The following is a 144,179-nucleotide window of genomic DNA, read 5'->3' on the forward strand; positions in this document are numbered from 1 at the left end:
GTTTACTATTACAACCATATTTACATTGTTTGAGAAACATCATTCCATTTCTAAGAAGAACAATGTTTATCTTTCAAATGTAGTTATTTAGCTATTTAGCAATGAAGTTGAGTGTAGTGAGCTGGAACTTTGGAGAAATATACTCGAAAGAAGTATATTTGAAACAAGGTGTTGAGTCAGTGGAATTGATGTGATAATGGTTCTCTAGATCATATATATCTAATATGTTATAATGATATAATCACTCTAGATAGGCTTAAACTCAGTATACTGTAATAATCGAAATAGGGTATTTAAGGAGAACTGGGGACAAAATCAGACAGAGGGAGACTGGTTGAGACTAGCAGACTATAAGACTGCTGGAGGATACTGGGTCAGACTGAGACTGGGTCAGACTATGACAGACACGTGTGTAAGAGACAATAAAGATTTTTTATTTTATTCCTCAATATTCTCCTAGTGTCTATCCTGCTGAGACCAAGGCCCTCCTGGAGGACCTCCAGAAAGCTAGCCTGGTCATTACAGTTGAGTTCAATGAGAAGCTCATTCCTTGTTGCCTTTTAGATTATTTTGCTGATGGCTTCATTAATGGAATCAAATGAGGAATATACTTTCTCTGCCTCATGCATTACAATTACAGCATTTATGTTATTGAATTAAAAGTCTGAAAGCTCATCATCAGATGAGTTGGTTAAAATATTTAATAATTCTAAAATCTATTCATCAGAGGGTAAGTCTCTTGAACATTATCAGTAAAGATGCAAGCAATGTTGTATTAGTATGACAACCACACTATAAATTGTAAAAACAAACAAAAAAACCTTAAACCCTCAAAATATAAAAGCAATTCAGAAAAAAAATAGTAAAATAGTGGAAACTACATGAGTCAAATATTTTATTTTACAAATACATGATTCATAAAGTTTTATACACATTTGATGAATTCTACTGCTACTCCAAGAAGATAAGACTAATATAGAAAAGAAATGACTTAAGAGAGACAAATGCGGGAACACCTCTCATTTAAAACAAAAGTATAAAGTTTTTAAGCATATGTATCACTTGGTTCTTACTTGAAGAACTGCAAATTCTATTTCTTTGGTCATTTAAAATATTTTTTATAATGTTAAAGAACATTGCTAGTAAAGATGTAAATATCATGAAGTATAAAATAGAAATAACCAAACCTTTTTGAGATTGAATTATAAAATTATATTTTATTTATTTTTGTATCAATTAATATTCCAGATACTTCTATTATTTTAGACATGGTCAAAATCAAAGAGATTATACAAATGCAGATTAATTTTCTCTATTTCTGTAGCTATTGTATCATGCAATGCTAATTCCTGCTGAAAATGATAGCCATAAGATACTGAGAGATTATAAATTTTCTTTCAAACCATGAAAGAATGACAATTACAGTAAGCATAGATTGTGACTTCCATAATGGCAGAAACTGATAATATTTTAGTTGAACTTTGTATAGCTCCTAACCCGCAGCTTAGTACTTTGCTCATAAACGCTTGTTGAATGGACAGATTTAAATCTAATTGAAATCATAAGGAAAACATAATTAAAAAATATTTCAGGGTTAAGCGCTAACCTTGACCAGATTTCATCATTTTATTGCAAAATCATAAATACACAAGATCAAAAATAATCACCACATCAAATAAATCATGTAAAGTAAACCTTACAACCTTGAAGTATTTTATTCATGTACAATTTATGCTTCCACTAATAATAATACTAGTACCCATATATTTCAGTAAATATAGATTATCTGTTATTTTTCCATATCTTGTTCTTTTCTATATCTATGGTATATGAATCACCAGGAACTTGAGCACTAATTAATATAAGAATTAAGATAGTTTTATATGAATACTCTCTTCTTATATGTGAGAAGATGATTTAGCTCATGCTCTAATGAGGGGAGTTAAGTGACACAGAAGATGGTGTGCTGGGCAGACATAACATCCTAAATTCACACCTGTTCTTAGAAAATATCTAAGGATAGTCTAAGGACTACTAATCGTGTTGACCCTGAACAAATTCCTTAGTCCTATTTGCCTCTGTTTCTTTGCCTGTTAAAAGAACTAGAAGAAAAAAAGCAAACCATCCCACTATCTTTGCCAAGAAAATCCCAAATTCAAAGAGTCAAACATTACTGAAAAATAACTGAAGAACCAAGACCAATTAAGCTTGTTAATTCTTGCAAGGATCTGTATTACTTTAAATATTTTCCATAAATACATGATATAAATAAATTCTTCTCTTCTCTGTTCTGTCTAATTTGTCTCAGCCCTGAGAAAGATACAGTGGTGAAAAACGTCCAGAGGTCAAATTTCTTTGTAAAAGAGGAGTTTGTAGTCATTTAAGAGATGTGGCATAATATTAATCTATATGATTTATTAACAGCCTTTGTAAATTTTCTTCAAGACTAGATTCCTTTGAAAAGATGCAGTTCTCAAAGATTTAATAGCTACTGCTTATCTATTTCTTTTGTCTGATGAGTTTGCACTGAAATTACCTGTATACCCAGTGAGACCTGTGGACCTTTCCAAAAAATCTTCACATTTAAAAAAAAAAAAAAAAAAAAAAAAAAAAAAAAAGAGAGAGAGAGAGAGAGAGAAAGAAAAATGGGGTTCAATTTAGAGAATTTTGCTTTACACATTTTTTTTAAAAAAGACTGTACCTGTTCTGTGCATTGAAAGATAAGCTTACTTTCTTTTCTATAAAGGGTTTCCATATAAACTGAAACAAAAGAGCATCTTTTAATAATTTTGTTTTTGCCTGATCAAAGTGCTCAAAGTTATTAACTTTCCTTTATATGGAAAGGTTTTCATATCACTCCAAACAGGACTGAAGCTTACTTCCAGTGGTGGTAAGGCTTGAAACCCTATGGCTTAACTCCTTCATATTATTTTTAAGGACTATAGAAATTGCTGGATTATCATCAAGAAAATGAAAACAATTTACAGAACTACTTTGCTTGGAGAATTGAGCCTTTCAAAGCATCCTTCTCCCCTCAAAATCCAAGTATTACATGATTTAAGCTCCTGTTATTTCAGCAAAGAGCTTATAAAGACCTGGCTGACCAGCAGGAGAAGCAATAGAGCATTAATTGAACAATTTTGAAATAATCGAGTTCTACATTTGTTAAGAACATAATAAAGGATATTTAAAAAAGTTTTAATGGTAGGTGAGCCATGCCCAAAATGTTTGTAAAAATAATAGAACTATTTCTAAAAATAAAAAAAATATATATGTGCTATAAAATTCACCAGAATAGTTTTTGTAAAAAGTGAAACATGGGGACATCTTATTGTAGAAATCTCTGCTGACAGTCTGCTGTGATCACTTTTCAGACTTGTATATAATTGAAGATACCTTGATGATGAGATAAGGTATAGATAAAATATAGAAGCATCCATTTTATAACATAAGTCAAAAATAGGAAAGAGATCAAATGAGTGAAAGGGGAAATGAGAGAAAAATGGAGAAAGAGCATGTTGGTCCTTTTTCTGTAAAGTGAAAATAGGCAGCAGGATTGAGATGGCTGCTAGGATAAACAGCAAGAAATCAGTGCCAAAAGCACATCACAGACTTCAAGGTTTTGGCTGATCACTGTGTAGGCATGTTTTATATTGAAAATGTAGATAATCACAATTTGGCTAGTAACTCTTTGAATCAAGAAATTATCCATTCATTCAGTTTAACAATGGCTATGGACTACCTGTTATGTTCAAGACTTATTTGTACCTATCTGATGAGTTTGGGAATTTGTCTGTTTAAAAGTGTTTGCTGAGGCTCCATGATATAACTCACATAGGTTTAGCTCCTATGAGTATATTCTCAATGCTAGGAAAATGGATGATGTAGTCATTTTTCAGGCAGCTACATGGCACATGGATAGAGAACTGGACCTGGAGTCAGGAAGACATCTTCCCGAGTTCAAATCTGGCATCACTTACTAGCCACGTGATTCTGGACAAGTCACTTAACCCTGTTTGCCTTAGTTTTCTCATCTATAAAGTGAGCCAGAGACGGAAATAGCAAACCACTCTAGTGTCTTTGCCAAGAAAAACTCTCAAATAGTTAGACAGATGCCAAAATCAATGTGCCTGAACAAAAACAATAACAACTAATCCCTATTTCCCCACCAAGTAGAACAACTTTTTTGAAAGTTGAAACTTTATGAAAGAAGGAAGAAAACAAGCATTTATGATATACAATAAGACAAAGAAAAGGGAGTAAGTTTTTATGTAGCCTACTCTGTGCCAAGGACTACGCTAAGTGTTTTCCAACTATTATTTCATTTAATCCTTACAACAACCCTGGGAAGTAGATGTTATTACTATCCTCATTTTTCAGTTGAGAAAACTAAGGTAGGCAGAAGTTAAATGTCTTTTTCAGTGTCACATAGTAAGTACCTGAGGCTGAATTTAACAAAGGTTTTCCTAATTCATAGCCAGCATTCCATTCATTGGATTTCTAATTAAATGAATGGATAAATGAATTTTCCACTACCCATTAATGGTTTTACAATACCTTGGATCTGTTTGGAGCATATATAATAATAATAATAATAATATATATATATATTTAGTTTTCTAGACACTGGCCCCTAAAAGAACTAGAAATTGAACTCCATTAATTAAAGATGCAATGTTTCAAAAACAGCACTACACTTGCTAAAGATTGCTAGAGATACGGAAATAATAAGGATATGGGAAAATAGGAACAATCAGATGTTTGAAGTATCAGGGAAGTTCCAAGGTCAGTACAAGCATAAATATCAAGTTGTCAACAGTTATTGATTGCCAATATCAATGTCAATCCCTGTGTGGATTGTGGATACATTAAGGTAGGCAACAATATACAGTTCTCAAAGAATTGACAGTACTGACATCTCCATAGGACTGTCTCTACCCTGTCATAGAAACCTTAGACGTTCATGTAGCCTCTATACTACTTCTTGGATTGGGAGTAACCCCCTGTCTCTGTGGCCCCTGTCACTTTCTCTCTCTGTTTGTCCCTCTCTATCTCCTTCTAATTGATTCTTCCAGAATTTCTATTTTAAGACAGATGCCTAAATCAATGTCTTCATTTATCCCAGGATGTGCTCCTGATGATCTCGGCTTCCTCTATCATACTCTAGGTGTGGTAAGTATGGTAGGACCAGAGATTTTCACCTTGTAATTTTTCTGGCTCCTTTTATGTTATTTTCTACCATTAGAATATAAGCCCTGTGAATGTAGAGATCATCTGTCCCTATCTCCCTTAAGACTAGTGCTTATCTCCAGATTATCTTGGGTATATCTTGTTGGTATGCAGTTATTTGTATGTTATTTGCTCAATTAGATCATAAGTACAACACACAAGCATTTATTATGTCTAATATATCCCAGGCATTGCATTAATCATTGGGAATATAAAATACAAGCAAGAATGAAAAAGAGAGGGAGGGGAATAGAAAGATTTAGATATCACAAGAAGAGGAAAATTCCCCAAAGTAGAAAATTTAGATAAGAATATGACTGAAGTTTCACATGTTAACTTCTTTTCTTCCCTTCATCAATCTGAAAGGAGGTTGACATCATTTATTCTCTGAATTGAAGCTACAAATGAAAAGGAAGGAAGAAACCTTTTAAACCTTTAAACTTATAGACCTATTAAGCTCTCACTATGTTCTAAGTACTATGTTAAGCATCTATAAATGTTATTGATTTTATCCTCACAACAATCCTAAGAGCAGACATTGTTATTCTCTTCAATTTACTATCGAAGAAACTAAGGCAGACAGGTTAGATTACTTTCCTAGGGTCATACATCTAGTAAGTGTCTTGACTAGTTTTGAACTAAGGTTTTCCACATCCCAGGTCTAATGCTTTATCTATCTAGCTGACAGAGAGGAGTAAAATATAAGACTATGAGAAAGGTAGGAAGGGGTCAGCTTCTGATGGTTTTAAAAGCCAGAAGTAATGTATTGGCACAACATACTGTATTCTTACCTTTACCTAGTAGACTCTGGAGTTTACTTCAAAGCTCATTTCAGCTCCTGCAGAAGACCTGTTTTGATCATCAATCACTAGTGACTTTCCTCCCGGAAGTTACCAAATACTATATACTTGTATCTTTCCTTCACCCCTCAATCTCAAGAAAATATAAATTCCCCAAAGCCTGAAATGCACAATACAGTGTTTGTCGTTTTTTTTTTTTTTTTTTTTTTTTTTTTTTTGGTGTGTGTGTGTGTGTGTGTATCCTCTCGAATAGGGTAGAGGTTCTAGACTGGTGGTTGACATCTCCTATCTTCTCTGAGACAGATAACTTGCTATATATTTTAGTCTTAGAGAGCTGATTCTAAGAACAAGTGAATGGAGGCCTTTAAATACCATACTAAAGAGTTTGAGGTTATATAATTATAGCCAATAGGAGGTTATAGGAAGTGTTTGAATAAGTTAATAATGCTTGTAAAGTGGTGGTGTAGGAACTCAGAAAATAAAGATACCTTTTAGGAAATAGACAGACCCATAGCAAATTTATTGTTATTGTGAAGAATCTTTGATTTGATTTCTTCAGCTTTCTTCTGCAGTTATGAACATTTTTTGCCTCCTTCTTAATCCCTATCCCTATTTAAACTGGCCTCCTATTTGCCCTCATAGATCACAATCTGGAGAGTCATATTTTCCCAGGAAATGCCTTCCCCTTCAGCCTTGTCACTTGTCCCTAAGCATTAGCTCAGGATAGTCCCATTTGTACTTGGCATGAATATGGCAAGTAGACTATGGAAATACTTATGTTGCTTACTGCAGCTGAGAATAAGCACTATTTGGGTGAATCATATTCCATATTAAGCTAAAAAGTACTACACACACACACACACACACACACACACAAGTGTATTGCAGAGGATCTGAAGAATGACTAAAATACATTGGACCCTCCTAGACTGTAGTATACTTCAGGGGTTAAGGTGAATCATATGTAACCCCTGGCAACTTTTTATTTATTTTAATTGCTTCAGAGACATTCATGGCAGTTCAGTCAACTACTATATTAATGGCCAGAATAGTTATGGCTACCTGGAAGCAACAGATATGCTCAGGGAAATTTATTACTTTTTTAAAAGTCCATCTCTTAGAGTCTTCAGGACATGATGAAACATTTAGGGTCCTGGCTCTGTCTCAGGAGCATAGCTGGAGTATAGTTGATGGAGTCAGAAAATGCAAAGTAGCCACGTTTCAGATGGTGGCTGTTAGCAGTTTGTTACATGCTGACTGCACCCATAAAATATCTCATTTTTGTGGTTTTCCTTAGGGATTGCCTCTCTACTACATACAAATAAGTGTAATAGATACCTGCACTAGTCAGGAAATGTGAAAAAAGGCTTGAGATTTTACTTTGAATATGTATGTTGTATAGTAGATATTTTTAGTGTATAGTTTCATAAGTCTTGGGTTTTAGTCTTGATAGTATCACACTTGGTGAGATGATAATTGGTGAGGCACCTTCTTTCTCTGTATCTGTTTCCTCCTTTGTAAAAAAAAAAGATGGCTGGCTCCATGAGATTTTTGAGGTACTTTCCAGCTTTAAAATTTTGAGACTATGGTGTTCCTAAACTAGCTTGTGCTTGGAGGTATATGCAATGGGCTAATAATGAATGATTCTATTGATTTGTATGGTGAATACAAGTTATAACTGTTGATGTGAGGATGTATGCGTGTGTGTGTGTATGTGTGTATGCACATGCACTATTTTACAAAAACAAAGTCTGGTCTCATGTACATAAAATGTCAGTGTCCACATGGGTTGTCTAATGGCAGCTTACAGGAGGCATAGATAGATATGTTTTATCCTAATTCTAAAGAGAATGCTATACAAAAGAGGGTAGCAATAATAGGAGGAAAACAGATGCACACAGGGAACAATACAGGTATGAAAGACCTTTTCTCTTACAGTTCTATGGATAGCATTGGGATCATGGTTTGAATGTGCACTCCAGTAAAATTATCAGAGCCTCCTAGGGTTCAAGTTTATATAGTTTTTAGACAAAGATCTTATGTGACACTAATAGGAGCCTGCCCTTTTACCAGTGAGATGGGGCAGTAGTTTGCTGAAATGAGGGTACCTGCTAAAATGCCTAATAAAGGATGAGGAACAGGGAGCTGAAAAACTGAAATCTAATGAGCAGGGGTTGGTACCATTGAAGCTTAGCAAACATGCTTGCTGGCATGCTTACTGGCAGTTGGGGCTGAGCCAATTAAACCCTGATTCATTGGCTGACAGAGAAAAAGGGAATCGAGGGTAAGACCTGTACCACAACAGCATGGGTGTGGTGAGATAAGGGCAGAAAGAGCCAGAAATCTGGACACTCTTTTCTCCACAATACAAGAAAGGTACAGGACCAGAATTTTATCAGTTCCCTTAAATAATGATGGTCTATGAGTACAAGTCTGATTCAGATTAAAAATTAATTCTTTGGTTGCTCTTAAGGGAAATGGTAGCCCTCAGCTAACACATACTAACTTGACCCATTCTCACTGATACTGGTTAATTACACAAAAAACTATCACAAATGTAAATATCTAGTAAACTTATTTATGCAATTCAGTCAAACAAACAGAAATCAGAAGAAAACTTATAGTGATTAGAATATATCAGAAAATTGAGGCAGCTAGGTGGGGCAGTGGATAGAGCACCAGCCCTGAAGTAGGAGGATCTGAGTTCAAATCTGACCTCAGACACTTAACATTTTCTAGCTGTGTGAATCCTGGGCAAGTCACTTAACCCCAATTGCCTCAGCAAAATATATATACATACATCACAAAATATACCAAAAAATGATATGATGTGAGAGAAGAGAGATATGAACTCAGTTCAACCTAAAAGTGAAATCCTGATATCAACCAAGTAGGAATTCTTTATCTGAAGAATTTAGGGACACCATCTGGAATTTAGGTATATATTTGGGAGCCTGCTTGCCGTATAAGTCTGCAGCTTTCAAAATATTTCTCTTTCCTCCTCTAGAGTCTGTCTTGAACAATACAAATCTTTCTCCCAAGAAGATCTCATACAATCTTTTTTTTCTGTTTTTTTTTATTAATAGCTTTTTATTTACAAGTTATATGCATGGGTAATTTTACAGCACTGACAAATGCCAAAACTTTTGTTCCAATTTTCCCCTCCTTCACCCCAACCCCCTCCCCTAGATGGCAGGATGACCAATACATGTTAAATATGTTAAAGTATAAATTAAATACAAAATAAGGATACATGTCCAAACCATTATTTTGCTGTACAAAAAGAATTGGACTCTGAAATAGTGTACAATTAGCCTGTGAAGGAAATCAAAAATTCAGGCAGACAAAAATATAGGGATTGGGAATTCTATGTAATGGTTCTTGGTCAACTCCCAGAATTCTTTCGCTGGGTGTAGCTGGTTCAGTTCATTACTACTCTGTTAGAACTGATTTGGTTCATCTCATTGCTAAAGATAGTCAGGTTCATCAGAATTGATCATCATATAGTATTGTTGTTGAAGTATATAATGATCTCCTGGTCCTGCTCATTTCACTCAGCATCAGTTCATGTAAGTCTCTCCAGGCCTTTCTGAAATCATCCTGTTGGTCATTTCTTACCAAACAATAATATTCCACAATATTCATATACAATAATTTATTCAGCTCTATTCTCCAATTGATGGGCATCTACTCAGTTTCCATTTCTGGCCACTACAAAGAGGGCTGCTACAAACATTCTTGCACATACAGGCCCCTTTCCCTTCTTTAAGATCTCTTTGGGATATAAGCTCAGTAGTAACACTGCTGGATCAAAGGGTATGCACAGTTTGATAACTTTTTGAACATAGTTCCATATTGCTCTCCAGAATGATTGAATGTATTCACAATTTCACCAACAATATATTAGTGTCCCTGTTTTCCCACATCCCCTCCAACATTCCGCATTATCTTTCCTTGTCATTCTAGCCAATCTGATAGGTATGTAATGGTATCTCAGAGTTGTCTTAATTTGCATTTCTCTGATTAATAATGACTTGGAGCATCTTTTCATATAGCCAGAAATAGTTTCAATTTCTTCATCTGAGAATTGTCTGTTCATATCCTTTGACCATTTATCAGTTGGAGAATGGCTTGATTTCTTATAAGTTAGAGTCAATTTTCTATATGTTTTGGAAATGAGGCCTTTATCAGAACCTTTGACTGTAAAAATGTTTTCCCATTTTATTGCTTCCCTTCTAATCTTGTCTGCATTAGTTTTGTTTGTACAAAAACTTTTCAATTTGATATAATCAAAATTTTCTATTTTGTGATCAGTAATGATCTCTAGTTCTTCTTTGGTCATAAATTCCTTCCTCTTCCAAAGGTCTGAGAGGTAAACTATCCCATGTTCCTCTAATTTATTTATAATCTCATTCTTTATACCTAAGTCATGAACCCATTTTGACCTTATCTTGGTGTATGGTGTTAAGTGTGGGTCAATGCCTAGTTTCTGCCATACTAGTTTCCAATTTTCCCAGCAATTTTTGTCAAACAGTGAATCTTATACAATCTTGACCCTCATATAAGTATTTAATATCATGTTATGTTCAGAATTCTATCAATCCAGTTACATCTCTTGCATATTCATGAATGTGAAAAATGTTCACACTTTAATAAAAGTCCAGTTACATATATGTAAAATAAGTACTCAAAGAACTGTATTTCTAAAATTTTTTGTGGCATTGCTTGAATGCAAAACATTTCTCTTAATATATCTCTTTAGGAGTGGTTTAGTTTAAAGAGAATCAGAGTAAGAAAAGCTGGGTTTGAGTGTTGGGTCTACCTTAAGATAATTAGGTAAACTATCTAATTTTTCTCAACCTAAATCCCCTCACTTATAAAATGAGAACAATAATGTCCAACTGAAAGAGATGTGAGGACATTTTGCAAAAGGTTAAAAGGTAAGAAAATATAAACTGCTATTGTTTTCCACAATGGTAATATGAATCTCTACTTGAGACAACTAGAATGGGCTTAGAGTCAACAAAACTTGTGTATAAATATGGCTTCAGATATTTATTAACTATGTGATCCTGGATGAGTTGTTAACCCTCTTTCTGCCTCACTTGCCTCAACTATAAAATGGAGATAACATGACCAGATGAAATATATTAGTTCAGGTACATGGTGAGAATTATTAAGTGCTTATTTCTTTTCTTTCTTCACATTTCTGAACAAAGAGAATCTGATTGGAATTAGGACAGTGAAAACAAATGTTTTGATTTATATTTTGGAGATGTCTGAATGTGTCATTGAAATAGAGCTTTGAGGCAATTTTCCACATAGTTCAGGGCAACCCTTCTATCACCCCTAGAAGTCAAGCCACTTCTTGAATTATCTGCATATTGCAGGCTAAAAATTTGCCTCAGTTCTGCATTTCACTTTGCAGGCACAGAAATAGCATCAATATTCTAAGTCATTTCAATTAATTTTAAATATTATTTCCTGCAGGATAGAAAGCAATCAGCAGGCAGTAAATACACATTTTAACACATTTTTTCATCACTTATGAGAGAACTTGAGGGAGTGTAGCCCACAGAAGGCATCTCTTGTCCTGAATGCATTTATGAAATGTGGGCACACAGTGATTTAATCCCAATCCTAAAGATAAAGTCCTCCTTTGGGTAACTCATTTGCACACAGGCCTCAGGTTTAGGGGTTGTGTGTGGCAATGCAGAAAGCACATTTTTTTACTTGGTAGAGAGATGTATTCTTGAACATGACTCCAAACTGAAGCCTGCAGTCTGTGATATGTGACTTAAGAGCCTTAAAGGAGGCTATTTGTCACTGGATGTCAAGTGCAGCACTTCAAAGGGACTAGCAGGTGAAGTGGAAAGAAATCAGATGATGTGCCACTCTTTGTTCTGAGGGATACTAAATGAACAGTTGTTTCTGAAGGGGAGTCTTGGATTTAGGATGGGCTCCGTGACTCACCTTGAGTCAGAATGAAATGTGTCACTGTGCTGATGTTTTCATTTTCTGAGAACAGAGAAATAGAGACCCCTTAGTCCCTCCCCCTTTTTCCGCAGTTACTTTTTCAGGGATAAGTATGACTCCATTTTCTGAAGCTGCTTGGATCACCTGTCTCTTAAGAAGGTGCAGTGGTCATTGATGGTGACAGAAGAAGGTGTATTCAGACATGATACCAGAGGAGATAGGACTCATCTCTTCTGACTCTTAGGAGTAATTTTGCTTATATTGTTTTATATAAGAAGATAATTATTGCAGAAAGAATGGAGTGGATGTGATTTTCACTATTGAAGACAGGAAACTGGAGATCACCCACACAATGAAATCAAAAGTCTATCAGAATGTCCTAGTTGTTTAGATTTGCTAACTACAGATAAGCCCTTTGATAAATAACTCAGTACTTATACTGAGTTATATATACATACATATATATATATATATATATATGTATATATAAACTGGATCTGGAGTCATACTTATCCCTGTAATCATTACTACTACACAAATGCACACATGTTAAAATTATTGATGTTATGTATAGTTAGAATAGACCACTATTGTACCACATTAACTTTGATATGAAAAGGTCTCTTAGATGAGACTTTGTCCAACATGCCTTGTGGTGAAAAGGAAAGAATCCTGAAAGAGTCACAGGACCTGAGCAAACTTTTCTGGAAGTCATTTTATCTTGGTTTGGGCCTCAGCTTCTTCACTTTTAATTTAGGGAAATTAGACTAAATGGTTTCCAATGTCCTTTCTCGCTCTGGATTAGTCATTTTCTCCCTTCTATTTTAAATGTAAGAAGGTAATTTCTTACTTTAAAAAATTATCTCTTTATAAATATATATATACTCTTGAGAGGGAATACACATTAATTACTAATATTCCAGTACAAATTAATTTATAAGGTTGCTTTCCTAAAATCATTGATGTAATCTCAAGAAAGCAATCAATTCAGTAATTATTTCTAAAGTGCTTCTTACATGCAGATCACTGTGGTAGATTGTGCTTAAAGTTTAGATGCTGTCAATATTAGGAAAAAATTTAGGGCATTTGGGCCAATCTATCTCTTTTATCCTTGGGATAACTGGAAGCTCAGAATTTATAAGAAATATAGTGTTATATGTAGCAACGAACTGTTTGCTATACAAATTACAAAACACTTTATGTATATTGTCTATTTTAATGCTTATAAAAATACTATGAATTAGATAAATTAGTTATCCCAATTTTACATAAGAAAAAACTGAAGATCCAAGAGATTAAATGAATTGCTTTAAGTCACATGGCTAGTTGTAGGGGAACAAGGTCTAGAACAAAGACTTGGGAAATTTTCAATTGTAGAGGGTCGTAACTCTAAAAAGGTATACTTGAAGCGAGGACAGTATGATGCTCATAGTTAAGCACCTACTCTGTGTGACATAATGGTTCTCTGAACATATATTTAATGTGATATGGTAATGTAATGGTTGCACATTCTTAGTATGTTATAGTGATATAATTGTACTGAGTATTTAAGGGAGTGAGAGTATGCTGGACTTGACCAAGCTCAATCTCAGATTCCAGACTCCAGAGAGATCCTTGAGAAACCTAGCCTGGACATTACATTTTGGCGGCCAAACGTGCAACACTGAAAAAAGCACACTACTTTTTGAGGCTCTGGACATAAGGAGCTATACTCAGCAGTTTGACTGACGCTATTGTAAGCTCAGTGGAGAAGGCCTTATGACCTGGAAATAGGATGAATTAACTAGTCACTTTCGTTTTTTAACTAAAATGGGGCAAGTACTAAGAAAAGAACCTTCCCCACCCCAAGGGAAGTGTGTAGCAAGAGTAGTTAGGTTAATAGAGAAGCAAGGTTTGTTGGTAACTTGGAAGCAAATAACTGGACTGTTAAATATATTAGAGTGCATGTCTCCTTGGTTCTCTAAGGAAGAGAAATTAGAGCCAGATATGTGGAAACTAGTGGGAGAGCAACTAATTGAATATTACAAAGCTAAGGATTCTGATTCAATTTCTGAGGAAACATTCTATATATACAACATAATACAATTGGCTTTAAGGAATCCCACAAGTTTTAAAATAAAGAAAAATTTTTAATGTGGACAGCCAGACAAGGAAATGTGAGGAGAAAGAGCAGGAGCGGGATGGTACAAAGCAGCTGAAAAACATGAAGAATTGGACAAGAAAGGAGTTAAGTACAGTGCTGATGAACTGAAGGAGTATGGTGCTTCTCAGCAGGTGCCCTTAGGGAATTTGCCATCTCTTGATCCTCCCCCCCTAAATTTCACCTTCCTGGGTGGAGGGAGGAGGAGGAGGAAGGGGGAAGGACAAAGACACTATCAGCCCCACCCATGCTGCAGTTTTGTCCATCCCCTATAACATGCTTACAAAAGGCATTAATTACAGCTAAAGAGGAAGGACAAGGTACATCTGATTTGAGAATAGAAGCATACCCTGTGATTAAAGAGTTTAACTCTTCAGGTCAAGAAAGAAGAAGATACACTCCTTTTAACCTGGAAATCAAATCAAAGATTTGAAAAAGGCTTGCACTCTTTATGGGTCTACATCATCTTATGTTGAGATATTATTGGCTTTTGAAGTTTTAACCTCTAATGATTGAAAATCTATAGCAAGGACATGTTTAGAACCTGGACAAAACTTGTTTTGGCTTTCTGAGAATGGTGAACTCTGTAGAATACAAGCCCAATGAAATAGGCAACCTGGAGTTAATATACCAGTCATCTTTGAACAACTAGCAGGTTTAGGTCCTGATGCAAACACTTTAGAGCAGATTAATTATCCTATAGCAGCATATGAGCAAATTGCTTCTGCTGCTATCAAAGAATGGGGCATCCTCCCAGGAAGACAAGATAAAGGGGAAGCCTTCACGAAAATAGCAAAAGATCCAAATGAACCCTTTACTGATTTTGTGGAACATCTGTAGACAGCTGTCATACTATCTGTTAGTGAAAATGCAGCAACAGGAATAATGATAAAACAACTTGCTAGAGAAAATGCTAATGAGGTTTGTAGAAGAATTATACTAGGACTACACAAGGATGCTCCTTTAGAGGAAATCATAAGATGCTGTGCCACTGGGGGCACAAATACTTTTATACAGGCTTTGATGCAGACTTCCCAGGATTTGAACATGGGAAGACAGAGTCCCTTTTGGCGAAGGACTTCCAGAGAGACTGGTCAATGCTTTCAATGTGGTAAAGTAGGGCATCTGAAAGCTCAATGTTGGCAGAGAAAACAGGGAGGGAGAACAAGACCCAAACCCTATGTCCAAAATGCAACAAAGGCTTCCATTGGGCATCAGTATGTAGAATGACTCAGGGAAATAAGAAGTGGGGCCCAGCTCCAAGGGCCAAGGCAAAAAACACTTGGGGCATGATGGCAGCTGATACTACACCCAGAGAGTCTTTAAGAACTCAGTACTCTAACATGATTAATCAACTAAGAAGCAACCTGATAGAAGAAAGGGATTACAACTGGGGAGAATAGAGTTATATGCAACTGGGATTACTGAGATATCCCCTGGAAAGTTGAAATCTGTCCTTGTCCGGCCTTTAGATCCCTAACCTCTATGCACAGTAGGCTTGACCATTTCACCTCCTAAGAATGCTTACAAAACAGTGTCCATCCATACACTGATTTGGGAAACTGGGGAATGTGTAGCTAATATCCCAGTCACTAATACAGATAGACAATGTGTGACTTATCACCCAGGAGAAGTAGTAGCATCAGGTTTACTGATACACATTGTAGAGGGGAAAACTCTGAAAAGGTGTAGTTAAATCTAGTTCAGCAAGGTACTTATAGTTTAGTATATACTTAGTACTTAGGGTGGTGATGTAATGGTTGCACGTGCTCAATCTGCTGTAGTGATGTAATTGTACTGAAGTATTTAAGGGCTGGGGGAGGGACACAAAGGTCTGTCAACCACAGCTCTCAGCCATAGACACAAGAGAAGACATCAAATTCCAGATTCCAGCCACATGGCCCCCTTGCCTGCTTCACTCCTCCACTAAGACCAAGGAGTTGGGTGGATCCTAAGGTCCTCCAGAGAGTTATTCCAGACTTTACATTTTGTTGCCCAAATGTGAGGCCTAAGGTGAGTTCCTATACAAATAGGCTTGATTTTAATCAAAGCAAAAGCAGGGCACAAATCAGCTCAACTGAGGAGATCTAAGTTCAGTGGAGAAGTCTCCTATGATCCGGAAATAGAGTGAGTATAAAAATAGACAAGCAGGAAACTTTGGTAAGGGCTAAACTAGTCACTTTCATTTTTTAGCTGAAATGGGGCAAATATTAGGAAAAGAGTCTCCTTCACCCTAAGAGAAGCTTGTTGAATTCATAGTTAGGTTAATAAAGAAGCAAGGTTTGTTGGCTTGTTGGTAACATGGAAGCAGATCAAAGGACTCTTAAATATATTAGAGTGCACATCTCCTTGGTTCTCAAAGGAAGAAAAATTAGAGCCAGATATGTGGGAACTAGTGGGAGAGCAACTAATTAAATATTATGAAGCTATGGGTCCCGATTCAATTCCTGAAGAAACATGCCTTATGTACAATATAATACAATTGGCTTTAAAGAAGTCCCACAAGTTTTAGAAAAAGAAAAAGTTCTAAGGAGAACAGTCAGACAAGGAAGCATGAGAAAAGGAGGAGGGGAATCATATATACACACTCCTGATAGGCAATTTGGTGATATTTACCCAGATTTTGACTCCCAACAACAGAATCCAGGAATAGTCTGGGTTGCAGCCATTACAGCTGATCATCCTATGCTCATTATCTATGTAAATGGCATATCATTGAAAGGGTTGGTAGATTGTACAGTCATTAGAGGTGCCAGTTGGCCCAGTCATTGACCAAAGATTACAGCAGACACCCATATGTCTGACATAGGAGGATCAATAGCAGCTTAAATTAGTGCTTCTCTTTGAGAGGGATAATTGAAGGTGAAACAGGAGTTTTTACTCCTTTTGTAGTAGAAAAAATCCCTATCAATCTATGGGGAAGAGATAGCTTACAATAGGTAGGATTACAATTGAGTACTTTGGTTTTTTAGGCAGGGCTGCTGTTGAAGGCCTGGCAACACTCTTACCTGCTCCTATTCAGTGGAAAACTAATACACCAGTGTGGATAGAACAGTGGCCCTTAGCTAGCAATCAAATTCAGGCCTTATTAGATATAGTACAGGATCAACGTGACCAAGGACACTTACAACCTTCGCTAAGTTCTTGGAATTCCTCAGTATTTGTTGTAAAAAAAGAAATCTGGAAAATGGAGGATGTTGACTTATTTAAGAAAAGTAAATGAACAGATGGAAACTATGGGAACTCTTCAGGCTGGACTTCCATCTCCTACTCAGTTGCCTAGAGAATGGCCTCTTTGAGTTATGGACATTAAGGATTATTTCTGTTCTATCCCATTGGATAAGGAGGATATGAAAAGATTTCCTTTTCAGTACCCAGCCTTATTTAGCTAAGCCTTATAAAAGATATGAATGGACAGTTTTGCCACAGGGAATGAAAAAGAGCCCTACTATGTGTCAAATGTATGTTGCTGCTTCTCTTACTCCAGTAAGAAAAACATTTCCAAAAGTAATGTTATTACATTACATAGATGATATACTGGGATGTGCAGCTGAGGAGCAAATGTTAGAAGCATGTCCACAAAAGACCATAGAAACACTAAGGAACTGCAAATTGCATATAGCTCCAGAAAAAATTCAAAGACATGCTCCTTTTCAATATTTAGGATATGAAGTATATCCCAAGGTTCTTACAGTACAAAAACTTTCCTTAAGAACAGAGAAGCTAAATACCTTAAATGACTTTCAGAAATTGATAGGAGATAGCCAATGGATGCATCCAGTGTTAGGCTTGACTAACTATTAATTGCAACCATTAAATGGCATTTTAAGGGGAGACAGTAATTTAAACTCATCATGCCCGCTTACAAAAGAAGCTCAAAAGGCTTTGAGAGAGGTTGAACTAGCTTTAACCAATGTGGTTGAAAGTCAGTCAAAACCTTTGGAAATATTGTAGAGTTTTTGCTACAAAAGACGCATCCACAGCAGTTCTTCATCAAGGAGACAGTGTGATAGAGAGGGTGAACCTTTCAGCACAATCAGATCAAAGCCTTACTCCTTACCCAGTACTTGTGGCTAGAATTTTATTAAAGTCCATTGAGAGAGTAGTATAATTATCTGGGATAAGACCTGATGAGATATACTTTTTACACCAATGCACAAATTAATGTATATATGTATATATATCAGCTCTTTAAGGAACTTCAAGAGCAAGTTAGAAAGCATTGAGGTAAGATTAATATCTTGTATATCCACTCTTGCAAGTCCATGGACTTGTATGTTCATAGTGGACTTCCAGATCCTATTTTTTTATGGAAATTCAAAGCCAAATCACCTTCTAACCATGTTAGTCAATACTCCTTTATTTCAGGCAGCCCAAGAATGTCATCCTAAATATCATCAGGCTGCTTCAGCTCAACATTTGCAATTTGGGATAATAAAAGAGGAAGCTAGGAGCATAGTGAAAGCCTGTAAAAGGACCTTACTACAAAAAGGTGAGCTGGTGATAGGAAAGGCATAAACTCAGAAAAAGACATGCCTCAAAAATTTGAATTAAATATAAATACAAGAAGACTCCCTGGAATTGCTTAAAAATAATTGTTGGTTGCTTTTTTATCTTCATCCTCTTTTTTTAAAAAAGTCATTTTATTTATTTTTAAATTTGTATTAATTTTTCATTTATTAAAAAACAGAATAGAAAAAAGAAAGGCAGAAAAGAAAAATAGAATAGAACAGAACAAAACAGAACATTGTCACATTTCCAGGAGATCATAAGGGAGGATTCAAAATATACAATAATAAATTTCCAGTTCAAGAAAGAATATATAATTATATTCACAAGTATCCATCTTTTCTTTTCTTCCTTGTATATTATTTTGTTCTCTGCTGTGCACTTATTTTTAACTTCTTTTTTCCCCTTTCATTCCACCGCTCCCAAATAATTTATAGTTAAGTACAGATATATTTAATACATATATACCTACACATGTATACACAGTCACATACTCCTCCCCAGGTGTGTGTGGATGTATGGGTGTCTATACATACCCACACACCCACACACATAAACACACACACATTCACACTCATCAACATTCACATCCATCTATAGATTCCCACACATATATATCTATATCTACTCCTATTCCTTGTTGTAGTGTTTATATATCAGTTCTTTCCTACCTCTGCTAGCTCTTTTGTTTTAGTTCTGCTCCTTAATTTGCTTTGCTATTACTTAGCCTCACCCCACCCATGTATTCTTCTCTTATTTTCTTGTTTCACCCTTTACTTCCTCCTCTGCCCATCTCTTCCTTCTTATTTCTATACAGATTATATATAGAGTGCTATATCCTTCATGGTATATATCTATATCTATATTCACTTGCCTATTTAATCAGATTTTCAGAACTAAGAGCCCTTCTCCCCCTCTACTACTTTTGAGTCTATTTTTCCTCTGCATCTCATTTGTATAAATCTTTCTTTTGAGCTACCCAAATACTGATGTCAATCTTAAAGTTATGGTATACATTTTCTTGTAAAAAACAGTTTGTTTATGTTAAGTTCCTTAAAATTAATCTTGGCTATTGGCTCCTGTATGTTAAATTTTCTGTCGAGTTTGGGTTTATTTGAAAGTCCTGAAAATCTGCAAGTTCACTGAATAACCATTTTTTTATTTGATATTATAAATCTTTTTTTGGATATGATGTTTTTAGCCACAGGCCTAGTGCTTTTATTGCTTGTATGAATGACTCCAGAATCTGCAGTCTTTTATACTGGCTGCTGGTAAGTCCTGTACAATACTAATTGTAGCTCCAGCATATTTGCATTTTTTTGTTTCTGTTTCTTGCAAAATTTTCTATTTAATCTGGGGGTTTCAAAATTTGGCAATAATGTGCTACTATTCTCCATCTCAAAGAAATCCTTTGGAAAAACACAAAGGATTTCTTTGAGATGGAGAACAGTGGATTTTTTATATTTTTACTTCCTCCTCATGTTTTATTACTCCAGGACAATTTTCTTGAATTATTTTATGTATTATTTTGTCAAGGTTCTTTTTTGGTCACAACTTTTAGGTAGTCAAATTATTCTTATATTTTCTTTTCTCGATCTGTTCTCTGGATCTGTTGTTTTTCTTATAAGATGTTTCAAATTCTGTTCCATTATTTCCTTTATATTCTGTTTTGTTATTTCTTGGTCTCTAATAGCTTCACTGCCTTTCCCTTGCCCAAGTCTATTTTTTTTGGCTGAGGCAATTTGGGTTAAGTGACTTACCCAGGGTCCCACAGCTAAGAAGTGTTAAGTGTCTGAGGCTGGATTTGAATTCAGGTCCTCCTGACTTCAGAGCTGGTGCTCTATCAGCTGTGCCAGCTAGCTGCCCCTCTCCCCCAGTCTAATTTTCAAAGAATTATTTTCATCTTTAAGACTCTATATCTCTTTTTCTAGATGGATAATTATTTTTTTTCATAATTTTCTTGTTTTTCTTGAATGATTTTAGTTTTTAGTTTTTCCTCAATGTCTCTCATTTAATTTTTAAATTCTGTTTTGAGTTTTATAAATTCTTTTAAGTCAAAGAGTCATTTAATGTTACTCTTTGATAGACAAAGCTTTTTTTTTTTTTTTTGTTCAGTGTCCTCCTCTGAAGATGAACTACAATTTTCACTATTTCCATTGTAAGTTTCTATAGTTGGGTTCTTTCTTCTTAGCCGATTCATTTTTTAAAAAAATAAGACATATTAACATAAGCACCTCAAATCATGAGGTGGGGGAATGGTGCCTCCAGCTTCACTTCAGCTCTTCCCTCTGACCTGGGACCACAAGTCAAAAGTTCCCCACTCTTGCAAGTGTCCACAGTCAAAAACTTCCCTGTCTTCCTGCTTCTGTACTTACCAGGTGTACTAGTTCCTTCTTTCCTTCCCCCCCCACTTGTTCCCCCCCCCCCCCAATATCTTTGCAGCACAGGAATCTAGAATTCTTTGTCAGCCATGCTTTCCTCAGTTATCCCTGATTTAGACCATACTTTCCCATACTGTTAGGGAGGTGAAAGTTTCTTTGGTTCCTCTTGAGGTTTCAGGCAAACCCAGCTAATTCCAGGGCTCTCACTTGGTGTTTCTATGAAACTAGCCTAGAGGTGTTTGCACTTCACACTAGTTAATCCCAACCTCGGGTCTTTCTTTAGATCATCTTGGATTACACCTGGAGGATCCTTGTTCTGTATCAAGCCTTCTTGATTTTTCACCAGTTTATGTTCACCTTGAGTGTAAATTTACTGTCATACTTCACCATCTTCCCAGAATCCTACCCCCTTAAAATAATATTTAAAATAAATAAGAGTGGTAGAGGAAATATTAGGTACAAAATGACAGTAAAGAAAGAAAATTATGCAAAAAAATTAACAGCTTTGAAAGATGTTGAAAAATATTAAAATATTGAAAAAAATCAACTTAAAAAATAAAACTGGTCAATTCATAAAGAGGCCCAGAAGCTCATTAAAAAAAGTCATTAAAAGTTAGAGTGGGGAGGAGGGGAAGTGGAGTCAAAATAGTAGAGCAAAGGCAAAAAATTACATGACCTTTCCCAAATTTCCTTCCAAACAATAATATTGTAATGCCTCAAAATTAATTCTGGAATGGCAAAACCAACATAAGGACATGGTAATACAGTTTTCCAGCTCAAGACAATTTTGTAGTTCAACAGTAGTGGTTTGTTCTACTGTCCAGTATAAGCCTCATACCAGCAATCCAGAAAGAGGATTTAGGAGCATATATATATATAGGTATGAGAAGCTAACAGAGTTCTCAGTCCACAGACAACAAAGCAGTTGGACATCTACGGAGTCAGAGATTACAAGGTGACCTTTTGCTGGTCCTGGGTGCAACATTCTGTTCATTTTTAATATGCATTTCTGAGTTACAGTCCCAGGGCAAGGAGGAGCACTAGCACACTAGAACTTGAGGTCACAGGGGATCAGGTATTTGGTCACAGTTCCACGGTGGAAAAGTGTGCTTGTGGTCACTCATACATAGAGCAGTGCACAGGCCAGAAGAGTAGTAAACACACCTCTCCCTAGATTGTATTACCTTGGAAGAACTGAACCCCAGAACTAAATCTGAAAACAAACACACAAAACCCTGGAGTTTGAGACAATGCCCCCTCCACCCTTGATGCAAAAGCACAAATTTAACATAAAGTTACAAGTCAAGAAATAGGCTGGGAAAATGAAGAAGCATCAAAATTATAACCTAACAATAAAAAGCTACTTAGGAAACAAACAAACAAAAAGATCAAAACACAAACTCAGAATAAAACCATCTCAAAATATTTATATCCAAAATCTGAAACAAAAATGAGAATTTGTTTCAAGTCCCAAAAGATTTCCTGAAAAGGGTCAAAAAAATTTTTAAATAAAATATGAGAGGTAAAGGAAAATCTTGGGGGAAAAAATGAGAGTGATGCAAAAAAAAAAAAAATTATGGGAAAACAGCCAATAGCTTGGTAAAGAAGGCGCAGGCAGAAACACACACACACACACATACACACACACACACAAACACACACACACACACACACAAACACATAACCAACCAACGAACCAAAAAAACCCCACAAACTGGGGAAATAGCATCTTAAAACCAGAATAGGACAAATGTACAAGAGCCACAAAAATCTGCTGAAGAAAGGAACTCCTTAAAAAATCAGAATTAGCCAGAAGGACAAAGATATACAAAAATTCAATAAAAAATTCCTTTAAAAAAGAATTGTGTATATATGGAAACTAATAACTATGGGATATCAAGAAACAACGAACAAGTAAAAGAATGAAAGAATAGATGAAAATATGAAAAATCTCACCAGAAAAACAAATTTGAAAATGAAAATTCTCTGGAATATTATTGCCAAGTTTTAGAGTCAAAGTGAAAATACTTTAAGCAGTCAGAAAGAAACAATATATATTTAGAATCACAGTTTGGATAATACAAGATTAAACAACTTCTATCTTAATGGATAGGTAGACTATGATTTCCCAGAGAACAAAGGAGATAAGATTTACAACCAAGAATCACCTATGCTATTAAAACAGAGAATAATCCTTCAAGGAAAAAATATAGCATTCCTGATGAAAAGACCAGAGCTGAATAAAAAAGTTAACTTTCAAATATAAGATTCAAAAGAAATAAAAATGTAAATAAGTAGGACAACTCATGAAAGATTCAACAAGATTAAACGTCCAAATTCCCACATGAGAAAATGATACTTATAACTCCTCTTATTATGTATGTTAAAAGGAATATATGTAGATAAAGGGCAAAAGGTGTGAGTTGACTATAATGGGATTATATACAAAAAAGAATGGGTGAGAGAAAGGGAGGGATGCACTGAGAGAAGGGGAAAGGGAGTGGTAGAATGGAGTAAATTATCTCACTGAAAGAAGCACAAATGAGCTTTTATAGTGTAGGGGGAAATGGGGTGTAGTTGGATAGTACTTGAACCTTACTCCCAGAATTGGCTCAGAGCCAATAATAATAAATACAGCCAGTTAGATATAGAAATCTGTCTTACTGAACAGAAATTAGGAGGGGAAAGGGATAAGAAAAAGGAGGGAACATTGATGGCAGCAGTGGTTTAAACCAGAATCCTTTTGAGGAAGGGCATGGGGAAAGGAGAGAGAAAAAGATAAAAGGGAAAATGGGATGGAGGAAAATATAAAGTTAGTACTCATAACTGCAAAAATGATTTTGTAATAATTCTCTGATAAAGGTATCATTTATTAAATATATAAAATACAATTTCAAATTTTTAATAATACAAGTCATTGTTCAATTATAGTCAAAGACTATGAAGAGCAGTTTTCAGATGAAAAATCAAAGCTATCTATAGTGATATGAAAGAATGCTCTAAATTATGATTGATTAGGGAAAAGCAAATTAAAAGAAATCTGAAATACCACCTCACACTTATAAGATTGGCTAATATGACAGAAAAGGAAACTGTTAAGTGTTGGAAGGGCTGAGAGAAACTTGGAGAATATGCACTGTTAGTGTAATTTGTGAACTAATTCAACCATTCTGAAGAGCAATTTGGAACTATGCTCAAAGAGCTATAAAGCTTTAAATACTTTTTGACCCAGTAACACAACTTCTAAATCTCTACCCCAAACAGATAAAAACAAAAAAGGAAAATATCCTCTATGTACAACAATATTTATCATTTTTTTTTGTGATGACAAAGAATTATAAACTAAGGGTATGCCCATCCCATCAGGTGGTGAATGACTGAACAAGATGTGGTTTATGATTGTGGTGGAATATTATTGTAATATAAAAATAATGAACAAGATGCTTTTAAAAAAACTTGTGAAGACTTATGTGAACTGATGCAAAGTAAAGTGATGTGAATCAGGAGAACTATATACATAGTAACATCAACATTGTACAATGATCAACTGTGAATGATTTAGCTATTTTCAGCAATACAATGAACCAAGATAATTCTGTAGGATTTAGGATGAAAAATGCCTTCTACCTCCAGAAGAGGAACTGATTAAATCTTTTTTTTTTTCCTTTTTGTCTATATTTTCTTTCTCAACATGGCTAATATGCAGAATAAGGTTTTATGGGTATTCAGGGAATTCATGTACCTCTAGTGTGAGGGCTGCAAAACCCTCTTCATGGCCAATTTCTACCTTTGGGGTTAATCTGAGGCTCTAATAAACTGTAGCATGTATAATAGCTACACCTCAGTAAACCATTTTGGCAGATTGGCTAAACTATAATGAAAGTGTCTGAGAAGCCACAAATATGTTGATGAGCTAAGTATGTTTACCCAAGTTTGTGAATATGTTCCTGGAAGAATAAGTAAATGTGAACAATTTGTTCCAATGAGCCAAGAATGTGGTGGAATCAGGCATTGTGGAGCACTTGGCAGTTGGTTAGACACTGAAAATGCTATTACAAGCCATCACCAGTCATCTTGATTTTTGTCTTGCCACTGGACCTTGATGACTCTGAAAAAGAGAATTAGACCAATGACTAAATATAACTCTGCCTTATTTAAATCCAATTTATGTATGGGTTTGAGTATCACCCATAACATTTTGCCATTTTTACCTATCTCAAAGTCCTGTGGCATGACCAAGTGATACAGCAGCAACTACGGATACACTGGAAACTGTAATCAAAACACTATCCATAAGCAGCACAGGCCATAGGGTCATCTTTTTACTGGATTGAAGTAGCAGTAAACTCCAGCAGCATCCTGGATATATGAGCAGCCATTTTTTTTAAGACTCACTTCCTAGAATGAGGGATGGTCTTGAAAAGCTATCTTAAATATGTATTGCTTCACCTAGCCTAATCCTGTCTTATTTGCTACAGAAAGCAGGAATCTGACCTTATGGATGAAACCCTCCAAAATACAAGATGATCCCACTCACAGTTGATACATGGATTATGAACACACTTGTGAACAGGAAATCCATTAGACCTGAAAGATGTATAGTTCTTAGTGCAAGAGAATTCAGCAGAATTCATCATGTCAAATAGCAGTCTTGAGTAAAACAAGACTGGCAAATGAAGTACAGCTTGGGGAAGTCAGAGTTGCATACATTTTTTTATCTTGAGTGGCCACAATGATGAGAATTACCATGAAAATGGCATAGGTTTTCCAGTTAAAACCAATCTAGTCATTGTCTCTCTCTATGAAGGAAAAGGAAATAGGTTGTCCTATGAGAACCACAGTGGGATTTCTATCTTAGTTATTGCCAGCAGATTTTTAGCTGAGTACTTGTTAATAGACTGATTCTTCACCTAAAAGATGGTCATATACCTGAAAGTCAATGTGGCTTCAGAAAAGGCCTAGAAACAGTCAGTATGGTATTTACTACCTCCAAACCCTTGCAGAAATGCCAAGAACAGAACAGAGATGTCTACACTATTCAATGATCTGAGTAAGGCCTTTGATACTGTGAGTCATGAAGACTTGTCAAAGAGTATGGCAAAATTTGGTTGCCAAGAGAAGTTAATTTGTATTGTATTCTATGCCAGTTCCATGACAGCATGCTTACATGAGTTTTACATGATGTTCTCATGTTTTCCCAGTTACCAAAGGACTGAAGCAAGGATTTGTGCTTGCTCTTGTGCTATTTGACATCTTGCTTTCAGCAATGCTGACAAAAATACTATCAAATTCACTTCCTATACTAAAGATAAATTATATAATTTGAAAAGACTGCAGGCCAAGACTAAAATGGAGGAAAAGTTCTGCATGCCTTTTTCTTCATGATTATGCACTCAATGCAGCCTCTGAAACTAAGATGTAGCAGGATATCAGTTGATTCTTTGCCACTTGTCCTTATTTTGGTCTGACAACACCAAGGAAATAGAAGTTCTACGTCAACTACAACCACCCCATTCATCAGTTACAAAAAAGGGAAAATTTCTGATTCCTGTAGTTAAGTTCATTTACCCTGGAAGTATATTTTCCAGAGACGTACACATAGATAATGAGGTTGACACATTAGCTCAGTGTTTGGTAGAGAAGTGTGGGAGAGAAGAAATATTAGACTATCTACCAAATTAAAGGTCAATAGAGTCATTATGTTGATCATGTTGTATGGCTGTGAAACCTGGACAAATGCTATAGCAGAAAATTGAACCACTTCCATTTGGCTTGTTTTAGGAAGATCCTAAAGATCTTCTGGCAAGAAAAAGTATGAGACATTGAGGTCTTTTCTTGAGCTGAACTGCTAAGCATTCCAACTCTACTGTATAGAGAGCAATACTATTGGGCTGGCCACATTGTTCAAATGCCAAATGTACATTTGCCTAAAGGCTATTTTATGGAGAACTCATAGAAGGCTAGAAGAGATCAGAAGAAGTGATATAAGGAAACTTTCAAGGTCTCCCTGAAGAATTCTGGAATCATCTGTGAGATACAGAAGACACTGTCACAGGATTATCCAATATGTGCTCACGTTATAGAAGACAATATGATCTATGAGCAAAGCAGAATTCAGTATCTCAAAAGAAATATGAGTTGTGCAAATTTAGAAACATCTATATTAGAAATTTTCCTATTTACTTTGTGTGCCTGACCTGTGTTAGAATCTTTTGAGCTCATGTCGGTATCATTAGCCACAATTGGACACACTGTACCTTTTTTTGGGGGAGAACTTTAATCATTTTTATTAACAAGGACAATAGGTTATTAAAAAGATGGTCATTTGGCCATCTCTTTTAGACCAAAGACAAACACTTCATCAAGGGTTTCTTGGACTTATGAGGGGGCACAATGTGAAAAGAAACAAAGGAAAAATGGATGAAGCTTGATAAAAATCAAAGGGGGAAATATTCTTTGCTAACATTTGCAAATTCAAAGAGGGCAGTCTTTTTTTTTTTTTTTGATTAGTAGACCTTACATATAAAAGATACAAGGGGAAAAAGTACATGTCTCCCTCCCTCTAGAAATATCTGACGCAGCCCTATGGCTCTTGTCTGTCTTGTCTAATTCAGGTCCCTTGTAGAAGTTTCTTTCAAAATTATCTCAAACAAATTTCCAATTTACTTTGCTAGTATAAACAGGTAAGATAATCAAAGTTAGCTTCCATCTTATATCTTTTTCAAAATTGGGATCTTTTATTAGACCAGGGAATTCACAATTTTACCTATCACTTATGTCCATCATCTATACCACTTACCTCTATATCTACAAAAAAGAAATCATAAGCCAATATTATAAGATGTATTCGAAAACAAAACTGACTTCATCTAAAATTGCCAGATTTATATAAAGGTAACAAAAGGTTCTGGGATGGATACAAAAATATATTGAGTAGCAATTTAAAGCAATCCTAGTTTAAAGTTTAAAACAATGCATTTATTATTTACAATAAAACCATTTAACATCTAGCTCTTTTCAAATAATAAACAGACTCCCTAACAGAAGTATGTTATGTCTTTTATAAGATATGTGTGTATATATATTTATTTCCTTAACACAGAACAGACACTTCTCATATTAGTTAACATAATATCCTAATTTCACAAACCCAAGACATGATTATTTGCCTAATTATCTCTTGAGCATTGAGAAATTAAAGAATCTTTAACTGAATCAGGAATATGTTGCTAATATACCTGCATCTTACTATATATTCACTAAGTCAGATATGCTCCTAAAATTAGTTTATATAAAGATTTAGTATTATTTTTCAACTGTCATCCAACATGATTATAAAAATTTGCTATAATAGAACAGGGACATAAGGGAGAGTGTTCCCTTATTTTGATTTCAATTCCAGACCAAAGTGATGTAGATGGCCATTTTTGAGTTAGATGCATTAGGTTCCATTCAAGAAGTATTATGCTGGAGAAACTGATCAGGAAAATTCTTCCTCAGCTCATGCCAATAGTAATTCTCCAGCCTTTCCCCATGAAAGCTCTCAGCATGTAAATGGTAAAACCTCATAGGATTGAGTATATATCATGAATATATATCATGAGTATACATCATGAATAATAGCTTTATAATCATACCTAACATAATCAGTTAATAGTCCCATAAAGTTTTAAATGACAATTTCCAAAACGTTTCTTGACTTTTTCTTGACTATAATCTCACATACAATAGACTTTAATGGGACACTGTACCGTGACCCTAATACAATGATATCATTTTGGTTTTCTTTAAGCACAAAGGACAACAACCACTTGATATGAAAAAATATTTTGCATGACTACACATGTATAATTTGTATCAAATTACTTGCCTTCTCAATTCGGGAAGGGGAAAAGAAGAAAGATGAAGAGATAATTTGCATCTCAAAATTTAAAAAAGGTTAAAATTGATTTTCCACACAATTAGAAAATTTAAAAAAATTGGAATTGTACAACTGGAAGCTAATGACCTCATGAGACCTCCTGATGTCTTCATCAAGAAATAAGGTTAAAAAATGAAAAAAAAAAAAAAAGGGAAAAATGTGAATTGTCCAATTGGGAAAACAAATGACCGGGAAGACAGATCAAAGACAGATAATTTTTAAAAAATCATTAAATTTTTAGATTAGATTAGATAGATTAAAATCCATATAAAAGAAAAAACATAACCATCATACTTCAAGACATTATCAGGGAAAACTGCTCCCAATATCCTGGAACCTAACAGAAATTTTTTAAAAATCACCCATCACAAATTTAAAGAGCTTAAAATAACTACTTGTAGGAATATAATAATCAAATACCAGAATTTCCAGGTCAAAGAGAAAACAATTAAAGTTTCCATAAAGAAATTGTTAAACTATAATGAAATTGTGTGGTATAGCAAGTCCTAACTCAAAATGATTACTCATTGATTTCTCAAAGTGAAGAACAGAAGCTTTATTAGAATCTTGAGACAAGGGGATGGTCCACTCACTGGAGTCCTCCAGAGAGAGGAGGCTGATTTCACAGAAGTTAAGGGCGATTATCTAGTCATAACCCACAAGAATCCATGACCTACTCCCTTTATCTGGTTAATTTTCACTGCCTGCTTAGATTGAAGTAGTACAAATTTGTTAAATTCTAGTCAAGCCAATATAGTTGATTTATTGCAGATGTGTTTACCTAAATTTATAGTGATCAGTTTCACAACGTTTACAAATTCTTGCAGATGTGTTTGCCTAAGTTTATGGTACTTGAGCTAGTATGAGCATTCTATTATAAGGTTTATACAAAGAATTTCATTTTCCAAACCCATCAGACTTTATAAACTAAATTTAGATTATAGTCAATCTACCTTAGTTAATAATTTTATGAAAAACCATATAATCCCTTATAATAAGGAGATTTATTAGAGGTAAGTAATCCATTGAGCCAGAGGAGTTAGAAGGTTTAACCAAGGAGACTTAGTTTACCTCAGGCTTTCTCAATCAACAAACAGAGATAGTTAAGACTTCTTGAATATCTCCAGTCCATTAAATAATTAATCATGTTTTTCTCTAAACAGTTAAATAAAGGTCCAGGAGGTTATCTCAGGTATATCTGCTAGAAGAGCAAGTCTTTTGCTCTTCTTCCCAGAGTCTTAATGATTAATAGATCCTTGGTGCTGAGTCTTGAATTTTCCCCAGTTATTATTCTGAGAAGAACTCAGTTTCCTGTTTCACTCAGAGTCATTGTCAGGATAACACAAGATTTAGCATCTGCCATTATAAAGAAACAAGACTTGGAATATAATATTTTAGAATGCAAAAGAGGTGATATTACAACCAAAATAACCTACTCAGCAAAACTGAATGTAATGCTTTGAAGGGAAAATAGATATTTAATGAAATAACTTTCAAGAATTCCTGATGAAAAAAAAAGAGTTGAACAGAACATTTGAATCAAAAAAATAAGATGCGAAGGTAAAAGGAAAATATTAAAGCGAAACAATACAGGACTTACTAAAATTCAATTGTTTACTTTCCCTTTTAGAAAAATGATACATTTAACTTTTAAGAACTTTATCATTATTAGGGCAATGAGAAGTATTCTACCTAGAAGGGAGAGCATGGGAATTGATTGATTATATTAAAATGATGTAGTGAAAAACAAAGGACAGGAGAGAAAAAGGAATGCCCTGGATAAAGGGTAATGGGGAAACTTATCTCACAACAAAGAAGTGTGAAAGGAAGAGCTTTTACAATGGAGGGGAAATGGTGGGTAGATAGGGTAACAAAACTTAAACTTCACTCACATCTAAATTAATTCAAAGAGGGAAACACACATATACACACACATATTCAAGTGATAATAGAAACCTTGCTGGGAAATAGGAGGGGAAACTGATAAGGAAAATAGGTGTGTAGGACCAGTAAAAGGGAGGGCAGATAAAAGAAGGCAAGTGTTCAAAAGCAAAATGAATTTTATTATTTATTTATTTATTATAGTTTTATATTTACAAGATATATGCATGGGTAATTTTTCATTATTGACAATTGCAAAACCTTTTGTTCCAACTTTTCCCCTCCTTCCCCCCACCTCTTCCCCCAGATGGCAGGTTGACCAATACATGTTAAATATGTTAAAGTATATGCATACATGTCCAAACGGTTATTTTGCTGTACAAAAAGAATTGGACAGCAAAATGGATTTTAGAGGAAAAACAGAATAAAAAAAGAGAGAAAAGGTTAAAAAAGGAAAATAGAATGAGGGAAATTCATAACTTTAGCTAGTATACCTACATCTTACTATATATACATTGTTAGATGTGCTCCTGAAATTAGCTTATATAAAAACTTAATTTTTTCCCAACTGTCATTCAATATGATTATATAAATTTTCCATAACAGAACAGGGATATAAGGGATAGTGTGTAATGCTGGAGAAACTGAGGCAGGAGAGAGATTAGAGAGTTTTTAATATTTTATTAATTAGAGAGCATAATTGACTGGACAGGACTCTCATCTCAAAGTATTCAGTCAGACAGAAATTAGAGACCAAGTCAATGTTTATTAAGTGGAGAGATATACTGGGACCATTAGATGCATGTTGGTCCCAGGGCTGGACGAGACTGTCATTGCAAAGAATCCAGCAATCAATGGGAGAATCCCAAATCCTTAAATACCTTTTACAGACAAAGAAGGGGACAGAAGCAGGAAACTTCTTCACAGATCCATTTGGCTCTGTCAGGATGGGGGGAGGCTATAAATTCCTACTAAAAGCCAGAGTCAAGATGTCTGAATAAACAGAAGTAAATTCTTGAGGACCAAAGGAGTCAGGAAGTCTGAACTCCCCCTTATCTTGAGTCTTACATTAGCAATTTATAACCTTAGAGCAAATGGTCCTTAGTGTTAATGGACCTGGCGGGGGCCGGGTTACAACTAAGGGGGATTGAGGCAGAACTGAGATAGAACTCAGTCAGGACTAGTGCAGGGAAACTAGTACAGGGAAACTGAGTCAGGAAAGTTAAAGAGAATTGTGGCACAGCAAGTGTTTCCTTATTTTGATGTCAATTCTAGGTAAAAATGATATAGATTGCCATGCGCGGACCAGATGCAATTGTTTCCATTCAAGAAACATCATGTTGGAGAAATTAATCAGGAGAATGTGTAATGCTGGAGAAACTGAGGTAAGATAGAGATTAGAGAATATTTAACAATGTATTTAAAAGGGAGAGATTTACTGGGACCCAATGGATCCATGGTTCGATCCCAGGGCTGAATGAGACTATTGTCTCCAAGAATCTAGCAAACAATCTGAGTTCTCAATGACATATATACACATGGCTCAGACTCAGACGGTAGACTGAGTCTGGGGCAGAGTCAGGATGCTGAGAGGGGGAATGGGACTCTGACAGGGTGGGGTGAGCCTCTGGAGAGGGGGATGACATAATAGGGGGAGGCACCCTGGACATGGGGAGAGGCATCTTGATAAGACGGTATCTGATAATCTGATACCTTGGGATGGGGAGAGGCATTTTGATATTCTAAAACGTAAGATCTTTTAGCCTTATCAAATATTCTGATAAAGAGGGAGGACAGATTTTTCAGGACAGTTATAAACTGAGGTAGAACACTTAGAGAAACTGAGTCAGGACTGGGTTGGGATAATTAGGGAAACTGAATCAGGACAGTAAAAGAGAACTGTGGCATAACAAATGCTATCTCAGCTCAAGCCAATAGTTGTTCTTCCAGCCTTTCCCCTGAAAGCTCCCACCATGTAGTCATAACTGTTAAGGGGAATAGGATGAAACTGAATGAAGATTAAAGCATAGCTTTTTTAAAATAAAAATTTCTTTTTTATCTGTACTTTGTCTTGCAATATTGCTAATATGGAAATGTTTTTCAAGACTTTGCATGTAATATCAAATTACTTGCCTTCTTAAAGAATGAGGAATGAAAGGAAGGAGGAAGAAAATCTGGACTCAAAAATTTAAAAAAAAATTAAGAAGTTAATTTTTTTGCATGTCACAAAGATATTAATGAAATAAATTATACAAATATACATGTAAAAACAAATTTACATATATGTATATATGTATAAATATAAACACAGAGAACTTCACTAGGAGGAGAGATTAGGCTTCTTTTCTGTGTCCTTGGAGGTTTGATCTAGGCCCTAATAATGCAAATCAAATATGATTTAAGGAGAAAATTCAGAAGTTAGGATAATACAAAAGTAAAAAGAATTATCTTAAAAATTGTCCAGAAAAGTTTGTACCAATCCCTGACAGATTCTTATGTAGAGTTGGAATAGATGATATTTCTGATGATTTTTTTTCAACACTGCAATTTTATAATTTTGCAAAATTCTATACAGAGAAGAAGCAGTATTTACCGAAGGTTCTGAGGACAGGTTTTTGCCTACATTAAGAGGAAACAGGCAAAAGAAAAGAGGGAATTGAATTTAGCATTTGTCTTCTTTATTCAGGGGAGACATTTTTTAAGAGAAAAGGGCAAAGATCACAGAATCAAGCAATCTCTATTTGGGTTTTGGCTCTGCTAACAACTAACCCTTTAAGCATGAGTGAGGCATTAATTTACTCTGGTTCCATTTTCCTCACCTGTGAATTGGTTGGGGGTAGATAATACTAGCAATAACTATAACCCAGAGTTATCATAAGGAACATAGTTTACAAAACCATGAAGTCCTAAAGTAATAGGAGGGTGTGTGTGTATGTGTGTGTGTGTGTGTGTGTGTGTGTGTGTGTGTGTGTGTGTGTTAAATAATTGTCCTCTCAAAGTAACTAAGTCAAAATTAAAAAAAAAAAACTCTTATAACTATTGTCTCTTTATGATGAATTTATAGCCAAATTAAAGAAAGCATTATAATTATTGATAGTATATTTCTGATCCAAGCCTTGGAGCTTTAAATTTTGTGAGCAGCCATTTAAACAAAACTGTATGATGTACAGGTATGTTAACAAAGGAACATTCCAGCTGTTCCTTGGCAACTTGATAGTCATTTCCTTGGAACCTTGAATGATCAGTGAAACACAGTTGCTGGAAAGCATTATTTCTTTTTCTTTAAGTAAAGAGTGATGCCTTGTGTTACAGTATAGGGTATTTATATGCCACTGGCAAGGATAAGAAACTCTAGGTGGCCAGGCACAAATCTTGTAAAGCTGCCCAAACTCCTTGGAGTTGAGTGCCCTGGGCAGAATGCCAGTTCCCTGAACAGATTGGCCCAGTAGGGCTTATCTCTTATTATGACCAACATCATCACAACTTCCACTGAGGTGATGTTATTTGACATACAGTGAGATGCCAAGGCCATTACAGAAGAAAGGGTGAATCAACTGCCAGCTCCCTTTATGATTTCTGTGGACTTTTGTTTGCTCCTGGGGTGACTTGAAATCTTCTCCTGTCTATGTTCACTAATGAATTTTACAGCTGATTACACTTTAACACCTGCCTTATTATTATTATTATTTTGCCAGCAGTCAGCTGGCCACAAAAGTTGAAGAATTGTAGTTATAAATGAGAGTGAAAAACAAATTTATTGCTTTCCATACTTCATAGAGATCAATCACAGTTTAGAAACATTCCCAATTCATCCTGTTATCTTTCTCATTTCTTCTCTTTCTCTCCCACACTTTTTTTCTCATCTTTCTCCTTTGTCTTTTTGAAGGAGTGAACAAAGGAGGGCCATATGGCTAAGGAAAAATAATAAACACAAATTTTTTGAAACTTAGCTTGTAATCACTCACCAACTAGAAATGATTACCTTTAATATAGCAACAATTAATCAAAAAAGAGGAAATGTTACATTTCTTATTTTTTGGAAATCTGCTGTTTAATTCTATACAATTTAATTTAATAACAAATCTTTGTCTTGAACAGTAGACTTCCCATTCCTGTTGTTTCTTATATTCTCTGACTGTGCTCACTAAAGTTGAAAGTAATAAATTATAGTCAATTTTCTAAATACTTTAAAGTAGGATTATCACATATAACCACGAAAAAGCTTATTTCATTATTTCTTCATATTAAAAACAAATTCTGGATTCTTGGTTATGTTTAGAATTCCATAGAAAATTATTTCTAAGATTATATAAATGATCATTAAGTTATCAAAACAAGTCATATCTATACACAATAAAAGGCAGCAGCATGAGTTCTAATACCAAGCAGCAAAGACTATCAAAGTTTTGGTAACATCCAAAACTATATCAAGGGAAAAAAAAACAAATCTGCATCTCATGCTTGCCTTGATCAGTATTCTCTTTCAAAAACAAGCTAGGTTATAGAATGGTTTTTAAATTCCCTTTGAATTTTCAACTTTTTTAAAAAAAATTTATAAGTACAGACTTTCTTTTCTTTGTTTTGTTTTGTTGTAATTGTCAACATAACTTACAGTCTCATTGTAGTGTATGAAACTGAAATGCTATGGAAGCAAGTCAATTTCCCTAACAAGATATTTTTAAAATAACACATTTCATAAACTATTCCTATTGTCAGACTATCTTATACTATCAAAAATATGAGAAAATGCAGCAATCTTGTTGTTAATTACAAAGAATAAAATTGCAATTGCTGAAACAAAATCCTTTTACATCTCTAGGGAAAATAACTGAAAGAAACAACAAATTTTAACTAGAGAATAAATCCCCCATTTTAAGTATGACTCTTTTAGAATAAGAATATGCATCCCATGACTGCTACCTTGCTCAACACAAGTGAATTTGAATAATGTTCCAAGAATTGAGTAGTTCTTTTCTCAGATTTTTTTTTTCTGTGAGAAAGACAAAATCAAAATGTGTTGGACTCTGAGGATATCTTTCATAAGGTTTGGGTCAGGATTTTCTAATAATTAACCTACCCTTATACCTTGATAAATTATGAAGAATTTCCATTATATTAATCACTACAAGCAAATGACAGAAAAATAACAACAAAAACAACATTTTGTATTTGTCCTTTAAATTATCATCTGTTAAATGATCTCTGGCTGCATTTATCTGACCTTTCTTTCTTCCTTTCTCTCTTTTTCTCTTCGTCCTTTAAGTTATCATTTGTTAAGTGATCTCTGGCTGCATTTGTCTGACCTTTCTTTCTCTATTTGTCCTTTAAGTTACCATCTGTTAAGTGATCTCTGGCTGCTTTAGCTGATTCTTTCTTTCTTTTTCTTTGTTTTCCCTCAAGGAAATCTTCAGTGTCACATAGAGTTTTCCTAGATCAAGACTACATCAAACCACCAACTCCTACTTATTGTCCCAACTTCTTCTAGGCTATATAATTTCTTGGGGGGAAAGGAGAAAGTAATACTGGTTAAATGATTTGGCCAAAGTCACACATCTAGTAAGTACCTGAAACCAGGTTTGAACTCAAGTCGTCCTGGCTTCAGGGCCAGTGTTCCATTCACTGTACCACCTCGCTCCTCTTCAGGGTATATATGTTTGCATGCTTCTTCCTGTTATCTCACGAATCTCCAAAGCTTCACAGTACTCAACATCACTACATAGTCTACTAGCCTCATTCATACTCATAACATCACCACGATCCATTTGAGGGGCAATTTTTTCTCAGCAAAAGAGTTGAGGTTATTTCATTCTTGATTATAGATACAAAAATGCCTATATTCATTATTCCTTATCAGTAAGATCCACTCCAGGTATTTTTGAAAATTTGAGTGAATGTATATCTGAGCTTTTTTTGGATAACTTGTGAGCATTTGTTTACTAAAGCACATTGGTCCAGTATATGGACAGTCTTTTATTCTCTTTGTGTGTGTGAATATATACTATATATTCATTTGTGTGTATTTATGATGATTTATATATTATATATATATATATAGGTATCAATATGTACACAGACATAATATTGAGGCAATTAAACTTGCCTTATATTTAAGACTCTCAGTGGTCTTAGACCTAAGTGTCTTTTGTCTAAGAGGAAATGTACAATAGGATGAGTTTCATGATTAATCTCTTTGAATTGTATAGCTGGTTACATTGGAAGGTAGTGGTTAGAACACAATATTACTCAGACAACATAGTTTCACCTCTAAAGTATGTATATAAATACATATTCTGAGAATCACTGAGAGAAGTTACTATAATTTTAGATAGAAGGCAGAGAAACCATTTGTAAAAGTAACAAGAAAAGGAGAATACAGTTTAATTTTTTGCATGAAAACTTCCTTTTTTATATTCTTTTTTTTAAAGGTTTTTTAAAATAGCTTTTTATTTACAAGTTATATGCATGGATAATTTTATAGCATTGACAATTGCCAAACCTTTTGTTCCAATTTTTCCCCTCCTTCCCCTCCCCCCCAGATGGCAGATTGACCAATACATGTTAAATATGTTACAGTATAAATTAAATACAAAATAAGTATACATGTCCAAGCAGTTATTTTGCTGTACAAAAAGAATCGGACTCTGAAATAGTGTACAATTAGCCTGTGAAGGAAATCAAAAATGCAGGTGGACAAAAATAGAGGGATTGGGAATTCTATGTAATGATTCTTAGTCATCTTCCAGAGTTCTTTCACTGGGTGTAGCTGGTTCAATTCTGTATGAAAACTTCTTAAGCAAAATAAGCCAAAGTTCTTAGGACTGTGAATATCAACTTCCTATGTAATTTTCTTATCTTTTTATACTTCTTTTGCCTTTTTATTTGCAAGTCAAATTTTCTATTCAATTCTGGTCTTTTCATCAGGAATAGTTGAACATCTATTTCATTTAAAAATTGCTTCCCTCTTGATGGATTATTTTCAATTTTGCTCGGTAAGTGATTCTTGATTGGAATACCAGCTCCTTTTCTCTCTAGATTATCATTTTCTAAATCCTGATCTTTTAATGAAGACTTGTTTTACCCTGCCTGTCTCTACTATATTTGAATCATTCTTTTCTGATTTGTTGCAATATTTTCTTTTTGACCTGGAAACTGCAATATTTCTGGGTGTTTTCATCTTGGGATTTATTTCAGATGATTGGTGGACTCTTTCAGTTTCTATTTTATCCTCTGGTTTTATGATATCTAGATAGTTTTGCTTAAAAATTTCTTGAAATATGGTGCCTAGGCTTTATTTTTAAATCACGGTTTTTATGTAGTTTAATAATTCTTAAATTATTTCTCCTTGATACATTTTCTATTTTAGTTGTTTTCCACTCTTCTATTCTTTTTGTTCTTTTTAAACTTTGTTTTATTTCTTCTTAATGTTTTAGTAAGTCATTGGCCTCCAGGAGCCCAATTCTAATCACTAAATAATAACTTTCTTTAGTGAACTTTTGTAGCCCTTTTTACATCTGACCAATAATGATTTTTTAAAGCGTCATTTCCTTCAGTGAAGTTTTATACATCTTTTACCATTTGGCCAACTGTTCTATAAGAATTTATTTTCTTCTGTATTTTTACCATGCTGTTGATTTTCTTTTCATAATTTTCTTTCATTGCTCTCATTTTTTCCCTAATTTTTCCTCTATAACTTTTTGAGTTTTTTGCTTTTGTTTTTGCTCTTTCTTATTTTTAGCGATTTTTTTTAGAGTTTTTGATTAGTTTGCATTTTTCTTTGAGACTTTCCTTGTAGTTGTTTTTCCCCCCTGTATTGTGTGTGTGTGTGTGTGTGTCTGTGTGTGTGTGTGTGTGTGTGTGTATCCTGATGCTCATTGTCATCACAATAATTATTTATGGTCAGGTTTTTGTTATTGTTGATACTTTCTCATTTTCCCAATTTATTTTTTCATCTTAAACTTTATGTTAAAGTTTCACTCTGCTCAGCTTGGGGGGAAGAGCAATGCCTGACTGCTTTGCTTTCCAAAAATATTTCTTGGTATCTATAAGTTTTTGATGCTTCATGATGATGTGATCCAGGTAAATGCGTTGTGGAAGCTCCCACTCTGGACTTCACCTAGGAAGGGTTACTGTTCTCTTGAACCTACCAGCAGAGACATATCTCTTAGCTCCAGAACTATTATTTGAAACTGAGTAATAAACATTGAATTGCCAAACAACTCCTGGTCCTGTCTCCATTGCTAGCACCAAGGTCCTCTACAATCTCTTTTAAATCTCATTACTTATACTTTCTTTACAATCTCTGGATTTAAAAGCCCCCAGAGATGCTATTGCTATTGCCCTCAAGGCCCATAGCAGGTTTGCCCCCTGTTGTATTATAGGCCAACCCCCACCTTAGTTTCAGAGACCTTTGCTTTCAACCCTTAAGTTGATGATTTATATATGTATATATACATATGCATACATACACAAAGAAATAAAAAAAACCCTAATAGTATATTTCAAACCCTTTAAATTGGAAAGATGAAATATAGCAACAATGAATATTGGAAGGTTCTCAGGTCAGCACTCAAATAAACTTTTAGTGGAGGTGTGAATTAATGGAGTTTTTCCTTTTAGAAAACAATTTGTAATTAAGTAAATAAAATGATCTAAATGTCCATACCCTTTGAATCAGAGATTCCATTATTGGATTTATATCCCAAAGAAGAGCAAAATCCTCATGTAAACTAAAGTATTTATAACAGCACTTTTTGTGATAGCTAGGTATTGGAAATAGATGTCTCTAAATTAGGAAATATTTAAACAAAATGTGTTATATAAATATAATAGAATATTATAGTCTTGAGAGAAAGAGAAGCGAGAGAGACCAAGACACAAACAGAGAGAGACAGAGACCAAGACAGAAGGAGACAGAGACAAAGAGACAGAGAAATAGAGAGACAGAGACAAAGATAGTGACAGAGACAGAGAGATACAGATATAGAGAAGCATGGAAAGATCTATATAAACCGAAGCAGAGTAAAATGAGCAGAATAAATTAAACAATATACATGGTAATTATAAAATGTTGATGGAAATAACAAATACACAACAAAAAATTTAAAATGTGACAAAATTATAAATCTCAAGCAGGTATGAGAAGGTATCTCCAACCCACCTCTTTGCATATACAGGAGATCCAGAGCTTTTATACATTACACATATTTTCACATTTCTCAGTGTATTTATCAGTTGTGCTGATTTTTTGCCCCTCTAAAATATTTTTTATATATGCTGATTCTCTGGGATTAAGAGAGGAAGAAATACCTGGAAAAGTTATGATGATATAGGAAATGAAAATATAATAAAAAATATTTTAAAAAAATCATTCTAATCATTTATTGTCTCATTTTATTACCTTCATAATCCCTAATAGCAAAAAGGTTTTGAAGGGACTCTTTTTTATTAATCAACCTCAATCAGAGCATAAACAGTTCATAGTTCACTTTTCTTTACCTTTTTATGTTTTTCTTGTTTCTCATATGCTTATTTTAACTATGATCAGAAGATTCACAAAAAAAAAACAAAACAAATGCTGTCCACCTTATGAAAAAGAGATAATTGACTAATATTCAGAATAAGATAAGCAGTATTGTATCTGTCCAATGTGGGGATTTATTTTTCTTATGTGCTACCAACCCCCTTTCCTTCCTTCCTTCCTTCCTTCCTTCCTTCCTTCCTTCCTTCCTTCCTTCCTTCCTTCCTTCCTTCCTTCCTTCTTTCCTTCCTTCCTTCCTTCCTTCCTTCTTTCCTTCCTCTTTTCATTTTATTTTTTTTCTATCTTTCTGTCTGTCTTACTCTGTCTTTCAAATAAAAAATTAGGTAAGATCCATAATTCTCAGCTTGAATGTCTCACTATATTGTTTCATTATATATTAAAATAAAATAATAAAAATATTAAGATCTACAAATGGAATCACAAAGCTCTTCATGGATAACACCCACATTATGTATATACACACAAATAGATGTATTTACATATACATAGATATAGATATGTCATTTCATAAGAATTTGGTATGTACAACTATAGACAGAAAGGGACAATATGGGATATTATTGTAATGTAAATACCATACATGTAAAATTTTTTATTTAAAAAGTATTGAACTAATACCTGGATCATATGAATTTATTTGCAGAAAATGACAGGTTTGTGATTTCATTTTTGGATCAGGTCATCACCATCAAAAATTATAAAGAGCTTATTTTGCAGAATCTAAACATTAATCAATGCACATCATACAAGTAAATGATAGAAACTATGTAATGCACCACTAATTATTATACATTTTGGACCAAAAAATGCCTACTTGGTGATTTAATTTATATTTTAAAAGCATGTTATTTTTATAACCTTATATAACAAAAACAGATCTTAAAATATCCTTGAGAATTCAACATATTAATTGTACTAGCACTATATCATTATTACATACAGAGTTGTTTTCTACAATCATTTCAAAAGAATTTTAAGGATATTTTAATAGATTTCATCTTATGAAATACTCATCTCCAAGTTACATGGAACAAAAGACTTTCAAAATGTATAGATCTGTCAAAATGACATCAAAATCAAATATTTAATGAGTTTATAGAAGATGAGTTTTATGTTGTGAAATTTTATCAAATATAAAAATTATTTTGCCTAACTGTGCAATAGTTTGCAGAATATTATATATAAAAACTTATTTTAGTACCTTTTCTATCTGAACTCCATCAGAAAATTATATATATATATATATATATATATACTTAATAAAATATATAATATAATAAAAAAATTTATCAACAACAATGATAAAAACAAAGAAAACAAGAATACTGGCTTGATATAATACTAAGCCTGTTTTCTAGAAGAGTAATTCAAGAAAAAGTAACACCTTGAATAATAAGGTGGAGCTATACATTTCTTTCTCTTTTATGTTGCTGTTTTGGTCAATTGAACACTATATTTTAAAAACCCATTTAATTAGAAATAACTTCTTTCTCAATTTTTGGGGTTCATTGTTAAAACTAAAGGAGATGCACAAAAGCATTATTATGCAGTGCCAAAAGTAATAAGCCATTTTCTTTGATATATTTAAGGGAAGCCATCATGGTAAAGGAGATACCAAAAAAAAAAAAAAAAAAAAAAAAAGGAAAAAAGAAATAGTTCTAAAAACAGTATCTACCTTCCAACTTTTTATGGAAACAGTTAATACCAACCAACATTATAAAGGTACTAAAACTTTATATAGTTGAATCCCAAATAGACACTTGCACCAAAAAGACAGGAACTAAAAGTGGATGTAACCAGTGATTGCATCATGTTTTAATAATAATGGTCTCTAGAAGATATACAATTCTTATGTTTGCTCGTTGTACCCCCTATTCCCCAATAATTTCCTTGGCTTGTAAGGTTCTCATGATTTCTTTCAATTGTGTTATTTTAAAAAATTTTGTTCAGTTATTTTGTTTTCTACTTGTTTATTTTTGCATTTGAAATGGCATTCCCTTTCTTATTGGTTATCATTTCAGAGATTATCTGGATTGATTTACTTCTGTACATTGTTTACTATTTGCAAGTGTCATTAATTTCTTTTTTTTTTTTGAGATCTATACCTGTTAAAATTTTTTTTCTTCTCTAATTGTTCTTTTTTAATCATTCTGGTACCTTTTCCTATCATCATTTATTAGAAATCTGGAAGAATTTGTTGTTCAATCCCCTCTAAATGATTTCAAGCTTTATCCTTTCTTCATTCAATAAATTGTCTCTCCTTTTTTTCTTTATTTTTATCACACATTGCTTTATGAATCATGTTGGGAGAGAAAAATCAGAGTAAAAGGTAAAAACCGTGGGAAAGATAAAAAAAGAAAGAAATGATCATGGCATGTATTGATTTACATTCAGTCTCCTTAGTTCGTTTTCTGGATGCAGATGATATTTTCTGTCCAAAGTCTATTGGCATTGCTTTAGATCACTGAACCACTGAGAAGAACCAAGTCTTTCATAGTTGATCGTTGTACATTCTTGCTGTCATTGTATATCAAATATTCCTGATTCTGCTTGTTTCGCTCAGTATCAGTTCATGTAAATCTTTCCAGACTTCTAAAACCAGCTTGTTCATCATTTTTTAAAGAACAATAATATTCCATTACAGTCATATACCAGCTTATTCAGCTATTCTCCTATTGATGGGCATCTACTCATTTTCCAGTTCTTTGCCACTACAAACAGAGATGCTACAAATATTTTTTCACATATGGGTCCCTTTTCCTCCTTTATGATTGCTTTGAAATACAGGCCCAGTAGAAACACTGCTGGATTAAAGGGTATGCACAGTTTGATAGCCCTTTGGGAATAGTTCCAAATTGTTCTCCAGAATGGTTGGATGTCTCTCTTGATTGTTTCCTCATTCTTCTTACTTTTTGATACTCTTTATGTAGTTATATTTCTTTCCATTTTGGATGAAGATTAAGAAGAAAAAAAAGGTTAGCACAAGAGCTTGTACTATTGATCTCCTATTCTTCTTTCAGTAGATTTACCTTGACAAAGTGCTTTAAGAATGTAAAATCAGAAGTATGTTGACCTTGACCACCATTGCTTACACTATTACCAGGATCTTGGTTGACAAGTAAGGTGATATGGGTGGGTCATCTCACTTTGGTGGAGGTGGGGTCAGGGTGGTGGGCCTGAACAGTGTCAGTAGAAATAGTGAAAATAGACAACTTCATTTTTGGAGGTCATGGTAAAAACTGGCCTAGGTTAGTATGAGTAGACTTGTTTCAGATCAGAATTGAATCCTATCCTACGTGGGTAGGTAACTAGCTTTGAATCACTTGTTTAATATGTTAGAATGAGAATTGGACTTTAATAGCCACTGTTGTCCCTTCCAATTCTTCATATCTATGATTCTGTTTCTGAGAAACAGCATGCAGGTGTGAAACCTTATCTCAGAAGGAAAAACTCAGCTCTCTAATTGAGCCAATAGATCCAGATAGTACTGGTAGGATCAGATGCTAAAACATGAGCATCGATAGTTCTAGTGCATGGAGTTCATTGGTTTTGATTATGAGAAACTCTGGAGTAAGTGTGTCGCCTTTCTTTTTAGAGTTTAACCTGGATTTTAGCCTAGATTTTTTGGGGAGAGCGAGGGACAAGGAGGCATGGTAGTAGGTTTGTCAGCTATGTGACAAATTTTGATACCAGGTTTATGAAGATGAGAAGCAGAGTAAGGATTTGGTTTAGCCTGAATTAGAACTAGGCCTAGGGATAGGACCTAGTTTGGGCCTGTGGTGAGGGGAAAACAAAGACTTAAACAATGCTTGATGAGCAGATGTTTGGATATTTTGGAAGTAAAAATGAAACAATGTAGGTACATTTGACCTCAAATTGTTTTTATCATATAAAATAACAGAAAGATTTTTTCTCATTGTAGCCATTTTTATAATTTTATGTGGCATTTTTTGTTGTTTTTAGTCAGTGAAGAGGAGAGAAGCTGAAAGATGATTACTCACTCTGCCATTACCACATGAAATTCTTATTCATAAATTCTTGTAAACCCTTCTACAGAAAGTCCATCTAACATAAATAAATGATCTAATGAATGAATGAAAAAATAATATGCACCAGAAATTGTGTTAAGTGCTAGAGATTAAAAAAACAAAAACAAAAATGCAAAACAAGCAATATCGTTTCTTTACTCAAAAAATAAAGGAAAACCATACATTTTGTTAAGTGGTGGTCAAAGATAAGTATTTTGAACTAAGAAGACAAGAAATTGTGACAGAACTCAGAATTACTGATTGACAACTCCTGGGGGCCTTCCACTAGGTCTCTGAGCAATTCATTTATACTAATGGACTAATTAGGATCTAAATCTTGAGGAAATATTAATATTTAAAGTATGAGATCACATATATCTGACGAAGTATCAAAAGCTATTATTATGTAAGCCTTAATAGGAGAACTATAACAGCATAGGAATGTTTGGAACTGGTCTGTAAGAAATAATTCTTAAGAAAATTGCATTTAGTTTTTGTAGAAAGGCACATTTTGGTTATTTTTTTCAAAGCTTAATTATGTGACAGAACTGAAATGGTTTTTTCCCCTACCTTGTTCTCTCCAATCTTTTCCTGCTCTATCTCAGTCTGCAGTTTACATAAGAAAAATGAGGAAGAATAGGACTTCTAATAAAATGTGTGAAACATATTTTTACACATACATTTTATTTCAAAACAATTGCGAAAAACTGAATGAAAAGCTTCAGAAACATGAATCAATTATTTTCCCCAAACTTCCTGCTTTTAATACTTTTGCAAACTTATTATCTGAGATTTCAGACTTAAATGAATAATGATTATTTTAGCTGTTTGCCTATCCTATTTTCACAAAATGAAAACATTTTAAGAGAGTGGATACCTAAATCTCTCAGCCTGAAAATGCATTACTGATACTAAAAAATACTTGCCAACCAGTGTAACAGATAAAAACTCCAAAGAACTAGATTTTATTTGACAGTCTTGTGATTTTTTTTCAATGACTGCACAAAAGCATTAAATAGGAATGGCCTAGGGATAGGCATTGAATCAATATGCACCAGTAAGTTTGTGAAATCAATTTTTTGCTTCTCACATACAGGAAAATTGATGCAGCCAGTGCTGTGTAACTCCTATTAATTGCCCATGGTGACAGAAAATTTATCAATTACTTATTGACTTCTTTGAAGCCATGGAAAAAAATGGCCATAGCTACAAGGTTAAGTGCATGGTATAGAAGACACCTGGGCTAAACAAAAGCATTATAACAAAAAAGGGGAAAAAAAGAAAAGGTCTATAGATTTAAATATCTATTGAAATTTGTCCTTTTCTCTTTTTACATAAAATTGATTGAGAGGCATCTTGAATACAAGAATGTGCCAAGTTTAGTGTTTGCATATTATAAAAAATAGCATTTGACATCACAGACCAAAATGATGTCTTAAAGAGATTCCTCTTATAAAATGTTTTCTCATCTGCAAAATGAGGGGTTGGGCTCAACGGCCTCTGAAAAATGTTTCTTCTGGATCTCAGTCTATAAACTTATAATGCTAAAATTCTTTGGGAAGTGAAATTTCTAGGAAAAATTTGGTCAATTATTCTCTGATTATTAATAATTTAGGGCAGCTAAGTAATTCAGTGGATAAAGCCTAGGGCCTGTTCAAATGTGGTCTCATTCATTTACTAGGCATATAACACTGGGCAAGTCACTTCACCTCTGTCTCAGTTTCCTCATCTGCAAAATGGGTATAACAATGGCACCTATCTTTCAGGATTATCGTGAGGAACAAATGAAATAATCATAAAATGCTTAGATTTTATGTACCTGGCACATGATTAGCTTGACATAAATGTTAGCTATCATTAGATATCATTATTATTGGTAGTATCACATGAGATACAATAAGTGTGCACCCCAAAGGTATCTGTCTGTCATGGAGATGTCATGCAGGAAGGAAGGAAGAAGCTGCATTAATCAACTGTAGCTGACCAATTGGGCCCCTAGTGAGGCAACTACTCCTCCACACAGATTGCTGATTGCTATTTGTCCTTCATTCTAGAAGAAGACCATGATATAGGGAAGTTGATATCATGAATTGCAAGTAAATTGGATTTAATTGATGCAGGGTTGTGCAAGGTCACCAGCACTACTCTCTCCTCTGAAGCCATTTAGATCTGGTGGCAAGATCTATATTAGGATGACTGGAAATGGCCCCCAATGAGAGACCAATATCATTGGGTTTCTGAATAGGTATTGGTGAATGATTAGAAATGTAGGAAGTGACCAGACTATCAAGGGATTTAAAGGTCGAATAGATGATATTATATTTTATAAAGAGAAAGGTAATACAGAGCAATAGGAGGTGTGCATATGTGTGTGTGAGAGTGTATATATGTGTATGTATATGTGTGTGTATGTGTGAAAAAGACAGGGAGACAGATTTATACACCACAAAGAATGATAGTTAGAACTGTGCTTTAGGAAAATTAATTTGATGGCTGAGTATAGAATGAATTGGAGAGGAGAGAGTTTTGTGTTTGGATCCATCCTATTGCTTATTCCTATGTGAAGAACACTCAGTAAGAACATTTATCTCTAGGAGATGCAATCCCTAATTGTCATTGGTTCTATCTGGCCATAACTCCATTCCCACTCAAATACCAGGCTCTCCTCCCTTTATTCCAAGGATCCTTCCCTGAATTCTTCATTAGAGAAATATAATCAAGCAGTCATTCATTTCTAATATCTTAGGGTACAAGATTTTTTGCTGTGAGGATTAACTCTAGAAATGGAACCCTAGTTATGAACCTGTAAGCATTATCATTTACATTGTTAGAAGTGACAACACTGATAAAATTAAAATTTATTTAAATATATAAGCATGGAATCATGCAGAGATAGATACTTTTCTTAATTGATCCCATGTGATAATATGGTTTAATATAAATAGTACAGCATTTCTGAACATTTTGTTGTCAGAAGTCTTATTAAATACTTCCACAATTCCCAAGAGCCTTTGTTTATGTGGGTTATCTTATTTGCCATATTAGGTATTTAAAAATCTTAGCATTATTATTAACATAATTTTAGGCTAATGGATAACAAATAGGGCCTTAGGGCCCTTGAGGGCCCCCAAACAACATTTTGAGATCTACTATTGTAGTGGAAAGAATATCGAACCAAGAGTCAGACAATCTGTGCCTTCAATGGAGCTCTTTCAGTGTTAGCTCTTTGAACTGAGGCAATTACTCTAAGCTCTAAGATTCTCAGTTTTCTTAGAATATTGACCTATGCCTAATTTCTGCCAGACTGCTTTCCAGTTCCCAACAAATTTTTTTTACTAAATAATTAATTCTTAATTATCATGTTAATTGCCAAATACATTACCTCTTTATAATGATCTTAGAGAAAACATGAATAAACTTGCATGAAATTATGAAGATCAAAATAAATAGAACCAAGAATATGTTGTATACAGTAATAATGATTTTTGTTATAAATTATTATTTAATGTAGATATAAATACATCTTTTTTCTTTTAAAATTATAGAGGAATTAAAATTTAATTAATTTAACTAGTTTTATATTAATGTAAATAGCAAACTTTAGGAAAGAGCAAAGATTACAAGCTGATTGTAAATAGCCCCTAAAATTTTGACAGACATTTCATTTGTGTGGGTCATAAGTCTCCCACTTCGAATTAGTCATAAAAATGATTTGAGAAAAAATAACCTAAAGAATAAACCATCTTATCTAATATATTAACTCTCATCACATGAAAAGTTTAACCTTGTTATCTGCACCTGTAAGAAAAAGAATCTTGCAAGGATTCCTTTCAACTCCAATAGCACACTAAAAAAACTTCTATTTTTAAAAATGTTTTTGTTTAAAGTTTTGAGTTCCAAATTCTATCCCTCTCTTCTTCCCTCCCTCAGATGGTAAGCAATCAGATATAGGTTATATGTGTGTAATTATGTAAAACATTTCCATATTAGTCACTTTGTACAAGAAAAATCCAATAAAAGAAAAAATGAAAGTAAAAAATAGCATATTTCAGTCTATATTTAATCAGTGTCAGTTCTTTCTCTGACAGTGCAGACTATGCTTCATTTTTAATCCTTTGGGATTATCTTGGATTATTATATTGTCAAGAATAGCTAAGTAATTCACAATTCTTCATCGAATAATATTCCTCTTACTTTGTACAATGTTCTGATTCTGTTCACTTCCATATGCATCAGTTCATGTAAGTATTTCCAGGTTTTTATGAAATCATTTTGCTTTTCATTTCTTATAGACAATATTTCTTTACAATTATATACCATGGCTTATTTAGCCATTTCCCAATTGATGGGCATCTCTTTAATTTCCAATTCTTAGTCACTACAAAAAGAGCTGCTATAAATATTTTATAATTATTGATCCTTCCCCTTTTTTTGTATATCTTTGGGATACAGACCTCATAAAAACACTGCTAGATCAAAAGGTATGCATAGCTTTACAACTCTCTGGGCATAGTTTAAAATTGCTTTCCAGCATGATTAGTTCAGTTCACAACTCTGCCCTACGTGCATTAGTAACTCAATTTATTCACATCCCCTCCAACATATAATATTTTCCTTTTCTGCCATATCAGTCAATCTGAGAAGTATGAGATGGTACTTCAGAATTGTTTTAGTTTTCTTTTCTTTAATCAATAGTGATTTAGAACATTTTTTCATATAAGTATAGATACTTCTGATTTCTTTGACTAAAAACCTCCTGTTAATATCATTTAGACATTTATCAATTGGGCAATGACTTTCAATTTTATAAATCTCACTCATTTTTCTTTGAGAAATGGGGCCTTTATCACTACTAATTGCTAAAATTTCCCCATTTTCTTCTTTCCTTAAATTTTTCTTTGCATTGATTTTGTTTGTGCAAAAACTTCTAAGTTTTACATAATCAGAATTGTATATTTTGCATTTTGTAATACTCTGCTTTCTTTAATTTTAAATTATTCCCCTATCCACAAATCTGACATATAAACTATTCCCTGCTTGCTTAATTTGCTTATGGCATCAACATTTATGTATTAATCGTGGAGCCATTTTGATTTTATCTTGTATGTGGTGTGAGATTTTGGTCTATACCTAGTTTTTGCCAAACTGTTTTCCTATTTATTCAGCAGTTTTTAAAAAATTATGAATTTTTGTTTTAAAAGCTTGGATTTTGCATTTAACATATACTAGATTGCTATAGTAATTTACATATAATTTGTGAGTAATCTGTTTCACTGATTCATCACTCTATTTCTTAGCCAGTACAAGATTGTTTTGATAATTATCATTTTATAAAACAATTTAAGAGTTGATATGGCAAAACCACCTTATCATTTTATAAAACAATTTAAGAGTTGATACGGCAAAACCACCTTTTTCATTCTTTTTTCATTGATTTTGTTCTTCCAGTTGAATTTTGCTATTTTCTCTTGCTCTATAAAATATTCCTTTTTGGAGTTTGACTGTTGGTGTTTTTGTTCTTTAAAATGTGGTATTCTTTTTCCAAAACACAGCCAGGTGATAAAAGTTCAGATCTTTTATTGTGCCCTTCAATATAACCCGATTAGCTCAGGCCTATCTCTCTGCTTGGTTCCAAGAGCTCTTGCAGCTTTGTCCTTGGCTTCTGCCTCTGCTTTCTTCTGCCTCCAGCCAGCACCAAGTTGGAAGATGCAATGAATCTCTCTTGCCTCAAAGATAGGGCTTGCGGGCTTCCTCCCAGAGTACTCCTCTCCGACCCCAGTCAATGTTCTGGAGAAATTCTTCCAACCTCTAAGAGCTTCCTGTATATATATATGATCTCCCAAAGGTTAACTCCTCCTTCTAGAGAGAATGGGATTCTGGGTTATCTCCCAGAGTGTTCTCTGGCCCTAAGAACTTCAAGGGATGTGTGAATACAAGCATTATTGTCTATCAGGTGTACCTAAGTACCTTGTTTCAAGTTCAGGCCCAAAACATCTCCTTCCAAGATCAAATCAATCTTATTGAACCATGCTAAATTAGATAATTATTGTCTCCATCAACTCTAATGGCTTAACACTTTGTAAAAATTCCAACACCTACCTATAAGCAATTAATATTTTCCCAATTACTTAGCTCTGACTTAAATAGTATGAAAAGTGTTTTATAGTTATGTTCATATAGTTTCTAGATTTGTCTTGGCTGGTAGATTCCCAAATATTTTAGATTGTCTACATTATTTTTGATGGAATTTCTTTTTTTCATCTCTTGCTGTTATATGTTATTGGTAATATGTAGAGATGTTGATGATTTGTATGGGATTATTTTTATTCTGTAACTTTGCTAAAGTTTAAAAAATAATTTCAAGTACTTATGGAATGATTCTCTCTCTTTTTTGAAAGAATGAAAACACTTCTATTTAACACCACCTGCATTATAACCATCACTCCATAAATTATCATATCAAGTTCCCAGAAACACAAAGTAAGGGAAAGAGAAATAATGTGAGTTGAATAGCATTCCAATCTTATAGACTGTGAGGGAAACTCTTTTTTTTTTTTAATTAAAGCTTTTTATTTTCAAAACATATGCATAGAAAATTTTTAACATTCACTCTTGCAAAACTTTGTGTTCCAAAATTTTTCCCTCCCTTTCCTCCAATCCTTCCCTTAGATGGAAGGTAATCCAATATATATTAAACATGTGTAATTCATCCATGAATTTTTCTACAATTATCATGCTACACAAGAAAAGTCAGATCAAAAAGGAAAAAAAAATGAGGAAGAAAACAAAATGCAAGGAAAAACTAACAAAGTTTTTCCCCATTATGTATGATGCTTGCTAATGATTTTACATATATGTTACTAATCATTTTAAGGAAATATCTATACTCTCTATACTCTCTAGTGTTTTTAATAAGTGAGAGTGTTGGATTTTGTCAAATACTTTTTCTGCATCTAATGAGATAATCATATAATTTTTGTTACTTTGCTTATTGAGATAGTCAATTATGGTAATAGTTTTCCTCTTATTGAACCAGCCCTGCATTCTTGGTATAAACCTACTTGATAATTATCTTGGGGATAACTTGCTGTAGTCTCTTTATTATTTTATAAGATATTTGCATCAATATTCATTTGGGAAATTGGTCTATAATTTTTTTTCTCTGCTTTGACCCTACTTGATTTAGATATTGGCACCATATCTGTGTCACAAAAGAAATTTGGTAGAATTCCTTTTTTCCCTATTTTTCCAAATAGTTTGCATAGTATAGAAATTAATTGTTCTTTAAAAGTTTGGTAGAATTCACAGGCAAATTCATCTGGCCCTGGAGATTTTTTCTTAGGGAATTGATTAATATCTTGTATAATTTCTTTTTCTAAAATTTATTTCTTCCTTTGTTAATCTGAACAATCTATATTTTTGTAAATATTCATCCATTTCACTTAGATTAACAAATTTATGGACAAAATAGCTCCTAATTATTTCTGTAATTTCTTCTTCATTGGTGGAAAGTTCATCCTCATTTTTGATAACTAATAATTGGATTTTCTTTTTTCCTTTTTCTAATCAAATCAAAAAGTTTATATATTTCATTAGCTTTTTCGTAAAACCAACTCTTAATTTTGTTTTATTAGTTCAATAGTTTTCTTACTTTCAGTTTTATTAATCTGCCCTTTTATTTTCAGAATTTCAATCTTGTATTTAATTGGGGGTTTTAAATTGTTCTTTTTCTAGCTTTTTTAGTAGCATTTTCCAATTAATTGATCTTTTCTTTTTCTATTTTAGGCAAGTAAGCATCTAGAAATATAAAACTTTCCCTAAGAACTGCTTTGGCTGCATTCCATAAATTTTGACATGTTGTCTCATAATTATCATTCTCTTGGATGAAATTATTGATTGTGTCTGTGATGTGTTGTTTCACCCACTCATTCTTTTTTAAAATCTTTTATTATTATATCTTTTTATTTACAAAATATATGCATGGGTATTTTTTTTCAACATTGACCCTTCCAAAACCTTGTGTTCCAAATTTTCCCATCCTTCCCCCCACCCTCTCCCATAGATGGCAGGTAGTCCAATACATGTTAAATATGTTAAATCCAAAATATGTATACATATCTCTATAGTTATCCTGCTGCACAAGGAAAATTGGATCGAGAAAGAAAAAAAATCTGAGAAGGAAAACAAAAATGCAAGCAAACAATAACAGAAAGACTGAAATGCCATGCTGTGGTCTACACTTAGTTCCCATAGTCCTCTCTCTGGGTGTAGATGGTTCTCTTCATTACTGGACAATTGTAACTGGTTTGAATCATCTCATTGTTGAAGAGAGTCATGTCCAACAGAACTGATCATCTTATAGTCTTGTTGTTGCTGTGTATAATGATGTCCTGGTTCTGCTCATTTCACTTAGCATCAGCTTATGTAAGTCTCTCCAGGTCTCTCTGAAATCATCCTGTTGGTCATTTCTTACAGAACAATAAAATTCCATAACATTCACATACCATAATTTATTCAGCCATTCTCCAATTGATGGGCATCCATTCAGTTTCCAGTTTCTTGCCATTACACAAAGGGCTGCCACAAACATTTTTGTACATGTGGATCCCTTTCCCTCCTTTAAGATCTCTTTGGGATATAAGCCCAGTCATTACACTACTAGGTCAAAGGTTATGCATAGTTTGTTAACTTTTTGAGCATAGTTCCAAATTGCTCTCCAGAATAACTGGATGTATTCACAATTCCACCAATAGTGTATCAGTGTCCCAGGTTTCCCACATCCCCTCCAATATTCAGCATTATCTTCTCCTGTTATCTTAGCCAATCTGACAGGTGTGTAGTGGTATCTCAGAGTTGTCACAATTTTAATTTCTCTGATTAATAATGATTTGGAGCACCTTTTCATATTACTAGAAATAGTTTCAATTTCTTCATCTGAAAATAGTCTGTTCATATCCTTTGACCATTTATCAATTGGAGAATGGCTTGATTTCTTATAAATTTGAGTCAATTCTCTACATATTTTGGAAAAAAGGCCTTTTTGATTTTTAATGGAAAGACATTTTTAGTCTATAAAATGATCAATTGTATTGTTAGAATAGCATCATTTTATTATCTTTTGAAATATTGCTATAAAATGTATTTAAAGTTGGGGCAGCTAGATGACGCAGGGGGTAGAGCACCAGCCCTTAAGTCAGGAGAACCTGAGTTCAAATCTGGTATCTGACACTTAACACTTCCTAGCTGTGTGATCCTGGGCAAGTCACTTAACCCCAATTGCCTCAGCAAAAAAAAAAAAAAAAAACAAAACTCTCTCTCTCTCTTTACATATATATATATATATATATATATATATATACACACACACACATACATACATACATATATTTAAAGTCATATCTCATTTTTTGATCAAAAGAAAGAATGGTATTCCCTTTTTATGTTCTTTTAACAATTTTCTTTTTGTTAAATAATAATTATTGTAATTTATATTTATATAACACTTTACAGTTTTTAATTATAGCTTTTTTTTTTACAAGATATATGCATGGGTAATTTTTCAGCATTGACCCTTGCAAAACCTTCTGTTCCAACTTTTCCCCTCCTTACCCCCCTTTCCCCTAGATGGCAGGTAGACCAATACATGTTAAATATGTTAAATAAAATATATGTATACATATTCATACAGTTTATTTTGCTGCACAAGAAGAATAGGACTTTGAAATAATATATAATTAACCTGAGAAGGAAATCAAAAATGCAAGCAGACAAAAACAGAGGGATTGGAAATGCTATGTAGTGGTTCACACTCATTTCCCAGAGTTCTTTTGCTGGGTGTAGCTGATTCTATTCATTACTGCACTATTGGAACTGATTTGATTCTTCTTATTGTTGAAGAGAGCCACGGCCACCAGAATTGATCATCATATAGTATTGTTGTTGAAGTATGTAATGATCTCTTGGTCCTGCTCATTTCACTCAGCATCAGTTCATGTAAATCTCTCCAATCCTTTCTGAAATCTTCCTGCTGGTCATTTCTTACAGAACAATAATATTCCATAACATTCACATACCACAATTTATGCCACAATGACAGAGCATTTTTTTCATATGGCTAGAAATAGTTTCAATTTCTTCATCTGAAATTGTCTGTACATATCCTTTGACCATTTATCAGTTCGAGAATGGCTTGATTTCTTATAGTCAATTCTCTATGTATTTTGGAAAAGAGGCCTTTATCAGAATCTTTGAATGCAAAACTGTTTTCCCAGTTTATTGCTTCCCTTTTAATCTTGCCTGTCTTAGTTTTGTTTGTACAGAAACTTTTAAACTTAATATAATAAAAATTATTTATTTTGTGATCAATAATGATCTCTAGTTCTTTTTTGGTCACAAATGCCTTCCTGTTCCACAGGTCTGAGAGGTAAACTATCCTATGTTCTTCTAATTCATTTATAATATCATTCTTTATGCCTAAATCATGAGTCCATTTTGAGCTAATCTTAGTGTACAGTGTTAGGTGTGTGTCAATGCCTACTTTCTGCCATACTAGTTTCCAAATTTTCCCAGCAGTTTTTGTCAAGTTGTGAATTCTTATCCCAAAAGCTGGAGTCTTTGGGTTTGTCAAACATTAGATTGTTGTTATTAACTATTTTGTCCTGTGAACCTAACCTATTCCATTGATCAACTAGTCTATTTCTTAGCCAGTACCAACTGGTTTTTGCTGACTGCTGCTTTATAATATAGTTTTAGATCTGGTACAGCTAGGCTACCTTCATTTGATTTTTTTTCATTAGTTTCCTTGAAATTCTTGATCTTTTGTTCTTCCAGATGAATTTTGTTATTATTTTTTCTAGGTCAGTAAAATAGTTTCTTGGAAGTTTGATTGATATAGCACTAAATAAATAGATTAGTTTAGGTAGTATTGTCATCTTTATTATATTTGCTCAACCTAACCAAGAGCATTTGATATTTTTACAATTGTTTAGATCTGACTTTATTTGTGTGGAAAGTGTTTTGTAGTTTTGCTCATATAGTTCCTGACTTTCCCCTAGCAGATAGATTCCCAAATATTTTATACTATCAATGGTTATTTTAAATGGAATTTCTCTTTGTATCTCATGCTGTTGGATTTTGTTAGTGATGTACAAGAATGCTGATGATTTATGTAGATTTATTTTGTATCCTGCAACTTTGCTAAAGTTGTGGATTATTTCTAATAGCTTTTTTGTAGAATCTCTGGGGTTCTCTACATATATCATCATATCATCTGCAAAGAATGATAATTTGGTTTCCTCATTACCTACTCTAATTCCTTTAATCTCTTTTTCATCTCTTTTTGCCAAAGCTAGCATTTCTAATACAATATTGAATAGTAATGGTTATAGTGGGCAACTTTGTTTCACCCCTGATCTTATTGGGAATGGTTCCAGTTTATCCCCATTGCATATGATTCTTACAGATGGTTTTAAATAAATGCTACTGAGTATTCTAAGGATAAGTCCATTTATTCCTATACTCTCTAGTGTTTTTAATAGGAATGTCACACACTAATTCTTTAGGATTAGATTATTTGCTTTCCAATTAATTATTCATCTATTCTTTCCAATTAATTGTTCATCTATTTTATGTCTGATCCTTTATTAAAAGTAATTTTTATTCTGTCATGATCTGAAAGAAAGATGCATTTATTATTTCTACCTTTTTGCATTTGCTTTTGAGGTTTTTCTGCCCTAATAAATGGTGGGGTTTTTTGGTGTAAGTTCCATGAAAAAAAGTTTATTTTTTTGGCCCCATTCAATTTTCTCCAAGGGTCTATCTTACTAATTTTCCTAAAATTCTATTTACCTCCTTAACTTCTTTCTTATTTATTTTGTGTTTTGATTTATCTAGTTCTGAAAGAGCAAGGTTGAGATTTCCCAGTAGTATAGTTTTTTCTCTGAACTTTTTACAGTTCTCTTAACTTCTCCTCTGGGAATTTGGAGGGTTTACCATTTGGTGCAAATATGTTTACTATTGATATTACTTCATTATCTATGGTACCTTTTAGCAAAATGTAGTTTCCTTCCTTGTATCTTTGAATTAGAATTATTTTTGCTTTTGCTTAACCTAAGATTAGCATCACTACCCTTGCTTTTTTTTTTTTTTAACTTCAGCTGAAGCACAATAGATTTTGCTTAATCCTTTTACCTTTACTCTGTATATATCGCTGTGCTTTAAATGTGTTTCTTGGTAACAACATATAATACAATCCTCGCTTTTAATCCAGTTTGCTAGTTGTTTCCATTTTATGGGAGAACTCATCCCATACATACTCATAGTTAAAATTGCTAATTCTGTATTTCCTTCCATCTTGCTTTCCCTAAGTTATACTTTTCTCTTTCCTTCCCCCCTTTTCTTCCTCCCCAGTGTTTTGCTTCTGACCACCACCTCCCTCAAACAGCCTTTTCCTTTTAAGCCCCTCTCCCTTTCTTATCCCTTTCTCTTTCTACTTCTCTTCTCCCTTCAATTGGCCTCCCCCTTTCTTTTCTTTTTTCTTTTCCTACTTCCCTATAGCATCAGACAAGTTTCTCTGTAAAGCTAAATATGTCTCATATTTTCTCTTTCATCCAAATCCAATGACAGTAAGGTTCCTACAATGTTCATTCCTCTTCCTTTTTTCTCTTAGTTATAATAGGTCTTTTTTTTTTTTTTACTCTTTATGAAATGTAATTTACCCCATTTTATCTCCCCTTCCCTCTTGTTCCAATACAATGCTCTTTGCATCTCTAGTTTCTTTTTAATATCATCACAATAAAATCAAATTATACCTTCACTCTCTAAGTATACCAATAAGGTATACTTATTCTCCAGAGTTGAGCATATCATCTTCCCACATAGGGATGTACACTTTTTAACTCTTGAAAGAAACTATCATTTTTTTTTTCTTTTCTTTTTCCCTTATTATGCTTTACTTGCATTCTGTATTTAAAGATCAGGTTTTCTGTTCAACTCTGGTCTTTTCATCAGAAATAAATGAAATTCACCTGTTTCATTGAGTGTCCATCTTTTCCCCTGAAAGTTAATGCTTATTTTTACTGAATAGTTGATTCTTGGCTGCAATTCAAGTTTCTTTACCTTTTGGAATATTATATTTTAGGCCCTTAGATCCTTTAAAGTGAAAGTTGCTATATCCTGGTTAATTCTGATTGTAGCTCCTTGATATATGAATTGTTTTTTTCTACTTGCAATATTTTATCCTTGATCTGATAATCCTGAAATTTAGCTACAATATTTCTTGGAGTTTTCATTTTGGAGTCTCTTTCAAGAGATGATTGGTTAATTCCTTCAATGGCTATTTTGCCCTCTGTTTTTAGGAAATCAGGGCAGTTTTACTTGATGATTTCCTGAAAGATGTTGTCTAGGTTCTTTTTTTCATCGTGGTTTGCACATAGTCCAATAATTCTTAGGTTGTCTTTCCTGTATCTATTCTTCAAGTCAGTTGTTTTGCTAATGAAGTATTTTACATTTTCTTTTAATTTTAATTTTTTTTTTAGTTTTGTTTCACTGATTCTTGATGTCTCATTGAGTCATTCACTTCCATTTATTTAATTATAATTTTTAATGAATTATTTTCTTCAGTTAATTTTTTAATTTCCTTTTATATTTGGCCAATTCAACTTTTAAATGAGTAATTTTTTGTTGTTTTTTTTCCATTTCACAAAATCTATTTTTTCAGTGAGTTGGTTTCTTTTTCCATTTCATCAAATCTATTTTGTAAGGTGTTTGCTTCAGATAATTTCCATGTTTCCTCTTCAAAACTCTCCTGCAAAGTTTTCATTTCCTTTCCCCATTTTTTTTAACTCTCTTTTAAGATCCTTTTTGAATTCTTCCAAGAGAATCTTCTGGAGACCAACTCATAAAACTAGGGTTCATAAAAGCTATCTATGGTCAAGCTTTTTTTCCCCCTCATTTTTAAAGAGCAAAGGAGAGATTATTTTAAGCTTTGTTGTTAATCTGAGGGAAACCTTGAAGAGGTCAGACAAAGACTTGTCTACTCTGCCATGTTTGCTTCCCTGGGATAATTCTTTAAGATTTTCTAAGTATAGCATCGTATCATCTGCAAAGATAATAGTTTTTATTTCCTCATTGTCTATAATAATTCTATTAATTTCTTTTTCTTCTCTTATTGCTATAGCTAACATTTCTAGTTCAATATCAAATAACAGAATGATAATGGGCATCCCTGCTTCACCCCAATTGTATTGAGAAGGTTTCTAGCTTATCATCATTATAAGTAATTTACCAATGGTTTAGGTAAATATTACTTATCATATTAACATAAGCTCCATTTATTTTATGTTCTCTTGTGTTTTCATTTTCTGCATACAATGAAATAATCAGATGACATGTTAATTTTGTTATTGATATGATCAATTATGCTGATAGTTTTCCCGATATTCAACCAACCCTACATTCTGATATAGCTATCACTTCACAATAATGTGTAATTTTATTATATATAGCTTTATTCTATTTGCTAATATTTCATTTAAAATGTTCATATCATTATTCTTTAGAGAAATTGGTCTATAATTTTCTTTCCCTGTTTTGCCTCTTTCTAGCACTATATTTGTGTAGTAAATTGAATTTGGTAGTACTCCTTCTATGCCTATTTTCACAAATAGTTTATATACTATTGAAATTAATTCTTCTTTAAATATTTTACAGAATTTGCTTGTTAATCCATCTTATGCTAAAGAGTTTATCTTACAAAATTCATTGATGACTTGTTCAATTTCTTTTTCTACTATTGGTTTATTTAAATAAATTATTTTTTCTTCTGTTAATCTGGGTAAATTATATTTTTATTGCCATTGCCAATAAATGACTTACATTGTCAAATGTATTAGCAAATTGGGCAAAATAGCTCCTAACTATTGTCTTAATTTTTTTCTTCAGTAGTGGTAAATTGACTTCTTTCATTTTTGATACTAGCAGCCTGGGTTTCTTTTTCCTTTAAAAATCAAATTAACCAATGACTTATCTGTTTTATTTAAAAATAAAACCAGCTTCTAACTTTACCTATTAATGCTTTTTCCTTTTTTTTTTTTTTTTTTGAGACAATTTGGGTTAAGTGACTTGCCTAGGGTCACACAGCTAGGAAGTATTAAATGTCTGAAACCAGATTTGAATCCAGGTTCTCCTGACTTCAGGGCTGATGTTCTATCCATTATGCCACCTGGGTGCCCTGCTTTTCCCTATTTTCAATTTTATTAATCTCTCCTTTGTTTTTCAGGAATTCCATTTTGGTATTACATTTATTTCTATATCATTTGGTGCATATATGTTTAATATTTATGTGATTTCATTGTCTATGGCACCTGTTCAACAAGACACCGCTTTATTCATTATCTCTTTTCTAGACCTACTTTTGCTATTGCTTTTTCTTATATCTCATTGCTAAACCTACTTTCTTCAATTCACCTGAAGTATAATATATTTAGCTCCAGCCACATACCTTTATCCTGTGTGTATCTTCTTGCTTCAAATATATTTCTTATAAACAATGTATTGTAGTATTCTGGCTTTTAACCCATTCTGCTGTCTCCTTCCATTTTATGGGTGAATTCACCCCATTCACATTTACAGTTATAATAAGTAACTGGAAATCTTCTTCCAGGCTATTTTTACATGTTTATCCCTGTCCTCCTTTCCCTCCTCACAAATATTTCACTTCTCATCACCACCTTTTCCAAAATATCTTCCCTTTTATCAGTTCCTCCTTTCACTTCTATTATCCCTGGACTTTTAAAAATGACTTTACAGGGTAAGATACAATTCAGTATCCAACTGTGTGTATGTTATTTCTTCTTTGAGCCAATTTTGATAAGAGCAAAATTCAAGTTTTGCCACCTACTCCACTGCCATCTTTACCTTCATTCTAATAACTTTTTCATGCCTCTTTTATGTGGGTCGTTTTTCCCCATTAAATCTCTTTCTTCTTCTAGTGCAATTTTCTTTCTCACTCTTTTATTGGTTTATTTCATTTATTTGTATAATTCCATCAAAGTAATCATAATGTTTTAAGAATAATTTTGAGAGAGTAATTTGACTACTATAAATATCCAGATTTGCTACAAAAGCCATCTGAAAGAAGATGCTATCAGCAACCAGAGATACTGATAAATAGATGTATATATAGAATGGTTTTACATATACACAAATGTTCATATACCTAATGCTAGTTATCTCTAATATTGGGGAAAGGAGGGAAAAGGAAAAAAAGTTACATGATATTACATATTAAAAGGAATAACAAGATGTACCTAATAGATTTTTTTTTTGTTTCATATAAAACCATCTTTCCCTCCCCCTGTTTTACTATGTTAAGGTCAGAATAAAATAAATAAAATCTTTACAAGTTCATATTTTGTTTAACATCATTTACTTTTCCCAATAAGGATTCCTTTATAACATAAATAGAGGGAGAATAACAATTCAGTAGAATGACCAATACATCAACCAAATCTCACAAAAGCTATTTTTTTCACATGCATCATTTCTTACTCCCATCTCTTCAAAAAAAAAGGGAAGGATGCACATTCTTATGTTTCTTCTTTTGTAACTCTTTGTAACTCAAAGCATATTTGTAATGACTTAAAGAGAAATCGCTAATAATCTCTAAATGAGGGGAAGGGGTTGAGAGCAATGGGTGAATCTATATGCACTTTTTTTGCTCCTCTATTTAGTTTTTGTCTGAATGTTATTTCATAAAAACATTTTATTGAGTTTATTGAGAATCCTGCCTAATTTGATCCATCAAAAAAGAAATGAAGGTCTGAGTGAAAAGTATAAGACTTCTGAAATTCGATTTTTAAAAAATGCAAATATATACTTATTACTGGATGTGACCAAGACAGATTAAAAAAAAAAAAAAACAAATAGTTAAGCATGAGAATAGAAGCAAATGTCAAAATTAATGCAATTCATATAATTGCTAATTTCTTAAAAAGCTAATTTTCGAAGAATCACAGATTTTTCATTAATTCTAACAAAAACAAAAAGTGAGGTTTCAAAGTTTCAGAGAGTTAACTAACCACTTTCTTTAAAAATTCATGCATTTTATGTAAAAAGGCCTTAATTTAGGTGGGATTTGTATTTTTGTTTTCTCATTTAACCAATATCTTGAATCCCTATCTGCTGAAGATATTAACATTTTGGTTTGAGGTAAGGCCATAGCCAGAAGTACCCACCATTACCCACCATTACTACCATCACTTGTTTTTTTCTCTGGTTCATTATGAAGACAGGAGGATAGATGATTTTCTAGGAGCCCAGATGCCTGGATGAGCTAAAATTCTAAAGAGATTTAAGTATGGAGTTCCTGACTTTCACAGGAGTTCCTGTCAAAGAAATCCCAGAAATGAGGCCTATATGGATCAATAATATAACTGAAACTATCCATGATTCCATCTACCAAGTTAAGACTGTGTGTATGCATGTGTTGTATCTCTAGAGAATTAGTAAAAATTCAGACCTTTTGAAGTGTCATTGTATATGCACACAATTCTGTCATTTTAAAGTTTATACTATTTCAGCCCATAGATAAACATTTCCATTTCTTAAAGCCATTTCCAAAAGACTAGTTCCCTTTGTTTATTATATTTACCTTTTATATGGTCATTTTATGCTTTGTTTTAGGAAAGTGTTTGGGTATTTGCTTGACATCAAAGAAAAGAGGGAGCAAAGGGTGGAAATTCCAAAAAGTAAAGGGAACAAAAGGAAGAAAAAAAACTGATGAGAACTATCCAAAGGACAGTATAGGAGCTGCCAATGTAAGTAATAGATTTCTTCTCATTAGAAACCTTCAACAGAAGTTTGAGTGACAACTAGGCCATATTTTATGGGGAACTCTTTTTCTAGGGATTAAATGACCACTGAGGTCTTTTCCAACTTCAAGGCTGTATGATTCTTTGAATGTTTTTTAAATTTTCTTTGGCTTCAAATGTTAGCCAGATGTTTCTTTAATAATTCTCAGATAAACTGAGAACATGAGAGCTTGTAAGGATTGTAATTAATATATGTCTAATTTTTTGGTTTTAATATATGTCTAGTCCTTAGCACTATAAGAAATGCTAAAGAATTCCAAATAGAATATTCAAATGGCACACTCTGGGGTTGGGAATTCAAATATGACTGTGGGATATCAGTATCCATAAAAGGTTCCCTTTAATGCTTCTGGTATGAGCTAAATATGGCTTAGTTCAATTTGATATCAAAACCCAAATGATTTCCTTATGAACAGAAATTATTAAGTTTCTTAGGACTTAATTAATAGCAGTGGGCAAACCTGGATAAATTATGAATTATGGTCAAGGATAGATTTTATCTAAAGTTTCACATTAGGACCAGAGGCTAAAAATGTCCTGAATTATCTCTGCATCTTGATAAATGTGTGTTATACTTTTTAATTGTGATGATGAGAACACCTTCCCTGAAGACAAAATGAAAAGTATCTTGGATGAAAATTGAGGCTGAGCACATTTTTTCATGATCATTTGTTGGACATGTGAATAATTAGATTGATTAAAATAAGTTAACTTGACACAGTGAAATTTAATGAAGTTCAGCATGGAGGCCAGGGACAGAACAAGGCCCGACATGTTTACCCAACTAAACTGTATGTCAGAAAGAAGAAAAATATTAGATCTAGGTACATTGATGGTTGGTAATAACCAAATAGCAATTTGCATAAACACTGTGCAAGATTTGAATTCTTCTTGGTCTGAGATGCAAGAAAGCTCATTAAATTCTCATGACAAAAAATAAAATGCTAAGGAGAAAAAAAAATCCTCCTACCCTTCCCCCACAAAAAAGGCTTTGGGAGAGAGAGCACATAAACAGGCTATCTAGCTAAGACATCAGTTACAATTTTCATAAATGTCGCATTATCCTGTGGATATATTAAAAGAAAATTCTAGTTTTAGGACTAATAAATTTCCAGGTGAAAACATTTCTGACATTACAGAGAGAAAGCAGGAGGGCTATTTTCTTTTATTGCTTGCCCTTATTTCCCCTCAGTCTGCTTAAACTTATACAAATTAATGGAGCTTTTTTAAAAATAATAAGTTATTGGAATTACTAAAGCATCATTTCCTCTTCATTGTTGGTTTAAGAGATTTCTAAATTCTTTTTCTTTCTTCTTCTGAGCATAGTTAGAAGACATCATTCACAGTTTTCTGTGTCTAGCTAATCTTCCTCCTTTTATCTTTAACTCTGTTCTAACACCCCTTTGAGGTATTAAATCCATTTAATACCTTCACTATGAATGTAGACTAACACCTTGCAAAATAAGTCCATCAGGCCCTTACATTTTGCCAATTTTTCATGCTTTCTAGTGTGTCTAGGCTAAATTTCACAAACTGATTGAAAAGTAATCCTGAGTAACAAGATTTTAATGGTAACAAATTACATCTGTAATACTTCTGTATAATAGTAAAATCATCAACACTTAAGTTCAGGGGCCAGGAAGGATAATATATTCAAGAGGAAATTAAAAACAGATATTTTTAGGCACTGTTCACTGGTGATGAATGAAATGCATAATGTATGTGGAAATCATTGATTAAATTAGAGCTCAGAGGAGAGAGGAAGACAGAGTTAAATTTAAGTCACTTCAGGAAAAAAAATCCACCCTTTATTTAAAAGTCTTGAGGATATCAAATAAATAGCTGATCAATAATTTAAAAGGGCATCAATAACAAATGCATTGCACAAAGGGAACATAACTAAAGCAACTCCAGGCTTGGGAGATTTAGAAATAAAAACACAATCAGAATTTCATAGGAAAAGGACAAACTGAAGATGATGAGGCACAATATCATTTCTGGTATATATTCTTCAGGAAATATACCAGCTATACAGAGAACAAATTCAAACCTTTGTCTACCCATGGAACTAAGAAAAACATTTTCTTTATTTATCTTCTTCTCTTTCTCCCTTCCTCCCTCCCTCCCTTCCTTCTTTCCCCCAACCTTCTCTCCCTCTCCCGCTCTGTATCTCATATTCTCTGTCTCTTTCCACCTCTCTTTCTTGCTCTCTGTGTGTTTGTGTCTTTCTGTCTATCTGTCTTTTTCTTTCTCAAATTGGTCTGGAACTATTACTAATTTTAAAATTTATTGTTTGCATCCACTTATAAAATAAGTCAATTACTACAATTTGAAGGGTAGAGTTCCTAATCAGTGCTGTACAGGACTTCATGTAGCATAGTTTTCTGGTGGCAGTATTTCTTGGAGTCATTATATTCTCAGAGTGAAAACACTCTTTATTAATATGGATGCCAGTCCCTCTACTAAATCTCCTCCTCCTTCCTGATAAAAATAAAAAGGATCACAAAACCATGGATTTAGAGTTAAAAGGAATTTTATAGATTACTGAATTCAATCCCTTCATTTTATAGATAATGAAACTGAGGTCACATAGGCTTCAGCAAATATCTGAGGCAGGATCTGAACTCAAGACTTTTTGACTTCTATCTATCATCTATCTATCTATCTATCTCATAAGATAATTATGCAATTCAGCTTGAGAATCTTCCATAGGTTCCCCATACATGCTCATTCAAGTATTTTCTATTTACTTCAAACCCCTTAGCCTAAACTCCAACCCATTCATTAGCAGTGGGTAGCCAAACATAGCTTTTTTCAAGGGTTACTATGAATCTTAAATGGTATATTAGCTACAGAACATTAGTATAAATCTTAAAGCATTATATAAATATAAATTTATTATATTTATTTATTATTATTATATAATAGGCTTCTAATGTGGTGGTGACTTCATAGTTTGAGGCTCCTGAATTCCTGCTAATAGAGGACTGCAGATATTGGGGAACTTTGAGAAAAGTATACTTGAAGCAAAGATACTTATAGCAAGGTGTTAAGTCAGTGTGATTGATGAGATAATGGTTCTCTCATACTTAGTGTGCTGTAATGACGTAATCATACTGAAATATTTAAGGGCTGAGAAGATTGGAAATGAGACATTCAATTTTTCGCCATCCTCCTGGTGGCTCTCCTGCCTCCTGCACTCCTCCACTAAGATCAAGGCTGGTTCTGAGATCCTCCAGAGAGCTACCCTGGACATTACATATATTTAGCTCAAATAATGAATTTAAAGCAATATATTGTTTAACTGCGTTGTTCATTGTTTCATTATATTATTTTTTTCCGTCTATATTACAGTCACTATGTTACCTCTTTCTGATGTTCTCTTTTCTTCATACTTCTTTAATATATTCTAATCTTTTTTTTCTGATTTCTTCAATCATTCCTAAAAAATAAAATATTTGTTGTAGTCTAACAAAAATGAGATAATTTCACTGTCTTTCTTTCCCTCTCTGTTTGTTTCTCTACTAAACAGTAGCAAGAGAAAAAGTCAAGATGGGATTCAAAACTGTTATGATAAAGATAAGGCACCAGAAAAAAAGACAAAAAATAATTCACAGCGTAAACAAGTTGAGCCTTCTATAAAACAACCTTTTGAGAGTGATTTATAAAATGTCATTGAGAATTGTTAAAATTTAAATCTAGATTAGGCTGGCTCTGGTGATAGTAATAGTAAGAATAGGTGAGGTGACCACTCATGTGAGGAGACCAAACTTTATTAATCCATCTCATTCCCTGCTGCCCCAAATCAGCATGTACTATTTCTCCAATTGCCAAACCTCTGAAGTCACTAATTGAGAGATGTTCTTGCTTCCTACATTTGGAGATAAAGTGCCTTTCTTCAAATTGACCCAGTAAAGACCAGATGGGAGGAGCTAAGGGGGACAGATCTATTTAGTTTCCTTATTGGCTGGCTATAGACCCAAGGCATCTGGTGTTCCAAATGAATTATTGCCTAGTTGCCAACTGTCTTTTAATTGCTTGTAAATGTATTTACAAAATGTTAAAGAAAAAACTGGTCTTCTCCAAAATACTTACTACTGTGATTTAATGACGTTGATCTAAGAGTGAGAAGAGTAAATTTTACCCTTAAAGATACTGGAGATGTTGTTACTCTGCAACAGGAGTAAGAAGAAGAGGTTCTGAATACGAATAGGAGAGAAAAAAATATATGAGCCATCATAATCTGGATTCTGGAATCCATCTGGAAGATTAATTCTTAATCTAACAACCAAGAATTTGTTTTTAAAAATATTTTATATAATTTTCTTTGTAATCCTATGTGTCTTATTTTGTCCATTTAAAGATGATTATTCTGCAAAGGGATCTATAGGATTCCCCAGACTATTAGTTGGATCCATGACACACACATAAATGTTGGAAACATCTGAAAAGAAAGAAAAACCATTGAGACAATATATTGTTACATCCAGAATCATTATTATTATATATAAATACCCCTTTTATATGTATAGGCATTTATTTAATAATACCAGCTAATATCTATACAGATCTTTAAAGTTTACAGAGGGCTCTACATATCTTGAATTATTTTATCCTCACAAAAATCATTTAAGGTAAGTACAATTATATTCATTTTACAGATGAGGCTGAAAGAAGTTTAATGATTTGTCCTGCCTCACACAGCTTGTAAAAAGTATGTACTTTTTATATATAAAAAGGGAGGGAAACATAACTCAAGCTTCTTTTACAAGTGGAATGTCATCCTTTATTTTTAGCATCTTTTCTTATAAGAAATTCTATTTCCTTTATACATGGGGGTTCAGTGTTATTGCTACACATGTTCCATGCTAATCCTTCACACACACACACACACACACACACACACACACACACACAATTTTGCCACATTGATAATTCTTTCCCAAGTAGTTTCTGCTTTCAATTTATTGAACACTGAATTATTGAATTTGATTATTTTAAGGCTTTTTTTCTTATCTAGTCTGTTCTATTGATCTGCTTTTCTATTTTTAACCAATCTGAAATGGTTTTGATTATGCTTAATAGGATAATTATAGTAACATACTTTCTGTACACTTAAGGAAAATACTGGAGCCATAATAAGCCTCCACAAGTGGAGGTCCTTTATCATACCTTCATATCTACAGAGACATCAAAATACATATATACCTATGCTTTTATTTCACTCTAACACATACACATATTTTCTTTCTTTTTCCTCTTTCCCTCTTTCTCTCTCCCCCTCTCTTCTCCTCTCTCTCTCTCTCTCTCTCTCTCTCTCTCTCTCTCTTTCTCCCTTTCTCTTTCTCCCTCTCGCTTTCTCTCCCTTTCTCTTTCTCCCTCTCTCTTTTTTCCTCTTTCCCTCTTGCTTTGTTTTTCCTTCCCTTTCTCCCCCTCTCCCTTTCCCTCTCTCTCCCTCTCCTCCCTTCTGGAAATAGTGATGAGGCTAAATTGTTCTACAGCTATACAAGATAAACTTTCTTTTTGGTGACTGAAATGAGTGAAGTACATTCCAGAGATAGTCCAAATAAAACTTATGGAGTTGTTGAACAGATTGTAATAAAAGTTCATGCTTTATGTGTGAATTGAACTAAATGGCATCGGAAGTCTCTTTGGTTTCTAAGAATCTGTGATTCAATATGACTTTAACAAAAGAGTGACTAGTACCTATTGGTGGCATAGAAGGGACTCTGGATTATCAAAATTTATGTTGGTCAGACACATACTCTGGTAAAATCCATTGAGGTCAGAAGGTTTCCAGTACTGTTCTGTTGACATAATGTTTGCCATCTGAAGACCCACCACATCTGAGTATAGTGTATGTCATCACCAGAAAGTTAGTAACCATGTTAAAAATTGTTTAGTAAAATGATCTATTAAAATTATGAAAAATACTTTAAAATAGTCCTTATTCTTTCCACTTCAGAAGAAATGTGGTCAATTGGTAGAAAAAGAACAAAGTGCTAAATAAATAATTTTTTAGACTCTCTCTATATTAAGATCAGTGTTTTTAATATAGATATTTGTCCAAAGATCAATAAGTAGATACATCACTGAAGAAACTAAAATGCAATCAGGAGACATATACATTTACAACTAAATGAAAAGAAACTCATAGTTTTTCCCTGAAGAAATGGATAAAGTGCTTAGAAGAGTTGATTTTATTCTGGATTTAAAAGCAATCATGAATATCGTTCAACGAGTCATTTGTTTATCCTGCCTTACAGTATTTAAGATCAGCATAAGTAAAGAGATCACTATAAAGATAAATGCAACAGACAATATAGTAAATACACAATACATATGTGTATATGTGAATATATATAAATATATATAGATCTATATTCACAATCATCATATATATAAATATATATTTTGATAATTGATTCCTTTATTGTGAAAACATATAAAAGAAGGAAGATGGTAAGAATTATGATTTTAAAAATATAAATGCCAATCATTTTCTATCACTCAAATGCCAAAGATATATTTTTCATAAGCTTTATGATCCATATTAAAGAAAAACTGAGAAGAGCTTAGAAGATGCTGAATTTAGTGAGATATCATAAAGAAATACATGAAATTGACTCCATCATCTGACAGGAAATGATTGATGATGGGGTTATTTCAGAATCAGTTCTCTGTGTGCAGTCATATCATTGATTGGTCAGAGCAAAGGTCAAAATCAATATCAAATTATAAGAAAAATTGAAGATGAGGAGAAACTGCAGTTAAAACAAAACAAACATGCAATTATCTTAAATTATTTTTTAAAATTATCAAGCATTTATTTTTCTCCTTACCTCTATTTATTCCTCTCTACCACATTAAAAAATTAAGAAAACCAATTAAGCAAAAAATAATTCTCATAATGACCACCTGGGAAATGTGTCAGATTCCATATGTTAATCTATCACCTCACTAACATGAGATGTTTGATATTTTTTAATCATGTTGCCTGGGATCATGTTTGATCATTGTTGTATTAATAGGATCTGTTCTTTTTTATATTTTTAGAATTTATCATTTTATAATGTTAATGTTATAATAGGAATTGTTCTCCTAGTTCTCACTTTATAGTGCTTTAGTTCATATCAGTCTTCTTAGGTATGTCTGAAATCATGTCTTCATTTCTTTTTAATTTTAAATTTAAGTTTCCCATCAAGAAAATAAGAAAAACAAAATTATACATACAGTCAAACAAAATAAATTTCTTAATTGATCATGTTTAGACTATATACATAAATACTTGTATGTCATCTAGGCACACATAGGTATGTATGTATATGTGTATCTGTGTGTGTGTGTGTGTGTGTGTGTGTGTGTATGTTGCCTTTTTTTGCACTCTGAATAAGTCATCTCCTTATCCAGAGATGGATAGGATATTTCACCATAAGTTTCTCAACATTACTTATCTTTATGACATTGTGCTTATTGTATAAATTGTTTTTTCTAATTCTGTTGACTTCATTTTGCATCTATGCATGTTAGTCTTCACAGGTTTTTCTGAAACCATCCTCTCTATCATTTTTAAAAGAACAATTGTGCTTTTTACTATATATCATAATTCTTTAGCCCATTGTCTCTTCATTTTTCACAACAAAATAATATTCCATCCCATGAATATATCATATAAAAATAAGTAATTGCAAAGCTATGGATGTCTCCTTATTTTTTAGTTCTTTGCAACTAGAAAAAAAGATGTACTATAAATAATTTTGTAAAAAAATGTAGAATGAATAACATTGTAAATTTGTAATAAGATCTTTATCCCTTTGTTTTACTTCATTGAGGTTTGGGCATGGTAGTGATCTCTCTCTCTCTCTCTATTTTTTTTCTCTATATATATTGTTTAGTAATTTTGGAATATAGTTGCAAATTGTTTTTCAGAATTTTTGTATCAATTCTTAGCTCCACTAGAGGTAAATCAATGCACTTATTTTTCCTACAGTTTATTTAAAATTTACCATTTTCATTTTTGTCAGTTTTATAATCTGACAAATGTCAGGTTCCTCAGAATTGCTTTAATACATATTTCTCTAAATATAAGTTGCCACACATTTGGAAGGGAATTAAATACTTCATGGCTGATTCAAACAACTAGGATCACCTTTCTAAGTGAGGAAACAGAGCAGAGGAAACAGGAAGGGGTTAGGGAAAAATGTCATGGATTTGGTAGGAAGAGGGCTACAAATATTCAAAAGCATTAATTTCATGGTTATAGTGCATTTGGTAATTTAAATACTGTATCCTTAAATAGTTCATTTGGTTCAATTGATAGAAAGATTTATTTTGGAAAATATTATAATGGATTTGAAATTTGAATGACAATAGTTGGTTGATAATAACTATTTACTGAAATGACCTATGTCCACTGCATTGTTACCTATAATATAAGCTTTTTCTAAATAGAATGATTTTCATAAAATCTCAGTAGAAAAAAAATATAATGAGGCTCAAATGTTTTCTATTTGTTTCATGTTTAAACATGGCTCCTTCTTTCACCATTAGGCTGTGGTAGGACAGGCCATTCTAATAAAAAAACTTCTAGGAAATTAGCCTTTGTTCTTCTTAGTAGATTATTTCTAAAATTCTCATTAATATAAACCTGATGTCTCCTGATGAATTGAATTTGGCTTATATTCAAGCCACAAAACATCTTTTGAGGGAGGAATCTTAATATAATAAGATGAAATATTTAATTAGGTATTTCCCTCACTTTTTCTCACATTTTTCTTCCCTTGGGTTATATTTCATTCTCAATTAGATTCTATAATGTTATAAATCTTCACCCACCCCACTTCCTTATCCCAAACCTCCCCTTTGAAATTTGAGATGATGAAAATTTTTCTATTATATTCTTTTTGACAATTTTTGACTTTTATAATATGACAATCAGTGTTAAATAAGACAACTTATGTATGAACAATGGGACACCAAATCATAAGTGCATTTTTTCATGGACTCAGTAGAATGTATTTGAATTTCTATTTGATAGTTTATAGTTCCAGTTTAGGTCTTTCTTTGTAGGTAAAGGTATTCACAAAACTTTCAGGAATAAAATAAAGTCTTTAGGATAAACTTTGAGTGTATTTTCAGTGATCATTTCCTATGAACAATGTACTCTAAAATAAAAAAAAAATGGAGGTCAGTTATACTTACTTACCAAAAGGAAGCTTTCTTCTCTGGAAGTATTCAAGCGAAGGCATTATAGTGATAGATTTAGAGCTAAGGGTCACATTAAAGGTAATGTTGTACTTGCTCCAAATTTTCTGGGTAAAGGAATCAAAGCACAGGGGATTAAATGACTTTCCTAATATAATGTAGCTAGTAAGTAGGAAAATTAGTATTTGAATCCAGTTTTTATGACTCTATATCCAACTTTCTTTCTATTGCACTACATTGAAAATATGCCAGAATGCCTGCACAGAGTGAGAATTTTTACTGATTGAAAAATTCCTATGTCCAAAGGTAGAGGAAATATATGGGAGATTTTAATACACATATGTGTGTATTGTGTGTTAATTTATGTACATGTCTCACACATGAGATATATACATATATATGTGCGTGTATGTATATGTACATGTATGCACATATCTATACACATATATTAGTAAAGCTTGTTTGTTCTGTTCTAAGTGTTGAGGGTACAAAAGGAGGTATACAATCTCTGCTTTCAAGGAATCTAATAGAGACAACATGCAAACAAATATATACAAAGCAAGCTATTAAAAAAAAAGGATAAATGAAAATAATTAAGAGAGGAAAAGCACTGGAATGAAAGGGAGTTAGTGAAGTCTGCCTTTAGGAGGTGAGGTTTTAGTTGGTGATTAAAGGAAATCAGTGAGTTCAGAGCAGAGAATAGAGAGAGTTCCAAGCAGGGAGGACAACCAGAGAAAATGACTGAAGTTGATAGAGAGTATTTTCTTCAAGGAACTGTCAAGAGGCCAGCATCACCAAATCAAAGGGCACTTGTTGTGTAATAAAGTATAAGAAAACTGGGAATTATCTTCCAAACAGAGCTTTTGTTTTTTGTTCTTGGGGGCAACAAAAAGCTAGTTAACTTTGTTGAGTTGTGTGTGTGTGTGTGTGTGTGTGTGTGTGTGTGTATGTTTGTGATGTGATGTGATCAGACCTAGGTTGTTGGAAAATAATTTGTGACTGAATAGAGATAGTAGAGTCGGGAGTCACAATTGATGCAGGTAGGTTCATCAGCAGGCTATTTCTTTTTTTCACTTTTTTCTTTTCTTTTTTTATTATAACTTTATATTGACAGAACATATGCATGGCTAATTTTTTTACATTATCCTTTGCACTTAGTTCTGTTCTGACTTTTCCCTTTCCTCCCTCCACCCGCTCCCCTAGATGGCAGACAATTTTATATATGTTAAATATGTTATAGCATATCCTAGACACAATATATGTGTACAAAACCATACAGTTCTCTTGTTGCACAAGAACTGGATTCAGAAGGTAAAAATAACCTGGGAAAAAAACAAAAATGCAAGTAGTCCACATTCATTTCCCAGTGTTCTTTCTCTGGGTGTAGCTGATTCTGTACATCATTGATCAATTGGAACTGAATTAGATCTTCTCTTTATCGAAGATATCCACTTCCATCAGAATACATCCTCAAACAATATCATTGTTGAAATGTATAATGATTTCCTGGTCCTGCTCCTTTCACTCAGAATCAGTTCATGTAAGTTTTTCTAAGCCTCTTTGTATTCATCCTGCTGGTCATTTCTTACAGAACAATTATATTCCATAACATTCATATACCACAGTTTACCCAACCATTCTCCAATTGATGGGCATTCTCATTTTCCAGTTTCTGGCCACTACAAAGAGGGCTGCCACAAACATTTTGGCACATACAGGTCCCTTTCCCTTCTTTAATATTTCTTTGGGGTATAAGCCCAATAGGAGCACTGCTGAATCAAAGAGTATGCACAGTTTGATAACTTTTGGGGCATAATTCCAGATTATTCTCTAGAATGTTTGGATTTGTTCACAACTCCACCAACAATGCATCAGTGTCCCAGTTTTCCCACATCCCCTCCAACATTCGTCACTATCTTTTCTTGTCATCTTAGCCAATCTGACAGGTGTGTAGTGGTATCTCAGAGTTGTCTTAATTTGCATTTCTCTGATCAATAGTGATTTGGAACACTCTTTCATATGAGTAGAAATAGTTTCAATTTCATCATCTGAAAATTATCTGTTCATATCCTCTGACCATTTTATCAACTGGAGAATGATTAACAGGCTATTTCAATAATTAAGGCATGAAGTGATGAAGGTCTATACTAGAGTGGGAACAATTTTAGAAGAGAGATGTGATATATTTGAAAGATTCTGCAAAACTGGAATTGCAAACCTTGGTAACATATTGGGGGATTGAGGGGTGATTATCAATGAGGAGATATCCAAGATGATGTCAAGGTTGTATATTTGAGGAACTGGAAGCATATTATTGACTTCTCCATAATAACAAAGGTAGGAGGTGGGAAGTGTTTAGGAAAAGGATAATAAATTGTGTTTTGAACATATTGAGATTAAATGTCTATTAGACATACAATTTGGGATGTTTGAAAGACAGTTGGAAATGCAAGCTTAGGGCATAAAAGGAAGATTTGAGAATCAATAGCAAAGAGATGGCAGTGAAAATTATGAGAGCTGATGAGATTACTAAGTCAAATATTATAGTGGGAGAAGAAGAGTGGCCAGGACAGAACTCTGAGGGCCACCTGTTGTTAGAGGGTGTAATGGTGAGGAAGATCAGGCAAAGGAGATGGATATGGAGAGCACTGATAGGAAAGAGGAAAACAGGAAAAAGTGATGTCTCAAAATCTAGAAAGAAGACAAAATCAAGAAAAAGAGAATGAACATGGGGCAAAGGCTTATGTTTGTGTGTGTTTATTTGCTTTACTATATTACCATGTTATCTTTCTAGAGAAAATCTCATTGTTTCCAGTCATGTAAAAACACTTTTTAACATTCACGATCATGTATTATTTAATATTCATTAAAAATTAAGTTCCAAACTTATGAACACTTGAATGTGTATATTATTCCCTTTGATCCAATTCCAATGAGAGTAAGATTTACATGTTGACCAATACCACTCTATCACCCTGCATCTTGCTCTCTATTATAAACACACTTTTGTACCTCTTTTATGTGAGATTTACCTCACTATCTTTCCCCTTCTCCCAGTATATCCTTCTTTCTTACCCCCTAATTTCATTTATTTATTTTTGATGTCATCTCATTGGAGTAAAGTCACATTCATGCCCTCTGTCTATGTATATTCCTAGCTGCACTAATATTAATAATATTCTTAGGAATCATAAGTATTATATTCCTATGTAGAAAGGTAAAGAGATTAGTCTTATTGAATACCTTATAATTTCTCTTCCTGGTATAAGTTTTTATACTTCTCTAATTTTTTTAAATACACATTTTTCTCTGAAGACTCATGCTTTTCTTAGATAGGTAATTCTTGATTGTAATCCTAGCTCCTTTGCCCTATGGACCAGTCATTTTCCAAACCTCTCCATCCATTAGTGCTGAAACTGCTACATCTTGTGTTATTCTGATTGAAACTTCACAATATTTGAATTTTTTCTGGCTGCCTATCATATTTTCTTCTTGATCTGGGAGCTCTAGAATTTACTCATAATATTATTTTCTTTTGTTATTTATTTCAAGAGATTATAAATGGATTCTTTCAATTTATATTTTACATTCTGATCTAAAATACGAAGACAGTTTTCCCTGATGTTTCTTGAAATGTGATGACTAAGCTCCATTTCCCCATGGCTTTTTGGTAGTGTAATAATTCTAAAATTATCTCACCTTAATCTGTTTTCCAGGTCAGTTGTTTTTCCAATAAAATATTTCACATTTTTTTCCTTTGATTTTGTTTGGATTGATTTCTTTTGATAAAACAAAATGATGTCTCATGGAGTTATTAGTTTTTAAATATCTACATCTAATTTTTAAGTAAATATTTTCTTCAATGAGCTTTTTACTTCTTTTGTATGACTTGATTAAATTATGCTTTTATTCTCCTTGTTGAATTTTAATGCCTCTTTTACTGTTTGATCTGTTTTATTTTTATCAGGTTTTCTTCAAAAAATTATTTTTGCCTTCTTTAGCAAGCCATTGATTTTTCTCAGGTTTTTCTTTCATTCCTCTTCTTTCTTTCTCTATATGTTTCCTCTGCCTCTCTTATTTTATTTTTCAAATCCTTTTTGAGCTCTTGTAGAAATTCTTTTTGGCTTTGAGACCATTTTTCTTTTGAGACTTTGGATGTAGTTGTTTTGACTTTGTCCTCTTCTGAGTTTATATTTTGATCTTCCCCTTAAGGATAATAACTTCCTATGATTGGGCTCTTTTTTTGTTGTTGTTGGAGGTTTGCTCATTTTAGTAGCCTAGTTCTTGACTTTTAACTTAATGTTTAATTTGGGCTCTGCTATTGGGATAGTAGGGATATTATCCTTAACTTCAGTTTTTATCATGCTTCTGTTTTCAGAGCTATTTCTGAAAAATTCAAAGTTTTATGTTTCTCTACGAACTCATATGATCTGAGGAGAACTGTGAGACTGCTTTCTTGGCCTATCTTTTGATTTTGAGTATCTGGAAGCACTTTTTTCCATCCTGGAAGAGTAAATATGGTTCCTTCTCCCCTGTGGCTGCAAGTTCAAACTGCTATTACTCCTACTGGTGTTAAGACTATGAATTGACTCTGTGTCGGGGCAATACAACAGAATCCTATATCCACTGCTAGTAGATGTACTTATGACTAGTTATCCAACCCTTTGAAGCCTATGAATTGAAAGTTCCAGACAACAGTCTTCCTTTGCATATATCACCAAAGCCTGCTGCTGGCTTTCTTGGAACTTGCTTGTGCTAAACTAAGTTCCATTCTCACCCTTGTGAAATGGACCTTTTCTGCTGACTTGCTGACCTTTGACTGGAAAATTCCTTCATTTCATTCTTTTGTTGATTCTGTTGCTACAGAATTTATTTTGCAGTGCTATTTTATCATTGTTTAGGGGGATTTGGAAAAGGTCAGGTGACTTCTTGCCTTTATTCTGCCATCTCACCTCATTTCATTTCATCTGCCTTTTTCTTCTTAATTAAAAAATTAACAAAAAATAATAACACAACATAAAGCTCATTTTTCATTGTCAAATAAATCTTATAAATTTTACGATCCTTCTCCAACAATAAATATTTTTGCCTTCCTTTTTGGCTCATCCTTATGTCTGCTCTCCCAAAAGTTTATCTCAAAGATTACCTTTTTTTCTCCTGATATCTCCAGAAGATCAATAGATCCACCAGAAAACCACCTGTCACCTTTGGTCCTTGAGTCATCTTTTTTCTGCCATGAAATAAACTAATAACAATCCCTATTCTTGTTCTTTTGTGGAACTTTTCATAGCTTATGTCTCAGTTTGCTCACATAGCAATAATAACAATAATTAGTATAATACTTTTGGTAACAGCTATGTTTATATAATGCCTTAACTTTTGCTAAGAGCTTTACAAATATGATATCATTTTATCTTCATGACAACTCTGAAAGGGTGTTGCTATTATTACCTCCCTCTTATAAATGAAGAAACTGAGACATACAAAAATTTAGTGACTTGCCCAAGATTACAAAGCTAATAAATTTTGAGGCCAGATTGAACTCTTATCTTATTTATTTCAGGTCCAGTGCTCTATTTTTGAGTTACCCAGTTGCCCAAAACAACAACAATAATAATTTATATCCATTACTTCATTTGGTCCTTGTCAATACCCTGAGAAGTATCATGTCTTTACAAAGTACATAAAGAACCTTAAAATATTTAGTCCAAATTTTACAGCATCGTCCTCAACTTACAAATAATGAAACTAAGGCTCAAATGGTAAAGCTAAGACTCAAAGTCAAGACTCCAAATATTGTATCTACTATACCATAGATTTATTCTTCATCTATTTATAGAAATTTCTAGTGGAGGTGGCAAGGCCCTTGGCAAAATAAACTAGAATTCCAGAGTCTCTTATACTCTATCCAAAGTATCCTTGGCATCAAAATTCTATTCCTTGAGATGACCTCTTTGCTGTCCCACTACCTCGACTCATTTTTGCTTCACAGGGTTTTGTCAAGTCCTTATTTCCCCTCTAAAATGTGACTCAAAAAGTCCTTTTGGAGATTTACCATACCTAAGCCAAATGCATAAAACACTTGTTAGTGTCAGAACAGGTAATATCATTTCTGCCAAATATTTTTCTCCTTCCACAGCTCAGAGAGCAGAAAGCAATAGTCTTTGACAGCAGCCAAAATATTTCTGTTTTTAATTCTGGCCCACAGTTAAGAGGTAGAATTCAAACTGCAGCTTATAATGACAAGGTGTCTAAAGGGTGGATCAATTTTGACTTGCCAGTGTTTGTTTACTGAGCTGTCAGGATTAGCATTTGTCCACTGTGACTTGAAAAGTACACAAGAAGCCAGCCTAACTCTGTGGACTGTGAGCTTTAGGAAGAGAAAGAGGAAAGGACAGTGCTTGGAACATGGAGCTCTGAGAAGAACTGTGCTTCTGCATGTGTACTATGGAATGTAGATACCATGCTCTCTGTTCTCACATTATGAAAAGTCAAAACAAAACAATAGGGGAAATAGAGGAGCAATGGAAAGAGTGACTCAGAAACTCATGAAATTCCATAGAAGCTCAGGGCAAATGAAAACATTCTTTGTAGTAGGAAAGTCATGTAGGTTTGATTCTATCCCTGTTACTCTATTGTGAAAAAAATGAGAAATGTGATCCTTAAGATATTAGAGAGTAAAAAACATTCAACTAATATAGATATTTATTGAAATTTATTCATTCTTGTCCATTGCTCAAAAACATTCAGTGGCAGACAGGAAAGCATGAGATTAAGACGATGGTCTGGGTGAAGAGAAAACAAAGCTCTTCATTAAGGTCTCTGGTAAAGGAGGAAAAATATTTGAAATGATATCAAGAAGTTTTGAGATGGAAAATATGGGATCAGACAGAATTAATGGATATTTGCTTCTGTTTTCTTGGTAAATGTGGTAAGGAAGTTTGTGTGGAATGAGTGAGAAAAGAACAGTGTGAGTGGCTTGGAGAAAGAAAAAAAAGCAAACTTAAGCACAGAATTATGTGATGAAATAGAATCAATTGTTTATGGTAGCATGAGTTTAGCTCAGATTGGATGATTCCAACGCTTATTCTTATTTGTTCTGGGGTGATGAGAAATATACCTACATGAAAATTTGATGGGATTTGAACTCAGAAGACTTGATACTTGATGCTTTTGATAATTTTTATTTGTATGATCTAAGACAAGTCATTTAACCTTTCTGAGTTTCAATTTTCTTATTTATAAAATGAGCGAGTTGAGCTAATGATTTCTGATATGAATTGCCCTTTATGCCTGTTTAACAGTCCTAGAAAGTGTTAGTACAATCCATTTACCTATTGTAGTTTCATATAGTATTTTCTCATTGAAATCTAATAATCTTACCACTCAATCTGACTGCCAATAGATAGTTGATTTGGAACTAGATATTTGTTGTGTATTGATATAATCAACTTGAATTTTTGTAGGCATATTTCATGCTTGACCAGTGTCATAGCAGTAGGTTATTTAGTCAATAAACATTTATTAAGCATTTTCTTTGTGTCAGAAACTACACTAAGATTACTCTTCTGGAAGAAAGCATTCATGATATATAGGGTTCTGAGCCAGGTACTAGTCTATGACCTCTAGCTCACAAATTATAGTTTCCATGATATTCTAACATATATGCTTGCTTCAGAGAAGGCCTGGTATAGTAGACAGAGAGATGATCTTGAGTTCAAGAAGACCTAAGTTTAGGTATTCAGCTTCAAGCTGAATACAATTCCCTGGGGAAAAAACTTAACTTCTCTTTGTTCATTGGTGTCAAACTCAAATAGAGTGTTACATTTTAATCTGTTTCCTTATTCCAAAGTTTTCCTTACTTCTTGTGGTCTACTGAACAGCCAATTTGACAGCTTCACTCTAGGCAGCTCTTTCATATATATATATATACACACACAAACACATGTATATATATACATGTTTATATAGGTACACACATGTATCCATACACATATGTATTTGTTTATTTATTTACTTATTTGTTTTTTTCTAAGGACTTTCATAAAAAGCTTAAATTGCAAAGATGTAAAACTGCACTTCTAGAGGGAGTTGCTTCACTTGGGAGTTCTTTATTTCATTCAATTACTATTTTCTTTATCTTCTATTGATCATGAAACTCATCAAATGTTTCATAGAATTTCTCTAACTTCCTATTTTTGCAAATATTGCATAGGCTTTTTTGATCTCTATGGTGGTTTTCTATACATGACTTATTTTTTCATTTAGTTTAAGACGATGACATGTGAGTAAAAACAGAAGAACAGCTAGGCTACTAAGATTGTAGTTGCACAAAATTTAGCAGAATGATCACAAATTAGTTGGATTTTGGTTTGTTTATATTATTGTCTTGACACTGCAAGTCCTACTTCTTGATTGTGATTTACAAATACATTCCAAAAATTATGCCTCACTACAATTTTACTATACTAAAGCAAATATTTAAGGATAGTTTAATTCTTTAGAGTTTCACTGACTATAAGACTATCTCTCTCCCCGGAATAAAAATGTATTATCTGCTTCACAATAGCATGCAATATGTATCATGGGATATTTGGAAACAAATTATATTTGCCTTTTTAATATACACATCCATTGTGGTAGCAAAGGAAGCTTAATTTGCATCTTTGCATGATCTTTATTTTTTAATCTCTAGCAAGAAAACAGCTGCTGCCTTGTCCACTGAGTGGAAGAAAACATTTCATTTCTATGTTCAGAGAACATCTTGTAAATAATCTTTCCAGATTTTAATTTTCAACCTAGAATAATCATTGAAATTAGCAACATCATCATCCTCACCATCTTCATCATTACCACCATCATGAGTGCAAATAAGGTTCACTCTTGTCATTGCATGTCAATATTAGTCTTATTATTATCTCCATGGAGAAAAAAAGTACCTATTGGTTCAACTGAACTTTTGCTAATGTGCTAATTTTACAAATGAGGAAACTGAGGACCAAAGAATTTTTATGTGCAAAGTTACACATATATTAAATTTGAAAGGATGAATTTGAACCTGGATTTTCTGACTTGGATGCCATAATTCTTTCTATTATATCAAAGATGCCTTCTTTCTTTTTTTCTCAAGGATTTAAGGGGGTGCTTTATAAGGTGATTTTTCCATATCAAAGGGCTGAATGATTGTTGAAATTACATTTAATGAAAAATTAGGCTAAATTTCAGACGATTTTGATTGTTCTTCCCATCTCTTTACCTTTGTAGACCCTTGTGAAATTTACTAATACTAGTGAGATGGAGAGAAAACATAGAACAATATGAAGAGAGAGACTACATAAAGTAGTGAATAGAATCTATCTAACTGGCAGAAAGATCTATATCTATAAAGCACAAATAGACTATATGACTCCTAGCAATTCAATTTACCTCTGGGCATATGGAGGGGTGAACATTAATTAAGTGCCCTCTGTGTGCCAAGCACTTTACAGATAATATCTCATTTGATCTTTACAATAGCCCTAAAGGTTAGGTTCTATTATTATTTTCATATTACATACAATTAAGGAAACTGCAGCAGACAATAATTAAATGAGTCTGGAGTCACAAAGATAGTAAGTATATGAGGAAAGATTTGAATTCAGGTATTCATGAATTCATGCCCAGCATTCTATTTACTTTATTGCTCTCTGTAATGACCAAGATGATTCCCCAATAAAAGATCCAAAATAGTTGTAAATCTATATTTCTTGAACAAATTTTCTCACTGAAACTTCCATAGTTGACTGAAATCACAGGTCCAAAACTTTCTTCACTTAAAAAAATGATGGAATATTTTGTGATGAGATGTCACAAGTTTATTTCACATTGTAACTACAAAAATCAAAATCACAAATTTCTCTATCTGCCTCAGGGCTGATGACACTACAGTTGTTACTACTAAATCTATTCTGCTATTTTTACCATCTAATGATTCTTTTTTTTTTTTTTTTTTTTTTTTTTTTACAAAATCAGCTATAGAATGTTACCTATTATGACCCATAGAAACTTACTTTCACTTGTTTTGCAAACTTTGATCTTTTTCAATTCATTTTACAGACAACATTGCATCTACTCTTTGGGATATAATTCTTCTAAGATCCTTTGGTCAGAAGCAGTAAAAATCTGTCCTGATTTTTATTGATGCTGAATAGGTAATTAAAATATGAAACAGGTGTTTTATAACTCCATATAGTTAAAATAGTCTTTTGGTCAAATTTGGATGGATATTTTGAGTATCAGGATGTTGGTTTTACTTGACTCATTTTACCAAATACTAATTTTTACCTTTAACATTCTCCCTGCATGATAATTCTTACAATTCTTTATATCTCCTTACAGGGTATTTCTTTTCTTTTTGTGTAAGGATTTTATTTCAACTTTCCTCTGATCTCTATTTATTTTTAATGTGATTTCTAGTTTTCTGTTATTATTTATACATACAACTGTGTGTGTGTTTGTGTGTGTTCATGTGGTGTATTTGTGAGGCAATCAGAGTTAAATGACTTGTCCAAGTCACACAGCTAATAAGTGTCAAGTGCTTGATGCTTCATTTGGAGTGAGGTCATTCTGACTGCAGAATCAGAATGTTGTTTTCATTGTGCCACCTAACTTCCCCCCAAATACAATGCAATATTGAAATTTTTAAAACCTATTTCTTAATTATTCCTGTACCAAATTTTTGTAGGTTTCTCTCTTTCTGCTACAGTATGCCTTAAGTCCAGCTAAGATACAGACTAATGAGTTTTATTTTCTTTGATATTTTTATTTTTGTTACATTAAAGCAAACAGTGAAATAAAAGAAGGTAGGAGAAAAAAATATATCCCACCCACCCTGCCCAATATACATAAAATAAAGAACTGGAAATACTGACCATTGCAATTCTAAGTGTGTAAAATGAAGATATAATATGAAGCTAAAATATAAAGAAAAACCCGACATAGAGGAGCAGAATAAGAAAAATAATAAAATACAATTCTGATGAAAACATGAAAAGGAATAAAAAAGAACAGTAACTGCTGTTCTCTCCTTTGTGACTCTACAAAGGCTTCTGCATGCAGACATAGCCCCTGATTATAATTAGTTGAAGACTTTATTCCCATCTTTTAAATGCAAATTAATGGTTTCTATAACCAAAAAAAGTCCTTGACACCTCTTGAAGAAGGATTCAAGTAAAATGAATAATCAGTCAAGATGAGCAGCTAAAAGTTATCAAGAAAATAGAGAACCTGCTCTCCAATAAAGCGGGCTAGCACTGTTGGAAGATAATACTAATTTCAAAAGAGCTATTTCATTATGAGGAAGTAAAATAATAATATCTAATCATTGTCAAGTGAAATGGGATGCGTAGGTGAACATGGCCAGAGTTTTGGTTCCAGGGTTTTCTCTGCACATGACTTCATTATCACAGAGGGCTCCATATTGATTAGTAAGTAGCAAAGAAGAAAGAAAAAAAAAATCCTAAAATATTGCAATGCCAGAATTAGTGCCTTCATCATTCCTCTTGAATACTAGCATGTGCTTTTAAAAAAAGACAAAAACCTTTGATTTAATTGCTTTTCTAGCAGATAATTATCCCAGACCTGTCTAACTTATGCTTGATGCTAATTTGATTGAAGTATTCGCAAGGCTTCCAGCACCACCACCCCCAACTGAATTTTTCTCTTTTCATTGTGCATCTGTGCCAGATGAAATTTCTATGATTTCCTTTGTTTATTTTCTCCTCCTGTATGTGAAAGTCTTTGCTCACAGATGTTTCAAGCGAGAAAACAGAAACTTCTAAAGTTTTAGAGTGCTTTACGGTAGGCCAAACAATCCTATTTTATTGAAGATAACTATGTTTGTTCCAAATGGTTCAAAAACAGATGGACAAACTTGAAGACCCCAAAGATTTTACCATTTTAGATATGTCTGGGTTTTTCTAAATCAGAAAAGATACTTGATGCTATAAACTAGTTGTTTCTGCAGAAGGATGGAAATGAGAAAGAGTATATAACCATATACCCTCAACACATCTCAGACTAAGAATCTCTCTCTCTAAAAGTTCATTTCAACCCTTAAAAAAATAGAAATATGTACCAACTATTCAAATTACCCTAGTAGAATGGAAAATAGAATAGACTTGGAGTTAGAAGAGCTGACTTTATGCCTTTATCATGCCACTTATTTCCTTCAGCAAATCAATTAAACTTTTGTCCTCTGATTTCTTATCTGAAAAATGTGGGGATTTGATTAGATGACCTTGTAATATTCCTTTTAGCTATAAATTTATAATCATTGCTATATTTCTAATCCACCCACCCCAGCATCCAGTGGTTTAAAATTATTTATTTTATAATAATACTAGTAGCTAGCATTTATATAGTTTTAATCCCTGTTCCAAAGTCCATAGTTATGGAATTCTCCTTACTAGTGGAAATAAAGAATCTGCAGTGCATGAAGTATAGGGTGGAGTTGATAAAAAAGTTTTTTTATCCAGCACCCCTTTGGGGACTTTTCAGGTGGGAATTTCCCTTCAGGACACTCCAAACTATAGTCTTTTTTTTTTTTTTTTTTTTTTTTTGGAGTTAATCATTGAGTTGAATTTCAGCTTCTAGAGAGAAGTTGGAAGTGGCCAACACACTTTAGGTTGCTGAAGGAAAAAGAAAAACTCTAGGAAGATATGAGAGGAACAGGAAATCTCTATCATGACCCTATTCCCAGCTTGTGACTCTAGAGACTTTGTGGAGTTAACCCTTGGATAAGAACTGGAAGATTCTCTTGGTGAGGTTAAGTTATCTTGCTCCCAGCTGGAGAACTTCTGTATATCAAACTCGGCATTCAAAGCCTGACCACTTCCCTACCAAACATCAGTTCCACAGTGAACATACATTTATCCAAATAATAACAAAATAGAAATCACAAAAGATATACATAGGAGAATATAATACACACAACACACACACAGTATATGTGTATATACACATATATATATACTCACACATTTAAATATACATATACATACACACACATATATGTATGTATCCATTTCCATATATTTATATGTTGTATTAGGTAAGTTGAAATCAGAAAATATAAAATGACAAAGATAAGAAGTTAGATAGAAGCTGATCATATCCACTAGACAAACAAAACTAAGAGGAGCAGATAGATACTTCAACCCAGACCTCTCTCTTGCTGAGGAGATGGGATTGGTAGTCCCCTTCTTCTGGCCAGGAATTAGTCCTTCTGGGAAAAGGGAGGGTAAAGAAGAGTCTGAAAATGTTTATTTTGCCTCTCGTTAAGGCAAGAACAGACCCTTGCCATAAGTAGGCCCCCTTATACATAAGAGTCCATTTCCACTTCTATCACTACATAGTACTTCATGGTTTACAAAGGGCTGCACATATATCACTTCATTTTATCCCCTCAAAACCCTGCAAAATCGGTGCCATTATCACTGTTATTATTGTAGTAACTGAAGGAGAGCTAAGTGACTTGCTAGTTAGTAAGGATCTGAGGTTAGATTTGATTCCAGTCTTCTTAACTTCAGATCCAGTGCACTCTCCAATAAACCACCTTGCTAACTATATTTAGAATCGCCCAACAAGTAGCTTCTTAATATAGTAGATAGAACATTGTTCTTGGAATCACCAAGATGCATCTTCATGAATTCAAATCTGGCCTTTGATACTTACAAGCCGGGTGACCTTGGGCAAATTACTTTATTGTGTTTGCCTTATTACTCATCTGTAAAATGAACAGAAGAAGGATGTCAAGTCACTACAATATCTTTGCCAAAACCAAAATAAACAAAAAACAAAAACCTAAATGGGATCAGGAAAAGTCAGACACAATTGAAATGGCTCAAAAACAACAAAATAGAGGTCCAGCTCTCATTCCACTACATCATGTTGCCTCAATGGAAATACTACTGGATTTGTGGTCAAAAACATCTGAAGTCAAATCTTGTTTCTCATTTTGGGAATCAGGGTACTAGGCTTGATGCTCCTAACTTATCAGTAAGCTATGTGACCAAACACATTCTTTAACTTCTCTAATTTTACGTTTCTTTCTTCTTCTTCTTCTTTTGCACTGAGGCGATTGGGGTTAAGTGACTTGCCCAGGATCACAGAGCTAGGAAGTATTAAGTGTCTAAAGGTCAGATTTGAACTCAGGTCCTCCTGAATTCAGGGCTGGTGCTCTATCCACTGCACAACCTAGCCATCCCAAGTTTACTTATTTATAAAATGAAGTTAACAATCCCTCTAGCATTTACCTTACAGTGTTATTATGACTATCAAATCAGGATAAACACACACACACACACACACACACTCTCTCTCTCTCTCAAATATCTTTGCAACCAAAGCACATATCTTAGAGCACTTTATAAATTAAAATAATTTTAAGTAGTTAATGATAATTAATATGCTAGAAATCTAGGTGGCAAAGTGAATAGAGCACTGATCTTGGAATCAGGAAGAACTCATTTTCCTGAATTAAAATCTGACTTCAGAGCCTTAGTAGTTGTGTGATCCTGGGCAAGTCATCTCACCCTATTTGCTTCAGTTTTCTCATGTATAAGTGAGCTGGAGAAAGAAATGGCAAACCACTTCAATATTATTGCCAAAATGGAACTGCAAAAAATTAGATATGACTGAATAACAACAACAACAACAACAACAGATTATCACAATTGGAATTCCATTTTGGTAAATTAAACAAAAGTGTTTTCCTTTTAGAAGTTACTATATTACTGTTTGTTAACACACTTATTCACTAATAAGTTTGCTCATGCTTTAGAGTTTTCTTTTCCCATAGAGGGCAATCAAGGAGAGAGCTTCTTTATCAGAGGAATCAAAACATATTGTTTTTGATGATGGCCATGAATTTGACTATTCAGCAGCTGGTGGTGAAAGTTGAATTCCAATTCCCCAAAGCAGTAAAACTCTGTGTGCTAATATCATAGTTCACTGAATCATTGTCATTACTATATATTTATATATGGTGTTTTTATTTTTTTCCCCTAAGTGCAACATTTTATAACAGGTCAAGATTTCATCATGGATACAAATGTGAGAAGATTAAGGAAAATCTTGTCTTCCTCTTACCCTGATAGTTCCTCACCTTATGTTTTAACTTTTAGTTTTAAACCTTTAGTTTTAACTAAAGAACATTTCAAAGATTATCTAGTATAGCCTCCTTTGGCCAGACAATTAATTGCCTAAGTCAGATTTTACCAGACCCTGAGCTGTGGTCTTATAGTGTGCTAGATGCTCATAGAAGCAGTATTAATGTCTTTGGTCACTAAGGTACCATTTAGAAATTAATGCTTTAAAACTTTAAATGAACCATGAATGGCCCCAGAGAGTTATTCTAGCCTTTAAAATGCATGTTTTACTGGACTGGGAGAATCTGATTCGATATTTAATACTCTACAATCATTTCAAGTGGAGAACTAGACCTATACTTAAGAAACAGCACAGTAGAGTGACAAGAATGCTAGACTTAAAGCCAAAAGATTTTAGTTTCAGTCATGATTTTGGCACTCATCTTTAAAAGCATTGACAAGCTATACGATTAACCCCTTTGAGCCTTTGTTCTTTTTTAATTATAAAGCTTTTTAATGTTCAAAAAATATGCATGGATTATTTTTCAACATTAACCCTTGCAAAAGCTTGTGTTCCATTTTTTCCCCCTTCCCCTTCCCCTTCCCCTCTCCCCTAGATAGCAAATAATCCAATATATGTTAAACATGGTGAAAATATATGTTAAATCTACTTAACATGTATTGGACTACCTGCAATCTAGGAGAGAGGGTGGGGGAAAGGAGGGAATAATTTGGAACAGAAAGCTTTACAAGGGTCAATGTTGAAAAATTACCCATGCATATGTTTTGTAAATAAAAAGCTTTAATAAAAAAAGAAATGAAAAAATATGTTAAATCCAATATATGCATATGCATATATACAATTATCTTGCTGCACAAGAAAAATCAAATCAAAAAGGGGAAAAAATGAGAAAAAAATTGCAAGCAAACAACAAAAAGAGTGAAAATACTATCTTGTGATTTACACTCAGTTCCCATAGTCCTCTCTGTGAGTATAGGTGGCTCTCTTTATTGCAAGATCATTGGAACTGGTCTGAATCATCTCATTGTTGAAAAGAGCCATGTCCATCAGAATTGATCATTGTATAATCCTGTTGTCGCCATGTACAATGATTTCCTGAATCTGCTCATTTCACTCAGCATCAGTTCATGTAAGTCTCTTCAGGCCTCTCTTAAATCATCCTGCTGATAGTTTCTTATAGGATAATAATATTCCATAACTTAAGTTATTTTCTAACTCAGTTTCCAGTTTCTTGCCACTACAAAAGGATTGAGCTTTTGTTCTATTGTGAAAATAAGGATGATATTGGCATTTATATCGTTTATCTTTATTTCCTGAATTCTCCTTGCTCTGGAGCTACTCTTTAAATATCTTTATTTCCTGAAAACATGGGCTATTTCTAACTTCCTGGAACCCTTTTCAAATGAATTTTTATCTAATTTTGCTAGGAACTAGGCAATACTTCCTGCTGTCTTCACACCACAACCTTTCTTTCCCTACATAATGTATTTTCTACCTCCACTAGAATGTGAGCACCTGAGGACAAAGGACTTCAAATTCAAGGCATTCAGGCTCAGAAATTGCTGACTTCTATTTACTTGCTAGGTTGAGTAATTTTTCAACTAAGAGCAGTTTGCTTCTTGTAAAATATGACATTTGAACCAGATGCTATCTAAGGTCTATCACAGATCTACAACCTATGACTTTACTCATTTTAATTTTTTTTCTTGTTCTTAATTCTAAAATTAAAATGGAAAAATACAAATTAAAAAATAATTAAGAGAATGTCTTCTACTTTTTAGACATTTGCTTGTGGGATTTCTTTCCAAAAGTAATTGATGGATTATTTTAATGACTTTTCCCCTCTGTTTCTGGAATATCAGGGTAGTTTTGCTTAATTACCTTTTGAAGAATGCTATACATGCTCTTTAAAAAAAATTTTTTTTGGTCATAGCCTTTAGTTAAGCCAATAATTTTTAAATTTACTTTTCTGAATGTATTTTCCAGATTTGCTGTTTTTCCAATGAGGTATTTCACATTTTCTTCTATTTTTTTAAATTTTTTAAAATTTTGTTTGATTCTTGCTGTCTCACAGAGACATTAGCATCCATTTGCTTGTTTTAATGTGTTATTTTCTTCAATAATCTTTTGTATGTCTTTTTCCATTTGGTTACTTCTACTTTTGAAGGTGTTGGTTTTGTCGGTGAATTTTTTTTTTTTTTTTTTTTGCATTTGGCCAATAGTATTTTTTAAGAAGTTGTTTTACTCAATTTTTTTCTTGACTTTACCATCTTGGCTCCACCCTGAGAAATGGTTGGTATTTTTCTTTCATTTTTTATATTTTTAAAGTTAAATGTGTAGAATTTACATACTTTTTAAGCAGGTAGAATGAAATGCAGACATGCTTTTATGTAGAATCCTCTTTTTGGCAATGCATTTTTCAAATGCAATTGCAATGCAATTCTTCTGTTCTGCAATATATATGGAAATGCTCTTTTTTTGGTCTTTAATTTTAGAATTAACAATTGGAAAAATATCAATTGCTAATGGGCAGATGTAGCTAATATACTAAAAATGACAATTCTGCTTAAATTGGTCTACTTATTCAGTTCCATACCAATCAAACTGCCAAAAAATTATTTACAGAACTAGAAAAAATAATAACAAATAAGAAAGAAAAAAACAACCAGTGACCCTCATGTCAAGCAAAATGAATTTCAGAGGACATGTTCAAAAATATGTTTATTTCTATTTTGTGTGTATCCCCTCTCTACCAAAAAGTGAATAAGGTGCTTGATCATAGATCATCTAGAGATATTATGTTCATTGCAATGATCACAATTCTTCTCTTTCAAAGTTATGTTATGTAATTTTATTTTATTTTATAGTACTACTATCCTTCCATAAATTGTTCTCTTGGTTCTTTTCCCTTTACTCTGAATCTATTCACACTACTCAGGATTCTCTAAAACTGTCTCTTTTATCATTGGTCAAGACTTAAACATATTCCATTATATCCCTATACCACAATTTGTTTATCAATTTCCCACATGTCTAAAAAGCAGAAGACATTGTCTTATTTTTTAATTTGTATTTTTCCATTTTAATTCTCCTTTCTACATCAATGTTTCTTTACTTATGACTTTTCCTTCCCTGTTATTATTCTCCCTTTTATCATTCCCTTCTCTATATCATTTTTCCCTTATTGAGCGTGATGTATATCTACAACAAATCAATTTTTTGTGTATTCAATAGTCATTTGTTTATTTTAGACAAGTTATTCATCTGAAGCTGTTTTCCCAGTCCTTCCTTCATGTTTCCTTATTCTTCCTGTAACATACCCCGATTATAAGAAATAACAAGTTCCATCCCCCCTTTCTTGCAATCCTTTTACCAGACACCCTTTATTTATCCTAATTAAAATCATCAGGGCAGGTCCAACCTATAAGTTTCTTGGGACCTTTCTTTTTTGTCCTCTCCTAATTCTTTTTCAATATGTTTTGAAGAAAATGAAGTATTGAAGAGGAATGTTTTTTTTTCTCCTTGATTAAAATTTTTAACTTAAATAAGTTTTCTTTTTATATTTCTGTTGACTTTTCCATTTGTATTTCAGGATTCTTGATTTGGGATAGGGGTGGGGGGTAGGGGAAAAGGGGAAAGGAAGAACTTTAGTTTTCTTTTTCCCCTTTGGAAATGCTTCAAAGTCCTCTATTACATTCAAATTCATCTATCTCATCCTTTTCTCCATGGGGTTATCCTTTGTTTTATAGGAAAATAGTCTATATTTTCCCACACCACCCTTTTTAGAACATTGCATTTCAAGCTCTTTCTCAGGTATAGTGTAATTCTGGTTGTGGTTCTTTGGTACACAAATTACTTCTTTTTGAATACTTGCAATATTTTTCATTTAATTCATGGGTTTTAAATTCTGGCTATGATATTATTGGGATTTTTTTTATTTTGATGATTCTTTTAAGAGGTAATCAGTGAATTCTTTCTTTTTTACTTTATCATTTTTTAAAACTTTGCTGCTTAGTAATAATTAATACATACATTTTCTTTTTGGGTTTGATTTATAGCTATTCCAGTGATTCTTAAATGATTTCTCCTTGCAATTTTTATATTAGCTTTTAAAAATCAGATATCATACATCTTCTGTTTTTTTTTCTTTTTAAATTTTGTTGTAATATTTCTTGTTTCATGTGGTGATTGATTTCTGTTTGGTTTGGTCTGGTTTGGGGAAATCTATTTCTTGAATAAGTTCTTACTCTTTTCACTTATATACTTCCTTCCTATTCTTTCCACTAGAGTTTGAATTTCATTTGAAAAAAAATGTCTTGCTTCATTTCTTCTAAGTATTCATATAGTCCTTATGGGGAATTTTTTTCCTCTTTGAGTCTGCTTTCATAACTACTCTCTTTTTTTGGGAATATACAATTTCTCCAACTTTAATTCCTGAACTGAACTGAATTTATATTCAGTGGAATGGATTTGCTTTTTGTTATTGACTTGTGTTAGTCACTCTGGCTCTCAGATTCTGAGATCACCTGGCACAATAAGGAATCAACACTGAGGTCTTTTCTTGAACTAAACTGACAAGCATTCACTCTACTGAAGAGATCCAACTCCATTGGACTAGTCACATTATTTAAATGCCAAATTTATGCTTGTTATTTATGTATATATGTACATATATATTATAGTCTACTCATAAAGGCCAAATTCTCACATGCCAGTGAGAAAAAGAGATATGAAGACACTCAAGATTTCTCTTAAGAACTTTAGAATTGATTGTATGACATGGGAGATCCTGGCACACACATCATGGCATGCCCTCATCAAAGAGCATGCTATGCTCTATGAGTAATTAGGTGGGAAGAAATGAGAAATGCACAAACTTAAAGAATCCACCCTAAATGTTTATAGGGACCATTTGTGCCCAACCTGTGGCCGAGCCTTCCAAACTTGTATTGTTCTGATCAGTCACAGTTAGACAAGTTGTTGTTGTGCTGCAGTTTCCTTTTACTGGTCCTGCCTCAGTTTCCCTAAACTGTCCTGCCTCAGTTTCCCTGAATAGTTTTGCCTCAGTCCTCCTCGTAGCAACCCCCCTTTCCTGTTTATTAGGACTGAGATAATTAGGGTTGTGGAGATCTGGCCACTCTGGCATTCCAAAAAATTATAAAACTCCAGATGCCCTATCTCATGCCTAATTGGCATTCTCTAACTTCTATCTCTCCAGACTTCCTGTCTCTAGTGTGACTACCCCCTTCGCTTCCAGTTTATCGAATTTATGGTCCTACCCCCAACCTGTCAGAACCTAATTGATGGTCCCTGCCTGGAAATCCCTCTCCTCATTAGTGTTTGGACTCCATCCCTTGCCTTTGTCTCCCCTGATCTTATAGCCATATATAAATCATCAGCCATGGGACCAAAATGGATCCTTTGGTCCCCAAAAATCTCTCCCTCTCAAAAACACAAGTAAAATATTGAAAACTCTCTAATCTCTATCTTACCTGTTTTTCCAGCATTACATTGTAACTTGACTCCAATATGGTGATACCTTTTTGGTTCTCTTTGAGAAAGAAGAACAACAATCAACTAATCAGGTTCTAGGGCAAGCCCCCATAAGTCATAATTCGGGTCCTGATAATTAAGTATGAAGATAAATAGCAATTGTTTCTATTTTGGACAGAAACCCTGAGGGTCTTTTTCTTTTCTTCCTTTCCTTTTTTCTTTTTTTTTTGGTTGTTTGTGTTTTTTTGGACTAGGTATAAGATGTAAAGGACTGAAACTCTTGAGTTCATGCACTGAGGTTTGGACAAGCAAGCACTTAAGGCTAATTACCAATTGGACAATATTCTATTAGCATTTGCTTGGAAAATGGCCCATTCCACCATTCTGTGCCGGCTCAATCGGTTGGTGTATAGGGATATTGGGAGGAGGAAAAAAAGGATGAAGTTGGACAAGCGAGTGTGACTCCCGGCGGTAGAAGATTCCTGTGTCCATGCACTCTCCTCTCCCTTCAATAAAGAATAAAAGTCAAGGACTTTTGCTTATCCTGACTCCGGCTGATTTTTAAAGTATCCAGGGTGCTGGCCATTCTCTGCCTCAAGTCTTACCTAACCTTAACCCTGCATGGACTTTTCCTCAGTCAAACTAAGAGCTGTTGTTAACTCTATCTTTAAAAAGGTCAAGTTCTGCCACTGTATTCAGAACCATTTCCAATTGTCCTGATCTATACTTGCCAAATGATACCGTAGGAGAAAGTGAAGCTGGTGACTTTGCACAACCCACACTTATTTAAAATCCCATTTAATTGCATGTCTTCCCCTGAGGTCTCAGTCTTCTTAGAAAATGAAAGACAAATATTAAGAACAATGGCCTCAGTTTACCTATCTCCATCTGACTGATCTTGGTGCCTTTCTAACTTTGATATTTCTGGTGCAGAGACTTCAGTTCTAAGACTTTTTGGGCTTGAGATGCCTTAGCCAAACATTGCTCTTTGAAGCACCACATTACCACATTACTTTTTCTGCTACACATCTTATGGCTTCCAAAGTCCCCATTGTGGGACTTCCTGACTATTTCTGGGCTTCCTGATTATCCTAGGCCTTTCTTTGGTGGAATCTTTCACTCTGGTCACACTGTACTGATGCTAATTTTGATGTGATCCTTTTTGCTACTGAATCAGTTTACTAGATTAACTCTAATACAATTCTGGGGTGGAATGGATCACTAATTGAAATTTCTTATTGAGTTCTTGATTGTTCATTGGGCTAATTTGAATTCCAGGATTTTTTTGGAGTAGATATTTGGAGTTCAGTCCAGCAAGACCTAGGAGGGCCTCTGATTTAGACAAACATTTTAGTGATAAGTCCATTATTTTAATTTTCCAAGAATCCTTTATGTAATAGAGGAACAAAATTCATTGGTATATGAACATTACAATATGCCATAGTGAAATAAGCATTGCTTTTCACATAGTCTCACTTTATCCTGGTATACCACCAATGTTTGGACTCTACCCCTTGCTTTTGAGCTGATATTACTTTTCATCCATGCTAGGAAATTGTGGAAACTATAAAGAATAGATATAAAATTGGGAGGCAGCATAGTACAAAGGAAATCATGATAGTAGATTTAAAGAACCCAGATTCAAAACTCAGATCTGATCTTTACTATATGGGAGACCTTGGGCAAATCAGTTAATCTGTAAAGGTTTCTGTTTTCTTTCCTATAAAGTAAGAAGTAGGGAATTAGGTGACCTCTTAGTATCCTTTCAGCTCTAGATCTATGATCCTTTTTTGCCTTTTGCTTCCTGAAAAGTTAATGGCATCAAAAGGCAAGAATACTATTATCCAGTCATGTTTCTTATTATCTGATAGTCATCCACTTAGCTTTATTGTAAAGGGCCTAGCTTATGAAGAATGAGTTCACAGTAGGCTTCTTGTTTTACAAATTAGTGTTACAGAAATTATATTGTTCAACTGTTTTAGGCTAGGTCTTGAAGCAAATAATAGAAAATTGCAGTTTATTTTCTTTAAATACATGCTTACTTTCAACAAAACAATCAAATATTTGTTTCCTATTTAAAACAAACAAACCTCAAAGAATATACCCACTAAGTATGGTTTATAAAAAGCCCATCAAAAATACAAAACAAAACAGCTTTAAATTGTGATTATAGCCATGTACATCACTAGAGGAAAGTAAATGGCATGTTACTTCAAGATAAGACTTCTTTAGAGCTGTCACATTCCTATCTGGGAATACATTCTCCTCTTTCTCCTATGCCCAGTGATATTTGTAGGAGTCTCAACTTCAATTTTTCAAGCACTATATTAATCCATGTCTTGGACTTATACAATATTATAGAAAGAATATGGATATTATATACGTATACATATGCAGACCTTGGAGATTAGCAATTTGTATGAATCAGGTCTTGTTTTATTATTTTGATTATTGTCTAGACTTAAGAAATTGATCTATAAAGTGATAATGATGCATATTAAATGTAAAAACATGTCACGTGTATATTTCCTGCCACTACCACCTCAAGAACCAGCTGTTAACATTTGCCAGAACATCCCTATATGACCTATAGTCCTCCTCATCTCTACTGAGATGAAGAAAGTATATTTTATCACCTCTTTTCCAGAACTAAAATTAGTTAGTTGGTCATTTAAATAATTAGATTTAAGTTGCTGTTATTTTTATTTTGTTTTTGTTTGTGGTCATTGAAAATATAATTCTCCTCATTTGCTTATTTAACTCTCCATCAATTCATTTATCTCTTTCCTAGTATTTAGCACAGTGTCTCTAGGACATAGTAGGTACTTAATTTTCATTAAAATGAATCGAATTGAATTTCATATTTCTCTGAATCCCTCAAATTTTAATTTTTAGCAATATAATTTTGTATTACATCCATCTATCCTAATTGGTTGAATAACTGCCCAATCAAAGATTATTCTATTTGTTTCCAGTTTTTGCAACCAAAAAAGCCATTCCTTACTATATGAATTTTTTCTGACTTTTATCATCTTTGCCAATTTGAATATGTGACACAATCGGGTGTGGGGGGAGTGAAGGTTGATATCAGGACCTTAATTTAAGACCACAGACTGAAAAACAATTCCACTTTACACATTTATAAAATTAAATGGGAAAATAATAAAGACTTTACTGTTTAGGAATTTACAGAGTATGGTTGTAGAGAGGCAATAAAGCATCTACTGAGCAAAGGCATGAAAGGTTTTGTGCACAAGAAAATTTATTTTTGCATATAGCAGATTCATTAAATAATCTTTCTGTCTCTCTGTCTCTGTCTCTGTCTTTTTGTGTTTGTATGTCTCTGTCTTTGTGTCTGTCTCTAACACTGTCTCTCTCCCTGTCTCCTTGCCTTTTTCTATCTAGGACCTACTCCTTCTCTTCTTTTTCCTCCTGCGACTTCACAAGGTGATTGCTTATTAAATCTAAATAATAACCTTGAAAACTGCCTTTTGCGAAGTACTATTTTTAGACTTCCAGATTAAAATACATAGAAAACAAAACATTAGATTAAAAGCCCTAAACCTCTGGATTAGTTTCTCCCTACTATGTTACTCTTTCTGCATTGCCTGGTAGCAAATTGTCTCTTCTTTTATCTTAATCTCAAGACTGTCAGACTCCTCAAGCAATGAAAAACTTTGTCTGCTAACATTTTAGGGATCTATGACCCAAGAGGATGAATTATATTCAATAAAATTTGACTCTGACTTTCATCATTAGTATGTATTAAATGTTGTTATATGTGATTATTTGAAGTCATTTAAAAATATCATCATCTTAGTTTTTGTTGTTGTTGGTTTGTTTTTTGTTTTTTGTTTTTGTTTTTGTTTTTTTACTAGAGTATTTCAGAGCCTGACCAAAAGAGTTTAATTGCTTTCCTACCTGATACTCTTTCATGAATTTAGGGGAAAAAGTATATTGCCAGGCCCACTTCCCATCTTCAATTTCACATAATTTATAAATGGAATTTTCCTGAAATGTTGTATACTACACACCTCATTTTGTGAGTGAAGAGCCTGAGATCCAGAAAGATTATAATCCCGTTAATGAATAATAGAACTCCAACTCAAACCTGGGTCATCTGAATCAGTATCCTAGGTTTTTTCTCCTAAAATGTGTAGTCTCCTATACTAGTCTGGAATGATTGATGGCAGATCAGTGCCATGGACAGAAGAAAGAATCATAGATATTTGTAAATGAAAGTGGCCTTAGAGATCATTTGGTACAATTTATTCATTTTACGGGTGAAGAAACTTTTCTTTACATTTTACAGATGAAGAAACCCATGAGACATGCATTGAAATTATAGGTTCTACTTCTGATTCTGAATGACTCTGAGGTATTTTTTCTCCTTATTTTTGTCAGCTTTGCTAAAAGAATTCATAGATTAAGGAAATTATATCTATAACAAGATTCAAGATGATTTGAGAAAGGTGCAACTTAATTATAGATTATCATCTTTCCTTGCCTCTAGGCACTTCATAATATAGATACTATAATCAGCACAATTGTCTTTAAAGATGACATATTTCAGGGAAATGCACACATACACACATACATACACACACACACACACACACACACACACACACACAGAAAGCCTCTATTTTCAAAGTGTATTTCTAACCAGTTTAAACAGGAGCATGTTTTGTGGATCAGGAGACACCCAATAGTGTTCTTAATCCATTAGACTCATGGAGAATTACAATGGCTGTTTTACACTCAAAACATGGAAAGGTATTTACTTCTCTATAATGTGTGGTTAGGGGAGAGAAGAGCCTCCTCACATTCATTTTGTAGTGGCATTAAGTCCCGAATATAGCTTTTGGGAACAGCTTGTCTTTCCTATGGTTATATTAAGCCAATCTGGTTTGTACTTTTCTCCTCTTAAAAAAAAATCAGCCAAATTTGCATCCTGAGCATTTCTAAATCATTCTCCCTCCCCCCCCGTTCAAAATAGAAGCAAAGCAAAGAAGCCCTTGGAAAAGCCAGATGTTCTGCCATGGTTCCCAAGATGAACATGAACAGGAGTGAGTTAGTTCAACCATATTCCCATAGATCTAATTTGGCTTCGACATAAAGATTTTCAAAGTTATTTATAGAAAAGGTTAAAGGAGTTTGGAAGAGCAAGACTGCCACCCAAAATTCACAATTTCATACTTGCCCTTTCCCTCAAATTTTTACAGCAAATGAAGGACTTCCAAATTCAGCAAAATCCATTGCTGGTTTATCCCCACAAAGTGTTTATGGAATATAATATTCATTATGAAAGTCAAGCAGATTTTATTTACTGATATAATCTTAAAATTTCATTTTCTAACAAACTCAGTCCAAGAAAAACTGCCTATAATAATGAATGTTATATCCACAATTATTTGAAATTTTGTGTTAAATAGATATTTAATATGCTTGTTTTGTAAAGGAAAGGTGTTTTTTTTTTTAATCTTGAGAATAAGTCTTTCAAACAATGTGATTTCTTTCTCTACTTGGTCCTGAGAGTTTGAATTTTCATTTTGGAATTTAAGTTGTGAACATGTTTTTAATAAAAAAAAAAAGAATTTTCATTTTGCATTTCTGATTACAAATTTTTCTTCTCATTAGTCTGTGGAGGAGCAAAACTATACATTGACATGATGCTGTTGGATAAAAACAAACAAAAAAAAACCCAAAAACCTAAAGCATAAAGAAATATACCCATTTAAGTGGAAGGCAAATAAAATAAAGGAACTACACCTCATTTTATTAACCAAAATAGCTTCAAGTTTCATTATTGTTTTGTGATAATACATTCTTGATATGAAAACACGTGAAAGAAGTTTTAGCTTTGTCATTAAATTTAAGTCAAAACCTGCCCATGGTCCAACTTCTGTTTATTCAAAATTTTACTAATAATTACTGTTTCATGCTCCTTATACAGAAATATCTTCCTCTAAAAGGAGCATGAAAGCATAATATAATTCCAAGACATCTGGCAGAGTTTGGAGATTTAGATGGAAAATGAAAAAAGAAAAATATTCTTCTTCTCTAACAGAGGAATATTTTGGTGTAGCAAAGAGAAGAAATCTTCTAACATTTGGGGCTATTCCAAACTACTCTTCTATTTTGTTTTATATGCCAAAAGTTATTCATCTACTTTTCCTATCTCAATCCCCTTCATACATAATGAATTGCAAACATGAATCACATAGAAATTATGACCAGTAATAGTTTTATGTGAAAACATCAAAAAATTAACAGGAAGAAATGTTAAATGCATCCTTTTCGAACCACGACATGATAAAAATTACATGTCATAAAGGGCCATTGAAAGATAGATTTAAAACTAACTGGAAACTAAGTAGTGTAATCCTAAAGAATGAGTGGGTCAAACAACAAGTGGATCAAACAAGAAATCATAAAAAAAATAAATAATTTCATCAGAGAGCACACCAATAATGAGATAACATGCCAAAACTTACAAGATGCAATCATAGCAGTTCTTATGGAATTATTTATATTTCTAAATGCTTATATGAATAAAATAAAGAAGAGATAAATGAATTGGACACTAAAACTACTTAAAAAATAAAAACTCCCAATTAATACCAAATTAGAAATTCTAGAAATCACAGGAAGATTAATAAAACTGAATGCAAGAAAACTAATGAACTAATAAATAAAATTAAGAACTGTATTATGAAAAAGCCAATAAAAATAGTTAAGTTTTGGTTAGTTCAATTAGAAAAAAGAAAATCAACTTACCAGTATCAAAAATAAAAATTTGTGGCTAATTCACCACCAATGATGGGGAAATTAAAGCAATAATTAGGATCACTTTACTCAACTATATATCAATAAATCTGATGATCTAAGTGAAATGGATAAATAGTCACAAAAATACCTTGCCCGGATTAATAGAAGAGGAAATAAAATACTTAAATAATCCCAAGGGCTAGATGGATTTACAAGTGAATTTTATCAAACTACTAAAGAAAATTAATTCTAGTACTATATACTATTTGTAAAAATAAGTGAAGGAGTACAGGTAAATGCCTTTTATGACAGAAATATGTCATCAATACTTAAACTGGAAAGAGCCAAAAAAGAGAAAGAAAGTTATAATTTCTCTAATGAATATTGATGCAAGATTTTAAAATAAAATATTGGCAAAAAGATTACAGCAATTTATCACCAGCATAATATAACATGACCAAGTAGGGTTTATGCCAGGAATGCAGGGTTGGTTCAATATTAGAAAAAAAATCCACTCAACTGACAATATCTATAATAAAACTAACAAAATCGATAGCATTATTGTAATAGATGCAGAAAAAAGTATTTTGATAAAATACAACATTCATGCCTATTAAAAACACAAGAAGTATAGGAATAAATGGAGTTTCCCTTAAAATGATAAGCAATATCTATCTAAAAACATCAGCAAACATTTTATATATAACGGGCATAACCTCAAAGCATTCCTGGTAAGAACAGGAATGAAAAACGGATGCCTAGGATCACCACTGTTATTCAAGATAGTATTAGAAATGTTATCTTTTAGCAGTAAGAAAAGAAAAAAATAAACAAATTAGGATGGGTAATGAGAAAATAAAACTATTAACCTTTGCAGTTAATATGATGTTACTTAGAGAATCAACCAAAAAATGAAATAATTAACAATTTTACAATAGTTGTAAAAAATAAAATAAACCCATGAAAATCATTAGCATTTTTATATATTACTAACAAAGTACAGCAGTAAGAGAGAAACAGAAATTCCATTTCAAACAACTTTAAATGATGTAAAATATTTGGGAGTCTCTCTGCCAAGACAAACTTAGGAACTATATGAACATAATTTCAAAATACTTTTCTCCCAAGTGAAATCAGATCCAAACAACTGGAAACATATCAATTGATCATGAGAAGGCCCAGCTAATAAAATAAAAAAATTATAAAAATTAATTTGTTTTCTTAAGTTCCATACTAATCAAACTACCAAAAATCATCTTATAAAGCTAGAAAAATTATAACAAAATTCATCTGGAAGAACAAAAAGTCAAGAATATAGAGGGACTTGATGAAATAAATGCAAAGGAAGGTGGCCTATCTGTATCAGATCTAAAATCATATTATAAAGTGGCATACATAACTAAAGGAGAATAAGGAGTTAAAACTTGACTTTCATTTTGATTATTTCAAGGATAAATAATGGTCAGCAACTTAAGTCAGTTAAACCCACACATCCCTACTTAGGTATTTGAATTGGTGGAGTGATGAACAAGGGAGATATCTAGCACATAAATACCTTGAATTTTGATTTTTTTCCTAAAGTGTCTTAATCTTCTACATTTTGAGACCTCAGATCTTTAGCAGAGTCAGCTTTTGCCTCTATTTAGCATCCTCTTCTATGTACAGTGGATGGACTTATCCTGTCTGTCAGATGGGACTATTATAAGTCCCAGAAATATATGCTTCTATCTCTCAGAGATCTTTCCTGACCCCAAGAATATCCATCTAAGTAGCCAGTTACAAAATTATATCTCCTTAAAAGATAATGTTCACATGGTTTCTTTCATGTTTAAAATGATGATCTGCTGATAGGTTTATGGTGTATTCAAGGAAAACTAGTACTTTAAGGGTGAGGGCTTTCTGAGCCCTTTTCAGGTGTGCTTATTTACCTTCAGTGTCCACCTGCCTTTCAACTCTCACCTGAGGCTCTAAGAAGCTGTAGCCTATGCAAACACACACCAAGATAGTTTTACTATGAATTTAGCCAAGATCGAGGATTACAGATGACCTCTGAGGTTTGTGAATCTCTACTCCAAGCATGTGAAGACTCCCCAGAAGAATGTGCTAAAGCTATCATCATTATCTTTCCTCTTAGGAGAGCAGAGATCTGTTATCATTTCCACTTTCCTCTCATCTTGCATTTTGGCTTCTGATATCACCAAGCTTACTGATGTTCTCCCAATTATCAAAATCAACGATATTTCTCAGTTTTCATACTTAATTACTTCCTTAAGCATTTGTAACTATTTGTCATTCCCTTTTAGATAATTTCCTCCTAAGTTTTCAAAGGGCTGCTTTTATTTATTTATTTGTTTGGATCTTTGCCTACCAGTCCAAACACTTCCTTCCATCCCCACCTCATAGGCTCCTCAGCTTGATCTTCATTCATATCATACTGCTTAGCAACAGAAGTCACCTAAAACCCTGTTCTGGGCCTTCTTCTTTAAATACTCTCTTTATGATTTCATCAGCTATTATGGCTCAGTTATCATTGCAAATGACTCCAGATTCACATACACAAAGGTACATATATATGTATTATAAATCTATATCCAAATCTCTTTATTCCCATTATTTCTTCCAAATTCCAGGTCTGAATCACTGATTGCTACTTAGCTTAACATTTTCAACTCCATCTTTCATAAGTAACTTAAACTCTCAAGCTCAAAATAAAACTCAATTTTCTCTCCTTTACTTTTTATCTGACAATTACCATATTTAAGTTAAGGGAACTATCAGTCTTTCAGGCTCCCATGTTCACAACTCAAATGTTTATTCTTTTTTTTTTTTTTAATACTTTTCTGTTTTCAGTAAGCATCATATGCAATGGGGAGTGAAATAAGGTTGCCCACTATCACCATTACTATTCAATATTGTATTAGAAATGCGAGCTTTGGCAATAAGAATTGAGAACGAGATTAAAGGCATTAAAGTAGGTAATGAGGAAACCAAATTATCACACTTTGCTGATGATATGATGGTATACTTAGAGAACCCCAGAGGTTCTAGTAAAAAGTTATTAGAAATACTTTTTTGTTTTTTTCAAATATATGCAAAGATAGTTTTCAGCATTTACCTTTGGAAAACTTTGTGTTTCAAATTTTTCTCCCTCTCTCCTTTCCATTCCCCTCCCCTAGATAGCAAGCAATCCAATATAGGTTAGACATGTGCAATTCTTCTAAACATATTTCCTTAGTTGTCCTGCTGCACAAGAAAAATCAAATCAAAAAAAAAAAAAAAAAGAAAAAAGCATATAAGAAAGAAAAGCAAACAAACAAACAAACAACAACAAAACAAGGTGAAAATACCATGCTTTGATCCACATTTAATCTCCATGGTACTCTCTCTGGATGAAAACAGACTTTTATTCCTAATTCTCTGTCAATCCCTCATATTCATTTAGTTGTTGGGTTGTATCAATTTTACTTCCATAGTATCTAACTTTCATTCCATCGTTTTACTCTCTTTAAACACACAACTACCATACTGGTAAAAGTGTTTATCACTTCTTGCCTAGATAATTGCAACTACTTCCTATATATGCTCACTATATCTAATCTTTCTCCTCTTTATACTAAATTCTGTAATGATACCAAATTAATAAACTTAAGCACAGAACTGACCATATCAGTGCCCTATTGGAGAAGTTTCCCATTTTCCCCATTGATTCTAGGGTAAAATATAAATTTCTTCATTTTGAGTCAATTTAAGTACAACCTATTTAATGTGACCTATTCTGATTATTCTTGGAATCTATAAGCTGTCCCCCCCCAAAATAGTACTAATCTTATATTTTGCATTATATATGTTTGTATGCATGTTATTTTCCTACATTAGAATATAATCTTGAATCTAGGAAATTTTTTTGGTCTATTTTCATCAATTAGCAGAGTGCCTAACAAATATCAGAAGGTTAATAAATGTTTGTTGAATAAATGAATCAGTAAATAGCCAAAGAAACAATTAGTTATAGAAATAGTATAGTACAGCTAAATATTTGTTTAAATAGAGCTTCAATTTTATAGATCTATAGCTATATATATATACATACATACATATACACACACATATATATACATACACACATACATATATATACATATATACACACACATATATACATACATACACACACACACATATATACATACATACATACACACACACACACACACACATATATATATATATAGCTATCTAGTTCAACCTGCTGATTTTACACATGAGAAAATTATGGCCCAGAGATACTAGATGATGCCCATGGTTTCACTGGTGATATGCATCAGAGAAAGAATCAGTAAACAGCCCTCTGTTTCAGGCCTAGTTTCTTTCTTTTTATTAGAGTGTGTCCCCTGATTTGGTCTAATTTATAGTAGAAGTGGAATATATCTCTCTCTGTTTTTCTCTGCCTTTGTCTCTCTTCCTCTCCCTCTTTTACTCTCCCTCTCTCCCGCTCCCTCTCTCTCTCCCTCTCTCTCTGTCTCTCTCTGTCCCTAACTCTCTCTCTTTTTGTCTATCTGTCTCTCTCTGTCTTTTTTTCTCTCTCTGTCTCTGTCTCTTTCTGTCTCTGTTTGTCTCTTCCTCTCCCTTTTTCCTCTCCCTCTCCTTCTTCCCTTCCTTCTCTCTCTCTCTCTCTCTCTCTCTCTCCCCCCCCCCCCCTGAATCTGGGAGCCATTTTCAATGATATTTGAACCACAGGAACTAAGGTAAAGAAATGTTCCTTTATACTACATTTAAGATGATAATGTCAAGTATTACCCTTGACCCTTTAATCAAATAATATCTCATCAAGACAAAGATAATAATGGCTGATATTTAGCTTGCTTTTCAAGGTTTACAAATCAATTTGCTTTCATTATCTAATTTAAGGGTAATAAGAATTCCATGATTTATGATTTCATTTATGATGTCCATTTTATAGATGAAGAAATAGAGGTTTATTATTTAGTAATGTAACTTTGTGAATCATACTGTCAGTGGGATTTTCTTGGGAAAAAATATTAGAGTGGTTTGCCATTTCCTTTTCCAGTGGAATAAGGTAAACAGAATTTAAATGACTTGTCCAGGGTCACACAGCTAGTAACTGTATGAAGATGAATTTGAATGCAGGTCTTTCTGATTTCAAGCCCAGCACTTTGTTCACTGAATCATCTGGTTTAAGAGGAGCTATGTGAAATTAAATACCTTGTTTTTAAGTACCTAACTAAAATTAGGTCTCTGCTAACACCAGAAACAAAATGTTTTCCACGATACCCTGCAAACTCTCACTAGTGATTGATAACTTGGACAAATTTCACCAAAAAAGAAAAATATAAGTGATTAATAAATAGTCATATAGTCCTTAATTCAACCGTGTTCAAAAACCACGAACATAACCACTGAATATTTCAGTTTTATACATTTGATGCTAATGATGCTATTTACAGAATTGACTGCTTATTTGAAAGAAAAATTAATGGTATGGATGCCTATGTTTCTCATTAGGGAAATCAAAATATGAGCGATCTTGCTAGATGATAGAACTGTGATAAAGCTATGGACTCAGCATTCTCAGTTACTTTTTCAGGATAATCCTGAATGGAATGGGAGAATAAAAAAACAAACAGAAAACAAAACAAACAAAAAAAATTCTTAATTAAATAAATATAACTAAGACAGTGATTATTATAACTTTGTTAAATTTGAATTTTTTGAGAAAAAAGGATCTTTCCTTTTCAGAAGCAGAAAGATACACAAAGACAGAAAGAGAGTCACAGAAAGAGAGAGAAAGAGAGAGAGGGAGAAAGAGAGAGAGAGAGAGAGAGAGCGAAGAGATAGAGAGAGAGAGAGAGAGAGAGAGAGAGAGAGAGAGAGAGAATTTCTTTTAGGTTATTGTCTAAAACCAGTTCAGTAGTCTCTAGTACTAGCTGATATCAAGAATTTACTACCTTTATAATCTAAAACATGAATATTTTATTATAAATATTCAGTTAAAACTTTTACCTAATGGCATAGTAAAATTTAATGAATGTACTTTTTCACCACTTTTATCTTTTTAGTATTTAGTGAAAATATGAGACAATTTAATTCCTAGATATGTCAAGTTACTGCAATGGGCAGGCTATTTTCAGTGTACTTAAGATAGCTGATTCTGATTCTCCTCACTTAATTAACATCTGTTGGGGCTTTTTCTTTCTTCAGAAGAGTTTTCTGCATTTATATAAAAATTTCTCTCCCTTGTGAGAATTTCTAGACAGAATTAAAAAAATATTGATGGCAAGAGAAGTGGAGGAAAAGCAAAAAGAATTGTAAATGGGTAAGAAAAGGTAATCTGTAAGCAGAGAAGAGTGTCTAAAGAAAAGTTGGTAACTATGAGTAGAGAAGAGTCTTCTGGGAGATAGTCTATTAAGAATGGAGAGGGATGAGATCACAGAGGTCTTTTTAAAACTGACATTTTGTGATATGGTTGTAATGGGGGAATGACCAGTGAGGTTGTAGATCTTATGAATATTTTCAAAGTGATCTACATAATGCTATTACCCAGTTTTTGGCTGTCTTTTCCCCAGCTAGTGGCTCAGATCACTTCTGCCCTCAGGGTAATAAAGGAATCATTTGACAAGTTGTTCTTTAGTCACTTTTTGTCTTGGTCCTGTCTTCTTGAAGAGAACCAAGTCATGATTTGCAAGTGAATTGAATTTAAGAGAGGGAGGCCTGTCACTACCCAACTTTCTCCTCCAGAGCCATCTGGGTTCAGTGCCAGGCTCAGAACAACTGGAGATGGTACCCAATTTCTAAAATGTATACCAAGTATAAATATTCAAGTGGCCTATATACTTTTGGATCTTTTCTCTTATTTATCTGACATCTAAATCATGGCATCTTGATTAAGATACACCAAAGTATGGAATTGAGGAAGTTCTTGTTTTTCTGTTTGTTATCACAGTTTCAAAATTTTGTACTGTTAAAAATCATTATTTTGCCTTATACATTTGAGAAGGTAGGAGTCCCTTCCTGATAGATGATAGTAGATGCAATGACTGCAAATCCTTTTAAATAAATGTAACTATTTAAAAAATATTAAATCCTAATTTTCCTTTCTTAATCCACTGCAATTTTTTAAAAAAATCAATTTTACTTTATATTCATCTCCTAATTATCTCCCTCTCCTCTAAGAAAATAAGAAAAGCAAAATTCTTTGTCAACATGTAAATCAAATTCTCACATTACTCATGTCTCCTACCTTCCCCTTAACACTCCTCCCCAAAATGCCTCTATTTGCATGATGAGATTATCACCTCTCTATGGAAGTGAATAACATGTTTTGTTGAGTCTTCTGGGACTATGGTTGGTCATAGTGTTGACCAAACCACCTATATCTTTGAAGTTATTGGACTTTCCAACAATGTTGTTCTCCTGGTTCTACTTTCTTTAGTTTGAATCAGTTCATACAAGTCTTCCTAAAACAATTCTTTTTATCATTTCTTACAGTATAATAGTGTTCCATCACAATCTATTAGCCTAATTTGTTCAGCCATTGCCCAAATTTTTGATTAGCTTTCCAGTTCTTGACTACCACAAAGAAGTTGCAATAAATAATTTTGTACATGTGTCTTCAATCTTTTTTTTTCAATCTTTAAAAAAAAATCTCTTTGACCTAATAATGATATCGTTGGGTCAAAAAGTTGTACAAGAGACAAAATTCTAAATTGCTTTCCAGATTGGCTGAACTAGTTCACAGCTCTACTGACAGTACACTAATATGCCTGTTTTTCCTACAGGCTCTCCTGCAATTATTATTATCTTTTTTTGTCAACTTAATCAAACTGATAGATGTACCTTAGGTGTACTAAGGTGGTACCCCAGAGCTGTTTAAATTTACATTTCTCTAAATATTAGTGATTTAGATAATTTTTTTTCATAATGTTATTGATGGCTTGGATTTCTTCCTCTTTCTTCCTTTATTCATATCATTGGACTACTTATCAACTGGAAAATGACTTTTATTCTTATAAATTGATATTGTAATGCCAGAGAAACTGAGCAAGACAGAAATTAAAGAACAATTTAATAGTTTATTAATGGAGAGATTGACTGGGACCAAAGGATCCATGTTTGATCCCAGGGCTGAATGAGACTATCATCTCAAAGAATCCAGCATTGAATGTCAGACAGCAAGACTCTTTTATAGGATAACAAGAACAATGACATAATGGGGGAGGTACCTGAATGGGGATAACCTAATGGGGGGATGCACCTAGGATGACATAATGGAGGGAAGTGCTGGAGGGGTTACTGATATTCTAATGATGTCTAAAATGGATAGACCTTTATCCTGTCAAACATTAAGAAGGAATGATTATAGCCTAAAGATATAAAACCTTTATTTTATCAAACATTAAGAGGAAAAGATCATAACCTGAGGTAGAGTAACTAAACAGGAGAATTAGAGAAACTGGGTCAGGACATTAAAAGGGAACTGTGGCACAACAATATTAGTTTCTTCTATATCTTAGAATCAGCTATTTATTTTCTTTTGTTTTTATTACCACCTCTCCTTAGTATTGATCCATCAGCCAATAAAAATGTTCCTCTTCTCCATCTCAACAACAGAAACCATAATAAAATATGCTCTTTTTAGCTATATGTAAAATTTTCTGGTTAAATTCCCATAGAAATATTAAGGAAATAATGTTATGTTTGACCAGTCTACTTAAAGGAGTTTATAAGAAGTGGGTTTTGTTTTATTTTCTTTTTCATTAGTTAACTATATGGATAACCTAAAAACAATAACAAAACAAAACAAGCTCATAGGATCATAGACTTAGATCTGGAAGGGATTTTGGAGGCCATCAATTCCAACTTCTTATATAAAATAAGATAAGAAAACTGAAGTACAAAGAGTTTGCAATTTGTCTAAAGTCATTCACAGGTAGTAGTATAATCATCAATCAAACTTAATTCCTCTATCTCTAAAATTGGTGTTGCTGATGTTTTTTTCCCCAACTACACAGGTAATTCATGAAAACTTTCTGGGTTGTAGTTTCCTTCTTCATAAAATGAAGTGAATGGGTAAAGTACACTTTAAGGGTTACTTCCATTTTCAAAATCCTATGATCCTCCCTTAGCAGGATTAGAATTTAATTTAGCATCTGGAAACAGAACCTACTTGTCCTTCATCATTTTTGTTGCTTTCAGGTTTTTTTTTTTTTAATAGCCTGGTCAAAACAACCCATTTTCAATGCATTTTTTTTTCCTATATTAATGTGTTTCTATGCTTTCAAACTGCTAGAGGCTGCAAAAAGTGAAAATGACAAGAATTCAATTAGCTGATTCCTAACTAGAGAGCAGTGGTTGAATTGCTTAGAAGATTATTTGTTAGCATTATCAATTTAAATCTTTAAACACTCCTAGATGAAATATGTGTAATCCTTCACCACATTCCACTCTCTCTGAAGAGATCATAATGCACATTATTATTGATCCATTAGATTAAAACAATTCTAAACTTTTCTTCCAATCTATATTTCTTGATTCAGAGATATACAATTGAAGTGGCATTTTTCTCTTTGTCAGCCATACCATTAATAAATGTGCTTCTGCCTTCTTACTATGAGATGACCTTGTTTACCGCAGAAATGCACTTGAGACTATCTTTAAAATTCCATAGAACTTCATAAGTGATTTTTGAATATGTTAACATCTACATTTAGTTAACTTATTTATTAAATGATTTCTTTGATAATTAAATTATACAGTGGGAGGGGAAAACTATTTAAAATACTTTATCATCATTTTCGTTCTATAGAGTAAGGAAAATAGGTCATAGAGCAAGCAATTCTAAAATTATTTCCTCTGATTTTTTTCTTGAGTCATCTGTTAACTTTATTCAGTACAGGTCTGCTTGGCCAAAATGTGCCAGCACTTTTTGAGAGATTTATTACAGTCCAAGTGACCATTTCTTTCCATTTATTAATTAAAATTCCAAAGTTTCATAGAATTTCAGTGCTTATAGAAACTTTAGATACATTTTAGTTCATTTCCTTTATTTTACAGATGAGGAAGCTAATTGTGGCAATGATAAAAATGGTACCACCACTACAAATAAAAAGAATAAAATTCATATAGCTCTTTGAGGTTTGAAAGCTGCTTTGGATATGCTATTTCATTTATCTTTGGAAAAAGGTATTTGTACAAGACTAGAAGGAAAAAAGAATGGAGGTTTGCAAGACTCTTGAACCGGAGCTCTAAAGAATGCTCCTCTTATAAGACATAAAGAACCAAATCCCTAGAGTATTCTATATTATTTAATATGCTATATTAAAGGCCAGATCAGTTTCAAATAACCAGAAAGGAAGAAAGCATATAATGATGAGTTAGGAGTATTTTCTTTTAAGACGGAACAGATCAGATGCCCAACTTGAAATGCTTCTTTAAACAGTTGGTATAGTGTCCTGGGGTGATAAAACTGTAAAAACTGCAAATTCTTTAAGGGAAAGATTATATTATTTTTCATTATCATATCAACAGGATTTAGTGTAGTACCTTGTGTATATTCACATAAAATAATTAAAATTTTGTAAAGTTATTGGTATAGATATTGTCTCAATTAGTGCTTGGATAATAGGCCTGCCTTTATTGCTGACATAGTAATCAGATATTCAAGGTGACTTCTCTGCAGAAGAAAGTATTTTGTTTTGTTTTTGTATGCTAACAGACTAGCACAGTGCCTGAGGACACAAGGTAGGCGAGTAATATAAGTAATATGTTTGTTGAATAGAATGAGACATCAAGGTATGATAGCATAGACTCAGTACATAGTAGGTATTTAATATACATATATGTATGTGATTCAGACTTAAAAAGAGGTTTATTGTAGAAAACACATAAACATTAGATCAATATTTTAATGACAGATAAGAAATTTAAATCATAAATGACAATATATACATATTATCTGTGGAAATAAAGTATTCAAATAGCTTATTAACTCCCCTCAGAAGGTGGGTGAACTTGACAGTTTGTAATCAGGACAAACTTTGACAAAATAATGGATTCTTTTTTTCAAGAGTCTTATATAATATCCTTAAAACTTGTAGTACCTCTCTGTGATTCAGACTTTTCTCATAAGGTCAACATATTTTCAGGACTGTTAAATGGGTAATCCTCTTCCCTTCAGCTATGCACTGGTTGAAAGTTCACTGACTTTCTTTCTTAGTAGAGGATTGAGCTGTAGTCATTTGAACAATCCTTTCCTTTTCTTAAAGAGTGCATAGCATTAGAAATATCCTTCCCTAGAAAGTTCATTCCCTGAGCCCAAAAGTTTGAGATTGCCTCAGAAGAAATTTTTAATGCTATTATTGCCCAATAATCTGTCCCTATTTAACCAGAAGGTTAGATTCTAGGATCATAGAACCTAAGGAATTAAATTTTTTTCTTAACTACAGTGGAGATGCTGTTTCATAAAATTGCCCATGGATTGTACTTTCAGGTCTGTGCAAGCACATGTTTATCTTTGTAATGTATTTTTGTGGCAAGAAGCTATTAACTTCTCCTATGGAGAGAAAATTGTATATAGTCATAGGGTGCCTAATTACTGCCAGAAAATATATGGGTGGGGGAATAGAGAGAGAGACAGAACAACACATAGAGACACAGAGACAGAGACATACACAGAGAAAAAGTACTCTCTGTTCTGACATCTTACTTTTATAAACAATGAGGAGGGGGCTGTTTCTCTGACAGGAGTTTCCCTGAGACTCAATCTATCATCAAGAGACCACTATGTGCTATCAGGTGCCAGTGGTCACAGCCTAATCTCTATAAGATATCTTAAAATCTCTCCAAATAAATAGCCTTTATCTTTTAATTTCCATAGGTTTATAGGAGACCTCATTAAAATGATGTAGCATTGCACTTGTAAAATCCCTTTAAATATGAAAATGATGCTACTTATATACCAAGCATAAGACTTGCATTTCTTTTAGTATTTTCAAATTTGAATAGTGGTGATGGATTTCACTGATTTAGCCACAATCTTTCACCCAGGGTAAATGGTTTACTTGAGGATTGAGTCCTTAACCTCATTAGCACTTTAACCAATAGAGTCAAATAATCATAGTGGCTTCCAGATCAAGGGTAAGTGAATTTAAGGGGTAGAATTGAGAGACAATAGCCGTGAGAGTTCAGCGTCCATGCAAAGCCTGGTAAGAAGCTAAATAAATCAAGTAAATTGCTTTATAATTATATTCCTTTTCTTAAAGGGGTCACAAATTAGTATAGACAGTACAGGACCTTTTAATGGGTCTTGAAATCTTCAGAGAGGAGTTAAAGAAAAGGCATTCATACTACATCTGACTAAAAGCCACAGAATAATAAGCAGAGACACAATAGGGGCCTCTGTCGAGCTAATATCACGGAAGACTATTGTATATGTTGGTTTGGTTCAGCAATTCAAAAAGCCTGGTTGAGTCTTAAAAGAGCATTTAACACTCTGTCCTAATTTGTTCCTCTCTCTAGTGAAATTACCAATAATGCTAAAAGACATGCCATCATTTCCCCTTTGACATTGTCATGGATTGATCAGATCCAAATTCAAGGGAACTGATAAGAAGTTTAGCAGTTCTCCTAAGAGACAAAGTTCCTATTTAATTCTCTAGACAACAATAAAATGATTTCTCAGAGTCTCTGATTAATAATAGTAAGTTAGTTAAGCCATAGTACTGAACTTCATGCCAGTAAAGTTCAAATTTTATCAAAAGCTGTCTGAGGTCCTAAGTGGAGAATTAATTTTTCAGAGCTGCATTTCAGCTAAGAATTTCAGGATATTAACTTTTAGTTTTGTTCATTTGTTTGTTTGGTGACAATTTTTAAACCTATCAATGCACATTAAGCATACACACACACACACACACACAATAGCATAGACCTAGTAAAACAAATATAAAAGTTTGCCTAAAACCTTACCATTTAGTACAATAGAATCAACCCAAATCATAAAACAATGGACAAATAATAGGTAACTGTCTGTATTCACTACTAAACCCATTTGAGTTTCTGCTCCCATGACAAAAACAAAAAATGGTAGTCAGAGAAAGATGAGACCTTCAAATGCAGGCTCTGATATTTGCCAGCTTGTGACCCTACATACGCTACTTAACTTCTGTTTGCCTGGGTTTTTTTCATCTACAAAGTGAGGATAATAAGAGCACCTACCCTCAGAATTGTTGTGAGGATTAAATGAGATAATATCTGTAAGCATTTAGCATTATGCTTGGCACATTTTAAGTACTTAATAAATGGTTATTCCCTAATCCTCAAAACTCTTCAATGATTCTTTAAAAAAAATGTATTAGAGACAGAGACTAAGATGTGAAAATATAGAGATGAGATAGAAAGGCAGACAGACATAGACAAAGAGAGAGAAGGGCAGAAATGGAGACAGCAATACACACACACATACAGATTGAGATTGAGAAAGAGGCAGACGGAGAGAAAGAAGGAAAAAGAGGGGAACATGGAGGGAAAAAGAGAGGAAGGAGAGAGAGACACACATAGAGAGACAGAGAGACAGAAATAGAGACAGAGTCAGAAAAATAGGGACAGAGACACAGAGAGAACAGAGAGAGAGTAACAGAAAGAAAGAGACAAGGATATGGAGAGACAGAAACAGAAACAGAGAGGTATAGAGGGTCATAGAGAGACAGAGACAAAGACAGACAAAGACAAAAACAGAAAGAGACAGAGACCAAGAGACAAAGACAGAGAGGCAGACAGAAACATATAATCAGAAAGACAGAGTTAACATTTTGTTTAGTGAGTAGGACTCAGGTCTTCCAGAAGTCAGGAAGATTTGAGTTTAAATCCTGCCACAGACATTTATTTGCTGTGTGACCTGGATAAATCACTTTATGGGTTTTTCCTTATGTAAAAATGAAATAAGGAAGACTAGTTAGCCTTTAAATTATCTTGGCTAATTAAAAAACAACAACAACAAATATGTTATTTGGAGCTAACTCTGAGTACTGGAAAAGAATAAAGACTTAAGAGAGTCCTGGGTTAGTGGTCAAGAAGACTTGGGTTTTAATCCCACCTCAGGCACTTCATAGGTATGTGACTGAAAACACACACACACACACACACACACACACACCACACCACACCACACCACACCACACCACACCACACCACACCATCACTTAACATGTCTTAGTCCCCTTTTCCTCATCTGCAATAGGAGTTTTGAACTCATTGACTTCTAAGGTCATTTTCAGCACCAGATCTGTGATTCTATAAACCCATCTGGATAATAATAATTTCTACTGCATTCCTGAGAAAAGGTCATTCAGATTTCATTGAAAATCTTCAGTAATGGGAAACTCACTATCTCATCAGACAATCCATTTGTATGTGTTTTAATAAAACCTAAATTCCCTTCTTTAAAACTTTCACCCATTGTTCCTACTTTTTGCTTTCTAGAACTAATCAGAAAAAGTCTAATACTTCCTCCTCCCTCCCTCCCTCCCTCCCTCCCTTCCTTCCTTCTTTCCTTCCTCTTTCCCTTCCTTTCTTCCTTCCTCCCTCCTTCTTTCTTCCCTTCCTTCCTTCCTCCCTCCCTTCCTTCCTCCCTCTCTGCCTCCCTCCCTCTCTCCCTTCCTTCATTTTTTCCTTCCTTCCTTGTTTCCTTTCCTCCCTCTCTGCCTCCCTCCTTCTCTCTCTCCCTCCCTTTCTTTTTCTCTCCCTTTCTCCCTCCCTTCCTCCCTTCCTTTCTTCCTCCCTTGTTCTCTTCCTTCCTTGATTCCTTCTTTTCTTTTTTCTTTCTTTTTCTTTCAGATTAATAATTCACTTGTAATTTTTTTATTTGGAAATGTTCTCATCAGTATAGAAAAATTAAGTTTCAGAGACAGTAAATATTAGTTTATTATAAAAAGAAACATATAAATACTTTGTTATTATAGGCATATTCATATCACTATCATTATTAATTATTGTAAATAGCAGCTGTATAATAAAATGGAAGGAAGAATACTTGGATTCAGAAAGACCTGAGTTCAAATTCTGCCTCAGCTCTTAGTAGGAGTGTGTGTGTGTGTGTGTGTGTGTGTGTGTGTGTGTGTGTGATTTGAGAAAAAGAAAAAGAGAAAAGAGACAGAGATAGGGACAAAGAAAAAGATAAAGGGAGATTGAAATAGAGAGACAATTAATTTTTCTCAGACTTAGCTTCCTTACCTGCAAAATAGGAATAACTACATCTTCCTCCCCAGGTTTTTGTAAGAATGAAATGTAAAATGCTTTGCAGAACTTGAAGCACTATATAAGTAACCACTATGGCAATTATTATTAGGAAAATCAAAGGACTTCCTTCTTATGATTGTTGTGAAGATCAAATAAGATAAAACATGTAAAATACTTTCTAAATTTTAAACAGTATCCAGATGCTAGTTGTTTTATTATTATTAGTAGTAGTAATATATAAAAGATTGTCAAATTTCAGTGGAATGGGCAAATTCAATATGATGCCCTTTCAGGAGTTATGTTCATCTACCTTTTTTGTTTTTTTTTTAGCCAAGATTATCACCATCTCTAATAAGAAATATTCCTGGTATTTTAAGGATGCTTTGGTATCACCATATTCTAGGAAAAAAGTTACTTTCTTGGAAAGAAGAAACTTTCCAAGTTTCATACCAATTAATTGGATCTATCCAATCTTTCTGCTCCAAGAAATTCTAGTAATAATTTTCCTTGAGATTTTTCAGCCCCTTGGTAATGGACTTAAGCTGCAAGCCTTTCAACTACAGTACATCAAAGAAGGAAAAAAAAAAGAAATATTCAATATATTTTTCATCCTTGCAGGCACTTGCTTCTTGTGCTCACCTGTGCCTCAACCTACCTCTATCCTTTGTAACCCTCTTTTTACATGACAATTCTTCAGATACTTCAAGATTGACATCACATCTTCCCTAAATCTTCAGGCCTAATATCCTTAGTCCTTTCATGAAATCTGTTTATGACAAAAATTTTGAGTCCTTATATACTACCTTTTGAATGCTCTTTTTAAAGTGGGGCATTCAAAATCAAACACATTATTCCTGATATTATCTGTTCAAGACCTGTTCAATCTGTAAAAAGACAATATTGCTTCCCTATTTTTGGACACTGACTTTCAATGTAATCTAATATTATATTAGCATTCTTTGCTGTCATCACATCATACTGTTAACTCATCATGAGTCTAAAGCTAAAAAGAACCACATATCTTTTTTCACATGAATTGCTGTCTAGCTATATGTTCTACTTATTATTTTAAAGTTGTAAAATTATATTTCTTTACATTAAATTTCATTTTATTTGATTGTCACCTTTTAAGAACTTGTTCCATATTCTGTTACTTAGAGCTAACCCTACCCAACTAAAATTCTATTTTATTTAAATGGTAACTTAAAAGTTGGTTTTTACCTTACATATTTCCTTTACTTAATGGTGTACATGTGCATTTCTCCCATGATAATTTTGTCTTTGTATCTCTAGCACAAGTCCTGGTATAAAATAGGTCTTGGTATAAAGTAGGCATTTAATAAAAGTCCACTCATTCAAATTTTATATAGTATTCTATTTTCTCCAGCTTTGTAACATCTGCAGATTTAATAAGGATGTTATCTCTATCTTCATTCATGTTATTGATTAAAATCTCTATCTATCTATCTACCTACCTATTTACCTATCTATCTATATCTTTATAGTGAACAGATTGAGGAGAAAAAAAAGAGTAGACAGCAGAGGACCAAACAAAAATCCTTTGGGAGTGGGGCATTCCATTGAAGCCTTTTTTCCAAGTGTGTGTCAAACCATTAAGGACAACCATTTAGTTTTGGTCATTCAATCAGTTTCAAATTCATCTAATTGTATTTATTATTATTATTATTAATAGTAGTAGTAGTGATAATAGTGGTAATGAATTTATTTTTATATTCAGTAAACATATAGTAAAATCAATCTTTCTAGGTAATAGACATAATGCTAAGTTCTGGGAACACAAAGGTAAAAACTAAACAATCCCTACCCGTAATTGTTCATCTTTTTTTTGGTAAGAATAGCATGAGAGATCTTGTGAAATACTTTGCTAAAATTTGAGTAAATACTGCTTACAGTATCTTTCTATGTTTACTAATTCTGTCCAAAAAGAAAAATAATATTCATTTGGCAGGATCTATTCATGATGAAATTATACTGGCTTTTGTGATCCCTATTTCTTCTCCAGATGATAACAATTTCAATTGTCCTTTCTCCCTAGGCCTTTGATCTTGCTTTTCAGTATTCTATTCTTATAGCATATGCAACAAAATGGACAATAATGCTCAGCTTGCTCTCTGCAGTGGACTTATAGTTGCCAAACGGAGATCAAGGCTGAAATCCTGATAGTGAAGGGCTCAGAGTAAAAATGCATATGAGCTAAAGGAAAAGCATTAATGGCTGATTTTTTTTTTCTGCTGAACTACTGCCAACAACTGCAATGTTGCTACCAGGAGACAGGGTAGGACATATTCAATAAATCTAGTCTGGCTGTTGGCCAGGAGAAATTATCACCCTGTTGAAGAATCTGCAGCTTCTCCTTAGGGAAAGGAGGAAAGGGGCGGGGGAGAGAGAAGAGCAAAGAAGAAGCATTCTGATACATTTCAAGCTGCACATTATACATTAAATTAAAATATAGGTTTCATCCATTTAGCAGCTCGAATAATAAAAAGCTGTATACAGCTGCACCAACCCTGCACTATGCATTTTAATGACTGATTTGTGAATACACTAGAATTATAGCTGCTATTCAAATGTTTTCTTTTTTCATTCCAAACCCCTCCTTTAAAAATATGCATGGGCAAATACTTCATAATCTTTTAATAATTTGTATTAAAGAGTTTTAAAGCCCAGGAAATGTGGAAATTATTTGTTTTAGGGCCAGTAAATATGACTGGTTTGTCAATATAGTGTGCAAATAACTCAAAATATTTGGAGCAGCTCCAGTGAAAGAAACCCAGCCTGATTTTTGCATTCAGATTAATTCTAAACAGAAAAAATGATATACAGTTCAAAAGGAGGTATTAGACTATAAAGCATCATTCCATTTTCCCCTAGGAATGTTGATGTACTGCTCAACTAAACTTTAAAGTACTTGCACAGTCCCCATGTTTCTCAGCTGCTCATGCTTAAATCAGTTGGAATCATCTATCCAAAGTAACAATTACAATTTAAAAATTTTTTTCTTTCTTCATAAAACTGCTGATAAAGCAAATGATCCTCAAAAATGAAAGTTGGAATCTTAGGAAGACAGTACCATGGTGACACTGTTTTTGATAAGTTGCTTGGTTTTCTAACCTCTGATTTCTATTTTCAATACAAAATGCCATTTTTTGGTGGATGAAACTCTCTCCTTTTTATGTGAAGACACATAAAACCAAACTGGTGGATTTGCCTGACTTTTTATAGGCTCTAAAAAATCAGAGACTTTATTCCAACTTGCAGGGGGAAAAATCACCAGATTATGACGACGGTGACAACTTAATACCTCTCATCAATTTTTCACCTAAACTGAGTTTTGTCATTAGCGGAGTTGCTGACAAGTTAGGAGGCTTCTGAACCATGTTAGATTATTTAGATGTTGATACTTAACTTTAGGGAATATATCAGGGAAAGATGAGATTCTTTGGAATTTTCCACAAAAGTGAACATTTTTCATTCATGTTACAAGTATTTATTCAATACCTACTATGTGCAGGGATTTGTGACTAGTACTAGGGTTACAAATTAAAAAAAAAACTACTTAGGTGCTTGTGGCACTCAGCATGAACACAAATAAATACGATGAAAAATAGAGCATGAGAAAGGTAATGGATAACTTCAAAATACTGTACAAAAATTTAAGGAGATGTGATAGGTCCTTCTCATCCAGGGACATCAAAATAGGCTTCATGAAGAAGCTGACAACTAACATTTAATTTATAGTACCCTTGAAATAAATGAAGAATTTTAATAGAAGATGAGGAAAAAGGGTAGTTCAGACATTGAAAATATCCTATGTGAATGTAAGGAAGTCAGTGAATAGTTGGTAATACAGTTTGGCCAGAATAAAGATGAGAATATAAACAGATGGGGAAATGGGGCTGAAAAGATGGAGTCAAGTTTGTACTTCAAAACTTACACTGAGAAATTTGTAATATATTCTCTAGGCAATAATGATCAATTGAGCATTTTTGAGAAGGATGGTTATATATTCAGACTTGTACAGTAAGAGGATTATTTTAACAGTTATATGAAAGACGAAAGAGACTGAAGTGAGGGAGACCAATGAGATACAGGTTAAAGATAATCAAGACTTGACATGGTGGTTGATGTTTGAGTATAGAAGGGACAGATTTGAGAGATAATGTGCAAATATAATCCATAGGATTTGGCAACTGGAGATAAACTGAATTTATGGGAAAGTGAAAAATTAAAGATGAGCAAGCTTTCAGCCTGATGACTAGGATCATCGTGATGTCTTCAATAGAAAAACTTAGACTTGAGGCAAGTTTATAGGGAAGTCATAAGTTCTGTTTTGACCATGTTGAATTTGAGATACTTATGGCACATTCAATTGTAGATCAGAAGATATTTGGAAATGAATTGAAGATGATGAGATCAACTGAACATGTACTTACTGCCAATGAGATTTCATCAGTGTGGAGAGTTCCATCCATTATGAGATAATTTCCTTTTCCAATGTTACTCTGCAACTATTATGCAACTTGCCATCTTAAAAGAATTGCTTGTGAATACTTAGATATTAAGTTCTGTTTGAATCTGGGTATTTGTTCTCTATACACACACATATTCACATACTCATAAGTGTGTGTGTGTGTGTGTGTGTGTGTGTACACACACATATTTATAGCTGATTATTGTAGCTGGGGAAAAATATGATATTGGCAAGGGGAAGAGTATAGAAAGAATGAATGAGAGCCAAAGATTGAGTTTTAGGAAACACCACATTTAAAAGGTCGGAAGAGAGCAGTGGATAAGTAAAAGAGAGCAGAGAATGAAAAGAACAGGAATGATATTGACCCCAAAGTCAAAGGAAGATATAATGCTGCTGCAGGTGGTTCAAGGAGAATGAGGATGAAGTACATGTCCAGTAAAAGTTGATTAATTATGATAATATTCAAGATTTTATACACACACACACACACACACACACACACACACACATGGGCATGCGTGCCCACGTTTTATTTTTGGCCCAGACCTCTGATTTCATTTAGTCACTATATGATGAGATGTTCCCAGAGCATATACATTCTCATCTGAAAACTTCCTCCACCTATCCAAATGGGTACTTCATATGCATTTTGAAATCACAGGGGCCATGAAAGAATGAATGAGTGTGGTTCTCAATAAGTTTCTGCTCAAGAAAGGAAATAAGGCAAAAAATTGAACCTGATTTCACGGACAGTTTTCCATCCATTACATCACACTAATTCTCACACTTTTTTGCTTATGATTATCTAATGGAGAGGAATATGACAATTTCCTGTGCCCATCTAGAAAAGCACCCTCCAGACTATATCTTCAAAAACCATACTCTCCTAACTAGTGGAGTTATTCTCATCAGTTTTAGACCTTTACCCCAAGTCTGATTTGCTATATTTGTGAGTGAATATGATCAAAGTTACCTAACATTTTATAAAGGGGAACTTTTTCCTTGCTACCATTTTTCTAGATTTACTACCTCTTTCTTTCAGAATAGGAGTTTCTTAAGGTCAGAGATTGCCTCAGTTTTGTGTTTGTATCTCTACAGCCTAGCATAATTTCTGGCACAGGAGTTCTTCACTAGGTGGGCCTACCTAGCTCTATAGTTTTGTAATCATGAGTCTCTACATAGCTGCTGTATATTTCATTCCTCTGGCTCCCAGAATATATCAATAATCCTTTTTATTTGATGACCTCAAATAACAACTACCTGGAGTCTTTTAATCGATGGTCATAATGTTATCTCACTCAACATGGCTGTGCTTAGTGCTACTGAACCTGGAACACTGTTCATATACCTCTAGAATTTATCTTCTATCTCTTTCTTCATGTCTTGTCTAGAATCCATCAGTGACTTCAGCTTGTTTATTTGTAACTTTCTACCTATCTATTATCTTTCAATCAAGTGATATTGATTCAACAGATCCATTCCTACTATCTAATAGCTGATTTGTTCCTGTATTTGCATTGCACTTTTCCAGATACTGAACCTACTGGCCTAATCTGATTGCTTAGGAACTTTTTTTAGACTTTCTTTTTTTATTCATTCTCTTACTATCATATGCAAACCACACATGCATTTTTATGCTCCTTTACCCATGAATTTCCCCTTCTTTATAAACACAACTGCACATATACATACACACATTCTGATGAATTGTTAAGGTAGATACATAGGTGTTTCTAACTGTATCTGTACATATTCATATACATCAGAACTATGCTTTATTTAGAGATACTGATATATGTATATATCTTTAATAAATCACTATTCTTCAATAAAAAAGAGATAGCACCAAGTTAAGTAATACCAGGAAGTGATGATAAATGAATCTAGCAATTATGGGACCAACTAGAATTGAAATCTGGTACCGAATCCAAAGAAGAGAAATATAAATTTAATTTTCTCATTTTCATTTGGGGCTTATTTTGGTCTTTGCATATAATGCTTTGCTGAGTTCCTCTATTCAATCTATGAGGTTGCTTTTCAAGACCAGGGACTCTCACAATTAATCATCTTTATCAGAGAAACACAGTCCAAGTCTCTGAAATCACAACTAAATAGAATGTGAAGAGAAAGGTTGAACAGAAGTGAGGTTTGAAGCCTTTCAGCTACATATGGATACCTGGTGTTGGAAACTTGATTTTGCTGCTAATTTACCACAGAAATATCTAAATAATAATTATAACTAGAATAACTATCATTAACACGGCACTTTAACCTTTCCAAGGTTACTTACATTCATCTTATTTGTTTCTTAAGACAAACCTGTAAAGTAGAAGCTGTTATTATTCACATTTTGTAGATGAGGAAAATGAAGTCAAGAGAAGTTATATGATATTTCTGGTATTATAGTGCTAGCAAATACATAATGCAGGATTAAAATTTAGTTCTTCCTGACTTCAAAGCCTGTGTTCTATCTACTATGTAAAACTGCTCCCTTAAACAAAAATAGATAAATGATAATAAGTAAACAATAACATTAGGACACTTGGGTGGCACAGTAAATAGAGCACTGAGTCTAGAATTAGAAGGACTTGAGTTCAAATTTAGTCTCAGTGCACTTATTAGATATGTGAATTTGGGCAAGTCATTTAACCCTGTTTGCTTCAGTTTCCTCATCTGTAAAATGAGCTGGAGAGGAAATACCAAACCACTATAGAGTCTTTGCTAAGAAAATACTAAGTGGAATCACAAAGAGTGAGATGTAACTGAAATGATACAAAATTTAAAAAAAATAATAACATAAAATATACTTTTTTCCAAACATATTTGTATATATCTATGTGCATATTTTTTCACTCTTGTAAAACATTCTAGAGCACAGGGACTGTTTTGTTTTGGACTGTTCCCAGAAGTCAACACAATACCTGGTATATAGTATGTACTTAATAAATATTCATAGAATGAATGAATACATATATGTAATATATATATTGCCTTTTTCAATCCTACAAAATATTATTTATTATCCTTTAAAAATTATTATTACACTGAGTCCTCACTCAATTTGTAAATTGGGGGGAAAGACTTTGAAATGTAGGATTACTTAGAAGATAAGTAAAAAAAAAAAAACAAAACAAGAGTTTTCCATTACCTTAGCCATGAACTATATTAAAGGAAAAGACTATCTTCAATTAGGGTGCTCAATGGGGGAAACAAAAACAAAAACAAGAAACACTGTGTACAGTTATTAGAATTCAGTTATTCTCAATCATCCTAAGTTAGAAAAATTACTTTAAGCGACATGGATCATGAAGATTGCATAATAAAGCCTATTGCCATCAAACCAAAGTAATCTATTACTTACCTCTCTTACTAAGAGGCTATTGGGGTTTCAACTTCACACTGTAAAAACTTCAGATTTATTTTTGCTTACCTGAGTCTTAGAGCTTGAGTGGTTTCCGATTTAGGGGATATAAATTTTCCTTCCCTTTAAACTAAGTAATTGTTCTATTTATAACTTGTCAACCTTTATACTCATTTTTTTTTGCATATAAAATGTTGCAATACCTATACATACACCCAGTTTCTAGGAGGATGCATTTAACATTTTAATGAATAAGGAAAAGGGAAGGATAAAAAGAAAAAAAAAAGAAAAAGAAAGAAACTCTTTAGAAAACTATGCTCACTGAAGAATTTGTTTTTAAAATGGTTGCAGATTTTATTGATCTATAAATGAGATGTGGAAATAAGTTCTTTCATTTGTACATTCAGATAGAAAATGCCTTCATAGTTATCTATAAGCCATGATTGCACAAATGTGCAGAAGGCTTGAAGATAATCCTTATTTCTTTCTATCTCCTGACATTACTTATGTATTATTTAGAGAAATAGTGAGAAGTGACTTAAGCAGCTAATAGTGAGATGATAATTTTGGTGACAATTTGCATTTAAGGAAGGCAGCTCCCCTGTGGCACACAGGAAGCACTTAGTACAAACTTAACCTAATCAGCCATTGGATGTCACTGTTGCTCCACTCAGCTCCTGCCTAAAGAGCATTTCTCTTATACCAAAAAAAGAGAGGAAAAGGAAAGAATGCTACCTTAAAGAAGGTAGCATTGGTGCAATGAGTTTCCTCTTGTCTTCATGATGCTTTTCCTGTTAGAGATTTGAAATCTTTGGTCACCTGTGGCGAACCAGCTGCAATCTTCAATGCTGTTGGTCCCTGAGCTTCCAATAAAACTTATGCCATAGAATAATACTATTCAATTGAAGTCAATATAGCAAGCATATATTTAATACTGGATATGTGCCAAACACTTTATACAATGTTGGAAATAAAACCAAAACAAAATAAAATGCTTCCTAATCTCAAAGAGATTGCTATTTTTGAAGGTGAATGGGAGAGATTACGATATAAAAACGTAAAAGTAATACTATATATGTGTGTGCATGTATATATGTGTGTGTATATATATATATATATATATATATATATATATATGCATTCCGTATACACACAGGTATGTATTTTTTTTTTACTTGCATTGAACCTTGAAGAGAGCTAGAGATTCTAAGAATCAGAGATGAAGAGGGAACATTTATCTTTGGAAATTCATATTATAGATATTTTGTACTATTTATGAAAGAAAGACCCTTGCTTCCCAAAGGCTGATGAAAGCAGGAGCCTTTCTAGAACCTTAAACAATTCATGAGAACCTTTTGACAATAATACCTGTTTTTTTTTTCAGTTTTGAGATTTACATTCTCCTCTGATGTACTTGTGACTTTTAAAAATTGAATTCCACAAATGTAAATTATTGCGATACTAAAATGGATTTCTAGAATGCAGAGGGAATAAGGGTTTTATATTTTCTCCCACATATCCTCAGAAAAGAATTCCTCAGATCATGTCACAAATAGAGAAAGTCATCTATAGAGAGAAAACTGCTTCTGTGGCTTTGGTAAGGTTTTCCCCTTCTTCCTCTCACTCTTCACTTGGCCCTCTTCTACCTTCCTTGAGAAAGGAAGCAGAGCTGAGGAAAGCTCCTAATTTCTGATTGATAGACCATAATGAAAAGTAACTTTTGATCTTTATTAACCATTCCTTTTTCCAGTTCATGACTTAGTGACAAACTACTGTTTATTATTAACTATTTTGATATCTGCCTTGGCAATCTTTCTCTTTTACCTCTTTGTAGGGGTTTGTAATATTTGTCCTTTGAATCTCAGAATATTTTCTTGAAAGTGAATTAATAGAAAGTAATGTTAAATAAGGGTATCTCTTTCAGAGAAATTGGATAAATCATAGTGAATGGAGGAGTAAAGGATGGGGGCAAATCAAGAAATAAGGCTGACAGTTGCAGAATAGTCCCTAATGAAGAAATTTCTACCAATGCAAAACAGCATCTTCTTTGCAATTTATATAGTCCCTGAGAATAGTTCAACAGGGCTGATTTTTCTAGGTCCTATAGCCAAGATGTATCAGAAGCATGAATAAGAAATAATATCACTTTGTTATACTTTGTTTTGGGGGTGGAGGTGGCAGATGTGTTATTTCTTCAGTGTATGGTATTACCTTTACCAATGTAGTGGACAGAACATTGGGCCCATGATCAAGAAGATCTGAGTTCAGTTTGTGTTTCAGACATTTACTATGTGATCTTGGCAAGCCATTTGACCTCAGCCTCAGTTTTCTCACCTGTAAAATGGAGATAATAATAGTATGTACCTTTAATGATTGTTGTAAGAATTTAATAAGATTTGTGAAACCCTTAACATCATACCTGAAACATAGCAGGTTAAAAAAAAAAACAAAAAAACAGCTTATTTCTTTCTCTTTGTCATTTCTTTTTAACAACTCCTTTTCAACTTAGAATATTAAGAATGTTTCATGACTGCGCTGAAAGGCTAAGTAAACAGTCGGTAGTCATAAACCAGTATAAAACAAAGGCAAGACTTGAACTCGTCTTCCTGACTTAAAGACTAGACCCTATGTAATCCTGCTTCCCGTTTTACAAATATGGAAAATATTTAAAAAAAAAAAAGCTTTCTCATTTAAAATCTTTTTGCCTCCTTCCAGAAGAACTTTATAATTTTTCATTAGACAAAATTAGACACTGAAGGAGGTTCAAGCCAAAAGACTATTGTTCATTCCATCTTTTTTTCCCTCTACCTATATCTTATGCCCTTGTATTTTCTCTTTAAAATGTATTTATATATTACAACTATTTATATACTTCCCCTCCCCTAATGAGAAGTCTTCTGTAGCAATTTAAGAATGTTACCTTTATCTGAAAATGCATACTGTATTTCACATGTGTAGCACTTGAACTTCTCTATTTTAAAAATAATTAAAAGAAATATATTTTCTCTTCCTTGTACTTCTTAATTCATTGAAAAATGAGAAAAGATAAATTCCTTTTAACAAAAAAGCCTAGTCAAGAAAAATAATTCCTTCATTGAGCATATACAAAAAGGTATGTTTCATTCTGGATCCAAATTTATTATTTCTCCGTTAGGTGATAGATGCTTTGTTTCATCAGGGAGTCTTTGGAATTATGGATGGTTACTATATTGATCATAATTCATTGAAATTTAAAGTTTGTTTGTCTTGGCAATGTTGTTATTTTATAAATTATTTTCTTTTTGTTCAGTTCATTCTTCAAAACTTTATGACATTCTCTAAAATTGTTCCATTTTATAATATTGTTATAAATTTTCTTCTAGTTCTGCTTATTGCACTTTGTATAAGTTCATAAAAGTCTCCCCATGTTTCTTTGAAATCATCTATTTCTTCATGTCCTATAATACATCAATAGTTCATGACATTTATATGCTACAACTTATTTAGCCATTCTTTAATTGATAGGCACCTTCTTAGTTTTCAGTTTTTACCTCACAATATATCATGTATTTATAAATATGGGATTTTTAAAAGATATTTTAAAATTTTTTTGGAGGGGGCATGGGACTAGCAATAGTATAGCTGGGGCAAAGACATATACTGTTTCATAATTCTAGGTGGGGTATAATTTCCAACAGTTTTGTATTAACCATTTATAATATCTCTAACAGTATATCTGTATACCTATTTTACCTGATCTCCATTTGTTATTTTTCTTTTTGTCATCATTATAAATCTAATGACTCTAAGGTAGAATCTCAGAATTACTTTAATTTCTCTTTCTCTACTTACTTTCTCTTTCACACACACACACACACACACACACACACACACACACAAATATGACTATAGATTGCTTTTTTCTTTCTTTGAAAATTGGTAATGGCTAAAATGAGTTAACATAATAAAAATTACTATAGTGCCTTAGTTAATTTACTTATTCAATGCCATTCCAACCAAAATACCAAAGAATTACTTTATAGAAAGAAGAAAATAATGATGAAATTTATATATAACAAAAAAGATCAAGCATTCCAAGGCAAGTAAAGTAATAAAAACAAAGCAGTGCCAGATCTCAATCTCTATCACAGAAAGTAGTTCTCAAAATAATTTAATTGAAAATTAATTTTAAAATAGTTTTAAAATCTAGTTAAAAACAGAGAGGTAGATCAGATAAACTACTAGAGAAAGCTTAGAGAAGTTTTGATCAGAGTCAATAGAAGATATAAGTTCTAGATGTAATCTTTTGTTTCTTAAAGGTTGCATTAAGCAGTGGAGAGATTGGTGAATTTTGATTAAAGTAGTAATGATTTCAAATTCAACTTCTAGCTTATATTGGCTGTATAATTGTGAATCTCTATGTGCTACAGATAACTTCCTAAACCTTATGACTAGGCCTTACATTGGCTACAATATGTAGTTTTCATTTTTTTCTTGATGATTTCTAAATTAGAAATTGATTCTTTTAAAAAATCATCAACTGCAGGATGGAGCCAAGAGGGCATAGCCAAGAGGACAGGGAGTAGACAGGTCTTTGTCTGAGCTCTTCTTGTCTTCTTTCAGATCAAAATCAGATCAAGGCTTTGAATGGATTTTGGAGTGATAGAATCCACAAATATTTGGAGTGTAATAAATTTCCAGCAGAAAATAATTTTAGAAGAACTTCATGAAAAGTCTATCTCAATCAGGCAAGGGGGAAGTAGTCTAGGATGGGTACAGCATAGGGACTCAGGGCAGAGAGGCAGCTATGTGGAAGGGGAATCAACTAGGAGGCTCTTAGCCAAAATACAGCAATTTTGGCTATTCTCTTCTGGTTCAGAAGCCAGTGAATCAGCAGACTAGCTGTGAGATATCCAACACAACTGCAGAAGGCAAATAGTGAGCCCCTGAACCCCAGCATAATGTGAAACTTGGCCACAACCACCCATCATGGGAAGGAAACAGACAGGGCTCCAGATCAGCATGAAGCTCCTATTATTTATAGAGGAATCTTGGGAAAATCTCCTCTTTTCTCTAAAACTTCAACCTTTAAAAATGAGCAAAAAAAGCAGAGTTCTGACTATAGATAGCTATTATTGAATTATGGAAGAACAGACCTCAAACCCCTAGGATACTGAGCGCAAACTGTCTCCAGATGAAACTTCAAAGAGTAATATGAGTTGTTCTCCAGCTCAAAAAGCTCTCTTGGAAGAACTTTTAAAAATATCTTAAAAGAGTTAGAGCAAAAATGGGGAAAGTAAATGAGAGTTTTGTGTGTGTGTGTGTGGTCAAGCTACGGGTGGGGGGGGGGGGGGGGGGGGGGGGGCAGAGCCAAGATAATGGAGAGCAGTCATGACTTTCTGTGACCTCCTCTGATCTTCTCTCAAACCAACAGCAGATTAAGCCTCTGACCTAATTTAGGAGTGACAGAACCCACAAATATTTGGAGTACAACACATTCTCAGAAGAAGATACCTTGGAAGAACTTAAGAACAGGTAGGTCTGTTTCAATCAGGCAGGGGAACAGTCTGCTGAGCCCAGACCACAGTACAGAGAGACAGGAACAAGGAGCTTGGGTGGGGAGTCATAGTACTGCAGCTTCCACACATCTAGTAATCTTCTGTGAGCCTCTTAGGCTACTCTGTACTGGTTGTAAGCAGGTTTGGCAGGTTTGCTACAAAAAAAAACAAATGTAAAGCACTGAGCAGCCACGGAAGAACACAGGGTTTAGACACACTTACCAAGCACTGGAAGTCAATCACTAGAACTGCTCCAGGTCAAGCTAAAGCAGCTATGGCTCCTTTTCATTGAGCAGACTTCAAACCTTAAAAAAAAGAGCGAAAAAAAAAAACCCTCTCAGCATAAACAACTTTTATGGAGAGCAAGATGAACAGACCTCAAATCCTGTGGTTCTTTGTTAAGGGACAGGTCAATTCCCCAAGAGTCTGCATATCTGTGGATCTTAAATCGGAAGGGGCTGCAAGGCAGCCTTTGCTGACACAGATGTTGTAGACTAGGTATGAGATAAATTGGAGGCAGAGGGAAGAGGAGAGAGGTCAGACAATGTAACAGCCTCTCAGTCAGAGAGGTCAGGGAACAACTGCCTCTCAGTCTACTTGTATCATCCTTTCACAAAAGGAGATCCATTCTGGGTTGGACCTCCTGCAGCTACTGTTAGGTGGCTCCTGTGTATTTCAGCAGCTCTCCTGTGTATTCCAACAGTTCTTAAAGGCAAAGCAACTCCAGATGAACCCCAAAAGGGAGATAGAAGCTGGTTCCCATTTCACAAGGCTTTCTTGGAAGATTTCATAAAAGATCTTGAAAGAGAGTTAGAAGAAATTGGGGAAAGGAAATGATATCAAGAAAGATATAGATAGATAGATAAGAAAGATATGCAAGAAAGAATGAAAAAAAAACCACATAATACTCTACAAAATAGATATGAAAAAGATACCAATTCACTGAAAAACAAAATTTGTGAAATGGAAAAAACGTCAATGAACAAAACAATTCAATTGGTCAAATACAAAAGGAGCTAAAAAGGTAACTGAAGAAAATAATACTCTAAAAATTAGAACTGAACAAATGGAAGTAAATGATTCAATAAAACTTAAAGAATCAGTTAAACAAAAACAAAAACAATGAAAAAAATAGAAGAAAATATGAAATAACTCCTAGGAAAAACAACTGACTTAGAAAATAGATCTAGGAGAGACAATCTAAAGATTATTGGACTTCCTGAAAGCCATGATGAAAAAAAGAACCTAGACATTACCTTACAGGAAATCATAAAGGAAAACTGCCCTGATATCTTAGAATAAAAAGGTAACATAGCCATTGAAAGAATTCACCTATCGCCTACTGAAAGAGATCACAAAATTAAATCCCTAAGGAATATCATGGCTAAATTTCAGAACCAAGGAAAATCTATTGCAAGCAGCCAGAAAGAAACAATTTAAATACCAATACAATTAGGATTACCCAGGACCTAGCAGCTTCCATCTTAAAATATTGAAAGGCCTGGAATCTGATACTTCAAAAAGCAAAGGAACTTGGATTACAGCCAAGAATAAACTATCCAGCTAAAATGAGCATTATCTTTCAGGGAAGAAGATGGATATTCAATGATATAGGTAAGTTTCACCTATTTCTAATGAAAAGACCAGAACTAAACAAAAAATTTGAACTCCAAACACAGAACTCAGTAGAAACATAAAAAGGTAAAAAGGAAAGAATTCTTGAGGACCATATTTCTGTTATGAATATACTTAGAGAATGTGGGCATAATTTGATTTTATTATGATAATATGAAAAAGAAACTAGAGGTGGAAAGGGGATTGTATCAAAAAAAAAAAAAAAGGAAAAAGGAGGTAAAATAAGAGAAACTATATCTCACAAAAAGGCAAAGAAGACCTGTTATAATTGAGGGAAAGAAGAAAGGTGGATGAGCATTGTGTGAATCTTACTCTCATCAGATTTGGCTCAAAAAGAGAATATCAGCCATATTTGGTTTCACAGAGAAACTAATCTTATCTTATAGGGAAATGGGAAGGAAAAGGAGAAAAGAAAAGGAATGACTAATAGAAGGGAAAACAAAAGCATTAGGGGAAAGGTGTTAAAAAAAAAGGGAAGGGGTTCTAAATGGGAAGGACTAGTTGAGGGAGGTAATCATTAAAAATAAAATACTGGGAAGGAGGGAAGGGGGAAAGGAAAGAGAAAAACATAGCTTGGGGAAAATAAGATGGTGGCAAATCAGGTTTAGTAATTTTAAGTGTGAATGAATGGGATGAGCTCTCCCATAAAATGGAAGTAGATAGCAGACTGGATTAAAAGCCAGAATCCTACAATATGTTGTTTAGAAAAAACACATTTAAAGCAGAGTGATACATACAGAGTAAAGGAAAAGACTAGAGCAGAGTTTATTATGCTTCAAGTGAAGTAAAAAAAAAAAAAAAAAGCAGGAGCAGTGAACCTGATCTCAGATCAAGCAAAAGCAAAAATATATCTAATTAAAAGAGAGAAGGAAGGAAACTACATCTTGCTAAAGGTAATGAAGCAATATCAACACTAAACATTTATACATCAAGTGGTGTGTTTTCCAGATTCCTAGAGAAGAAGTTAAAAGACTTGTAAGAAGAAATAAACAGCAAAACTATATTAGTGAGAGATCTCAACCATGATCCATCAAAACTAGAAAAATCAAACCATAAAATAAATTAAGAAATTAAGGAGGTAAATAAAATTTTAGGAATGTTAGGTATGATAGATCTCTGGAGAAAATTGAATAGGAACAGAAAGGAATATATTTTTTTCTCAGCAGTACATGGAACCTGCACAAAAACTGATCATGTATTAGGGCATAAAAATCTCAAAATCAATGCAGAAAGATATAAATAGTAAATGCATTTTTTAAATGATGAAATATAAATCACATGTAATAAAGGACCTGGGAAATAGATCAAAAATTGAAAATTAATAATTTAATCCTAAAGAATGAATGGGTGGAACATCAGCTCATCAACACAATTGATAATTTCATGGAAGAGAATGACAATAATGAGGAAACATACCAAAATTTATGGAATTCAGCCAAAGCAGTTTTTAGGAAAAATTTTATATCTTTAGAAGCTTATTTGTATAAAATAGAGAATGAGATCAATGAACTGAAAATACAATTTAAAAATCTAGAAAAAGTAAAAACTGCCAGTTAAATATCAAATTTAAAATCCTGTAAATAAAAGGGAGATTAATAAAATTAAAAGTAAGAAAACTATTGAACTAATAAACTGAGATTTGATTTTATTAACAACCAACAAAACAGATAAACCTTTAGTTCATTTGATTAGAAAAAAAAGGAAAGAAGAAAATCAAATTGCTAGTACCAAAAATGAAAAGGGTGAATTTTCCACCAATGAAGAGGAAAATAGGTTTATAATTAGGAGCTATTTTCCCCAACTGTACCCCAATAGATCTGTTAATCTAAGTGAAATGGAAAAAATGCTTACAAAAATATAGATTGCCCAGATTAGCAAAGGGGGAAACAAATTATTTAAATAACCCCTATTTAGATAAAGAAATAATCAGGCTATTAATCTTCTCACTAAGAAAAATTCTCCAGGGCCAAATGGATTTACAAGTGAATTCTACCAAAAATTTAAAAAACAATTAATTCCAATACTTTGTAAACTATTTGGAAAAATAGGGAAAGAATCCTATCAAATTCCTTTTATGACACAGATATGTTGCTAATACCTAAACCATGTAAGGTCAAAACAGAGAATTACTGACCAATTTCCCTAATGAATATTGATGCAGAAATCTTATATAAAATATTAGCAGAGATATTGCAACAAATGATCACCAGAATTATAATCATGACCAAGTAGGCTTTATACCAAGAATGCAGGGCTGGTTCAATATTAGAAAAGCTATTATCATAATTGACTATAACAATAACCAAACTAAAAAAAATCATATGATTATCTCGATAGATGCAGACAAAGCATTTGAAAAATTCCAATACCCATTTCGTTTAAAAACATCAGAGAGCACAGGAATAAAAAATCAGTAGCATCTATTTAAAACCATCAGCAAACATCTTATGAAATGGGGATAAACTAGAAGCATTATCAATAAGATCAAGGGTGAAAAAAAAGTTTTCCACTGTCACCATTACTACTCAATATTGTATTAGAAATGTTACTTTTAGCAATAAGAGAAAAAAGAAGAAATTAAGGAATTAGAGTAGGTAATGAGGAAACCAAATTATCATTCTTTGCAGATGATATGATGGTATATTTAGTGAATTAGTAGATTCTCTAGGAATCTCCTAACACACTACCAGAAACAATTCGCAACTTTAGTAAAACTGCAACATATAAAATAAATCCTCATAAATGATCAGCATTTCTCTATTACCAACCAAGTCCAGCACCAAGAGATACAAAGATAAATCACATTTAAAATAACTATTGATAATATAAAATATTTGGTAGTTTACCAGCCAAAACATAATTAGGAACTATATAAACACAACTACAAAACACTTTCCACACAAATAAAGTCATATCTAAACAATTAGAAGAATATCAAGTGCTTATTGTTTGGCTGAGCTAATATAACAAAAATGATAATACTAACTAAATTAATCTACATAGTCAGTGTCACACCAATCAAACTGCCAAGAAATTACTTCATAGAACTAGAACAAGCTCATCTGGAAGAACAAAAGGCCTAGAATTTCAAAGGAATTAATGGAAAAAAATGAAAGTGGCCTAACTGTAACAGACCTAAAGCTATATTACAAAGTGATCATCAATGATTATAGTAATCTAATGTTTGATAAATCCAAAGACCCCTACCTTCTGGGATAAGAACTCACTAATTGACAAATATTTCTGGGAAAATTGGAAATAATATGACAGAAACTAGACACTGAACAATACCTAAGTTTGAAATGGGTTCATGATTTAGACATGAAGAGTGATACTATAAGCAAATTAGAAGAACAAAGGATATCTACCTCTCAGATGTGTGGAGAAAGAAGGAATTTGTAGCCAAAGATGAATTAGAGTATGAAATGCAAAATGGATAAATTTCATTATATTAAGTTAAAAAGTTTTTGTACAGATAAAACCAGTACAGACAATATTAGAAGGAAAATAGAAAACTGTGAAAACTTTTTACATCCAAGGGTTTTGATAAAGACCTCATTTGTAAAATATATAGAGAATTGATTCAAATTTATAAGAATGCAAGCCATTTTCCAATAGATAAATGGTCAAAGGATATAAACTTCAATTTTTAGATAAAGAAATTAAAACCATTTCTAGTCATATTAAAAAATGTTCTAAATCACTATTGATAAGAGAAATGCAAATTAAGACAACTCTGAGATACCACTCTCACACTGATTAAGATGACAGAAAAAGATAATGATAAATGTGAGAGAGGATGTGGGATACTAATTGTTGATGGAGTTGTGAACTGATCAAATCATTCTGTAGAACGGTATGGAACTATGCCCAAATGACTATTAAACTGTGCATACCCTTGGCCCAGCAGTGTCTCTACTGGGCCTGTATACCAAAGAGATCAGAACAAAAGGAAAAGGACCTATACGTATAAAAGGTTTGTAGTAGTCCTTTTTGTAGTGTCAAGGAACTGGAAAATGAGTGGATGTCCATCACCTGGAGAATGGCTGAATAAATTATAGTATATGAATATTATAGAATATTATTGTTCTAGAATAAATGATCAGCAGGATGACTTCAGAAAGCTGTGTAGAGACTTACATGAACTGATGCAAAGTGAAGGGAGTAGAACCAAGAGAACATTGTACACAGCAACAATAACATTACGCAGTTATCAATTTTGATGGACATGACTCTTTTCAACAATGAGGTAATTCAGGACAATTCTAATAGGCTTGTGATGGAGAGAATCATCTCAATTCAGAAAGAGTACTATGGGGACTGAATGTGGATCATAACATAATATTTTCACCTTTTTGTTGTTATTTGCATGCTTTTTTTTCTTTCTTATTTTTTTCCTTTTTGATTTTATTTTATTTTTCTGTGCAGCATGGTAATTGTGGAAATATGTAAAGAACAACTGCACATACTTAACATAGATCATTTGATGTGTGAGAAGGGGAGAAGGGAAGGAAAAACAATTGGAACATAAGGTTTTGCAAGAATCAATGTTGAAAACTATGAATATATTTAAAAAATAAAAATCTAAACAACAACATTAAATTGACAGGTTTTAAAAAATAAAGTTAGAAAAAGAAGAGATCAAACTATCATTATTTGCAAATGCCATAATGTTTTCCTTAGAAAATCATAGGGAATCATCAGAGATACTATCAAGGATACTAACAAGAATACTATCAAGGATACTATCAAATTAATAAATTCATCAAAATAAATCCTTTAAAACTATATCATTAAAAAGTCCAAGAGTTTAGAAGAGAAAAGGAAGCCACATTCCAAATAATTGCAAAATTTCATAAATATCAGAATGTCTTTGCAACTATTCAAAATCCTTATGTTGATTCAATCACAAAGAGCTATTTAAAGAAATGAATAAAACTTAAATAATGGGTGATATCATTAAATATACTTTATGAAATACACTACATGTCTACTTTCATATTTCCTCATGGTCTAAAATGACCCTGAGTTTACAAAAGTTAAGTGAAGAAAGTACAAATCTTCACATGTACAGTCAAACAAAAAAGACTTTGAGCATGGTATTAGCAAACTAATGTATTTTTGTTATCTGAGAACCAGCCAAGTTAACCTTGGAGATTCATCAGAAATATATTAATATTATTATTATAAATAGTTTTGGTTATAAAGGACTGAAACTTTGAATTGATGCACTGGAATCAGACAACCAAGAACTTAAGGCTAATTACCGATTGGATAATACTCTATTAGCATATGCTTGGAAAGTGGCCCTTCCCACTATTCTATGCTGGCTCGATCTTTTGTTGTATACAGAGAATTGTGGGAGGGATTGGGGGTGGAGTAAGACAAGCCAGAGTCACTTTGGAGGTAGACAAGGAGAAAGGAAGTTGTGGAGATCCTGCTTCTATCCCACTTCTACCCCTAAAGACCAAGAATAAAGACCAAGGACTTTTATTTATCCTGACTCCAGCTGATTCTAAGGCATCCGGGGTGCTAACTTGGTCATCACATTTGGTGCCCTACGTGTGGACCAAGGAACCTAATTTCACTGAAGAAGTCCCTGGTGAGCAGGAAATGGGTGAGTATTTTAACAGACAAAGAGGGAACTTACTTTGTTAAAGGCTAAACTAGTAACATTTTCTAGCTGAAATGGGGCAGATATTAGGAAAAGATTCTCCCCCATCACCAGCCCCACCCCCACCCCCACCCTGAGGGGGCGCTATAGAAAAGTTGATCAAGGGACAAGGCTTAATTGTAACTTGGGAGCAGATCGCTAGACTCTTGGGTAAATTAGAACCCATGTCCCCTTGGTTCTTAAAGGAAGAAGCTATAGGGACAGATAATTGGAAACTAGTAGGAGTCAACTATGTGAATACTACAATGATAAAGGTCTTGATTCAATTTCCAAGGAAACATTCTCTCTATATAAAACATAATACAATTGACCTTAAAGAATTCTGCAAGTTATAGAAGAAGGAAAAGTTTTTAGAAGAGCCAGATGAGGAAGTGTGAGGAAAAAGAGGAAGACAAAGGACAGATTAATGACAATATTACCAGAGGGCATGAGGAGTTAAGTGAGGTTCAAGGGCATGGTGATTCTCACTTTCACAAGGTAGCTTCAACCCTGCCTAAACCGGAACAGGTCCTTGACATGCCCCCATCAACTCCACCTTTCAGGATGGAGGGAGGAGAAGTAGTGGGAGGGGCAGTGATACCAACAGCACCTCCCCTCTCCCCCCAGCAATCACCCCCTCCTATGACTAGATTGCAAAAGGCACTACTTAAAGCCACAGAAGAAGGGCAGGATACAGCTGCTTTGAAAATAGGAATGTATCCTGTGATTCAACAGTTTAACTTTTCAGGTCAAGAAAGTAGAAGATACACTTTTTATGATATAGAAATCCTCAAAGACCCGAAAAAGGCTTGCACTCTTTATGGGGCTACATCAGCTTATGTCAAGATATTATTACAGAACTTGACTTATAAAGTCTTAACCCCTAGGGACTGGAAATCTAAAGCAAGGACATGCTTAGAACCTGGACAAAACTTGTTGTGGCTCTCTGAATATAGTGAGCTCTGTAGGATACAAGCCCAATGAAATAGTCATAGTGTAGTTAATACTCCAGTCACCTATGACCAACTAACAGGTGTAGGTTCTTATGCAGACATTTCAGTACAGATTAATTACCCCATAGCAGCATATGAGCAAATTGCTTCTGCTGCTATCAAAGCATGGGCTTTTCTCACCAGTAAAAATGACAAGGGTGAAGCCTTCACAAAAATTGCACAAGAGTCAAATGAACCCTTTGCTGATTTTGTGAGACGTTTGCAGACCGCTGTCATACGAATGAATGGTGAAAATGCAGTAACAGACATTATAATAAGACAACTTGCTAAAGAAAATGCTAATGAGGTTTGTAGAAGAATTATACTAGTACTACGCAAGGATGCCCCTTTAGAGAAGATCATAAGATGCTGTGCCACAGTGGGCACAAATATGCAGACTTCAGCATAGGAAGAAGGGTCCCTTTTGGCAAGGGACTTCCAGAGAGACTCGTCAATGCTTTCAATATGGTAAAGTAGGGCATCTGAAAGCTCAATGTTGGCATAGAGACAGAGTGAGAAAACAGGGTGGGAGAACAAGACCCAATATCCCATGTCCAAAATGCAACAGAAGTTTCCATTGGGCATCAGAATGTAGACTGATTCAGGGAAACAGGATGAGGAACCCAGCCCCAGGGCACAAAGCAAAAAATACTTAGGGCATGATGGCAGCTGATGCTACACCCAGAGAGTGCCTAGAAGTTCAGTACCCAGATATGACCAATCAGCCAGGAAGCAACCTGATGGGAAAAAGGAATTACATTTGGGGAGAATAGAGTTGTGTGTAGCTGGGAAAACTGAGATACCCCCTGGAGAAGTGAAATCTATTCCTCTCCAGCCTATGAATCCGTTGCCTCCAGACACAGTAGGCTTGACCATTTCACCTCCTGAGAGTACTTACAAAACAGTGTCCATCCATAGACTGATGTGGAAAACTAGGGAATGTGTAGATAATATCCCAGTCATTAATACAGGTAGACAATGTATGACTTAACCAGGAGAAGTAATAGCATCAGGTTTACTGATACAGAGTCCTAATAAGCAATCTGCTGATAGTCGCCCAGATTCTGACTCCAAGCAACAAAATCTGGGAAAATATTGGACAACTGACTGACCTATGCTCACTATCTATATAAATGGCATACCATTAGAAGGATTGGGAAACACAGGTGCAGATCGTGCAGTCATTAGAAGTGCCAACTGTCCCAGTCACTGGCCAAAGATTAAGGCAGACAGCTGCATGTCTGGTGTAGGAGGATCAATAGCAGCTGAAGCTAGTGCTACCCCTTTGAGATGGACTTTTGAAGACTAAACAGAAGTTTTTCCTCCTTTTATAGTTGAAAAAAATCCCCATCAATCTGTGGGGAAGAGCTATTTTACAGCAATTAGGATTACAAATGAGTACTTCGGTTTTTTAGGCAGGACTGCTATTGAAGGCCTGCCAACACTTTCACCTGTTCCTATCCAATGGGAAACTGATATACCAATGTGAATAGAACAGTGGCCCTTGGGTAGTGATAAAATTCAGGCCTTATTAGATATAGTACAGGAGCAACTTGACCAAGGACACTTAAAACCTTCTCTAAGTCCTTGGAATTCCCCAGTATTTGTTGTAAGAAAGAAATCTGGAAAATGGAGGATGTTGACTGATTTAAGAAAAGTAAATGAACAGATGGAAACTATGGGAACTCAAAACCCTCAGGAATCATTGGAATCCCTGAGATATGAAAAGATTGTTGTAGGACTTGAAAACCCTCAGGAATCATTGGATTCTCTGAGACATGAAAAGATTGTTGTAGGACTTGAAAACTCTCAGAATCATTGGATTCTCTGAGACATAAAAAGATTGTTATAGGACTTCAAAATCTTTAGGAATCATTGGATTCCCTAACACATAAAAAAACTGTTGCAGGACTTCAAAAACTTGCAGGGCTCATTGGATTCCCTGACATGCAAAGTAATGGACAATAGATTGGTTTTGGATTATCTCTTGGCTGTAGAAGGCATTATGTGTGACTGTTGTTTACATACCCTCCTTCTAGGACTTCTGAAAATCTTTTACAACACCATGTTGATTCATATTGTTTGTTATATCACTACTTGCATGTACAATTCATGTTTGTTACACCACATTGAGCCTGCCCCAGTTGTGGGGAGAGTCATCACTAATAGCCTGTGTGTCATTGCTATGTGCTCGTGTAATACCTCCCATGCTGATGGGTTTGTGCATACCTGTTTCTAATAAGACCCTTCAGCCCAGAAACCCACTAGCAATCCCCACTTCCCTTTGGTGCTTTTCATCTCCCTTTCTGAGGTGTCGGGGGTCGGGTGTGATCATCTCCTTTTTGGTGTTTTTACCTCCTTTCCTGAGAAGTCAGGGAAGGTGTGATCACCTTCTTTTTGGGGTTCTCATCTCCCTGAGAAGTCAGGGATGGCATGACCACCTATGTTCTAAAACAAAAGAAAGCAGGAGATGTAAAGGGCTGAAACTCTGAGTTGATGCACTGGAATTAGACAACCGAGCACTTAAGGCTAATTACTGATTGGATAATATTAGCATTTGCTTGGAAAAATGGGCCTTTTCACTATTCTGTGCTGGCTGTATCTTTTGATGTATATAGAGAATTGTAGGAGGGATTAGGTGGTGGAGTAAGACAAGACAGAGTCACTTTGGCAGTAGATGAAGAGAAGGAAGGTCGTGGAGATCCTATGTCCATTTCCTTCACTTCTACCCCTAAAGACCAGAATAAAGACTAAGAACTTTTGCTTATCCTGCCTCTGGCTGATTCTAAAGCATCCAGGGGACTAACTCAGTCATCATATTTGGTTCCAGAAACTCACAAAGACATTCTACTAGAGAACTTTTATAAAAATTGTGATCAGAGTTAATGGAAGGCATAACCTCACTGGTGAAATTATAAATGCTAGATGTATTGACTAAATAGTATTTTTTAAAAAAATAAAGTATCTACAAAAGTATCCACCTTAAAATAATGCTTGAAGTCTAAGTTATCTTGCCTTATGTTACTATTATATTGTTTTCCAGGAATAAATGCTAGAAATAATTGATTTTTACCTTATGAGAAACCACGTAATACAGTGTCTAGAGTGCTAAATTTTGAAATAAAGGGCATGAGTTCAAGTCCTAACTTTCTAACTTCTAAGCTCCTTAAGCAAGTCATTTAACTTTGCTAAAATTATTTTTTTCATTTATAATGTGAGTAGGTTAGATTAGATAACTTGTAATATTCTTTGAAGATCTAGAAGCATGATGATTCTCTGTCTAATGTGGGGGCAAATTTGCAGCTTCTATTTCCACTAGTCCATTAGTTGATCCCTGGCTTCAGTCCTAGTAAAAGTAATTTTGTGATTCTTAATAGAAATAGGTCTTCTAAAACAGAAGAGACAAAGAGGAGCATGTTGAAAGGCCCATAGTGACAATTAAATTGTGTTTGAAAACAATGGACATGTCTTAAATAACTGAACTAGTGTTGGATGTGTAATGATTAGTCCCCCTTTGGCTGAGCCCATGAAGATAACAGAAACTTTCAAGGAGATTAATGGGCAGCAGCCATTTTGTTGATGAGTCATCCCTGTATTCAAAATGTGGCACTGAAATGTACTCAGAGTATCCAGAGAATGAATAGATCATATTGAAAGGATATGAGATGGGGAACAAACTCAGGATGACAAGCCTAAATTAAATGATGGAAGAAATTCCTCACCCAAAAAATCTGGCTGGCTATTTTTTTTTGGCACATCTATACTTATTTCAATAGCATCACATGTGTACAATTTTAGAGATGCTAGACAAGAAAATTGGATAAGCAATAATTATATATATATATAAAGCCTTTGTTCAAGTCAATGGTACCTTCCACACCCCAATCCTTGTTTAAATATACCTTGGGAAGCCAAATTTCGTTTTTGGAGACACCCACATTATTGGATCCTGAATCAGAAATATTTTATTGAAAGAGAGTCAGAATTTCTTTTTAATTGTTACAGTATGGAATGAAGAGACCCAAAAAATTAAAAAGGAAGATGCATTATTATTTAAGTAGATTTAAAAAATCCTATCATATGAAGTCCTTAAAAATGTGATAAACTTAGAAGTCTTATACATAGGCAGTTATTCTGTCAATAGGCAGTTATTCTGTCAATCAACTACTATTTATTTATCACCCAGTTGTTACAAGCAACTGTTCTAAGTGCCAGGTTTACAACAAAAGGCAAAAAAATAAGTAAATAAATAAACACAAATAAACCCACACAACCCAGTATCTGCTCACAATGAGCTCATAATCTGATGGAGAAGCTAACATGCAAAAAAGCATACACAAATTGGGGTAGGTGGAAATTGCAGGCATATTAAAATTAAAATTAAGGAAGATTAGGAAAGGCTACTTACAGAGAATAAGACTTTATCTGAGATTTGAAGGAAACCAAGGAAGCTTAAATGTAGAAATGAGGAGGGAAAGTAATCCAGGAGAGGGGACAGGCAGTGAAAACATTCAAGAGATAGAATGTCTTGTTTAAGAAGCAAAAAGGAATCTGTCAGTAGCATTAGATAATATATGAATAGTACAAGGAGTGCATGGAGCAAAGTGAAGTTTTAGGAGACTGGAAAAATAGGAAGGTTTCAAGTTTTGAAGAACTTTAAAAACCTCCAAAGAGGATTTCACATTTGATCCTGAAGGTAATAGAGAGCCACTAAAGTTTTATTTAATGAGGTGGAAGGGATTTGGGGTTAATGGGGAGGTGAATATTATCTTTAGACCCATCACATACAACTGCTTATTGGACATCTTGAATAGGCTGTCCTGTTGCTATCTTAAATTCAACATTCTCCAAAGTGAACTCATTATTTTCCCCTCAAAACCCTTCTCTCTTCTTAACTTCCCTATTATTGTTGAAGGCTCCACATTTTTTGAAGTCTTCAGACTTCACAACCTAGATATCTTCTCTCTTTCCTCCCCCATATCAAATCCATTTGTATCCAAGACCTTTATTATAGACTTATTGATTTTACTTTCATAAAATTTCTTATTTGTGTCCTTTTCATTTCCAGGATCTAATATAAAATCCTCTGGCATTCAAATCCTTTCATAATCTCCTCACAAACTTTTCAGTCCTCTTACATTATACATTTTCCTACACCCACCTCCAACCACCAATTTGGCAACTGGATGTATTAAAAACAAATTTTCATAGTTCAAGAGACACTCATAGAATTTTATTTTATAAAAGATGATCTGTGCACCATGGCTCAGAGGTTGTTAATGGAATGCCATATGGAAAAAGGTGCAAATATTCTGCACAGATAGTTTACAAAGCTGCTGGCACAACTCCTCCCCCAGAAGTATATTGAGTTTTGTTTTGAGATCAAAGACTCTCTGGTCCAGTGATACTAACCTCCTTTCTCTTTCTTGAATAAGATTCTTCTTCACCCAGCCCTGAGCATGCTTGGAATACTCTCCTTCCTAACTCTATCCCACATAATAAGTCACCTTCTATTGGAAATCTTTTCCAATTTCGCTTAATTGTAGTGCCCTCTCTTGATTATTTTCAGTTTGGCCTTTATAAAGTTTGTTAATACATAATTGCTTACCTATTGTCCCCCTCATTAGACTGTGAACTCCCTGAGAGTGGAAACTTTTATCTGTATTTGTATCCAGCATTTAGCTCATTTTCTGGCATTTGACAGCATTTAAGAATATTTATGCTGATTGGGAAGAGGATGATATCCTTTCCAGTAATGCAGAAATTAGGGAAAGGGAAGGATTTGGGAAGAAAGATGAGTTCAGTTTTGAAATTTTTGACTTTATGATGTCTATGGGGCATTCATTTTGAAATATCTAATTAGCAGTTGGAGATGCTAGACTAGAGGTTAAATGAGAATTAGGGCTAGATAAGTATATCTGAGAATCATCTGTATGGATATGAAAAAAGATCAGGATCATCAAATGAAATAACGGTATAGAGAGAATAGAAAAGAGGCTGGAATGAAAACCTGTAGGATATCCTACATTGTTAGTATGACCTATATAAAGCTCCAAACAGGCTATTAGAAGACTCTTTTGGTTGAATAATAAAGTTACAAACTAGACTGCAAAGAATTAAGAATAACATGGAATGAAAATGAAGCACTTAGTACAGTCAGCCACCTCAATGAGTTTTGTTATAAAATGGAAATGTTTTTAGGCAGTAATGAGGTAGCTGATATACAAGGAACTATTGAAGATTAAAGAGCAAGTAGGGATAATAAAGGGGGAAATTTGTTGGAGAATAGAGGATGACATTGGTATCACTTATGCATCTAGAAGGATTTCCTTGGCAAGGAAAATGTTCACCTCACCAGGTGACTTAAGAGTGAAATGGGAGATAGTGGAAGAAAGCATCTGAGTGATGTGAAATGTATAGCAGAAGAGAAAGAGAGATGTTGGCTAATGCTCTCAATTTGTTTTTCTGTTAAATGAGGCAAGATTATCATCTAAATATTGGTGTGTGTGTGTGTGTGTGTGTGTGTGTGTGTGTGTGTGTGTGTGTAAACATCTGGGAGGCTTTAAAAATGGTGGAAATGTTGGGGGAAACTATTACAGTGAGTAGGCTTGGAAAATTGATTATAGCAAGGAAGTGAGGGCCATATTCTAGAGGGCCCTCTTCTTCTTCCCTTCTAGCAGATCCAGAAAGCATGGTTTCATCATTTATTTTAACTTATTCTGCACTATGTAAGTAGGAAGGAAAGCAGTAGAGAATATGAGTAATTGATGGGAGAAGGAAAGACTTGTCAGGGCAATAACTTCAATAGGATAAGGGGACAAGGGACACTATAGAGTTAAATAGGAAAGGAAAATAGTATAGATAGTTTAAAGGTAATGGTCTAGGGAAGAACTGAGGGTCAAAACTTGATGGTAGTGCTGAAGATGAAGAAATAGCAAGTAGCGAAAATACAACTTGCTGGTATCCTCCTTATCTCCTATTTAAAGAGGTTTCATGGAAATAAATAAGCTTTGGTTAGGGAGTTTGGCTTCCCTACTTGGATAGAAGTTCCTGAAGCTTTATTCTTGTGAGAAATGTGTTGACCTCCAAACAGAAAGTAATCTCCCAGCTAAAATGGATGAAAATCAATCCCTTCATACTCATTCGAGTTCTACTTTCCTAGGTCTTTTCTGGGCCCAGTAGCTCTCTTCTCTCATCAAAATTACTTTTTATTTATCTTGTACATATTTTATATTGATTTATATGCATCCATGTTGTTATGCCACCTCTATTAAATCCCTAAGTTCATTGAGGGCGGGAGCTATTTTAGTTTTATTTTTGTATCTCCAACATCTCCTAAAATGTTTTGCACTTAAGTAGGCACTTTATAAATTTTTGATGAATTGAATTTATTTTGTATATATTTTGTACAGAATTTTCTATATACATAATAATGCAAAATTATCCAAATACAGAATAGCTCATGTTAACATAGAACCCATTTTGTGCCAGGGGACTAATTTTTGTGAGTTCAAATCTGTCCTTAGATACTAGCTGTGTGACTCTGAGTATCACTCAATCCTGTTTGCCTCAATTTCCTCAAATGTAAAAGGAGCTGGAGAAGGAAATGGTGAACTGTTCCTATATCCTTGACAAACTCAAAAGGAGTGATCAAGAGTTGGATGTAATTGAAATGACTAAACAACAACTCTATGTATCAAACATTATACTAATTGCTTTCTAATTATTACCTCAACAACCCTGGGTGTTAAGTGCTGTGATTATCCCCATTTTACAATTGAGGAAACTGAGGCAAGCAGAAGTGAAGTGACTTGCCAAGAGTAGACGGAGCTAATGAAGTTCTGAGACTAGACGTGAATTCAGGTTTTTGACTTCACTAAGTAGAGAATTCTATCCATTGTACCAATTAGTTGCTATACTTTCTCTCTCACTGAGACTGTAAGCTCTTTAAAGACAGGCAATATTTTATTTTTATCTCTAAATCTCTACTTTGTGGCTCAGGTCCTTCAATAAAGACGATAATAAATGCTTGCTGAATGAATGAATACTTAATTATACAAATTTAATGGAAGAAATGACCACCATTATTAGGATTAAGCCTTTGGACAATTGTGCAATGATGTGCTATTTTGTGAGTACTTCAATAAATAGGTCTCTCCCCTACTCCTTCCTTTATCTCAATAAATACTGCTCAGTATGATTATGTGATGTCATCCTGGACAAGAAGGCCACTTAATCTGAAGATTAGAGGGCTGTTTACTTTTACTGCTTGGCATACATACCCAAAGGCTGATCATCTAATCTTTTCATCACTGGTGGCTGAGTGCTGCTGCAGCTCAGGTATTTAAGATCTTAATGGCAGAAGTAAA

Source organism: Sarcophilus harrisii, chromosome 2 (genome assembly GCF_902635505.1).
Source record: "Sarcophilus harrisii chromosome 2, mSarHar1.11, whole genome shotgun sequence".
Taxonomy (NCBI): domain Eukaryota; kingdom Metazoa; phylum Chordata; class Mammalia; order Dasyuromorphia; family Dasyuridae; genus Sarcophilus; species Sarcophilus harrisii.